This window comes from Ictidomys tridecemlineatus, chromosome 14 (genome assembly GCF_052094955.1).
Source record: "Ictidomys tridecemlineatus isolate mIctTri1 chromosome 14, mIctTri1.hap1, whole genome shotgun sequence".
Classification (NCBI taxonomy): domain Eukaryota; kingdom Metazoa; phylum Chordata; class Mammalia; order Rodentia; family Sciuridae; genus Ictidomys; species Ictidomys tridecemlineatus.
The window spans coordinates 38,285,213-38,415,392 of record NC_135490.1 but is presented as its reverse complement, the minus strand read 5'-3'; the positions used below and the strand labels follow the sequence as shown (position 1 = coordinate 38,415,392).

The 130,180-nt window shown below is 36.8% G+C and overlaps 2 protein-coding genes across 4 annotated transcripts; both read right to left on the bottom strand.

Annotated features, from left to right (window-relative positions):
* Window positions 1-14,131: 14,131 nt before the first annotated feature.
* Asah1 (N-acylsphingosine amidohydrolase 1) lies at window positions 14,132-69,736 on the bottom strand. 2 transcript variants are annotated; one of them, XM_078031072.1, is made up of 14 exons: window positions 69,718-69,736; window positions 33,294-33,340; window positions 27,325-27,415; window positions 26,728-26,814; window positions 23,588-23,666; window positions 20,455-20,529; window positions 19,580-19,625; window positions 18,919-19,063; window positions 18,333-18,387; window positions 18,118-18,199; window positions 17,141-17,272; window positions 16,910-17,033; window positions 16,447-16,503; window positions 14,132-15,048 (listed from the first exon to the last, which is right to left on the bottom strand). In XM_078031072.1, the coding sequence occupies exons 3-14, from the start codon at window positions 27,343-27,345 to the stop codon at window positions 14,959-14,961; spliced, it is 993 nt and encodes a 330-aa protein (XP_077887198.1). In that variant the 5' UTR covers window positions 27,346-27,415; window positions 33,294-33,340; window positions 69,718-69,736; the 3' UTR covers window positions 14,132-14,958. The 2 variants fall into 2 exon arrangements, with proteins under 2 accessions (XP_077887198.1, XP_005329242.2); XM_005329185.5 differs by lacking the exon at window positions 69,718-69,736 and adding an exon at window positions 50,905-51,127.
* Window positions 69,737-72,948: 3,212 nt separating this feature from the next.
* On the bottom strand, window positions 72,949-86,844 carry Frg1 (FSHD region gene 1). Of its 2 annotated transcripts, XM_078031073.1 has the most exons (10): window positions 86,584-86,844; window positions 85,141-85,211; window positions 83,978-84,104; window positions 81,413-81,538; window positions 80,585-80,642; window positions 78,096-78,210; window positions 77,202-77,306; window positions 74,967-75,058; window positions 74,199-74,309; window positions 72,949-73,055 (listed from the first exon to the last, which is right to left on the bottom strand). In XM_078031073.1, exons 2-10 carry the CDS (start codon window positions 85,168-85,170, stop codon window positions 73,019-73,021), a joined length of 801 nt encoding a protein of 266 aa, XP_077887199.1. In that variant the 5' UTR covers window positions 85,171-85,211; window positions 86,584-86,844; the 3' UTR covers window positions 72,949-73,018. The 2 variants fall into 2 exon arrangements, with proteins under 2 accessions (XP_077887199.1, XP_005329243.1); XM_005329186.5 differs by lacking the exon at window positions 83,978-84,104 and having other exon boundaries at window positions 86,584-86,842.
* Between the last annotated feature and the right edge of the window lie 43,336 nt (window positions 86,845-130,180).

The following is a 130,180-nucleotide window of genomic DNA, read 5'->3' as shown; positions in this document are numbered from 1 at the left end:
TTCAAAGCTCCTTTGAAATTGCAATAGTGCAGTAAAACCACAAATATAGACTAAAAAGCCAACAGGCATTTTTTGTGTGCAATTTTTTAAAACAAATTATAAGTTGAAATATCAAATCTGCACAAGGCTGTCCCTTCATAGAAGCCAAGAAACTGCCCATACATCAGGTTGGAGGCCGTCCTGGGTGCTGCAGGCTGTGAAAGTGGGCTTCATTCAGAGTCTGGCTGATGTGGAAATAAGGACCTTGCCACAGCGCATACTGCTGGCCGTGGGCTGAGGGGTTTTAGGGCTGCATCTGGGCATGACCTGGTTTAAGCTGCTCTCTGGCCCCTTGGCCCTGTGAGGAATGTTGGTGCTACTGCTGCTGCTGCTCCCGCTACTGTCACTGCTGGGACTCGCCGTTCCTTCTTTTCCTGGGATAGAGGCGCTAGCTCCTGGCAGCTGATGCAGGGGAGCCAAGCGGTATAGAGGGGGTTGTGTTCTGGCGGCCGCCACGCCCATCTCCTCTGCTGCCCTGCCTTTGGGTGGTCGCTGCAAGCTGTGAGAACCCTTCCTACCCTTCCATCCAGCAGTACCCTGGCCTACATTTTTTTTTTTTGTAAGCGAGAAGTCTGCTGGCATTATTATTCTCTGTGCAATGTATCTGACTGCTTTTAAGCTTGGCTCTTTTTTTAAAAAAAAAATTTTATATGTTGATCGACTTTTATTTATGTGCAGTGCTGGGAATTGAACCCACTGCCTCACAAGAGCCAAGCAAACACTCTACCACTGAGCCACAACCCCAGGCCTAAGCTTGGCTCTTGAGCTATGAGTTTCTAGTTTCCATCAAATTTGCTTCACGCACTCTGGTAATTCTTTATCTCATCCTTTTTCTTTTCTCCCTATATTTACCATCTAAATCTATTATTCACACCTGTGTCCCCTCATTAACAATTAAAATCCATGTCTGACTTGTTCAGCATGGTATCCCCAGCAACCAAACAGGACCTGTTATAGGGTTGGTGCTTGGTATTTGTCACCTTTGTGACTTTGCCTGCCTACAACATTCATTCACCACTTGAGTAATAACTGTGCTGACCTAATATTTTTACTTTGACTATTCACAACATTCTAGCATTACTGATTCCAGTGTCAGATACTGATAGGTTAAAACAGGAAAAAATTAGGTAGATTTTTCCAAATGTTGTAGAAGACAGGTATAATTGTGAAATCACCACCACTATTAACATCTAGCTTAAGGAAAACAAAAACAACTTGATGTCAACTTTATAGAGCAATAGGAATTCCTCTCTACCTACTACCTCTAACCTTAGCAACAGCTTTTGACCTGGAAAAGAGATTCCTTGCCCTTGGTATTTTCCTATTATTAAGGAGTTTGGTTGAGTAGGACAGAGATAAAGAAGAGCAGTATCAGTGTGTGCCTATGTTCTCTTCTATCTGTAGACAACATAAAATGGGTACTCATTTGATCAATATAATAAATAAAACACCTGCAATATTATCAAAATATTAAACCACAATGTTTGCCTATATTTTGAACAAACATTTACTTTCAGTGCTATTTCTTACTCGCTGCTTTTCACCATTTCTTTAGGATTTTTTGGCGGTTGGGAGTGTAGTCAGAAATTTTGCACCAAATTTCCAGTGACATTTTGTCTATTTGCAACAAGGTTTAAGTAGAACATTAGTTATCTATTAAGCCCTTGGAAAGTTGTCTCTGTCTTTGTCAGTTATGAAGACATTTTTTAGAAAAACACTATTCAATCAGAAAATAAGGCCTGTCTAGGAGAAATTCTACAAAGAAGTTTGGGTAGAGGAAAACATTAATTAAAAGTCTTATCTTTGTATATAGTTACTGAAGGCTTGTAAGATACTAGCTGCCAGTACAGCTGCTTTCCAACAGGCTGTTTTAGAACTACATCTGTTACTGGAAAGTATGTCAAGTCATACAATATCAAGTTTATTTGTAAAAATAAAGGTAGTACAGAAGGATGATGATAGAGAAAACTAAAAACAAAATCACATCATAATTTAGAACAAAAATGGAATGAAAAATATCAATATTATATCCCTATATGATGTACCCTTCATTGGTTTAAGAACTCCAATTTTAAAAATAGCACTCATTCAATCAAGTAGGAGAACCAAGAAAAATGTGGAGCCTGGAAAGCAAGATTGAAAGTGTTTCAAGGAAAAGGATCAAATGTACTAATTGGATAATTAAGAACTGAGAATTGACTGAGAGTTTAGAATTATGATGGTCACTGATAATCTTGACAAGTGTAATTGTCTCACAGTGGTAGGGTGAAAATATGATCAGAGTAGCCTTAACTGGTTTTAAGAGAGAATGGGAGTCAGGCATTGTGGCACACGCCTGTAATCCCAGAAACTCGGGAGGCTGAGGCAGGAGGATTGCAAGTTCAAATCCAGCCTCAGCAACTCAGCGAGACCCTGTCTCTAATAAGATACTTTAAAAAGGGCTGGGAGGGGCTTGGGCTGTAGCTCAGCAATAGAGTGCTTGCCTCACACTTGTGAAGCACTGGTTTGATCCTCAGCACCACAAAAAAATAAAGATATTGTATACATCTTTAAAAAAGGAGGGGCTGTGAATGTGGCTCAGTGGTTAAGCGCCCCTGGGTTCAATCCCTCGTATAATAATAATAACATAATAATAATAGTAATCGGGGCCTGGTGGTACATGACTGTAATCCCAGCAACTCTGGAGGCTGAGGCAGGATCGCAAGTTCAAAGCCAGCCTCAACAACTTACACTCCAAGCAAGATAGTGAGAACTCTGTGTCAGAATAAAAAGTAAAAACAACTGGGCTTAATCCAGATACCAATAAATAAATGAATAAATAATTAAATATATAAGAGAGGTATTGGAGATAATTCAAAGTGAATGAAAAAGGATGAGTGCTTTTAGATCGATCATGCTTATAAAGCCTTGTCAAAGCTAGATAAGAGCGATATGAAAAGAGAAATGTCCTTTGGTAGTGTTTTGTAATTTTTATTATAGAGGTTTTTTACCTCCTCGGTTAGATTTATTCATAGGTCATTCCATTCATTCATTTGTACTGGGTCAAGTTTATTGATTAGCAAAATGAATTCGCCAGTGTGTTTAGATTTATCCTATTTGGAGATGGGTTAGTATTAGAATCATCTATTAATGAGATACATTTACACTTTGAAAGAGAAAAAACATGATCATGTCAATTAAAAAAGCTAAAAGAACTAAAGGGGAATTCTTAATTTGAGAAATGATTTCTTTTGAAACTTGCTACCAACATTTGTAATGATGAATAATGAGGTATATCCCTCCCCCCCCTTTTTTTTTTTTTTTTGGTACCAGGGATTGAACCCTGGGGCACTCAACCCCTGAGCCACAGCAGCAGCCCTTTTTTGTACTTTATTTAGAGACAGGGTCTTACTGAGTTGCTTAGGGCCTCACTAAATCTCTGAGGCTGACTTTGAACTCTCGATCCTCCTGTCTCAGCTTCCCAAGCCACTGGTATTACAGATGTGAACCACCGCACCTGGCTATATCCCTTTTAGAATGAAGAGAAAGAAGTTCATGATTATAATCATAATTATAACTTCTAATTCATATTGTACTGTAGATTTTACCCAGTATTCTAAGACAAAAATGTAAGGAAAGAAGCCAAAACTACAAATAGAATACCTTGCAATTCACCTACAACCAAGGAACACTTAATTGAGGCTTTATTAGTAAACCAGTGCTGGCTCTTCTGGGGGAAAACCAATACTTTTCTAGGAACACAAAAATGATTTTAACAGCCTCTATAAATAGAGACAAGAGAATTCTTTCCTGTTTCAAATAGCTATAGACTATCTTCAAACTTTTGGGATCTACCAATTCTAGCAGCCCTTGCCTGAGATAATGATCTAGTTGATTGATTTATTTATTTATTTATTTATTTTTTTTGTAGTGCTAGCAATTGGAACCAAGGCCAAGCACACTGAGCTACATCCCAGCCCTTTTCACTTTTTGATTTTGAAGCAGCGTCTCACTTAGTTGCTGAGGCTGGCCTCAAACTTGGGATCCTTCTGCCTTAGCCTCCTGAGTTGCTGGGATTATAGGCATGTGCCACCTGAAATTTTAATGATATTAATTCTTCTCATCCAAGAATATGTGAGGTCTTTCTGTCTTCCAGTGTCTTTTCCAATGTCTTTTTGTACTGTTTTGTAATCTTTAATATAGAAGTCTTTTACCTCCTTGGTTAGATTTATTCCTAGGTCATTCCATTCATTAATTTGTACTGGAGAATTAATCCAGGGGTGCTCTGCCACTGAGCTACAGCGCCAATCCTTTTAAAAATTTATATTATTATATTGAGACAGGGTTTAAGTTGCTGAGATTGGCCTTGAATTTGTGATTCTCCTGCCTCACGCTCCTGGGTTGGTGGAATGACAATTGTGCACTATGGAGCCTAGCTATTTATTTATTCTTGAGGCTATTATGAATGGAATTGTTTTACTGATTTACTTTTCAGTGAGTATATTAGTATATAGAGAAGTTATTGATTTTTGCTGACTTTTTATCCTACTATTTTGCTGAATTTTATCAGTTCTAGAAGTCTTCTAGTGAAGGTTTTTGGATCTTCTAATCACTAGATTATCTGCAAACAGTCTCTTCTTCCTTATTTATATCCCTTTTATTTCCTTCTCTTGCCTAATTTACCTGTCTAAAAATTTCTGTGAAAGTACTGTATTGAATAGGAGTGGTGGATGACCTTGTCTTATTCCTGATTTTAAAAGAAATCCTTTCAGTTTTTCTGATATACATGGCTGTTCATTTTTTTTTATTGGATGCTAGACATTGTGTAATTGGATACTGAATATTTTAAAAATTCCTATAAATATACTTTTGTTTTTGTATCTAAATTATTTGGAAATACACTGATCCTTTCAGGTCTTATTTTTATATTTTGTTATGCAGGAGCAGAGCAGTGTAGCCTATATCTAATAATTTCCCCATTATCAAGACTAAATTTTTTTTGAGTTCTCTACCTAATGCTTCTGTGAAATGTGAAGTTTTCCACTCAGGCTAGCAGAAAGATGAACTGTTCCCAAATCCTTATTAGTTAAAAGAAAGATTGCTTCCTCTAATTTTAGGTTTAGGCAATTCTCTTGGATGCACAAACTAATCAGTAATAGGATTGAAGAGTCCTCTGAAGATCACGGTTCTCTCTGTGTGAAGTTCTCTCCTCTCTAGTACTCTGCTCTGTGATTTTTGCTCCTCAGACTCCAAGCTCCAACTCTTCAACTCAGGGATACGACATGCTTGATGTTCCCTTCTGCTCAAAAGCATGCAAATTCTGCAGGCAGTAATCTGGGTCAATAGTCTGCTCACCTTTCCATCTTCCAGACGTCTCATATCCAATGTCTCGAAAATCTTTTATATATTTTGTCTAGTTTTCCTATTATCAGGTGGAGGGGTGAACCTGGGTTTTTGCTTGTTCATTTTGCCTGGGAGCATATGTAGTGATGACAGTGATGACATTTTGTTGCCAGTATATATTTTGTTGAATTGTTGTAGGGACAGACAAGGCAGGGCACCGAAGATAATAGGAAACAGTTTTATTTGGCTGCAGCCAGGTTCAAAGGGCAGAGGTTTGGCTGTAATCAATCAATCCCCCAAACCCCAAGTTTAGGTAGTTTCAGGACTTTACACCCAGCATGTAAGGGGAGGGGCTCAGAAGTTCACAGTCCGCTGAAGTTCACATAAAAGCAGCTTTTTCTTTCACTGTTTGGACAGGTTAACCCTTCAGTGTGAAGCGTCATAGTTGCAGGCAACTGATTGCAGCTTAGAGGGACTTCTTCTGCCCTTTCTTTTCTCCCCCTGCCAGCTGTTTCACCAAGCCAAATTGATAACTTCTCTTATCTTAGAAATGTAGACATCTCTGTGAAGCCCAGCTCAAGGCCAGAGGCCTTGTTTACACATTTCTACAAACTACTATACTGGATACATGTTTGTGAAAATAGTAAGGGGGTGTCCAGCTCCTGGAGTGTTGATTTCTTCCTGGCCAGTGACCAAGTAAAACAGGGCAACATGAAAATGGGAAGTTTATCCACATTGAACTCTTTTGTAGACTCTCTTGTTGACAGTCCTAAAATCAGTCATGGTGAAGATTTCTGGAGAAGCCCAGTTAAGACTTTTCTGTGGAGAAGGGGGGTGCCACTTCAGAATGAATAAATGAGAATTTATGGAGTTAATCTTTTCATTGAATTGCAGAAATACAAAAGGATGTCTGACCAGTTTGTACTCACGAAAACCCTATAATCATCATAAAAGTCCCCCCTTGATACTGTCAGGAGAGCATTCAAATCAGAACATCACGGGAAGAATCATTGACAGAACCGTCTTACCCTTATGAATAAGACCACTGGGTCCCTTCAGTGGTTTTGTCTCTGGTAACATGAGAGAAGGTGTTATAAAAGGACAGAGGAGAATCCTTTTCTTACTCCTATGCTGGAGTAAGTTGTTGTCCCCAAAGACTTCTGGAATTCAGTGACTCAGCAACTGGGAGAGGGGGGTGAATATTAAGTAAGATTATTTCCAAAATGATTCACAAAATGCTAATTACAGATCTCTGGATACATCTGCTGATCTCGAGCCTTGAGTCACTGTAGGTCCCTGCACTGATCTTACTGTTTCATGTTTCCACGCTTCATATGCACTGTCACTTCATCTTTCCCCTCTTTATCAAACCCTACTTGTTCTTTCAGACTACATTCTTTTTCAACCTTCCTTAAAGGAAGTTTCTCATTTCTGTGTTTATCCTCCACAAACTCCTGGGTGATTTACTCGCCTAGCTCCACTTGGGCTGAAAGATCCTTGAGGGAAGAGGTTGAAGTCTAAGCCAACCCGGTGCAGCACTTGGCACTCTGCAGGTTTTCACTCAAGTGTTGAACTTGCTGAATTCAGTGTGAAGCGTCATAGTTGCAGGCAACTGATTCCAGCTTAGATGGACTCTAGTGGTTTGGACCATAGAACAACTGCCACGAGATTTTTCCGGTTAATATGGGAGTCACAATCCCTTTTTTTTTCTTTTTGGTGGCAATGGGGATTGAACCCAGGTGCACTCTACTATTGAGTCACTTCCCCAGACTTTTCTGTTTTGAAATGGGGTCTTGCTAAGTTTCCCAGGGTGACCTCAAACTTTGAATCTTTCTACAATACAGGGGTACATTACTGTGCCCTGCTCATAATCCTTTTTTGCTACTCTCTCTGATTTTCCAGATGTGGAGGGTTCACCTTTGTAGTTTCTTCTCCTTCAGTTGCCCTGACCCAGGCACCTGTGCATTAGTACTTGTAATGGACCCTTTGCCAAATTAGAGTTGTCAGTCCCAGCTCCCCAGTAATGTCTTTGCAGAAGGCTCCAGAGATTCCATGAGAATAAATCTAGCAATGGGTATAGAGCAATTGTACTCTCTTGCTCTTACAAATATATTTATTGATATCATTCCTTCATCAGGTTTGATAATATTTATCTTTTCTGAGTATCTAGAGGGGAAGGCACTATCCCCTGTATCTGGGAGCTTACAATGATTCAGACATTTGGAAGGTACTTCAGGAGTACCCTACAAAGTAAATGTGGACCTAACCACATCTATTCTTTATATCTGCTGTCTAGTCTATACTCTCACAAGTATACACAAAGGACATTCACTGTGCACTAATTGTAGCTGCAAAACTACCCATCAGTGTACCCATCACATTACTTGGTAAAAACTTGCAATTTCCCGTTTTTCACTTGCTCGAGTGCTCTATGTTGATGAGTCTATAAAATATTGTCCACTGTGCTACCTGAGTTTTAAATTCATTTTAATTTGAAGGAGAAAAGAAAGGTGGTTTTGTAGAAAAACTAATTGTCAAAAATAAAAATATAAAGAATCATTTCAGAAAAACATAAACTTGTATTTTATAATTTATAAGTACCTTGTCAAGTCTGCAAATTTTAAAATGTTACTTTAAAATTTTACTTTATAGTACTTTACACAAAATGATGCACCAAATAACAGTTCCTTTGGTCATGGTTCTAATGAACCACTTCAAAATGTTATCAGCTATTCTGTATAGTTTTAATGCTAGATTTGTCATTGTAAGTAGCCGAGTCAAAAATTAAAAGCAAAGAAGTTACTAAGCATCTGTATTTAGCCCCAGGTAGTCCATCAGTTATATGATTATATTAATAAACAATAAGAACTGCAGTCTCAGGGGATCTGGGGTTGTGGCTCAGTTGTGCGCTGGCCTAGCATGTGTGAGGCACTGGTTCAATTCTCAGCACCACACATAAATAAATAAAATAAAGATCCATCAATATCTAAAACAAAAAAATGTTAAAGAACCACAGTCTCCTTTCATAAACAACCAATTATGAAAATGAAAAAATAATCCATCATATTAGCTCTTAGCATGGTTGAGAGCTTAAGGAGATGATACAAAAACATTTTTAGTACTATTCGATTATTTGGGGGCATGGCCGAATTTCCAAATGGAGGAGAATAAGTCAAAATATAAAATTTTTGTTTGGCTTATAAGAGTAGCATTCAGTACATATTAATATGATTTAGATTCTCAAGTTCATTTAGTTGAACAGCCAGACATCAAAGGCTATCAATTTGTACATTCCTTTGTCTTTGGCAGCCCTAAACATTTTGCAGACATCTAAGATTTTTCATTGTGCCTCAGTGTCTTTGCATATTAAATACAGGAAAGCTAAATGGCCGAGCTCATACCAGGACAAGTCTCTTAACTTCATCTCCCCATAAAGGACATCATCATTCATTGGCAATGAGCTTTATAACTTAAAAATTACTCTATAAAATGTTAAGTTAATTTTAACTTAGTTTTTGTTTTGTTTTGGTACCTGGGATTGAACTCAGGGGCACTTAAACACTGCGCCACATCCCCAGCCCTATTTTGTACTTTATTTAGAGGCAGGGTCTCACTGAGTTGCTTCACTAAGTTGCTGAGGCTGGCTTTGAACTCTCGATCCTCCTGTCTCAGCCTCCAGAGCTGCTAGTATTATAAGCTGGTATTAAATAGGCACCACCTATTTATATAGGCACCATTACACCCAGCCTTAGTTTTAATAAAATTTAAAACTGCCAATTAACATCCAGAAACAAATATAATACTGAAATTGATTTTCTATTTTTAATATGCAATAAACTTAATTCTCCAATGACAGAGCCAATCAATGAGTGAGGCTTGCAAGTTTATACTTTTTCTCAGTAAGTAAGATGAAAAGCCTTATTCCATTCAGCAATAAGGTCCATTGTACCTGAGGACACATGTGAAAAACAGAAGTTGTTATTGGTGCCAGGTTATCTTTCCTGGTCATTGCCCTCTGACACAATGAGATTTCACTCACCTTCACACCTGGGACAAGCATGGCCTTGCGATTGACTCCTATCTCTCATCACTATATTTTGAAATAGTGCTACCAACGCTGTCTCATTATTTTTTCACGTGGGAAGATTTGGAATTATTTAGCCCACTGGACTACTGTACAGCACAACCGGAAACTATCATTGCTTTCCTGGGATTCAAATAGGGTTGACACTCAAATCGGGTACTCCATGTTTTTAACATCTATGTGTGTGTATACATTATATATGTAAACAAATTTTATGTATATTATACATATGTAAAAATAACATCATTTTCAGTCAACAGGACATTTTTGGAAGCATCCAAATTAGCTCCTTATGACTGCTCTAGCAATGCATTTGCCTTCTGCCAAGTAGAGTGATATCCATGTTAAGTACTAGCAATGGAAATTTTGATCAGATTTACCCATGCAACTGTGCGAATGATAAAACACTACGACAGTTCTGGCACGTCCAACCACACCTGGGTGTTGACTGCTACTGAACTGCCTACAAACTTGAGATGAGGTGGAGTTTGAATCTAGATCCCTAAAGCTAGAAGCAGGCACACATAGAAAAGAACAGTGTTCATCAGACATGCTGAGGTAAACTGGAGGGGACATGGGTCTTGATGGACACCTCATTACATTCCTTTATAATAAATAATTATGAAATTATAAATTATAAACAAAAATAGAGGGAATATACGTATCCCATATCAGATATTTAAGGGTACAGAACTTTTAAAAATATTTCAATTGGTGCATTAAAATAGTGGGATTCATTATGCCACATTCATACACATATATAATTTGATCAATCTCATTCCCCAGGACCTCCCCTCCCCTCTTACCATCCACCTACTCTACTCTTTTGATCTAAAAGTACAGAACTTTGAACAATTTTTTTTTTAGATGGACACAATACCTTTGTTTTATTTATCTAGGTTTACATGGTGCTGAGGATCAAACCCAGTGCCTTACACATGCTAGACAATCTCTCTACCACTGAGCCACAACCCCAGCCCAAGTCATTTGTCTTTTAAACTATTTTTTAATTTTTTTATTTGTTCTACTTAGTTGTACATGACAGCAGAATGCATTTATATTCATCGTACACAGAGTGCAACATTTCAATTCTCTGGTTGTACATGGTATAGAGATGCACTATTTGTGCAATCATACATGTACCTAGGGTAACGATGTCCATTTCATTCCACCATCTTTCCTATTTTCATAACTCCTTCCCACCCTCCCCTTTGCCCAATCCAAAGTTCCTCCATTCTCCCCATGCACCCCCCCATCATAGATCAGCATCCACTAATCAGAGAAAACATTTGGCCTAACTTTGAACACATTTTAATAGCCTATTTTATATTTGAAATTGCTGCAAATTCTTGACCAAAACTTTATGATGATCTCATCAAATTTTTAAAAATCATTCAGGATCAATTTTGTATGCATAATTGGGTGATGGAATTTATAGAAGTAGAATTTATATTTAAAGACTAATAGCTCTTTTTATTCTTTCACTGATAAATGTAATATTAAAAACCCACCCCAAATATTCTTATAAATATCCCAAAATAATCACATTGTACTTTGCAAAAAGCACATTAGGACAGTCACGGCTGCCAGCTTAGGTGCCTCAAATTGGCCTGTCAACCACAAAGGTCCAGAGTGCTGCCTGGAGCTGAATCCACCAGGAACCCACACTGCCTCTGTGCCTCCCCAGCATCTGCATGGTGCTGTGTGCTGGGCTCCAGGTCCCTGGAACATGAACTTCTCCAGCCAGAGCATGGGCCTCATGTCCATTAGACAATGAGATCTGCAGAAAGCCGGGTGCTACGTACCAGACATTGGTCTCACTCAGCCTTTCTAGCAGAGCAGCAGTATCTGGATGTTATTGCTATCAGTGAAGACCAGGGACACCAAGACAGGTTTGGGTCCTGGTGGAAAAAAATGGGGTCTAAGTGGCTAGATATCTTTATGGGGATTTGAAATAGGTAAAACCCAGATGGCCCAGGCTGCTCCTGGTCTGCAAGGCTGGTGATCTGCACCAACTAGCTTCATGCCTTCCCCCCTTCTCCAGTCTGGTGATACCCCAGAGAGATGCAGTCTATCCCACTATGCTTGTGCCTCTACACTGAGGAGCTCTGGAGGAGATAGATGCCATGGAAAGACTCTGGATGAAGGTATCATAGGACACATTGGTAGCTCAATAGGTCAGCACTACTAAGAATGGAGGATCTGAGATCTTACCCTGGTTGTAAACTAACCAGCTGGCCTGCCACAGCTTCATGGATGCTGGCAGGCTCCTGGGACTTTACTACTATGGGAACACCAGGCAGCATGGGCTTGAGATCATATCAGCTCCACTCGCCCTGCAAGTCCCCCAAGGAGGTAACATGGAAGAACAGGAAAAGTGGATGTTGCACATTGGATGATCTACGCCATAGCTAAGAAAACTCCCGAAATATAAGAGGAGCTGCTCTACTAGCTGGCCTGTCCCACCTATGCCCTGCAGGAAGACAATGGTCTTAACTATCCTAGTAAGAAAACCAATCTGTTCTCTGCTTAGACAAACATCTTGAAAAGATAGTCTGGGATAAAAGCTGCCACAAGATAGGCAGAAATGCCATGGAAAATTGCTCAACACACAGCGATCTCCCCTGTGGCACCTGGGTAGGAAACTGCTTTCCCAATATAAGAGGGAGGGAGTCCCTTAGGCCAAAGAGCTGATTTCATGTGGGCTAACAACTCTCCAGAAGTTGCAGCCACTAGTCCTGTTGGGTTAATGTAGCTGAACTTAACAGCTACACCTCCGTAGGCCTGTTGACAGTACCAGTGCCCAGTATGTAGTAGTCCAGGGCCTGCTGGCCACGTCTGACACATAATGCTAAGCTGGCAAATATTTTGTAAATTTACACCAATTAACAAAATTTATCCCTCACACTCTGGAGGACTAACTTCAGTAACCATCTGAGCTTTTCCATTCAGCAATTAAAAAAATTCAGAACTGCCCTTTTTTAAAAAATATTTTTTTTTGTAGATGGACACAATATCTTTATATACATATTTTTTAACGTGGTGCTGAGGATCGAACCTAGTGCCTCACACATGCAAGGCGTGCCCTTTACCACTGAGCCACAACCCCAGCCCAGAACTGCTCTTTTTAATGTAGTGTTGGCTCATAACCACAAAAAGGTGAGGTTCTTTGACTTCCCACAAGCTGAACACAATTTAGACTTGGGGTAGTGAAAAAACAAATAACCTGTTATATGGATACACTGGAACCAATTCTTAGCCCCAAAGGTTTCTAATCCCTATGGAATAGTTTTGAAGAGAACCCAAGTGATGCACACTCAGCACCATGGCTTGGGGCACTCCACTCCAGTGGGGGTCTCCCACAGCACAACTACTTGTGATCAGGTTCTGCATGAGAGTGTCAATGTAACAGCCAAGAGCTGGACAGACCTGGCTCAGTTCTAGCCCTCACCCTGATATTAATGCAGCTTTGAGCAACTCATTTCACTTCATCACTAGCAAGTCGGACTTCAAATACTTTGGGGGTTTGTTGAGAAAACTAAAGAAGCTAAAGCTCATGTAAAGCTGTCCCTAGGAGAAGCCCTGGTACACACACAGTTCTGGGAAAGTAGTAGCTATTAGTAAGGCGAGTTATCCTGGAGCTACATGTATGAAGGAATGCAGTATGAGTCACCCCTGTTTTAAATCATACTCCTAAAACTAGGCTGGTAAATTCTAGGTTTGGCTCCAACCTGAACCTTAATTTTATCCAGTTTTTCTAATGCATATGCTTAATGTCCATGGCTACTAAGTTCTGTCCTCTGAAAATTAAAATTGCACTGACTACTGTTCAGGGGAAACTGTGGTGACCATTTTGGTAAACATCCTCCCAGGTATCCTTTTGTACTCCACATGTGTAGTTAGTCATGCATAAGTACCTATAGAAAGCATAACATAGACAGGCTTATAGTGTAGAGAGTATTTTGAAAACACTGTACCACTGAACAATACTACTAAAATTTTTAATGCCAGGTATTTCATCTAAACTCTTGGACTTATTCCCAAAGAATCAGTCTGAAGTGATTGGTTTAAATTGCATATCAAAGGCTACTACATTAAAAACAGACATCAAGTTTCCCTCACTTCATTCTTAAAAGAGGATCAACATTTGAAGCAAAGTTTTTTTTTTTCCTTTCCATTAATAGAATCCTAGTTTAACACAAATCCTCTTGTACTTCCTCTTGATTTTCTAAATAATCCTGGAACTGCTATTGTTTTGTGGAAGCACCTGCTGTCTGGGGGAAGAGCTGCTTCTGGACACCTGCACGCTGGGTTGATATTGTGGAGTTAGGCGGAGGTAAGTATTAATCATGTAAGATTGTGATCATTTAGTCATATGTTTAATAACCCACTTACATAACCCTTGTTATTTAAGTCAGATGACCCCCCACCCCAAACCAACATGTACGTGTACACCCAGTCTGCATGCATGACTGCTGACACTACTTCCAGTGACTGTATACTGAGCATCATGATGCAACTGAGATTATAAAAAAATGAAGTGGACACAGTTTTGCACAAATGGCATATATTTCACAGTTAATTGTGAAAGTTAGGAAGATTAACAATTTTTATTAGCTCTTTTCACAAACATTAACTTTTGAAAATATTTTAATAACTTTACTAAAACTTAAAAAAACACATTGATCAGAAGAACAAACAAAAAACTTGTTTATTAAATGAATGATATGAGAATTTAAAATAATGAATTTGTTTCTTATTTTCAAGTCTTTGACATGTTTATGAATTCACAGAATCTGGGACTCAGTTTTTGAAGTTAGCAACTTCCTGGGGTTACTAGGAGGTAGTGTGATTATGAAAAAGGGAACACTTCTTTATATAAAAGACTGCCTTGCAAACTGATTACTTCAGGAACCCCAAAAAGTACTATTTTCAGAGTCAAAGGTCACTTATTGCTCATTAAAAGAAATACTGAATGTTTGTCTCATCCTCCCAATCAAATGTAGTGAAATTGCTGTCACAAACAGCAAAGGCAATTGATTTTAATAGTAGTTGTTAGAACCAGAGGAAAATACTGCTACACAGAAAAATATACAAATATGTAGATAAAAGTGAAAAACTGAATAATGTGAAGTGTTTACTTTTACATTATTCATATGCACACAAGAATTTGGGATTAAATGCCCACAGAGAATCTTGATTTATTCCATGGAGCTGGGTCCTACAATGGTTTAATTGCTTATCCCCATCCCCAAATGTCCAAGTGAAATGAAACTGGGCAAATTCTAGCTGTTTTACTTCACTTGAATTTACCCTAAAACAAGAAGAATCAATGATTATGGCAAAAATATTCTGTTAATCATAAACATACTGAGAAGGATAAGCTCATGACTCAAAGAGAACCTGCTTTCAATCTTAGTCTTTGAAAGGAGACAACATGGCTGCAGTGGTCAGCTGTTTGGACACTGCATCTTCATATCTTGGAAAGCAAATTCTGTGGCCCAGATGTGTGCTCACCAGCCTATACAGGGGTCTGGGCAATCCCGAAGGTAAGTTTCATAATGACCTTTGGTAACATCAATCAAAGTTGTGTATACTGTCAGCTGAAAGAAAAGTTATTTTACATTAAGGATATTTTCAATTCAAAATTGTTCTGACATGTTAGCATTTCTGTCCCTAAGGAATTTGTTTGATATTAAATAACTTTATAAAGCAATTAACATATAATTATGTTATTACACAGTAATATAGCATGTTAATATTATATCCTAATTAAATAATTAAAGCAAGCAACCAATATCAATAGAACCATTATTCCAGGTCATGAATATTAATTAGCAGGCTTGGGAGAATCTCCAGTTCTTTACAAGATCTTATTCCTAAGCAGTACACTGCTTTGGTACCAAAGCTCCAGATTCACTTGGCCTTCCTCTATGTATAAGTGGCAGGCATACAAACCCTGGAAATACACTGCAGAGTATCAGCAGTTTAACTTTGGCTATCCTTATCTTCAAAGCATTTCAAATACAATGGGGAAAGTACAGGCACATATTCAAAGTACCAAACATACGCCCAGGCCCACACAGCAGGCCACGTGTCTCAGGTAAGCCACACTGTGAGCTCACGTGAATCTGATGCAGGCAAAATGAGAAGCACAACAGGCTCAGGGAGCTCAAGGAAGGCTTCCTGCAGGAGCCAGGTTTTAAGCCAGATGCTGAAGGATACAAGGCATTTGTTTGGGCAGAGGTAATGGAGGCATGTTTATTTTAGGAAGAGATGGGCAAGGGACCAGTGAAATAGGAGAAAGAACAAAAGGATCATGTATTTTTGTTACTTTTGTTTTTTCTTTGCTTTTTTTTTTTGTTTTTGCAGCACTAGGGGGTTCAGACCCAGGGCCTTGCACATTCTAGCAAGTGCTCTCTCACTGGGCTACATTCCCTCCCCGAGAAAGAACGTGTGCGATGGTCATGTATAGAACACAAAAGGAATGATTCTAGCAAACTGGATGGCTAGCAAACTTGTTATTTTTTTTTTCATTTACGCGTGGGGGGGAAAGTAATGTGATAAAGTTCAGGGGAAACAAAACTCCACCAGGACACACAGCTCAGTCTGAAAATGGACTTCAGACTTACATTTGTCAAATTTTAGATGCTAGTTGTAGAGTCTACCACGAGACTTATGACAGGAAAATGTCATTTATTTTCCTGACATTTCAGTTAGGTCTAGCACATAACTGAAATGTGCCAGACCTAACTGAAATGTCAGGTAAATAAAGCTGGAAACAGTACTCATGGCCAATTTGAATACTAAGCCACAATGATGAACTTCTTTAGCATATTCCAAAAGTTATGCCTACAGCCATATAAATGATGTCTTTTAAAAATCAGCCATAAGCCGAACATAACTTCTAGGCTTGAAGTGATCCAAGATAAAGGGAAGATAAAGTATAAGCCCATATTCTTTCCCTAGAAATAATTATATATGTATATATTTTAAAATACCTTGTTGAGGATAGGCTTTGTTGACAGGACATCATATAAGGTCGAAAAGGAGAGGTTCTAGGACATAAGAACAGTTTTTGTTCAGCAAGTTAAACACAGGTGTTGATCAGCAGCATTCTATCCACACAAAGGGGTCAATAGAAACTAAGTGATTCTTCACTCAGCCTCCCTCAAGGGACTTACCTTGGGGGTCACTGCTAGAAACAGAAGTAACAGCTATAATATACTGCTTTTTTTCCCCTCTTTCTTCCCTGTTTTTTATTTAACTTTACAGAATGGTATCCAGCATTAGGGTAAGACAGAGAAAGTACAGCAAAATGTCGTTCTTTTAAGTTAAAATAACAAAACAAAAATTGAGTGGGGACCATCCAGAGATACTGAATAATACAAGACCAAAGAAAAATGCCACGACTAAGATAATCCTTAATGGAGACAGTTTCTATCCATGGCAATGCAAACATACCTCCTGTGTTGTGCGGTTCAGACACATCTTCGTAGGAGTTCTTCGGTCATCAAGGAAGAAGGGGCTTTTCCATCGGTCATAATTCGTCTGTACCACATACCATCTACCATTCTTAGGATCAAGTCTAGAAACAAAAAGAGAGATCCCCTCTTAGGCTTCATGCCTTAAACTTGTACATATGTCAATTTAGGCTTTGGTTTCTACATATTTTGCTTTAAGAAAGGTACTTACTCATATACATCCAAAGAGTCTTTTCTTTCTCGTGTAATCACACAACCCTCCCCAGACTGGTTACCTCCCAGGATAAAGTACGCTGGGGCCAATAACTTGGTCTTGGACAGTATATTCTTGGCTTCTTCATAACTAAATAGAAACATTTTTTAAAATCAGGAAACATCTTTAGTTGAATGGAAATATTTGAGCTCTGTGAAAACTTAGGGAACTAACAAATGTAGAAGAAACATGTTTTTAAAAACAGGATAGTAAGCAGTGGTTCTGGGAAGGAACGATGTCTCTACATGGTAAAATGCTGAACTGGGAAGTTTGAAAGGTCCCTTTAATTTGCAGGAGAAATGAAATGGCCTCCAGAGATCACCCTCCAGCCTTACCATCTCTGCCTTTAATTCAGCATCAGAAGGCAGGGAAATAGTGTTATAATTACAATATACAAGATAGGGAATAAAAAGAAACATTGAAAGTTAGGACTATTAAAAATTGGAGTGAAGTATCAAAAATGATTACTAACTCATTCCCTATAAACTATTAAAAATAGGATCAATGCTCATTTACTCTAAGTCATTAGGTTGCAATATGGGCTGAAGATAAGGCAGTTCTGCTATTATAAAATTTCTCCACCACAGGAGACAATAACTTCTAGGTTAATATGTATTACCATTTAAATGAAGAATTTATTGTACAATTTTTCTTTTGTAGGAGGGTGATTTTGTTTTGGTACCAGAAAAAAAATTCATAGGTGCCCTTCATAGTGTCCATATCCCTAATACTTTTTAATAACTCAATTCCTTGCTATAAATAAAACACAACACAAAGAAAACATGAATAATTCAAGTGTCAAAGGCTCACCAAAGAAATTCTGCAATACTTTCTCAATGGATACTATGCTAGATTTTAGGAAATGTTTTTGTATTTTAATCTGAATAACTTAAAATTAGCTAAATATTCAGTAATAAAGCAACCAATCACTTTACCTTGTAGAATTTTCCAGAACTGATCTAGTGATAAACCCTATCCACATGGAATCTTTCTTTCCCAAAATCCATTCTAGGATACCTGGAAGAGATCAAACATACATAGTGTCAAAGGACATGAAAGAGGGTTAAGAGTATTTAACTAGAAGGCACAGACCATAATTTGTCTTAAAATGGCTGAGAAATTCCCATTACACTCTGAACACTCTACTTACCAATATAACCGCCATTCATACTAAAACGTTCATTTAGTGTAAGACTAAATAGCCCCTAAGAAAAAGACAAAATGATATGGTCAGAAACTTCAACCATCTTCTTTAAGACCCTATCTATATATTACAATGGTATATAAGTGCCTGGATTGAGTAATGGGAAATCCTAAGAGAAACCAAAATCATGATAATTTCCACCTTAACTTAGCAAGACTTTTACTTTTCTTTTCTTTTTTTTTTTTTTCAGTTCGAAGCATTTCACACCTAGAATGTGAGATAAGTTAGGTGGGACATTGTTGGCTACACTTTTTGGACAGAAAGAATTTATGCCTAGCTCGATGAAGTAGCAGAGTCCCAGACCCTATCACAGATTTTGACTCCCAGCCCCTGATACCTGGTCACATGCTCTTTAATCTATGACACGCTCAGAAACCATTTTCTTATCTGACACTTGATCTTACACCAATAAAAGTGACAAGACGTACAAATGGATGAAGTTGAGCTTGTTTTCTTGGACTCTACCCGTCACAGATCATAAAATCAGAACACAAAAGCTACCTGTAAAATTACGTAACAATAGATTCCTTACAGGTTTGAATCCTGTTAACATGCCCACGTAGCCAGCAAAGCTTGTAGCCTTGAAGACGGTTTTATTGTTTCTCTGGAAGTCCAAATTCACTGTTAAAGGTTTCAGTTCCTCAGTTACTACCCAGGTATTATTATTCACATTCCACCTACAAGACAAATTTTGGTGACATTTAAGAATAATGATGATAATAATGTTGAATATGATGAGAGCCAGGCATTACACAATGCACTTTATCTCCCTAATCACTAATGAGCAATACTAACAGAACTTTACAGTATAGGTGGTTTTATTCACAAGTTGAATAACTCTCCCAATATTACAGATTGTACAAAGTGAACCCCAAATTCAAAGTTAGGCATCAAATTACCTTGACCCTTTCAGAAAGGTCAAGAGGACAGATACAGAAGAGTGCACCTCTTCCTCCTGAGCAATAAATGAGGCATGCATCTGTGGTCTTCAAGTATGGTCCAAGTTTCAGCTCACCATGTGCAACTTCTCAGATACAAACTCTAAATGGAATAAGTGTGCCATCTTGTCTGGATACTAAGGAATCCAGTTATCTTCACTTATGGTCATTTTGGCATGATTTGGGACTTAACTTTTCATCAGAGGTAATACAATCTACTCTTAAGAAATGATACATAGGATATTCCTTGCTTACCCGAGAAATACTCCAAAATCCATGTTTCTTCCATGGAGTAGATGACCTATTTAAAAGGAAGCAGAATGACATACAGTAGCAGTTAACAAAGTTCAACTGATTATAAATCACAGCTGAACACTTCATTTTGTTAAATTACATTCACAACTGTTCTATCTAACCATAAGAATTAAGAAACAGCATGACAGCCTTAACAAGATCAAACCAGTGTTACTGTCACATTGGCAAGGACTCCTATAAAATCTGAGAGCTCAGGGTTCTAGGTAAGATCAGAGTACCTTTACAAAATAGGATCAATGGTCATTCTTTGGTCCATTACCAGGACACAGATGTCTTAATCTCAACTAATGTGATTTACCCAGTGCTTGCCTTCGGGGACTAACACCTACATTGGACACCTGAAGGGTTTAGGTGTAGGCAGATTTATATCCAGAATGTAGGTCAAAAATGAGGGTGAATCAGGGCAAGTCATCTTGTTTCTTGTACCCTGGGGAACATCCAGGAAAAGTATGAGAAAGTGAGGCTGCTATACATAGGGTCCCTTGGATGGAAACAACGTCTACCTGTGCCTCCAGAAAACTACATGTCATTACATGTGTGAAGATGACATATGTCTAGAAGGACATAAGTAGTCTGTGAGGAAAGGAAGAATGTTTCTAGTTCTGAAACACTTTTTTCAAGTTTTTTGCACACCTGAATTAATCTTTAATAGGCATTATAGTGGTCTTAAAGGGAGGCTAGTCTTCAGTGCACTTGTGAAAAGTCACTGCATATAATATACACAGGATGTATATAGCAAACCTGGGTTTAGAAAGTTCTAATTTTTCATTTCCATGGTACTCTGTTTTGTCCACCTTCTCTCAGCATATATTTACCTTCTCTGTCTTCAGTTATTATTGAGGTACAAATGGTAAAAATTTCATAAAAAATGTTGAATGAAATAATTTCTCCTATGAGGAAAAAAAGGAAGAAACTTTGTTAATACATAGAACCATGACAACATAAGAAAAATTTGTTTTGCTTTTTGTGGTTCTGGGAGTATAACTGAGGGACTCGCTTATGATAAGCTTGCATTCTACCACTGAGCTATACCCCCAGCCTCAAAAAATGTATTTTAAGAAAAGTTTTACCATCTTCACTCTGTGTGTGTGTGTGTGTGTTTATCTGCTATCTGCGTGTGCATGCGCGCGCATGCATGCGTGGCACACTTTGGTGCATTTCAATGCTGACGGCTAATTAATCCTTGTGTTCATGAACACCTGGCTGGTGGGCTGCTGCCTTCCCCCACCTGGACTCTCTAAAATGACAATAAAACAAGTCCTCAAAGAGGGAACTATTTCATGAGTTCAAGTTCTAGGAATGCTAGAATTATGTCACATCATAACGTCCAAAATTTTAAACAATATATGGCATGCATCATTTTTTATTTTCTTTGGGGAACTCAAATATGATAATGTGATTCATCTAGCTCTTGTTTGTATGCTGAAAATGTATTTTGCTCAGATTTTTTAGAGTGTGACTAAAATCTCTACAGTGAGAAAGGACAGCCAAGAACTATTAATGAGTTCAGAGCTACCGAGAAAGTCCATTGTACAATATTTTATTTTTGAATATTTTTCCAAAATGGTATGCCATTTAACATTCAAACCAAAGATGTACAATATACTTTGTCTATTTAATGTTCTTTATTCTACTCAATGCTAAGATACTAAGTGTAATATGTTTGTCACCCCAATCCAATATTTGTTATTTCCATTCCAAGATTGAAGAAGATGGCATCACTATACCAAAACTAAGACTATACTACAGAGCATAGTAACAGAAACTGCATGTATTGCCACCAAAATAGACTTGTAGACCAATGATACAGAATAGAGGACACAGAGACAAGCCCACATACAGACAGTTATCTCATTTAAGACAAAGGTGCCAAAAACATATATTGAGGATAGCTTCTTCAACAAATGGGAAACCTGGAAACTCATATGCAACCAAATGAAATTAAGCCCCTATCTCTCACCATGCACTCAACTCAAAGTGGATCAAGGTCATTGGAATTAAACCAGAGACTCTACACCTAATAGAAGAAAAAGTAGGCCCAAATCCTCCTCATGTCAGATTAGGCCCCGACTTCCTTAATAAGACTCTTGTAGTGCAAAAAATTAAATCAAGAATCAATAAATGGGATGGATTAAAACTAAAAAGCTCTTTCTCAGCAAAAGAAACAATCAGTGTGGTGAATACATAGCCTAATTTTTACCATTTGCACATTAGATAGAGCACTAATCTCTAGGATATATAAAAAATATAAAACTCTTAACACAAAAAATCAAATAACCCAATCAATAAATGGGCCAAGGAACTGAACAGACACTTCTCAGGAAAGGATATACAATCAATCCACAAATATATGAACAAATGTTCAACATCTCTAGTAATTAGAGAAATGCAAATCAAAACTAAGATTTCATCTCACTTCAGTCATAATGGCAGCTATTAAGAATAAAAACAATAATAAATGTTGGTGAGGATGTGGGGAGAAAGGCACCTCACATATTACTGGTGGGTCTGCAAACTGGTGCTACAAATATGGAAAGCAGTATGGAGATTCCTTGGAAAACAACTTGGAATGGAACCACCATTTGACCAACCTATCCCACTCCTTGGCTTATACCCAAAGGACTTAAAAACAGCATACGATAGTCATGCAGCCGCATCAATATTTATAGCAGCACAATTCACAGTAGCTAAAATGTAGAACCAACCTCGATGCCCTTCAGTAGATGAATGGATAAAGGACCTGTGGTATATATATACAATGGAATATTATTCAGCATTAAAAGAGAATAAAATCATGGCATTTGCAGATAAATAGATTGAGATGAAGAATATTATGCTAAGTGAAGTAGGCCAATCCCAAAAAAACAAATGCTGAATGTTTTCTTTGATATGAGGATGCTGATCCATAATAGGAATGGGGAAACATGGAAGGAATGAAGGAACTTTAGATAGGGAAAAGAGGACAGAGAGGAAGGGGACATGAGGGTAGGAAAGGCAGTGGAATGAGATGGACATCATTACGCCAAGTACATGTATGAAGACACAAATGATGTGACTCTACTTTGTGTACAGAGACATGAAAAATTGTACTCCATATGTGTACTATGAATTGAAATGCATTCTGCTGTCAAATACAAGGGATTAAAATAAATAAATTTTTTAAAAAAGGAAAAAAATGGGGAAAAGACCTTGACACACACTTTACTTTTCCCAAAAATAAAAAAACAAAGACATAAGAAAAAGGTCAACAAACTGAAAGTAATAATCTCAGTCAGCAGGGAAAATGCACATTTAAATTAAAATGGGTTATCATGACCTTCAAAGAAGTAGCTCAAATACAAATGACACTACCAAGTGGAGAAGTATCAAGTGGACTTGTATCAAGCGGAAAAAATAAAATTTTCATATTACGCTGTCAGTCGATACAATCACATTACAACACTGTTTTGCAGAATCTAAAATTATACAGCTATTCTTTAACCTAACAGTTTACTTCGTAGGTATATATCCAAAAGAAATGAGTACATATGTCCATTAAAAGACAGTCACAAGAATGTCCATACTTGCTTTATTCGTAGTATTCAAAATATTAATATTCACAATATTTTGCTCATATAGCAGCACACTACCTGTGCATGAAACCACATACAATAGTTCAAATGTTCAGTTCTATTTTTAAAAAGTTCAAGAAAAGGTAAAACTAATCTATGGTGAAGTCAGAAGAATGCTCATCTGAGGAGGTTATATTCTACAAAGGGGCATGGTGGAGCATTCTGGAGTGCTGTAATTTTCTGTCTTTTGGTCTGATTTGTGACTTTGCATGGATGCATTTTTAAAACTCCATTGAGATGTATACTTAAGACCTGTGAATTTTACTATATGTATATCATACCTAAGTAGAAATATATTATTTATTAAATGTTTTATACATTGCAAAGTAAAATTTACCTAAAGGTATTTCAGTAACATCTGCAATCCCCTTCATTTCCTCTTCAAAAGGACCAGAAAGATTGTCAAGGAGACCAGGCTGAAAATAAATACATTAACAGTCATTTTACCTAAGAGTATGCTTTTGAGATTTTTGAGATCTGGTTCTTTGATATATACTTTGTTGTCCAGATACTCACCACAAGAAGTGATATGAGTTTCTTAAAGATTTTTTATTTTTCCTTTCTATCTGTACTGGGGATTGAACACAGGAGTACTCTATCACCCAGCTACATCCACAGCTAGGCATTTTTCCATCATGTATTCTAAAAACTTTTATGTAACAGAAAATGTTGGGCCTCTAAACAGAGACCCATGATTCTCAGGTTGTTTTTTTCTGCCTGATCCTTCCCCCATTTTCCAGAGCAAAGGAACTGGAAAAATTCCACGTGGATGAACCAACATGACCCACAATCCAAAAACATTTCAACAAGCACTCTTTTTATCTCTGCTCAAATTCACCCTCTAGCCATTGGCACACACCACATTCCCACAACAACAGATGTGCACTATTCTATTTATTTATAAAACACTTTATCATGGTTGATGGATAATCTTTTTTTTTAATGTTGGCATTATTTGATAGTTTTATTATGTAACATAATTGTTACTTAAGTTCAGTTAAGTTTCTTAAAGCTGACATTACAAAATAAAATTAACTATAGCTGGAAAATTAATGAGAAATACAAAACTGGGCAATTCCTGTTTGTTGTACTTGGTATAACTAATTAAAACAAATAAAACATTATTAAAAAACATTATGGGAAGAGAGCTATTAACAAAGTCAGAAAATTATACAAATTACACTTTTATTGTAATTTATAATTGTTTACTTTATGTTTTTATTTATTTATTTATTGGTACCAGGGATTGAACCCAAGGCACTTAACCACTGAACTACATCCCCAGCCTTTTTTCTAAAAATATTATATTGGAGACAGGGTCTTGCTAAGTTGCTGAGGTTGGCTTTGAACAGGTGATACTCCTGCCTTGGCCTCCCAAGCCTCTGGGATTATAAGCCTATGCCACCACACCCAGCTTTGATGGTTAATCTTGAGTTAAGAAACATTAACTTGATGTTAGTGAACAACAGATTCGAGCAAAATCAGTGGTATACACATCATACTTTTTTAAAAAAATATTTATTTATTTTTTTAGTTTTAGGTGGACACAATATCTTTATTTTATTTTTATGTGGTGCTGAGAATCAAACCCAGTGCCTCACGCATGCTAAGCGAGCAAACTACCACTTGAGCCACATCCCAGCCCCACATCATACTTTTATTCTCAACTGCAACTACTTACTAATACCAAGATTACAATTTAAGTTCACAGCCTTTTGCTAAGATAATATGCTTAAAATTCAAAAGTATTATTTTTTTAAACTAACTAGGTAATGTGTCTTAACTAAGCATATTATTTTTTTCCCTATTAATTCAAAGCATTGTATAAGTGGAATGTTCTGGCCAATTTCACAAATGTGACTTCAAGAATACTGATTAAACATTTATTACATCCAAGCACAATGCTTTGCATAGAGTATGTCGTTTAATCCTCACAACTACCATATAAAATGTGTATTATTAGTAAATATCATTCTAATAAGGAAACAGAAGTTTCATAGGTACATGACTGATACAGACTTAAAACCCAATGTCTGATCTAAAGCATGGTACTAGAACACTGCAATGCTGCCCACCCCCAACATTCAGAGTAGAGGGGAACTTAGGGCACATGGGGTATGGGGGGGCATTCTTCCTTTGCTTTTGGCAACTTTCATTTTGGAGAAGTATAGTAAGTAAGCATGAACATAAAGGAGAGCCTGAACCAAAAGTTAAGAATACAAGATAACAGGATTGGTGACTGGCAGGTGCAAGTGTCCCATGGAGGAGGTGCCCAGATCAGCCAGCCTCTAGGACAGTGATTTCCAACCAGGACAGTTCTGCCCTGCAGGAGAAATTTGGTAAGTCTCCTGACACTTTTGGTGTCATAGCTGAGGGAGCATTACCAGCATTTTACAGGTAGAAGCCAGGGATGTAGCCAAAACAAAAAATTATTACTAGTGCCCCAAATCTGCCAAGGGTATGGAAATCCTCCTCCAGCCCTCCATACCCTTCAGTAAAGACTAAAGGAGGTTATCCAGGCATGGTGACACATGCCTGTAATCCCAGCAGCTGGGGAGGCTGAGGCAGGAGGATCAAGAGTTCAAAGCTAGCCTCAGCAAAAGCGAGGCACTAAGCAACTCAGTGAGACCCTATCTCTAAATAAAATACAAAATAGGGCTGGAGATGTAGCTCAGGTCCTTGAGTTCAATCCCTGGTACCCCGCCCCTGAAAATAAAAAGACTAAAGAAGGCAATGAGGATATCTTTGGAGGTTCTAGAGGGCCCTAGATATTCTTCTACTGGTTCCATCTAAATGATAAAGAGGCTAAGAAATGGGGTCTTCCTGCATGACCAGGAGGAAATGAAGCGGTTTGGTGATGGCATTACCACATGAAACACTCAACCCAGTTGAGTTTCGAGGATCACAGCTACTGAGGGACTCCACAGGAGACAGGGCTGGGTTGAAGGGGTCATTTGGTCATTTCTAAAAGAAATCTCTAGGTATCCTGATATACTCAGGCAAAGTATTTTCTTTTTCTAAATTGAATTTTCTTTCTTTTGTTGTTGCTGGGGATCAAACCTAGGCCTTTACACAAACTGAGCCTGACTATCCAACCTCTGAGCTACACCTCTGGCACAAACCAAGCTTTGAAACGTGAACTTACAAACCTAAGTATAAGGGCAACAAATTAATTCCACAATCCCAGAGGAAATCCATGTATTTGCCCATTGCTCTATAAAATAGTCCATACTGTTAAAAAACAAAGAGCAGTTAACTGCCCAATTGCCATGCTTTGTGTCTTGTTACTCTAATATTACCAATGCCCAGAATTTAAAATCTCTTTTAAGTTCTGACAGAATCTACAATAAATGCAAATATGTCCCAAATTCCTGAGAAGATGTGGTTGATTTATATCTTCAAATAAATCCTGAGCATTTTCTGGATTCTGTGTATATATGTGTGTGCTTAAAATTCATCATGGGAAATGTTTCTTACCAGCTTTTGATCCACCAACTGTACAATTTTTCCACTTGGCACAAATGAATTTACTACATTCTTCATAGAATTCACTAAAATCTTTAACTGAAAAAGAAAATATTTAAAAAATAAAGAAGTGCTGAATTTAGATTAATATTGGTATAACAAAAACAAATGCAGAACTTTTGACTTACTCACGTAGAGCAAAATTAAAGTGTTACTTGAAAATATTTTCAATCAGTATACTAACATATTTTGTCTTTTTTTTAAACATACTTTTTAGTTGTAGATGGACACAATATATTTATTTATTTATTTTTATGTGGTGCTGAGGATGGAACCCAGTGCCTTACACATGCGACACAAGTACTCTACAACTGAGCTACAGCCCCAGCCCCCACAATTTTATCTTTTAAAATGATATTTGCTTCTTAATTATTTAGACTATGAAGAAAAATGATGCAAAGGAAAAAAGCAATTATAGAGGAATGGCATCTTCTCTGCAAGTATCAAAAGCAAACTTTGAAACTATTTGGTAGATGATTTCATTAAGTGTTCTTTTATAAAAACAGTTAAATTCAGTAAAATCAGGAAGATTTAAGAATCATAACATACCGTTGATGCCTTTTCAGTCATTAATTCATGCCATCTTTTGTAGGGTGGTAAGTCAAGATTTATAGTGTACCACGGAACCGGTCCTCTATAGCTGTAAAAAGAAGTGTACCATCTTGAAATGTTGACAGTGGTTTCTGAAGAGGTTAGATAACTACATTTACAAGGATATACTATACACATATTCTTTTTTTTTTTTTTAAGAGAGAGTGAGAGAGGAGAGAGAGAGAGAGAATTTTTAATATTTATTTTTTAGTTCTCGGCAGACACAACATCTTTGTTGGTATGTGGTGCTGAGGATCGAACCCGGGCTGCACGCATGCCAGGCGAGCGCGCTACCGCTTGAGCCACATCCCCAGCCCCTATACACATATTCTTAATAACTGTATAGAAGTTAGCTACTCAATTCAAAATTTTCAAAGAAAGTGCAGTTTCCACCCATTGCTTCTGCCCTCTATTGCATAATTTTAAGTAGTCTCAGAAGTCTCGAAGTAGAATTATACATTCTGGAAGTTTAATGTATCTTAGAGCTTTGTGAAAGAATTAATTGGAGCTCAAAAGCTATAACCTAAATATTTCTGACAGAAAATGCCTATCCTTTTTCCTTCCTAAATATCTGCAAAGATTTAGTTTAGGCCTGCGCTCATCTCCAATTATCTGACACTATTGCCAAATCACTGAACCTTGAATGAGGGTTCAGCGAGGTCCTCTCTGAAGCCCCAGAGCTGCAACAAAAATTAGTTTCCCATAATTGACTTCAAGAAACTTCACAATTCTTCCAGCCAAACTGACCTTCCTCAGTTGGCATCCCTCTGTACCAAGTGCAAGTTCAAGCACTATTCAATTCTCCAATATCCTACTCTTAAACTTATTACATACAGCAATTTCTATTATGAGGATATAGCAATGTCCACTCCTTTATTTATGGAGCTAGGCTGGATTTCTGGTGGATGAATTCTATACCTACCTCTGCTGTTACAGAAACATAATTTTCTGGCACTTTTTACCAAACTGAAATAGTTGTTGAGGGTGTGCTATTCAGTGATTTATCAGCTTAAGGCTATACCTAAAGATACCCATCATTCAATCAATGGATTTTAGGTAAGCTCTATTCCAGAGAAATATTCTTAAGCTCTATTCCAGAGAAAGGTAGGGTGTATTCTGGTGTATGCTGCAATGTTATCAGGTTCTTAAATTAAAATGTTTTCTGGACTAACATCTAGAGCAGGTGATGGGTTATTTCCTAAAGGTCATTTACTGTGCTTCCATGTATACCTGTACCATCATGAATACTTCATGCTCTAAATAATGCTGCATATGTAGGGTTCTGGCATATGTATAAAGTTTTATGAAACTCTTAACCAGAAGTCATTTATGTTGTGACTTAGGTAAGAAAGAAAAGCATATTCAATTTTGGAAACATACATTTAAACAAAATAGCAATGAATAAATTTTGTTCTTCTCAAAGCATTTTCAAGTTCCCCATTTTCTTAAAGAGGTGATATCTATGTGAAATACTATAATACTCAAATCCTTGAAAAAGGCTTTCATTATAACAAATAAATTCCTTTCTAATTGGCCATAATTTCATATGTAAAATTCTGTCCCACAGTTCAATAATATCTTACCTCTATTATGGGCAGATATTACCAACCTCCCCTTTCCCCCAAGCATGCATTTGGATTTCATGCCTAGTAGCAATGATACACTGGTGGCCCATGTTGGTGGCAGTACCATAGGATATGTTTTCCACATATGAACCCAATCAACTCGTTTCCCCCTCATAACATCCAACAAAGCCCAAATCATGTCCCCATATTTACCATAAACCCGATTCTTTCTCAGACTAGAGTCCTGAATAGGTTCAAGAATTTCAGAAAGAAAATGAGGAAGAAGGAGCTCATCATAGGAGGGGATTTTTGTGGGGATGGTGAGATCCCAGAAACCTTTATAATAAAATCTCTACTAATCACAATTTTTTGAGAGAACTGTAAATCTGATTAACTAAAATTATTTTAATAACTTAAGTTTAACATCATCCCACATTTTACTTCTCATTAAATATTTTTCTAAATTATCTCAGTATTTAGCATTTGCTTCTTAATTTCCTATAAAAATAAAAGAGTATCTACCTTATGAGGGTAAAGATGATTACATGAAATATGCAAAGAACACATAACAACACTGGTGCTCAATCAATAGTAATCACTGTAGTATATTCTCCTATGTTACTACAAACAATAAACATCATTTAATTGTTTTTGAGACTTAGTCGAAGTCATCATAACCTTAATCATATTGCCTGAACCCACAAGGATCCCCAGGTGGTTTGGAAACTAGTCCAAATGACACAGCACATATACACAAATAAGGGAGCAGATGCTAAGCACCAGTGAGCAGTACAAAAAAAATGCTTAATGGGATTCAGATGGATACAGTGGTGATCTGGCTGTCATTCTTGGATCTCTGCATTGATATGACTGGTCAGGCTAGATGAGCAGGTGTCTCTTTCCTCCCTCACAGCTGCCCATGCATGCCATCAAAACCTATACAATGGATTTAAAAGAATGAACCCACAGAAATAGGAAGTTTATCATTTAAAGATATATGAATGCCTCACATTTCCCCCAGAGTTCAAGATATACTTAGATCAGAAAAGAGAAGGATCAGAGTAGAGCTGAGGATTTTGGTTTTGAAAACAAGGCTGGGGAGGTAGGAAGAAATCCAGCAAGAAATACAATGCAAGGAGACACACATCCATAAATATTATGTAGGTGTACAAATGTGTATGTGTTTAGTATGTGTATACATATACATACACACACACAAACACACACACACACACAAACACACACACACACACACACACACACACACACACGACAATGTGGAATCAGTTAAGTACCTGATCAAGGAAGGTTTATGGTTTGCAGGACAATAAATTCACAAATACATGTGAAGTACATACAAAAAGGGAATGGAAAAAAGGACTTAAATGTGGAAGGTATTCATTCATTGTTCAGTATTCAATTTTCAATAATTGGGGCCATGAGATAAGCCAAGTAAAGCAATCAACAAGTCAATCAAAGCCAGTATGGTGCCAATGGTGACAGAAAGGATGATCTTCTGAGTGCAGGCCATCAATGAGCAAGCTGGAATATGCACTGGCTCAAGGATAACATCCAAATTGGTTACATAAAGGTAAGTAAATCAAAAGAATTTGGATTACTAACCAAGGAGATGAAAGCTCTCTACAGTAAAAACTACAGACCACTAAAGAAATGGAAGACGACCTCAGAAGATAGAAATAACCATACTACCAAAAGCAATATACAGATTCAATATAATCTCCTTCAAAATACCAATGATGTTCTTCACAGAACTGGAAAAAATCTCTACTAATCACAATCAAAAAATTGTGATTAGTGGAGATTTTATTATAAAGGTTTCTGGGATCTCACCATCTGGAAGAGTAAGACACCCAGAATTCCAAGAAAAGTGATGCAGAGGCATCACAATACCTGATCTCAAATTACACTGTTTTTTGGAAAAACAGAATGGTATAGGCATCAAAAGAGACATAAAGACCAATGGAACAGCAGACACAGAGATAAATCCACATACTTACAGCCATCTGATACTTGACAAAGGTGTCAGAAATATATGGTGGAGGAAAGACAGTCTTTAAAACAAATGGGGCTGGGAAATCTGGATATCTATATGTAGAAGAATGAAAATTAGATCCCTACTTCTCACCTGTCCCCAAGTCAAATCAAAATGAATCAAAGACTTAGGAATTAAACCAGAAACCTCGCAACTACTAGAAGAAAACATAGGGTCAATGCTCCATAATATGAGTACAGGCACTGATTTCCTCAACTAGACCCTTAGAGCTCAAAGAAATAAAACCCAGAAACAGTAAGTGGGATGATTTCCTCAAGCAATCAGGGAAATAAAAATCGAAATTACACTGAGATTTCATATCACTCCAGTCAGAATGGCAACTGCCAAGAACACAAATAATAATAATAAATGCTGGAGAGAATGTGGGGGAAAAGTACACTGATACATTGTTGCTGGGACTGCACAGTAGTACAACCACTCTGGAAAGCAGAGTGGAGACTCCTCAAAACAACAGGAATAAAACCACCATATGACTCAACTATCCCACTCCTTGGTATTTACCCAAAAGAACAAAAACCAGCATATTATAGTCATATAGCCACTTTAATGTTAATAGTAGCATAATTCACAATAGCCAAATTACGGAATAAACCCAGATGAATAGATCAAGAAAATGTGATACACACACACACACACACACACACACACACAATGGGGTTTTATTCAGCCATTTAGAAGAATAAAATAATGACATTTCCTGATAAATAGGTGGAAGTGGAGAAGATCATACTTAGCAAAGTAAGCCAGACTCACAAAATCAAGGGTCAAATGTTTTCTCTCATGTGTAAAAAAAATAAGGAAAAGAAAGCAGTGTATGTGTGGGGTGGGGTGGGAGGGCAGATCAGATATCATATAGGGAAGATCAGTGGAATAGGAGGAGAATGAGAGGAACAAAGGGAGGAAGGAAGGGGAAAAAATGTGGAATGATTTAACAATATCATGTTATATGCATATATAAATGTACCAAAGGGAATTTCACCTTTATGTATAGAAAGTACCAATAAAAAATAAAGGAGTGAAAGGAAGAGCAGTAGAATAGAAGAGGGGAACAGAAAAGAGAAAAGGGGGAGATGGGGAATGAAATCGAATTCCTTAAATATACGTCTGTCAAGATGAACCCATATACTGTGTATAATTATAATGCTGAAATATAAAAAAAGATTTTGTTATTACAGCTTCACTCAATCAATGGTAACTTATACTCAATTAGTAGTAACCACCATAATAAATTTTCCTACAAACAATAAATATAATTTAATCATTTTTGAGATGGAACATTTGCTATGTCCAGGTCATCATAATATCAATCATATCACTTGAACTCACAAGGCTCCCCAGGTGACTTGTAAACCAGTTCAAATGACACAACACATATGTACAAATAAGAGCGGATGCCAAGCACTCAATGAGTAGTAGAAAGAAAATGCTCCATGGGATTCAAATGGATATAAGGTGATCCTCCAGTGTCCCAAGGATACTGGGACAGAGGCTATTTAGAATACATAATTTAAAAAAGAAAATTAAACAAATATAATTTGGAATGTTACAAAAACTGAAGATGCTACCTTGATATTACTGGTTAGTTATACCCTGCTTCCCTCCAACCCCCAACTGTCTACTTTCAGTGAGAAGGAAGAAGAGGAAAGATGACTATTCCCTATACCCTCCCCACCCCTTTTTTTGTTCCCTACATTCTATACCCTCTAGACCTCTGAGCTATTATGTTTTTCCTCACAGGCTCATTTCACCCCTAAGCATTTGGAAAGACCAAAATTAAGACTAAAAATAATGTCAGACTAAAAATAATGTCAGACACACGAAAACACGGCATTGGCTCTTCGGTTTTCTGTTTTGTCCTCGGCAGCTTTATGGAGCCAAGGGTAGTTTCTTAAATGGTTCATATGAGCTCCCAGGCTTATCTGTTCCAGTCTAATTTAGAGGCTTATACCCAAGTATAATGGAGAATCACAGTTCAGCTTGAATATAAGCCTTACGTTTGACGCAGATGAGAAAAATGCTTGATGATCCCTACCTCTGGTGAAAAATGGAAATCCTTTCCTTTCCTATGACTTTGACAGGTCAGAAGTGTACATTTTAGTCATGGATTGTTTTCTTATTTGTCTAACATGTTAGTCACACGCATAAGATACACATCTAAGGAAACCAAACTGTCTCAGGATGGGAAGAGATGACTTTAGTTTCTATTTACTATTGTTATTTTCATGACAGAACATTAAAAAAAAATCTCTACACAGGTCAAAGTGAGTTCTGACCATATGTTTACTCACGTTGGTCCAGAAGGAGGATAAGTTGATTTTCTACAATCTTCTGTCCACTAAAAGACAAAGAAAATTAAAGATTTCAGAAAATTGCAAATACTTGCTAACTGAATAGGCAATCTATAAAAACAATTTTAGTTACACCATTTCAAAACTTCCTAAGATAAATCTTTCCTCTTAAAAAGAAAAAACAAAACAACACAAACAAACAAAAAAGCACTTCTAAAATCCTATACTGTTAAGGTCTCAATTCAATTTGCACAAGTGCTAGGTGTTATAATTTAGTTCTTTTTTTAAAAAAAAATATTTTTAAGGTGTAGATGGACACAACACAATGCCTTTATTTTTATGTGGTGCTGAGGATCGAACCCGGGTCCTGCCCATGCTAGGCGAGCACTCTACCACTGAACCACAATCCCAGCCCATAATTTAGTTCTTATATTATAAATATATTGAGTAAAGAAGAAATATAAGCAAATAGATGGAAAATGTTTTTACTACATAGGCTGATTTATCACCAAAGGTAAATGATTTGATAGGAAGTGATATTACCTGAATTTCTGAGCCAACTCTCTTCTAAACTTGTTCTGGGATTTGCATCCCAAACCAGATTTTCAGGGCACACTAAATGGGTCCTTCATAATCTATCCATAACTTACATCCTCGCCTCACCTCCCAGCACTCCTCCTAATATGTATAGCCACCTGCAAGCACTCCTCCTAATATGTATAGCCACCTGCAAGCACTTCTTATCACCCTTCCATGCCTGTGCGTGTGCTGTACTTTCCTCATTTCCTAACCTGGAGAACTTTTGGTTCTAACTTCTAAGATCCCATTCAGATACTTTCTTTTTAGTGAAGTCTTCATTTAACTCCCCTGTGAAAATGGCCACCGCTCCTCTATACTCCCATAGCATTGGTACACATCTCCATTACCATATTTAGGACATTGCATTATAATTGTCTCTGTCTTCAATACCACACTGAACTTCTTGATGTGAGGGCAGCCTCAACATTGAGCTCACCGCCTGAGACAATGAATGAATAAGACTATTTTAGGGATAGTTGCTTAATCTTAGTAGCAAAATTGAATTTTCTCCTAAAACAAAATTATCAAAAAGTCCATGCAGATTTATGCTTATTAGTAGTTCAAGATGGCAAATATGTTTGTCTTCTTTCCCCAAGAGACTCAATACATAAAATAATTATTTTTTAAAAGTACAAATCTATAATAAGTGGAGATAGAGTAGGGAATGGAACTATTGGAAATGTAGATTAAGCTCAGAAAATATATCTGATGCACATTTTGTGAAGGAATGGAGATCTTAGACCTTGTTTTAATTTTTCATAGCATAGGGAGTATATAAAGCCATCTGACATTACCAGTGATTCAGACATTTAACAGTTGTCAAAATGGCCTTACTGCAGTATAATTTGTCATATAAATATGTGTTTGCCTTATAACTTTGGGTTGAATTAATGAAGAAACAATATTAAGTCTTTAGCAAAAGCTGATTTCCAAAGCTGTTCATATTCAATAACAGGGGTTGAGGGAAATAGCTCTTGTTCAAAAAATTTTCGGTCTCAGCTCTAAGTCTCAAAACTGCAAAACTTCACTGTTACCAAGTCATCTAGCTGCTCTGTTGTATAGGAAAGTCAGGAATTCAAGTTCTATTTCTGATAAAAATTCACAAAAAAATAATGGTCATAGCCACAAAAGTGAAGTTCATGGTTTATATTGAAAGTTTACACGTTAGATTCAAATATTTTCCACAAAAGTTTCTGACAATGATTAATACCACCAATAACCACATATGCTCGGTATGTTCTCAAGTTTTATAAATTTGTTCAATTCAGCTTTTTTCTGCTCATAGATATTTTTACCTCTGTTAACCATTATATATCTTAGTAGATTAAAACATGAATTACTATTTTCTCTTCTTTGAAGATTTCTTTCCTTCCTTCCTTCCTTCCTTCCTTCCTTCCTTCCTTCCTTCCTTCTCTCTCTCTCTCTCTTGTGCTGGGGATTGAACTCAGTGCCTCATGCATTTGACTTGTCTTTAATTGATATTGTGCTCTCCAAGTTTCGGATAACTGTTCTTACTTAAAGACATGTGGAACAACTTTTTCTAGTGATATTTCTTATGCTACAACAATCAAATACAATTTAATTCAGTAATCATTGGTAAATGGCTTTCTTTGCTTGGCTAAAAATGAGCTACTTGGAGACTTATTTTGCTTGTGGCCTCACTTTTTATATTATGTAAACATTTCTGCAATGATGACATGGTGCGCTTTTCAATTTTCTTGTTTTTCTGACCATTACTTTCCGCTAAGCTGAGAACACTGTGGTGACTGCCTGATCTGTTCACATGGCCTGTATTGTTTCAGCACAATTCTAGCACCATTACATAATAAAGACAATGCTTTGTCATTTAATTCAATTTCAAAACAGTGCACATACCACTTTAACCCAAAAGATAACTGTTGAGGTCCACTGGTTTTCTTGTTTTGACATGATTAGCATGCACTAGCAAACTTTTTTAAAGGTAAAATGTGATGAAGGATGGCCTTTTCACTGACTCAACTAACTCTACTTTGTCTCCCAGACTACATCTTGTGTCTTTGACTCCCACCTCTCCTTCAAATTGTAGAATTAGTCTCTTCTGCAGTAACTTGGATCAGGAGCAATAGGTCTGATGGGTAAATGGCAAAAACTGATATTATACCCAAGTAACAGCACCTTTCTTATCACCAAAAAGACTCCAACTGATCCTGAGATAAAGATCAACCAGAGCATAGTCTGACCAAGATTACCTGCTTTATCAACTATGGAAATCCCCCAACTCTGCAAAGCCCTGATCCTTGCTTTTGTTCACTTTTCTATAAAATCTCAAAGTTCTTGTCAATTCCTTGAAGGTGGATTTTAGGTCACTGAGGTCTCATATGTTCTTGCCAGTGCAGCCAACAACCACTAAAGCTCCTTTCCCACCTTCACCGCTGCTTCTGATTGCCATCTTGGGACAGGTGGCTGAGCCCAGTCCATTGGAACACATGGTCTTGCGGCCTTTGCCCTAAAACTCCAGCAACAAACCAAGTCATACCAGGAGAAGCACAGCCCATGTGTGTTAGCCACTCACAGCCAGCTGACTCCAAAAGAGGAAAAATTGAACTGTTCCATCCAGCTGCTGAAATTACGTTTATTTTGGTTTTTTTTTTCTTATCTTTCAACTTTGAGCCAGCATCAGTTGTTTTATACACTCTTTGGTAAAGAAGAGAAATGGGATTTGCAGGCCTGAAGATTGAGATCCCTGGTAAATCCTGATAGGATTATGCTCTTTCTTGTCATTTGAGCTCTTTTGGGTTATTCTGGGCTTAGGCTATTTGTTTTTTTCACAGGGAAATTTGAAATCATATAGGAACCACGGTACCAAATATTAAGAAGAGACATAAGGTACAGAGAAGAGCCAATGTAATTTGTATAACAATAGGAAATACTAAGTTTGTACCTGTCAGTAACTCTTCCAGGAAAATCTTAGATGATTGATCTAATTGTAGCTAACAAAGAAAATGATGATTTATTATTGTGATACAGTCTGGCCATGTATGTACTACACTCAAAAGTGCTTGCCTTGCATGCACAAGGCCCTGGGTTCAATCCCCAGCACCACAAAAAAAAAAAAAAAAAGGCGGGGGGGAGATGGGCAAACTTATGGTATTAAGGTTCCTGACATCAAAGCTAAAGCCTTTGCTAAAAGATAATACAGAGACTGATGGATGCTGACGAGTCTAAAATGATCTCTTACTTTAGGGCCCATCAGGGCAGCCAATTTGATCAGGATATTCATGTGAACTGGGCAAAGCAATTCCCATTGAGACAGTGTCTGGCAGAACAGCTAACCAGTGGGCTACTTTTAGACTTCTGTCCCATTTTTTTACCCCTACTTGTTAAATTAGAAAAATTCTACCCACCCCCATCATGATGAAAGTCTTTACCATCATTTTTGCCACCCAGGGCTCTACTTGGGCTGATATACAAGTTTTGCTTGATATAATGTTGACTGCAGGTAAGAGGAGCCTCATCATAAGTAAGGTTAATAAGAAATCACAAGTCTTTTACCAGGCTGACCCTCAAAGTACCCTGAATCCAAGAGTTGCAATACTACTAGTGGAACCAAACTGGGACCCAAATGACAATGACCGATATCAAATGGGACACTATTCTAAGTGTATCCTGGAGGTGCCAAAAGAATCATAGGAGGGTTATAATATGGGAGGTACCTGAGCTGAAAACCTTAAGTAAGATTTTTACAATTACAACAGGGGGCAAATGAAGACCCCAGTATAGCTGAAAAGAATATTATATATAGGCAATATATTGGCTTAGACCCAGAAGCCCCAGAAAATGTATGGATAGTCAATATGGTTTTCATTGGGCAGAGTAACCCTGACATTAGATAAAAGTTACAGAAAATGGATTGGGCTATGGGCATGAACCCTTCTCAGTTGGTGGAAATAGGCTAGGGCAAGATCAACAAGGATCAATAAATAAACAAAAGCCAAACAAGTCACATGTTCATTCAAAGCATCTAGGGTTAAAAAACCTGGAACTGAAGGTCCTACTTGAAAAGGAAGAGGCCCTTAGCGAAGGATCAATGTACATAGTAGGAAAAAATCTGCCCCAATTTCTTAAACAAAAAGGACTAGCTCTGGGGTTGGGGTTGTGGCTCAACGGTAAAGTGTTCGCCTAACATATGAGGCCCTGGGTTTGGTTCTCAGCACCACATACAAATAAATAAATAAAGGTATTGTGTCCAACTACAACAAAAAAATAAATATTAAGAAAATAGAAAGGACTAGCTCATTAAAGAGCCAAGGCATCAAGATGGTACATGTTGATGAGAACTTTGCTGAGGACCACAGAGGGCTGGAGGCTCCTGTGACATTTCTGGCCCCAATAATTATTTCCTCACGGGAGCCCCAGGTACAACTGACAGTGGGGGAGAAACCCATATACTTCCTAATTGACACGAGGACTGTGTATTCAGTTTTAAGAACCTCTTTAACAAAAAGGAATAAACAGACTCAGCGACAGGCTTTCCTATGCAGCCTCTGGAGTGCAGCTAGGTAACTAGGTGACCTCACCTAACTCACAGCTTTCCCTATGTCCAGAAAGTCCATCTTTCATTGTTAGGGAGAAACTTGATCTGTAAAATCTATGTTCAAGTGACCTTCTTTCCAGAGAAGTGACAAATGCAGGTAAAAGTACCTCTCAAACAGACACTTAATCTTCAGCTGATTTTAACCCAGGAGGGTTCATCAGAGGGTGAGCTAATGCCCCTTGAAATCCTCCAACTTGTCAGCCAGGTAGTATGGGCCAACAGGACTCCAGACAAAGACAAAACAATGCTTCGCCTGTTAAGATTCTTTTAAAGGGAGGTGCCTCATCTCCCCACTTAGTACTCTTTGTAGTGGTAGGCCCTAGAGGGAATCCAATTTATACTTCCTTAAATGCAGCTAGTCAAATGCAGAAGCTAGTTATGACCCTGCAAGTCTCCTATTGTGTTTGTAAGGAAGGCTAGATTGGAAAAGTATCATTTTTGCTCCAGGAAATTCACGCTGCAGTGCCTAATGCCTACATTCTTCTAAACGCTCTACCATCAGAGTGTAGATGGTTCATTGTCCTTGATCTAAAACTATTTTTTGTATCCTGCTTGAAAAAGTCATGATTATTTCCTTAGGGGTTCAAAAACTCAACCATGATCACTGGGGAAAAAAAAGGCTAATTATTTGAGAATGTTGCAATTAAACCCCTGATATAATATGTAGATGACTTGTTGAACCACTTTGACTTATAAAATAAGCTGAGAACATACCACTTGGACTCTTAACCACCTCATTTAGGTGCAAATTTACAAAGAACAAGTTATTCATCTGGGATTCCAAAGACTGATGAAGCCTAGAGACTGACTGGAAAAAGGCTACTGTCAGCATTCAGATCCCCAAGAACTATAGATGGTTGCAAGGATCCCTAGGGACCTGGGGGGATGGCAGGCTATTGCAGAACATAGATAGCTAAATTTGGGCTTATAGCAAAGCCTATATATGAGGCTCTAATTGGAAAACACCTTAAGCCATTAATTTGGACAAAGGAATGCCAAATGCTTTTAAAACTCTGAAGGATGGATTGATGTCTGCCCCTACTTTAGGACTGCCTTTAAAAAGAGTCATCTAAACTGTGTGTGCATGAATGACAAGAAATTGTGTTGGGAGTTCTTATTCAGTTGCTGGGGAAGAGTTCTCCAACCTGTAGCTTATTTCTCAAAGCAATTAGATTACAGGCCCAAGGGATGGACTCCTTGTATCGGGGCAGTAGCAGCCATTCATGATGTACCAAAGGAAGCTGAAAATTTTACACTTGGACAGGCAATTACTACAATATGTCACATCAGATGTTAACCTTGCTGGAACAAAAGGGTAGATACTGGCTAATTGCTGAGAAGCTAGGTAAATATTAGGTGATATTGTTAGATGATTCTAATGTGGCTTGTCAAATGACGTCAACTTTAAACCCAGCTAAGTTGCTGTCCTCAAGGCCTCAGCCTCCATTAATGCAACAAAATTGTGTGGAAGTTCTTCTTCTTTCTTTGGGGAGGGGGGCGGTGGTTACTGGGGATTGAAAAGAGCTGAAACATACTAAGCAAGTGCTCTACCACTGAGCTACATCCCCAGTCTTGTTTTTGTTTTAGGACAGGATCTCGCTAAGTTGCTAAGGTTGGCCTTGAACTTCTGATGCTGTCTCCTGATTACAGCACTTCAAGCCTGGCTGTGTAGAAGTTCTCGATGCTGTCTTTTTTAGTGGACCAAACCTGATGGATTAGACATCTGACCACACAGATTGAACTCTGGAAGCAGCTTTATGGATTATGGACAATGACATTCTGAGTGTGCAACAGTGATTTTATAAGAGGTCATCAAGTCAAATCCCCTCTAGGCAGGTACATCTGTTCAAAAATTAACAGTCTTTACACAGGTCCTTGAACTTTCCAAAGAAAAACATGCTAACATTTATACTGACTCAAAAGTATGCCTTTCTGATTATCCACACCCATGGGGCCAGATGGAAAGAGAAAGGGCTTCTAACCTCCAATAATAAAGACATGAAACCTCCTTCAGGAGACATGCAAACTCTTGAAGGCTGTCCTCATGCCAAAAGAGGTGGCTATCATACACTGTCCCAGATATCAAAAAGGAGACTCCATACTAGGCCAGGGAAATTGACCAGCTGACCAGGTCAATAAGATTTAGATTCACACAAAACCATGTTCCCCAGCCCCCAACAGACATCTGATATTAACTTGACTTCTTTCTCTCCTGTATTTTCAGAAGATGAAAGAAAAGCCCCAAAATGGGGTTTTAAAGAGCAGGACCCTTCCTGCCACTGGGAGGTCAACTCTCACGGAATCATCTTATTACTGAGAGGCTTGTGTTTGCCATAGCTAACTATTCATCAGAGCTCTCATTATGGACAAGATGTGTTAACTGAATTCATTAGGCCACATCTCAGAGGGCCATAACCTGGAAATGCTAACTTTGTGCCAGGAATAACCCAAACAGAAAAGCTGACCAAAGCTCAGGGGGTCATATCTCTTTGAAGACTGAAAAGTAGATTTTACCCAGATGTCTAAGGCTTTCAGAAACTACAAATTATCTACTAAATTTTGTTGACATTTTTTTCTATTTGGGTGGAGGCCTATCTACCAGGACAGAAAAAGCATCAGAAGTGGGACAGGCTCTACTAGCAGAGAAGATCCCCAAGTATGCCGTACCCCATTCTACAAAGAGCAACAAGAGCCCTATCTAGGTCACCAAGGTAGTGAAGCAAGTGAGCAAAGCCCTAGGAATTTATCAGACTGCATACTTCCTGGAGAGCTCAACTGATAGGTAAGATGCAGGTGATCAGGAAAATTATCTTATATGGGAAAAGGTATTGCCTACTGCCCTTGTCCACATTATGGTTGCTCCTAGAAGCAGACTACAATATGGAGACCATTTCAGGCTTCCATAAAGGAGATATTATCTCCACACTTAGAATATGAAAATAAAATTAAGCATATATACAGCAACTTCATCAAGTTCTAACTTCTATGCATGAGTTTGCTTTCTATGCAATAAAATATTATCCTATGGAACTCTTTCCCACTGGGAGACTGAGTACATTAAAGATGTTGAAAAATCAGAATCCAGAAAGACAGCTGACAGAAAAGTAGATGGGCCCTTATGATAGACTTCTAAACATGTACACTTCTTTAATTTACAGATGTCAGGCTGCAGATCCACCACACTCAAGTAAAAAGAGCATCACCAGAAACAACCCTCCTATCGTCTTCAGTATCAATAGTCATTCCACTGTACAACCCCCTGAAAACCTCAAATATCTCTTCAAAAAGCAAAAGTTGCGTGAGACACACACTAGATATTACTGTCACTCTTTTCTTTCTTTGTCTTTTCCTTACTCCAAATCAGATCCATTCTAACCTGTTATAACACTTAGAATGTGAAAATAAAATTAAGCATTATGAACAGCAGCTTGATAATATGCAATATGTGGGTCTTAATGTTTCTGAAGTCTATCATCAGACTATCTGCTGGGTGTGCAAAGAGCTCCTTATCTCTGCCACCAACAGACTACCCTGAAAGATCTAGGCAGCCAATCAGTCTACATACCAGATTCTTCAGATCGTCTGGAAATCTGGGGGAATGTATTTTTCCTTCACCTGTTGGAAAATGCTTATTCCCTTCCTCTAAGCAAGAAGATCCTGAGATGTTTCTAACAGCAGCTGAAATAAAATAGCAAGTGCTTGCTTTATTTTAAGTACAGGTCAATGCCATGCTTTGGGTAGACTATGGGGTATACAACAGAGTTGGGCTGCTAACTGCAGAATAAGTTCAATTAGGTGAAACAGTGGCTCTATGCATCGAAAAACTTAATGATAGCTGGGTACAGTGGCACACACTTGTAATCCCAGGGACTCAGGGGGTTGAGGCAGATGGGTCACAAGTTCAAGGGCAAACCTGACAACTTAGTGAGACCCTGTCTCAAAATAACATATAAAAAGGGTTAAGAATATAGCTCAGTAGTAAATTTCCTGAGTTACACCCCCAGTATCCAAAAAAAAAAAAAAAATACAAAACAAAACAAAACCCTACAAAACCAAAAACAAAACCAAAAGAAACCACAAACCAATCAACCCTGAATAATTCTTGTAGGACTAAATAATGTACTGGACTCTCTGATAGATTCTCTTAAAATGATAGTCAGTTATGCATCTATGTGACTTGGGTGACAAAATCACTCACTAAAGGCAGGGAACATTCTGTGCCACGGAGATGGTAATGGACTTAAAGAAGCCACGGTGGCTTTATTTGCCCTATGACCGGATTGGTCAATACACTTGGCGTCACCCACACTTTCCAGGATGAGTTGTCTCCCATCCGTTGACAGTTCCACATAAGTATTATAAAACCAGGTACCTTGGCTGTTCCATACCTGAATATACTTATTCCAGAATCTACCTCCATTAATACAGAATTTCATATAGAATCCCCAGCAGTCACTTTTTAATCAAACCTAAGGGGTCATCAGTTCTTAAATGAGACCACACAAATCTACAATGTAGTCTTCCAAAATTGGATGGCCTTAGATTTTGATTGCTGCCTAATAGGGGAACTTGTGTTCTCTTTTAACAGAGAGTACTGGGTGGTACACACCTCTAATTCCAGCAACTTGGAAGGTTAAGACAGGGGGATCACAAGTTTAAGGTCAGCCTCAGCAACTTAGTGAGGCCCTAAGTAACTTCCTAAGTAAATTCCTTCTAAACGGAGATGCTTAATGTTTGGGGCTATTATTTTTCTTTTTTTTTCCTCCTCTTTGGGTGATATTTGTCTTAGCACATTTTTAAGATGGGTGCTTGAACTGTAAGTATCAGCAAGAAAAAGCCTCTTACATTTTTCAGACAAGGCCCAAGAAAGTTCTCTTACCCTTTCGAAGTCTTCCATTTCAAGTTCCTACATCGCCCCTGTCAGCATTAAGTCCTTATGGCCCCCCATAGAAATAGAATGATGACAGTGGGAATTTGAAGGAGGGCCCAGTGTCTGACCTAACTAACTTCATCTTGCTTCTCTTTTTATTTCCTTCCAAGTTCTCCTGAATCATTCTGTTCTGTAGATTCCAAGAGCAACAAGTCTGATGGATAAATACCCTGTGACAAGGGTTGAAACTATGTCCCACACAACAGCAACTTTCTTGTGACTGACAAGGCCCTGCCTTACAGATCCTGAGACAAGGATCAAACAGACCATGGTGTGACTATGATTTACTGAGCTGTCAGCTGTGAAAACCTCCACAGCTATGCAAATCCTCATCCCTTGCCTTTGTCTCCTTTTCTATAAAACCTCAAAGTTCTGATCAGCCTCTTCAAGGCAGATCTTAAGTCACTGACATTATCTGTTCTTTCCAGGGCAGCCAACACCAATTAAAACTCCTTTCCTGCGTTCACCATTGTTCACCTCTTCACCTGGCATTTTGGGATGGGTTGCCAAACCTTGTCCATTGAGACCTCTGGAGCCAGGGTTTTTACCCTAAAACTCTGGTAACAATAGTGTGCTGATACATATGGCACATACAATTTATTGAGAAATGTATGGTGCAAATAAGAAAATGGCACCAAGGTACAATAGGAATTTAGCAGGTTTCAGGAATAAATGGATAAAATAAATGTTGAATGAACAAGTCAGAAGCTGGAAAAATATACAGGATACAGTGATGATGACATCAGTTTGGTTTCTTCTTTCAGTAAGGGGGAAAATTAATTAGAAACTGTAAAAGTAAGGCATAATACAAATAATCAAACTAAAATGTTGTGTATTTTTGGATAACTGAGAGGACCTATTTGAATTTTCTTTCAGGGCAATAGAGTTGGAGCTTTAGAATTATAGAAAAATGGGCTGGGGCTGGGGCTCAGTGGTAGAGCTCTTGCCTAGCACGCGTGAGGCACTGGGTTCAATTCTCAGCACCACATAAATAATAAATAAATAAAGATATTATATCCACCTATAACAAAAAAAAAAAAAAGAAGAAGAAAGAAATAGAAAAACAAATGTGATCATAGCACACTGATCTCCCATACCCCCGTACTGGGGATTTAACTCGGGGGTGGTCTATCACTGAACTATATCCCTATTTTTTTTTTTTTTTTTTGAGACAGGGTCTCCTAAGTTGCCAAAGTTAACCATGAACTTGTAACCCTCTTCTTCAGCTTCCTGAGTAGCTTGGATTATAGGTGTGTGTCAATACATCTGGCTCTGTTGTGACTACTACTATTATTATTATTATTATTATTATTATTATTATTATTATTGGAAGAGTCATATAGACAAGGCACAGAGAACTAAATGGCAGTTGTATTTATTTTATCAACATCGACTAACCAAGAGTAAAAATGGAACTGAAGAAGAAAAGAGACAAAAATAAGATAGAGGGACACAGATGTCTAGAGGTTCTAGCCAAGGGAGTTCAGAAAGACAATGAAAGAAAGGCAACTAAATTAGAAAAGAAGTAATACACAATGAAGTATAAAGAAAATCTTACGGAATTTACCAAAAACATTAAAATGAATAAATGCAAGGCTGCAGGATATAAGATCAATGTATAAAAATCAATTCCATTTCTATACACTGACAATGAGCAAACTGAAAATGAAATTTAAAACATGATTCTATTTATAATATCACCAAAAAGAACAAAACATTTAGAGCTGGGCATCATGGCACAAGCCCATAGTCTCAGCTATTTGGGAGGTTGAGGTAGGAGGATCACAAGTTGAGGCCAACCTGAGCTACTTAGTGAGAACCTGTTTCTAAATATATAGATAGATACATAGGGCTGTGGATGTAGCTTAATGTGGAGTACCCCTGGGTTCAATCTCTAGTACAGGGAGAAAAAAAGAATAAAATACTTAGGAATAAATTTAACCAAGGAAATATAAGATTGGTATACCTAAAACTGTAAAATATTGTTAAAGAAATTAAAGAATTAAGTAATGGAAAGTCATCCATGTTCATGGGTTGAAGCCTCAATATTATTAAAATAGCAATATTCCTCAAATTTATCTTCAGATTTCAACAAGCACCCAAATACCCCCAATTCTTCCTGGTTTCTTTGTATAAAGTGGACATGTTAATCCTAAAATTCATATGGAAATTCAACAAGCCTAGACTATCCAAAACAATCTTGAAAAAACAAAGTTGGGGGACTGATACTTCAGTTTTAAAATGTACTATAAGAGTTATACATTAAACCTTTATCATAAGAAGACTGCCTGTAATAAGTAAGATAATTCTGTACTACGGCAAAATTTATTATAATCCCAGTAACAATGGCTTGATTACCGTACTCAGGCAGTGTGGTACTAGCATAAAGATAGACACAAATAACAATGCAACTGAGTATCTACAAATAAACCTATATTTATGGCCAGTAACATATCACATATCTGATGAGACATATCTAAAATTCATAATGATCTTACAACTCAGTAATACTAATACTAATAACTCAATTAAAAAATGGACAAAAGATCTGAATAGACTTTTCCAAAGTGGATAACAAATGTTAAAAATAAGCTAAATTTTTATCTACCATTATAGTATGAGACAATGCCTAAAGTTAATTAACTCAGACAAATATATAAATATATCATTGATGTTGATATTCATAAAGATAACTACAGGTGATTTAATTTTTAACACCTAAGATAGCAGAGCACTAATCAATTAAAGAAACTGGGCTGTAACAACTAGCATGGCAATAGATGTGGGTTCTAGATGACTACTACCCTTAAATAATTACCTGGTCAACTAAGAACAGAAACAGTTAAAAGTGATTGCTCTAAACCACAGGGCTGGGGTAGAAGGAATGGGGCAAGAGACTGTTAATTTTCATAAGCCTGTCCATATTATTTGATATTTTAAAACTATATACACCTTGATACAAATTTTAAATGTTAATTTTTAAAATTGAATGCTTTTGTTTATTTGTTTTAAAAAAATATTTTTTAGTTGTAGTTGTACATAATACCTTTATCTCACTTATTTATTTTTATGTGGTGCTGAGGATCGAACCCCAGGTCTCACACTTGCAAGGCAAGCGCTCGCTTTAGCTCTACCGCTGAGCCACAACCTCAGCCCATATTTGTTTATTTTTATGTCGTGCTGAAGATTGAATCCAGTGCCTAATACAGGCTAGGCAAGCACCCTGCCACTGAGAACTACAGCCCCCAAATTTGTATGATTTTATATATAGTATGAGGAAGATTTTCAAATATTGATTCTCTGACATTATTTTTAAATGTTTGAAACTATCACTATCTAAAATTATTTTAAAATAATAACAGCTACTGCAATGGAGGACACAGTACTTGAAATTCTCTAGTCCTTTAAGTAAATTTGGGAATGGATACCAAAAAAGTAGCATTCTATTCAAGAAAATCTTAATTTATAAGTATGAATCTTTCAAATAACATTAAGAAGGCAATTATTAACTTTAGAAATTTAATTCTTATAAAAAATAATTATTCAATATAAAATTATTCTAAGTATCAGACCTTTTGGTTAAAATAGGACTTCATTCACAAAAATCCAATTTACGCCCATTTTCTCAAGTTCAAGCAACCAGAAATTGAATGGTCCTGTTCAGGATGCAAGTCTCAGATCCACTAGTGATTTGTGTAGACGGTTACAAAGCTAGAGATAAGCAGAAACCAGGGCTAACCCTGCTCTGTCACAATTTCCTACAGCAGTAACAATAAAATCAATGCTTCAATCTGATTCCTAATAGAGAATAAGATGTACTAAGTTCAGTGCTTTTGATGATCACTAGAATTAACTCAGCAAATAAGTGAAATGCAATGACTCCTGTTCCTCTCAATAATTATATTGCATATCCTGGGTTCTGAAGCCAATGTAAAAATGAAATTACAAACACATTTCTTACTAGACAAGTGTGAGGGAAGTTGAAAGTGCTCTGTCAAGTTTTAGAAGAGAAGTCAACCTGCCCCAGAGGTAAAAGCTAAAGAGCAACCTCGCAATAATACATGTGGGAGTCCAAGGTTGATAACTATGATAATCCAGTCTATCATAAACAGACACGAAACATGCATACTTTTAGTTCCAAGAACAAAGCGTAAATGTTGAGTCAAAATAAGTAACAGTCATGAGACCTCAGTATTTCAGGTGCTCAAAAGGTGCTGACCCAGAAATCATTTAAACATAGCATTTCTAACTATCCCCAAACTTAACTATACATGGTTTTAATAGGCAATCTTATCAAGCCAGGTAAAAGTTAAAATAGATGATACATAAAGATTAGAAATAGATGATAGCACAGAGATGGTATGCAGCATGGTATACTGTTACTTTATCACAGGAAAAACAGTCAAATTTAGAATCTTAACACCTTCCTCACAGTCTCCCTCTCTTATGTTGCTTTCTAAGGGCAATGAAAACTTAATATTTTAATCTATTTGAAACTCTGGAAAGTGACTTCTTAAAGTTTTCTGGATCAATGAATTCCCTGTAATTATTCTGATTATTTGAGAAGAACTTAAGCCTTTGAAATTAATCAGTATTTAAATCTTCTCCACTTGTTAAGAAAAATTAATTACAGAGCTACCGAACATAACATACTTAGGAAAATATTTACAACATACTTACTGAAAATTATTTCATTAAAGGCTCAATCAATACTCTACACTGAAGAGGGGGGAAAAAAGAGCAAAAAGTAGCAGCAGCAGTGGCCTGGCATGTGGCCCGTGCCTAACTCCAGAGACTGAGGCACAAGGATTGCAAGTTCGAGCTAGCCTGAGTAAATTAGTGGGATGCTGTTTCAAAAAATAAAAAGAACTGGAGGTGTAGTTCAGGGGTGAACCCCACTGGGTTCAATTTCTGGTACCATACACACAAAACAGAAACAAAACAAAACTTGTCCAGTTCCTTAAAATATTTGAGTCTTGCAAAATTAATGAGAACCTCAATGAAGTGCTTCTACTAATGTACAAAAAAGTTCTGAATGCCCTTGTGTGTTTTTATATACTCAGAAAAGAATGAGAGATAATTTAAAGAATAATAACTCATGATTTTTATATCTAACAGAAAAGCTGAATAATTCTAGCAAGGCAATTTTTAATTCATTAGCTATTCTAAATAAGATTTGTTTCCTAAAATGCTATCTAAAATTTAGCAGGCATACACCTGAAGAAAAAAGGGCCTGTGTCTTGCACACATAATGCATATGAGCATGTAAATGTTTTCAGGGCTTCAATGGAATGATCCCTATTAAACTGCTGATATGTAGGTAAAAGGAATATGAATAAACCCTCCAAGAGGGCACTGGCCCTGTCTATCTTGTTGACTGACTTGCTGCCAGCATGTGGAATGGAGTCGAGCACATGAATACTATATGAATAAGCGAACAGATCATTCATGTGTGGTCCTTTCTTTGTGAACTGGGGAAAAGCCCATGTAGTACAACAGACACAGGTGAAGTCATGTGAGATTTATACAATTTTGGAATCTTTGTGAAAAATTACTGTTAAACCTGACTTGAAATCTAATGCCAACAGTGTTCCTATTTGTATGAGAAGCTGATGCATAAAAATGTTCCCTTCAGCAATTCGTTACTGAGTCATTATCTTTCAACATACAACAACTTATGAATCTGCTCAGATTTATTACTAAGAACAGTCATCTCTCCATAACTTTCTTTCTGATAAATCCTCAGCCTACTACAACCTATTTTCTGCCCCCAAACTGCTTGAGTCAAGATAATCAATGACCTCCAGCTACCAAATGGAATGGACATTTCGTATCTTAACTGCATTCAACATGGGTAACCTGTCCCAACACTCACAGCCAGGTTATTTCTGCTTTGCTCTTGAACCCACAATCTCATAGAATACCTACCTCAGACAAGACTACTCTGAGACATAATGAAACAAAGCAAGGGTACTTCATGATTCTATCTATGCACTGACAAAAACAAGGACACTGTGCAACCCATAAAATATTAAACACCCCTCCTCTCCTTAAATGAATGACTTATGTTTTTCCCCAAGAATTGCCCCACTTTCTGAAAGCATCCAATCAAGAGCAACCCCCAAATTCCTTAGTCCTACCCCAAATCCAAATTTTGTAATTTTTTTTCTAACCCATGGTTGCCCATGGTGTGCATTCTCCCTCAGCTCAAAAAATATTACACTCAGTTTGTTCAACTACTAGTGTGTTCCTGGTGGTCTTTGGATGAAGGGTACCCAACAGCATCAAAGTATTAAATTCTTTAAAGACCCTTGTAATCCCAACTCCCCTCAAGCAAATTAATTCCCTATACACATTAAGGCAAACTAATTTTATTTTTCCTTTTTCTTTGAATCCTTGTCCATATGTACATACTGTGTATTTTTCTATTATTTAAATAACTGTACTTACTGTTTTACATTCTGCTCTTATCTGCTAAATATTACATCAGTTTTTAGTGGCTGAATAATATCCCATCATGATTGATTCTTAAAGCATTTCTCCTTATAGGAATAAAACAATAAAGGAAATTACACTTTGCTTCCAATGTCCTATATAAACTATACATCTTCCTCAGCCTCAGGTCAGATGTACCCATGTTTTAGTTATCTTATCTGCTAGCAAAGAAAAGTGTAGCCTTAATGGTTTTGTTTTGGACTGGGCATTTAACCCAGGGACTTGGCATGCTTAGAAAGCACTCTACCTCTGACATAATGGCCAGCCCCCAGTCTTACTACTTTAAAAGCAATGAGTTATGAAAGAGTGCCAGACTGGGTGCCAAGAGGCTTGACTTTAGGAATGCTCAGTGAACAATAGTGTGACCTCTGGCTAGAGATTTTCTCATTCTTGGTATACTTCCTCTTGTCTACAAGGAGTCACGCTGGTCACTCACTGTCTATTGCAGTTGTCAAGTCAGTGGCCCTGTGACCAGCTTGAGGGAAAAGGCCACAAGACCGGCATTCCCATGACTGGGGGTGAAGGCTACAACCGGCGTGCTGGGGCCTGCTCTGGGCGTCTCCCACTGCCCAGACCGAGACGACTGGCGATGGGAGGCTTCCGGTGAGGGTTTATCTCCTTGAGGAGAAAGCACCTAGTCACCAGAACAAAGTCATCAAGCAGTCTGCAACTTGAGTAATGCACACAATCGACTGGAATTTTTTCACTAAAGATTTCTTTCCGGATGTGAAAGCTTGGAACTGGTAGTTCAAATATTAGTACTCAAATGTGAGGGTGTGCAAACCATACACAGCCATTCTGCGGAGTTTAGGATTTCCCTAAAAGGAGTTCTGGTTCCATAGAGCACCAAATCAACCAGGTATGGGGCTCACCTGCCGGTTTGTGGCCACACTCCTGCGAGCGAAACCACAAATCTCATAAAGTGATTGCCCGCGACCAGGTGTTCCTCACTCCCTGCCCGCTCTGCCACACCTGCACTTGCGCCCCCGCCTGCACCTGTGCCCCCATCTGCGCCTCGGTTCGAGCTCACCCACCGGCGGCGCGTGCTGCGCCAAGGCGCAGGTGGCTGCCGCAGCCAGAAGAACGAAGATGAAGCGACTCTGGCCCAGCATCATTCCAGCCGCAGCCGCTTCTCCTGGGGACTCCCGCCGACGCCTGGAGAGGCACCCCAGGGCTCAAAGCAAGCCGCGCCCCCACGGCCCCGTGACCCGAGACTCTGGACTGCACCACGCGAGGACGGGGGGTGCAGAGGAGGAGACCGTGGGAAGGAGGAGTCTGGCGTGACAAGAGTTGCGGAAGGGGAGGCAGGACGAGGGAGCTTTCCGACGGGAGGAGTGACCCGCGTGATAGGGTGAGTTATTTAAAAGTCCAACAGGAGTTCTTGCTCTCTGGCTTGCACTTTCTGGTCCAGGCATCATTTTGTAAACGCTTCATGAAAACTCAGAACTTTAAGCCTCTTCCTAAGGGGAGTCTTCGCTTGCCTTAAGAAGGTGCGGTTTCTTGGTGTCTCCCCCGCCGCCCCGCGAGCTGTGGTTGGGTCCAGCTTTAGCCCCGCCCCGGCTGGTGGGGTTGCGGAACCTTTCCCAGAGTTTTCGCCCTTATTGGTGCGCTACCTGCGGGCTGCCAGCTTGGAGGCGTCTGTGCTCAATCCCCAGCCGACCTGGGCGAGGTCTGTGCTGGGGCTGCTCTGTGCTCAGTGCCCACGAAACGGATTTAGAGACTCAAAACTCAGTGTAACTAAAGTGTAAACATGGGTCATCTTTGCCTTCGGCGGAAAGCCCGCTCGAAATAGGTTATTCATCCTGACTGCGGGATCACTGGATAAAGTGCAGGTGACATGGTAAAGGGAGGCGGAGGTCATCTACTCCACTGGGCCACTCACAGGCTGTGAATAGCCCACCGGGCTTTCACTGCAGAGTTAAGTCGCGGAATTTAGGCTTCAGTGCCTTACTCTTGCACTCAGGTGAAATGAACGGGTGGAACCAATGCACCTTCTTTGATGTTTCAGCCATTCTGCAGCGATTCTGTTTTCTCCTAACTCGTGAATCAGTTTAACTTGGCTGAGCTGAAGTAAACCTAGGAGGGTAGCCGCTCCGTGTCTTAGAATGCTACCGAAAAGCTGTGAGGTCTACGGAAGTACAGTATTTGATTGGCTTTCATGTGTTCCATGGTCGAAGCATTCACCATGATAGGGTGAGTTACTTAAAAGTCCAACAGTTGTTCTTGTCCTCTGGCTTGCACTTTCTGGTCCAGGCATCATTTTGTAAATGCTTCATTAAAACTCAGAACATTAATAACTAAAATCGTCACTTTTTTTTTTTTCACTGCCGGGTATTGATGTATTTCGTGTATGTTGGGTAGGGGGAGAAATTGCAGCTTCATCCATTTGTTACTTCCTGAGTCTTTTTGTTGAAGGTTGGGAAGTGAGAATTTGATGTTGGTTCTTCCTCTATATTGGGAGGGAGATGGTAAATAACTTGTATTCCTTAAGGAGGAAGTTTGACTTTTGAAACATATCACATGGTTAAAGCTCATTGAGTTACTCCTTCAACCTTAAGCAAGCAGATAATTAAAATATTCAATATTAGCAAGGTGGTGAGCACCTGTAGTCCCAGCTATTCAGGAGGCTGATGCAAGAGAATTGCTTGGGCTCAGAACTGCAGGGCTAGTCTGGACTATCTACATAATGAGACCCTAATGTAAAATTTATAGTAAAATTTACTGTAAATCTACATTGTGGGGCTGGGGTTGTAGCTCAGTGTCAGAGTGCTTGCCTAGCATGTGTGAGGCACTGAGTTCAATTCTCAGTCCCGGGTATTAAATAAAAATAATATAAAATAAAATAAAGGTCTCATTGTCAACAAAAAATACTTACATATATATATCCTACAATGTACCAAGCATTTTTCCCAGTACAGGGAGAAACAACAACAACAACAAAACAACTTTTGAGGGAAACAATACATAAGGGAATAGAACACATAATATTGCATATAATAGTAGAAGTTAGTAAATGTTAGAGAGCAGACCAAGGACCAAGAGGATCTACAGTGTGGAGGTTGGGAGAAGGAAAAGATGTAATCTTGTAGATGCCCAGGAAAGCATATTCCAGACAAAAGTAGCACCTGGTACAAAGGCTTGAAAGTGAGAATGTGAACATACATTTCAAAAAGCTAGGAGAAAAGGATTTTCAAAATTTTTACTATGAAGAAATGTTTGAAGAGATAGAGATGTGTTAAACTTGATTTAAACATTACATGTTGTATACATGTATCAAAATATTTCATGGTTCTCCATTAATATGTACGATTTTAATGTTTTTATGTGTCAGCTAAAAATATACTTACCCAGTGGCACATGCCTGTAATCCCAGCTACTCAGGAGGCTGAGGTAGGAGGATGGCAAGTTTAATGCCAGCCAGGGCACACAGATGGTAGAATACTTGCCTAGCATGTGTAAGGCCTTGGGTTGAATTTCCAGTACTGCCAAAACAAAAACAAAAACTCCAACACCACCATCAACTTGGAAGGCTGAGGCAAGAGGACAGACTGTTCAAAGCCAGCCTCAGCAAAAGCGAGGCACTAAGCAATTCAGTGAGACCCTGTCTCCAAATAAAATGTGCTTTGGGAAAAAAAAAGCATATATAAGACCGAAAAAAAGAAGATACTAGGCAAAACTCACGAAATCTGAATAAAGTATGTACTTAAAGTAATTTTTAAAAAGCCAACATGACAATGTACTTGGCATGTTCAGCTATAACAAGGAAACTGGTAGGGCTGGAGTAGAAGGAAAAAGGGGAAAATAAATAGATGAAATCAGAGAGGTAAGGAGAGAGCAGATTTTGTAGAGCATTAAGAGCCACGGTAAGAATCTGGGCTTCACTCTAGAACAAGTGTAATGCTGAATACATACGTTTTGTGTCGAATATGCTAAATTACCCTGGACTTAAACTAAGTCTATTAGGCTGTGTGCGGTGGCAACCTTCTGTAATCCTATTGGTTTGAGAGGATAAGGCAGGAAGACAGCAAGTTCAAAACCTTAGGGGCTTGGGTTGTGGCTCCGTGGTAGAGCGCACTTCTGGGGTAGAAGATTCCCATCTTTTAGTAGCTGTTACCAAATCAAACCTATTCGATATGAAGATCATTCACCTTAAATACTATAGTATTATTGGGATTGAACCCAGGTGTGCTGAGTCATATCTCCAGCTCCTTTTACTTTTTTGAGACAAGGTCTTGCTGAATTGCCTAGGGAATCACTAAATTGCTTAGGTTGGTAACAAAATGTGATCCTCCAGCCTTGCTAGCTGCGGTGATTATAGGCATGTGCCACAATGCTCAGCTATTGGAAGCAATTTAAACGTGTTCCTCAGAATATTTTTCCTCTATGAAAAGGAGGAAATTTTTTTTAGTTGTAGTTGTACACAATATCTTTATTTTACTTATTTATTTTTATGTGGTGCTGAGGATTGAACCCAGCGCCTCACATATGCTAGGCAAGCACTCTACTGCTGAGCCACAACTGCAGCTCCCCCCGTACTTTTTAATTTACTTTATTAATTAATTTTGGTACTAAGAATTGAACCTTAGGGGCTCTTTACCACTGAGCCACATCCCCAGTTCTTTTTATTTTTTTCAGACAGGATCTAAGTTTCTGAGGGTCTCTCTAAATTACTGTGCCTCAAATTTGCAATCCTCCTTCAGCTTCCCAAATTGCTTGATTACCAGCATGTCTATGATGCCCAGCCCCAAATCAAATTCTTTATGCAGAAAATTTACATCGAATGGCATGATATTCTTATGCACAACTTTCATATAATTATGCACACAGTGTTCAAAGGCCAATTATATACTGTTGATTTTCTTTTCAGACAATTACAATTTATATCTATCTTCCTGAAATTATATCATTTTATTCATGTCATTTTCTAATATATATTTTTTGGGGTGCTGGTGATTGAACCCAGGGGTATTCTACCACTGAGCTATATCCCTAAACCCTTCTAATTTTTATTTTTAGAGGGTCTCCCTAAATTACTGAGGGCATTGCTGAGGCTGGCCTCAAACTTGCCATACTCCTGTCTCAGCATTTAAAATCTCTGAGGTCACAGACATGTACTGCTGTACTCTGCTAGCATATCTTTATTTATTTTTAAAATTTTTTTTAGTTATACATGGACACAATATCTTTGTTTATTTTTATGTGGTGCTGAGAATTGAACCCAGTGCCTCACATGTGTGAGGCAGGTGCTCTGCCACTAAGCCACAGCCCCAGCCTTAGCATTATCTTTCAAAAAATATTTTTAATGTATTCCATTTTTCAATACTAGAAATGTATGGAAAGTCAAAACAAGATGTATGGTCATAGGAAACTTTGCAATGATTTTTAGCATACTGACCTATTCACAGAAAATGGTATTTACATATATAAATGAATGGTTATATCTGTAGAAGGGTGGTTCAGATACTGCACAGAAGCATCAAGTTTGAGACTTGGGCAACCTGTTTTGTTTGCAAGAGTCAGCATAAGTAATCAAATTGTTTATGGGAATAGCTGAAGTTCTTGGCAAGCTATGAACTTCCTATCTCCTACCTAACATTCCTAGGTTCCTGAGGTACTGCCTTGATTTATAATCACTGCAACCTAACCACCACACCCTAAATGAAATATACCACACATTACCCAGAACAGGTAGCATTGGATTTAATAAAACTGTATTTATAAAAATTTGTACTAGAAGGTAAAAAAATAATATGATGTTTTAGTATGAAAAATAAACATTTTAACAGAAGTATTTACAAAATTCACAGAAGTTTTTTTAAGGCTTAGTATATTTAAAATATGTTCTGAGGACTAGGGATTTAGCTCAGTGATAGAGTGCTTGCCCTGGGTTTGATCTTATCACTGAAAACAAACAACAACAAAAACAAAACTATAAAACAATTTTCTATAGTTTCAAAAGATTTTTGTTTCTCTTTTCAGGAAATAATCCAGATCAAAAAAAGATGTAAGATATGGACTATTTGAAGTCATATAAAATTATTACATGTTTACTTTCCTTCAGTAGCTTTAACACATAAAGATCACTTGCCTTATATTTTACTTTTAGATTAAAAAAATACATAAAATCATTACCTTCAGCTTGAAAAATACTTTTTTCTGTTACAAAACTAAAAATTTAGTATTCAGACTTAATCTAGTTGTTCTCCATAAATGTCAAAATAAAATAGTTATGTTAACTATCCTTTGTTTACTTATCTTTGTTTCTTTGTTAAACAAGTTGAGGTCTTTTTAAATCCCTGACATTTGAATTTGAAGGGCCATTTTGATTATATATATAATTTTGTTCTATTTTTACTTTCCTTGATGAGACATATGTTTCTGGAAAAAAAGTTTTTTGTTTGTTTTGCTGTGCTGGAGATCAAACCTAGGGCCTTGTATATGCTAAGTGTGTGCTCTAGCACTGAGCTCTATTCCTGTCATCCTGGAACTTTATCTGTCATAGTAGAGAAGAGCAAAGATGGAAGGGAAAATGTAAACCAAATGAGTATCTTGAAAACTTTCCATGTATTTATTTCATTAATCCAGACTCTACCCTCTGGCTAATATTGTACAGTGTGGATGTTTCACAAACCTCAATTCCACTCCTTCATTGTGTGTCAGCTACGTGATTCGAATGAGACATATCCTTATCTCTGGGGGTGGGTCCTGATTGGCCTAAAAATTTGAAGTTACTCTATCATTCTTGCCACAGTGCTTGGCATAGGCCTTAGTCACTCAGATGTCTGAACCAAAAACAAGCTATGGTTTGAAGCGCAGGACTTTTGCTCTATAATTGAGACAAAATTCCTCTTTCCTTTCCTAAGAGGAAGTTACTAATCCCTAATGCTGATGGCACTCATGCCATAAACTTGAAGGGAGCCACCTAAGATGAAATATATACCATGGACAGCACAGTGGAAAGATGAAAAGAAATTGGGTCATTGATAACATTGTTAAGATGCTAGATCAACCAGGAGCCTGTCCAACAACTGGACTTTTCATTTGCATAAGCCACTACTTTATTATCAAAGCCAATTCAAATTGCTTTGCTTGCAAGTTAAATTATTTTATCAAAGAGTATCCTGATATATACAAATAAGTATTTCTCCCTTCTCAATAGCACTAGGACGTACAGTAAAGTTATGAAGATTAAATGTCAGCCTCTTCACTTACGTAGAATCCTTGCCAAACTTTTAAGAAATTTTATACTTGTAATTTTGCATTTTTTTTTTACCTTAAAGACTACACCCCAAATTTCAGAAGCTTCAGGCCTCATAAAACTTGGACCTGTCAGATGTTTTGGGGAGGAAACTTTACCTTTCTCTCCAGTGCTTTCCATTCATGTCCCCATAGGGGAGGAGTGACTTACCTAATTGGTAAATTGCTGAAAGGATTATAGCACATGCATGACAAAGTCTGTTTCTGGCTCTGTCATTCAAATCTGCCTGCCAAAATGGTAGGCTCATTGTAGTCAGCCCTGGGTGATAGGAATAGAAGCAGAAGCCCAAATTGGCAGGCCTCCAACAAATTTTTAAAACACCATGTTAGCATGGTAGCTCTGAAAATTCTGACGAAGGCACCCTGAAAAGGAAGCTTTGGGAGACATAGAAAGAAGGTAGTTGAGGAATGGAGACTTATAAGTACACGCACCCCTGGCCACCAGTGGTGTGGGTCCTGTCTCACCCCTCTAGCCTGATCCTCCTCTCAGTTCACTCCCTCTTATGTTTGCTGTGCCCCTAGGAAGAAGTTGCATTTATTTAGTGTTTTAATGTACAAATTCATTCCAGAGGAAGAGGAATTGGAATCCCATTTTGGCCTCAAGTCCACAGTTTTCCCTTTTTCAGCATAATCAGAAACAAAGCTGATAATGAGTCCCTTCTAATGCCTGTATATATTTCTCAATTGTTCTCAATTCAGACAGGTGGGGAGTATGATGATCAGACTGAAATGACAACCAAAATCAATAATAACAATTATGGCATTAATATACGTAAAAAGGTACTAGAAGACCATTAAGTACGAATCAGAAAGACACACATACAGTAATACATTAACTCCAGATCTCAGGGAGTTTACACCTAAAAGAATCTCTCTCTCTCTCTCTCTCTCTCTAACACACACACACACACACACACACACACACACTTATAAAAGCAACTCTGATTCAAATATATTTTATACATATTCAGTTAGTTACAGTAGTTTGAACACATGGGATTAGCATTTTTAGAAGAGTATTAGAATTTTCATATGGCGAACCTACTATTACCAACATACAAAACATTCGAGATTATAGCTGCTCCTTACCAACATCATAGCTTAGCAGCACAGTGCACTATAGAGTATTGGTTGTTTTCCCTTGAGATGATGTGGCTAACTGGGAGATGTGGCTTGCTGCCACTGTTCATCATCATAGGATACTAACCCAGGAAAAGATCAAAATTCCAAATTCAAAGTGTGGTTTCTACTGAATGTGCATCTCTTTCACACCAGCATAAAGTCAAAAATATTTAAGTCAAATCATCCTAAGTCAGGAACTGTTAGTTCTTGACTTGACCTGGAAGCTAGTGTCATTGCACTGTAGTTAGCATCTGTAGACCTCTGGTGGGAGTTGTGCTGTTTCTCCTCATTTCTTAAAGGTCTTCACACCTGGCCCATTATCACTGTAATACAACTCCTAGTGAACACTCTTAGTGATTTTAATATCCACAAAGATAATCCTTCCAATATTCTACTTCATTGGCCTCTTGACTTCAAATATTCAGATACATGCTTAAATTTATTGGATAATGCTGCTGCCGCTGTTGCTAGGGATTGAATTCAGGAGCTTTACATGCTAGGTAAGTGCTCTTTACCACTGAGCTATATTCCCAACCACATATCTTAAACCTGGAAATATTTAATTCATTTTGTTTCTGGGATACCACCATCTTTTGATTCTTGTCTTATTCATGGGCCACATCTTGAATATCCTCTGTTGGTTTCTTCTCATGGACTGACTTACATGTGGGATACCCAGGGCTTGATCTTCAGATGTCTTTTCTCTTTTATCTATGCTTATCCTTTATGTAATTTCATCCAATCTCATGGCTTTAATGCCATTTGATTCTTAATGATTGCTATGGTTTGAATGTGTCCCCTCTAAAGTTCAAGCATGGTAAATGTGTTTTATTAAAAAGTGGGCCTTTAAGAAGTGATTAGGTCATAAGGGCTGCTCCTTAATTCATGGGGTTAAGAATTTTATTAAAGCGATTCAGCCAGCTTTTGACCTCTTTTGCCCTTCTGCCATATGAGGATGCAGTAAAAAGTTCTTCATCTAAATCCAGAGCTTTGATCTTTAGACTTCTCATCCTCCAGAATTGTAAGAAAATACATTTTAATTGCTTATAAATTACCCACTCTCAGGTATTTTCTCATTGCAACACAAATGAACTAATACAATGACTCAAATTTGTATCACTAGCTCAAACCATTCTCCTGAACAGGACACTTACATATAATAGCATCTATTTTGTATATCTTAGAGACATCTTAAGTTTTCATGTCTGAAAGTGAAATTTTTGTTTATTCTGTCTTAACATCATTACCCATTCTAATAGTCAAGCCAGAAACTTAGGAGTTGGCTCCTCTTTTCTTTATTGACTACATTTAATCTTAATGATTAAGATAGTTAATTATGTTTTAAATAATCCTGTCATCTTCTATCCTCACTGTCAACACCTGGACTCACATATTTTTCCCCCTCTCTTCTCCAAAACTTCCTCTACATTGCAACCATAATATCACTCAGTGTTCCTGCCCACTAGTTTTCTGAGCATGGAATATTTTCTCCCATGCCAGTCTTTCACACATGGAATCCTACTCATTCTTCAGAGTTCAGTTTGACACACATCCTCCTTTCCTGACCTACATCTCTCCAACCCAAGTTTCTTCCCCCTATTAATCAATTCTCAGATATCCTGTACTTTTCCTTGCTAGTACTTTGCACACTTATAATTATTTGATTAATCACTTATGATTAATCAAATCATTTATGTTTGCCTTTCTTAATAGGTGAACTCCATCAATACAGGAATCATGTCTGTGTCATTTATCACCATATTTGCAATATCAAGCACAATATCTAACATAATGTGGATGCATAGTAAATACACAATGTTCATTTAATTGAATGACTATAGAGCTTAGGAAACCAACCTCTACATAACAATGTTTTGTTAGAAAATGTACTCAAGTTCTAATCTGGATGCTAAAACATTGTCCTATCCTCTTCAACCATTTTTTTTTCCTTCTCTTTCTTACTCTTTCTATTCACAGGTACGATGTTCACACTATTCAGCCTGTATGTAGAATGTGTCCAATTTGTGATGGGCACTGGAAATATGGATTCTGGAAGAAGCTTTGGGTAAAGGACCAAGGATAAAGGATCTTGGGTAAAGGACACCTTGGGACTAGGTTATTAGCTCAGAGTATATAAGGATAACTTTTCTATTGTCCAGGCTTGAAAGTTAAATTTTAGGTTTTTTTTCTAGTACAGCTACATGATGTACAACTAGACCACAATCTGATACATCCTTTATCAGAATCATGTTAGAAAAGACAAAATCTACTCTTAGTAACATTATGTCCAAAGATATGAAGGAGGGGAATCTATGAGTTGTGGGATATGTACACAAAGTGACTAAACCTATTTACTTCCACAAAAAGTGGGTAAGTCCCACTGTTTCTTGCTAACTTTTACCAACATTATGGCTGAAAATGCTATCTCATTGTTTTATTTGGCTGTTCCCTAATTACTAATGTGATGGGCTGCTGGGGTCTGCTCTCACTGGCTCATAAGCCAGTTGAGTCTAGTGGCACTGCACTAGTAGCTTGAATAATCTATGATATTTATCCTACAGAAATAAGCAAACACTACAATTCAGGGCTTTTTCTCCCTGGAGAGTCGGTTGTTAAATATTACCAGTTCACCACTGTTGATAAGGTTGAATATTTTCTCATGTACTTATGGGATTTTATATTTCATTTGAAATACTTGTCTAATGCTTATTTATTAAAATTTTAGCATTTTTTCTTTCTAACTCATTCAGTTCCTCTTCATATATTAAAAAATACTAATCTTGCAGGGTGCGGTGATAAGGCCTGTAATCCCAGTGCTTTAGGAGGCTGAGGCAGAAGGATTGCAAGTTCAAAATCAGTCTCATTAACTTAGCAAGGTCCTAACCAACTTAGTGAGACCTTGTTTAAAAAAAAAGAAAGAAAAAGGGTTGGGACTGTAGCTTAGTGATGAAGTGCCCCTGAGTTAAATCCCTAGTACAGAAAACAAAACTAATAACAACAAAACGAATCTTTAACCATTTAAAGTTGCTATGGTGGGGATATGGTTTATGTGTTCCCTAAGAGTTCATGTGTTGGAAGCAGGGTTCTCAGTGTGATGATGTTAAGAGGTATTGGGACATTTGAAATGTAGGAACTTACTGGGAAGTCATTAGGGCATTGGGACATGCCCTCAGAAGGGATTAACATAGTTGTCATGGGACCCTATTCTCTGGCTTCCTGTTTCACCATGTGATCTCTCCTTTTATACACTCTTATCTCATCTACCAGGCCTTCATTAGAGCAAAGCTCATGCCAGCACCATGTGCTTGAACTTCTAGAAAGGAAAGCTAATAAACCTCTTCATGAAAGTATCCAGCATCAGTTGTTTTATTATCCTAACTAATAAAAATATTTTACAAGTATCTTCTCCCAGAATGCAGTTTGTATTTTTATTCCCGTTTTGCCTTTTTTATTAAAAATATCTTTAAAAACTTTGGATAGCCAGGTATGGTGGTACAGGCCTGTAATCTCAGTAAATTGGGAAATCGAGGGAGGAAGATTGCAAATTCAAGGCCAGCCTCAGCAACTTAGTGAGACCCTGTTTCTAAATAAATAAATAAATAAATAAATAAATAAATAAATGGTCTGGAGATGTAGTTCAGTGGTGATAAAGCACCTGAGTTTAATCCCTAGTACAAAAACAAAAAATTGTTTTTGAACATACATACAAAAATCTACACATAATTAATGGCATACAACTTGATGAGTTTAGAGGTATGTATATTCTTAAAACAATCACTATAATCTATGTCATAAACCTACTTGTTATCTCTAAAATTTCCTCCTGACCTCTTATTTTTGGTGCTAGGGATCCAACCCAGACCTGTGTCCATGCTAGGCAAGGACCCTACTGCTGATCAAAGTCCCAGTTCTTATATTTTTTTGTGTATGAATACAACACTTAACATAATGTTTACCTTCCTAGCAAATTTTTAAGTACTGTTAATTATAGGCACTTTATAGCAGATCTTTAGGACTTATTTATGTTGTATAACTGAAACTTTGTACATTTGGTGAATACTTTTCCACTAGTTTCCCCTTATCCCAGGCTCTGGCACTCACCATTATACTCCGTTTCTTCAACTATTTTACACATTGGTCATACAAACAGCATCACATAACATTTAGCCCTCTGTATCTAAGTTACTTCCCTTCACATGATGTCTTCCAGGTTCAGCTATGTTATAGCCAATATGCAGGTTTCCTTACTTTTTAGGTCTGTATGTATCACATTTTCTTTACCCATCCATATGTCAATGTACATTTAGGTTGCTTCCACACCATGGCTATCATGAATAATGTTGTAAAACATGGGAGTGCAAATTTTTCTTCGATATCCTGATTTTGATTGCTTTAGATAAATACTTACAAATGGGATTACTGAGTCATGTGTAGTTCTGATTTTGACTGTTTAAGGAATTTCCATACAGTTTTCTTTCCATTATGGCCACACAAGTTCATATTCCTGTCAACAGTTTACTAGGGCTTCCTTTTTTTCACATGTACTAACATTTATTTTTATTTTTGTAAAGGTCATTCTAGCTGGTATGAGGTGATATCTCATTGTGGTTGTAATTTGCATTTCCCTGGTTAATCATGCGGAATACTTTATCATACCTGTTGGCTATTTATGTCTTCTTTGGAGAAATATCTAGTTTCTTTGCTCGTCTTTTTCTTTTTTTTCTATTGAGTTGCAGAAGTTTCTTATATAGTTTAGATATATTAGATGAACAGATTTCAAACATTTTCTCTCAATCTGTATGTTTTCTGTGCTGTGCAGAAACACTTTTTTTTGGTGCCAGGGATTGAACCCAGGGGTACTTGAACACTTGAGCTACATCCTCAGCCTGTTTTATTTTTTGAGACAGGGTCTTGCTAAGTTGCTAAATTGCTGAGGCTGGCTGTGAAGTTGCAATCCTCTTCCCTCAGTTTCCCATGATGCTGGGATTACAGGCCTGCACACTGTGCCCAGCTGTACAGCTTTTTAAAATTTGATGATTTCACTTTATTTTTATTTTTGTTGCCTATGTTTTTGGTGTCATTTCCAAGCAATTACTGCAAAGCCAAAGTCCATGTTTTCCCTTTAGAGATCTTCTAGGAGTTGTATGGTTTCAGGTCTCATAATTGTTTTTGATCTATTTTTTTTTTGTGTGTGTGTAATGGTGACAGATATGGGTCCAATTTCATTCTTTTCCACATAGATACCCACTTTTCTCAAGACCATCTTTGAAGAGAAAAACCCTCTCTGGTTTTCCCATTGTGTACTCTTGGCACCTTTGCCAAAAGTCAGTTGACTATATATATGTAGGCTTATTTCTGGACTTTCTATAGCTGTGCAATATATTTTGATATCAGGATGGGTGAACCTTCAATTTTATTCATCTTCCTAAAAATTTCTTTGGCTGTTTGCAATTTGCAATTTTTTTTTTTGTTCTATACAAATTTCAGGATTTTCTATCTCTGTTTAAAAAAAAAAGTGGGGCTGGGGATGTGGCTCAAGCGGTAGCGTGCTCACCTGGCATGCGTGCGGTCCGGGTTCGATCCTCAGCACCACATACAAATAAAGATGTTGTGTCCACCAATAACTAAAAAATAAATATTAAAAAATTCTCTCTCTCTTTATTAAAAAAAAAAAGTGCCATTTGAGGGGCTGGTGATGTAGCTTAATGGTACAGCACTTGCCTAGCATGTGTGAGGCCCTGGCTTCAATCCCCAGCACTACCAAAAAAACACCATTGGGATTTTGACAGGGCAGGGATTGCATTGAATGTGTAGATCACTTTGTGTAGCATGGACATCTTAATTTCCACTCCATGCACATGGAATGTCTTTCCATTTATTTCTGACAGCTTTAATTTTTTTCATTAGTGCTTTATATTTTTCAGCGTATAACTCCTTTGTTAATTCCTGAGTATTTAATTTTTTGATGCTACTGTAAATGAGATTTTAATCTTGCTTTTGAATAAATTGTTGTTTATAAAATGGCACAAATGTTTTGTGGTGTTGGAGAGTGAACATTGGGCCTTATAAAACGTTAGACATGAGCTCTACCACTGAGCCATAACCCTAGACAGAAAATGTCATTGAATTGAAAGTGGATTTTGTATCCTACATTTTTGCTCAATTTACTAGTTCTGACAATTTTCACCCCATCAGAATTCTATGTGTTTTCTGGATAGAAGATCATGTCATCTGCAAGCAAAGATAATTGTATTCCTTCCTTCTGATCTGGATACCATCCATCTATCAATCAATCTATCTAATTGCTGGCTAGAACTCCTAGTCCAGTGTTGCACACAAATGTCAACAAGTGGGCATCTTGCCCTAGATGGAAGAGGAAAAGATTTCAGTTTTTCATTATTGGATAAGATGTCATTTGGGGCTTTATATGACCTCTTGTTGAGGAAAGTTTTTACTACACATAATTTAATGAGCATTTTCATCATAAAAAGTGTTTGTCAAATGCTTTTTCTATTTGTTGGGTGATGTTTATTTTTATCCTTCATTCTATTACTTTATTTATTTTAACATTTATTTTAATATTTATTTTTTAGTTTTCGGCGGACACAACGTCTTTGTTTGTATGTGGTGCTGAGGATCGAACCCGGGCTGCACGCATGCCAGGCGAGTGCGCTACCGCTTGAGCCACATCCCCAGCCCCATTCTATTACTTTAAAAAACCATTTTTTTAGTTGTAGATAGACACAATATCTTTATTTATTTTTATGTGGTGCTGAGGATCAAACCCAGGCCCCACATTGGAAGGCAAGTGCTCTACCACTGAGCTACAGCCCCAGCCATTCTGTTAATTTTTGATGTATGACATTGATTTATGTAAATTAAACCATCCTTGTATTGCAGGTATTAACCCCACTTGATTATGATATGTGATCCTTTTCACATGTTGTTGATTTTAGTTTGCTAATATTTTGTAGATGATTTTTACACCTACATTTAACAGTAATATTGGTCTGCAGTTTTCTTGTTGTCTTTGTTTTTGATATAATGATACTGTCTTGTGAAAGAAGTTTGGAAGAGTTTCCTAGTTTTTGGATGATTTAAGGATTGATATTAATTCTATAAGAAACGACCTTGTAATGGCTTAATCTGAATGATTACATGCTTCCAACTATGTTATTTTTATCCAACATTTTATCTTTAATGCCTCTTCTACAAGTGAAGCATTGTTATTCTTTTATACACTTTTGCTTGGCTTTACCATTAGCATATTTTAAGTATATCTACTTTTTTTTTTTTAACCTTTTGACCTGTGGGATAATTTTCCTTCTAACTAACTTTTTAAAAAATGTTTTAAAATTGTCCCATGATCTACTTCTGGTGAATTTCATTTTTATTTGTATGACAATGTTTTTCTTTAGCTTTTATTCTGGAAACAAGTTTTAGAGTATAGCCTTCTAGACTGACAATCATTGTCTCTACTAGGTTTAGAAAATAAACTGCGAAGAAAATTAAATAATTAAATATATAAACAAAGATGGTTGGAAACTGAGGATATTTCAAATTGTGTATCTATTTTTTTTTTAATCAAAGTGTACTAGGTAACTAGCATGAACTGCCATGATCAGTTAGTCAGAGTTAGAGATGCATTTACAACTTAAGAAGGTGGAGCAAAGGCAAACTATATATCCCAGCGGGCTTGTAGATAATTTAAAGTAGAATAAAATATTAGCTGGGCTGAGGTGGGAGACTTTTAAGGCAGGTAAATGTAAGGCCACACCATAGCATGGATACTGAAGTCACTGAAATTGAGGAAGGGAAGACAATAAAGAGGAAGATGATGAACCAGGTTTCAAGTGGGCTATGACATTGAAGAGCAATGCATTTGCAGTGGTGATAGGTGTGGATAGTATGTGGTTCAAAGCCCAAGTTGATGGGTGAGAACAGTGAGGAGTTTCAAAACTAGTATTTGGAGCTACTTGATTCTCCAACTCTGGATACATTGGAATGAGAGACAAATACAGGTTGGAAAAAAAATCGAGGTATTTTCACGGGAGAGTCAAAAGGAAATGGTCTACTGAAATTTTTAAATGTGTTTTTGTGAGACAGAATCTCCGTCTGTTATCCAAGCTGGCTTCAAATTCCTGGGCTAAAAGGATTCTCCTACCTCAGCCTCCAAATAGCTAGGATTATAGACAAGCACCAACATGGCCTGGCTTCATTGGACATTTTAATTTATGGTTTTGCTAGATGCTTAGTCTTTAACAATTTTTTTTATTGTTATGGAAGAAGAACACTGGTGTGGAATGAGGCTGTGGTAGCAAATGTAATTTGAACAACAAAAAGTAGATAACAGTAAGTAGAGACACTGAAGAGGCAACAAGGAGATATAGACAGTCTTTTGGAGAAGATCTTTGGGCTAAAAATGAACAAAGGAACATGCAAAATATTTGTTTCTATAGGAAATTATTTTCCTAAAGAATGATACCACAAAAAAAAAGGGGGGGAAACTTTCAAACAATTTCTGCTGCTCTGCTTTAAAGCCGATCTAAAATAAGATTTATGGGGCTGAGGAGCTAAGAGCCCAGGTTTGTCTCAAGTCAACACACTTTAGATATCTATGTCACACACACAGGTAGCCTCAAACTGAATTAAAGTGCCAGTGATCTGCCAAACTATTAAGTTTAGGTCCGTCTGAGTGCAGGTGTTTTCCAGGAGATTATATATATATATATATATATATATATATATATATATATATAAATTATATATATAATACACACACACACATATATTTGCTTATTAGCTTTTAAAAGGGGGGAACTATATTTAACAGCAGGATGAGAAAGTAGGAATAACATTTAGTAACTCATGGGTAAGATACAATAAAGGAAAAGAACAACAAAGGGAAAGAATATACAAGAGATTAGAAACTGAAGTCATTGAATATTTTTTCTATGTGCATGTAGCTACCCAGTCATGGCTACACAACTAGGTCAACTCTGTCAGGTGACCGGTAGGGAATTGGTGTGAAAAGTCAAGAATTGCTTACAGTGGAGTCTGCTTATATTTAAGTTTCTCCCTTTTAAGAAATAAAGAGAATGCTCTCTTCCTTACAGTTCAATTTAGTACCGAGGATCAGAATTAGGAAATTCTATGATGGAAAAATAAACACAAACAAGCACAGTGACACCCTTTCTTCTCTAGTAACAGCACGGAGCATTGCAAAACCTCATTAGATTTGCAAAACACACAAAAAAATCTGCTGCTTTTAATTTTTAAGTCCTCATTTAACTCTGGAAATAAAACTTATTTTTTATGAAATATAAGGCAGAGAAATACAAGGCTAAATGGAAAGGTAGCTTGGTTTTTTCTTTAATCAGAAAATAAGCCTCAGAAATATTTAACAGCATCCCACTGTCAGTTTAATCCCTAATTGAACTGAAGCACTGAAAATAGTGCCAGAAACTTTCCTCCAGTATAATGCTCAAGAAATGTCAAACAGCAAAATTTGCCTTAATACTGTCAAATTCCCTTAGTGAAATATGCATTTTTTAAAAACGTTGAAAAGAGATAGGTAAGGAAAAAGGACAATGAAGCTATATATTTAACACTTTGCTTGATTTTATCTGTAATCTTTTCATTTAAATGAAATGGATTTCAACATTTACAAGTCTAAAATATTAGGAATTTGCATGCTTTGAGTCTTTTACCGAATATCATAATAAAAAGAACAATATAATGAATAAGTTTTTATGTTTTTCATTACAATAGGAAAATTATCATTTTGTAATAATGTGGCTAACAAAATATTAAGCTGGCATATTTTGTTTTTCAGTCACAAGGGATAAAGATAACCTTATAAATACAATTCCTACAACATTTGAGGATTAGCTATGGACTGATCAGTATCTCCACATTGTATTTGTGTGCATACTGGGTCATCCGATTTGATGAATCCATTTCATGAATTCAGGTGTATTTTAAGATGTATGAATATTTGAATTATTTTAATGATGTCATTATTTATTTCACTATTCGGGATGTCAGAATTTTGTCCTCGGGCTGTGGCTATGGCTCAGTGGCAGAATGCTGGCCAGCACTTGAGGCACTGGGTTCGATCCTTAGCACCACATAAAAATAAACAAAATAAAGGCATTCTGTCTATTTACAACTACAAAAAATTAAAAAACAAAACAAAAAACAAACCCAGCTCCTCAATCTTGGGAGGACAAGAGACCAATAATTGTTAGAGCAGGTCATAGTGGAGTAACTTCTATTAGAATAACCTTCTATACACACAATTAAACTTTGGTCAAAATGTTTTTTAAAATTATCTAAACAGATATTAGCCAAAAACAGGCTGAAAGTAGAGGAGAGTTGACCGTATTAAAGGAATTATAAACCAGGCATGGTGGTACAAGCCTGTATTACCAGGGACTTGGAAGCCTGAGGCAGAAGGATCCCAAATTTGAGGTCAGCCTCAGCAACTAAGCAAGAACCTGTCTCAAAAGGGCTGGGAATGTAGCTTGCTGGTACAGTACCCCTGAGTTCAACCCACACTAACACACACACGGAATTTTTTACATATCTTAGCACAGGTGCCATGTAGTGCCATTCAGAGTCATGAAAACTCAGAGAAACCAAAGTCCTACTAGCTGAGGAATCAGAGGATTAAGTTTAGAGTGACAGAAGTATCTGGATGATAATGAGGAAATCTAGGCAAGGAAAGAGCCACAAGAGAGCCACACTGCCTTTATACCATACTGTTTTGAGTCTGACATGCAAGAGACTGATTTCAAAAGTCTAGATAAAATTACAAGAATTGAAGGAAGTTTACAACTATTGCCCACTGTAGAGAGACTGAATTTTGGGCATGAGGTCAACCAAGTTAAATGTCTACTAAACCAACAAAAGAGCACTCTCTGCACACCAAAATCTCCAAATTCGGGGCTGGGGATGTGGCTCAAGTGGTAGCGCGCTTGCCTGGCATGCGTGCGGCCTGGGTTCGATCCTCAGTACCACATACAAACAAAGATGTTGTGTCTGCAGAAAACTAAAAAATAAATATTAAAAAAATTCTCTCTCTCAAGAGAAAAGTGGAATTGCATGGAAATGGAAAGAGACCCTCATTGTTATAAAAAACTACATAAAAGAGGTTGTGAGGGGAATTGGAAGAAAAATAAGGAGAGAAATGAATTACAGTAGATGGGATAGAAAGAAAAGATGGGGGGGAGGGGGATAGTAGAGGATAGGAAAGGTAGCAGAATACATCAGTCACTAGTATGGCATTATGTAAAAATGTGAATGTGTAACCTATGTGATTCTGCAATCTGTATTTGGGGTAAAAATGGGAGTTCATAACTCACTTGAAACTATTGTTCGAAGTATGATATGTCAAGAGCTTTGTAATGTTGTGAACAACCAATAAAAAAAAAAAAGAGAAAAAAAAAAAAGAACTGGGGATGTACCTCAGTGGTTAAGCATCCTGAGCTCAATCTCCAGGACCTAATAAATAAAAGTAAAAAAATAGAATGAATAAACAGGTCTAGTCATACATTAGAATACTACATAACAGGGCTGGGGTTGAGGTTCAGTTGGTAGAGTGCTTGCCTAGCATGTGTGAGGCACTGGGTTTGATTCTCAGAACCATATATAAGTAAATAAATAAAGGTCACTCAATGTTACACAAAATTACATAGAAGAGGATGTGAGGGGAAAGGGGGGGGAACAAGGGAGAGAATTGAACAACAGCAGATGAGGTAGAGAGGGATGATGGGTGGGGAACGGAGGGGGGATAGTAGGGGATAGGAAAGGTAGCAGAATACAACAGTCACTAATATGCCATTATGTAAAAATGTGAGTGTGTAACCGATGTGATTCTGCAATTTGCATTTGGGGTAAAAATGGGAGTTCATAACCCAATTGAGTCAAATGTATGAAAGATGATATATCATGAGCTTTGTAATGTTTTGAACAACCAATAAAAAATATTAAAAAAAAATTCTCTCTCTCAAAAAAAAAAAAAAAACAAACCTCCAAATTCTTTAGAGGAACAAAACAAAATCTAATTTCTATCGTGTTCATGACATGATCCAATTATGTCAGACATATGAAGAAACATATTTAAAATAAAGGGCAATATGAAAACTGATCCCAAGGTGGCCTGGATGTTGAGATTAACAGATGCAGATTTTTAAGCAGTTAGTAAAACCTCTACCCAGACACAACTTTCAACCCCCTCGAAAATAAAATAAAACACACAACACTGTAATGAAGAAAGGAAGTCACAGTAAAGAAATTAAAAGGAACTACAGAAAATTCTAGAAGTAAAAAATATAGTATATCCCAAAATACTCCCTGCCTCCCCCCCCCCCCCCCGCGAAAAAAATTGCCAGGTAGTGTTTAACAGCAGTTTAGAGATAGTAAAACAATGTATTGGTGAACATGAATATAGAACAAGTGAAATTACTTAACATGAAAAAATTCATGTAAGCACTTTCTCTTGGATTAGCACCTTTATTATTATTTAAGATTACTAGACTGGTAAATCGGGAGAATGCTTAGTCAGAATGTATATGAAGTTCAACAACAGTTTAAGGAAATTCTCTCATCCTCACATATAAGAAAATAACATATGGACCAGATGACAATATTTAGATGCATTTTTAAAAATTTTGCAATGCTAGGGATCAAACTCTGGGCCCTGTGCATGTTAGGAGGGCACTCTACCACCCTCAAGGATGTATTTATTAATTCTTACCTTTGCCATTCCTCCAGACAGACTTCAGTGCTATAAAGGCACTGGTATAAAGTACAATGGGAGAAAAAAGAGAGAGCACCTGTTATTTGCAATTGCTTTCCCCTTCACTAGTGCATAAACTCCATGAGAGCAGGTAATGCATATTTTTCATCTTTATCTTCTGATTTGGACCTCTAATTAGCTTTGCTCACTTCATAAGGGCAGGAACTAGAAATATGAGACTAAGTGAAGTGATAAAGGGACCCAGAAACACACTATGTGCAGTAATGCAGGCAGATAGAATATTTCTTCCAGGGAGTAAGTCATCAGGGATATGGTCTCAGGTATCAAGCTAGCAAGACTTAATCTCTTGAGGGAATCTTCATCAAAGCATTATTCCTTTTACTTGTTAAAATGCAATTTTCCAGCCTAATCCTAGACTTGATAATCAAGTATTGGTCTTAGAAATCTATATTGGAGGGCAGGGGTGGCTCAGTGGTAGAGTGCTTGCCTTTAGCATGTGTAAAGCACTGGGTTTGATTCTCAGCACCACATAAAAATAAATAAAGGTCTATCAACAACTAATAAAATTGTAGGTGTTATAGGTGATTCTTTTTTTAAATTTTTTTTAGTTGTAATTGGACACATTACATTTTATTTATCTTTATTTGGTGCTGAGGTTCAAACCCAGTGTCTCACACCTGCAAGACAAGCGCTCTACCACTGAGCTACAACCCCAACTCCAGTCATTCTTTTATATGCAAATTCAAACTAGGGATTGGGAGCTAGTAAAAGCAAAGAATAGATGAAGCCCTGGAGTAGGTTTCACATCTTGAAACGGTCGGCTTTATAGGCTGGATGATCTCTGATGGGGGAGAAGGGTAGCAGGTGGCCGTCCTGTCCATGGTAGGATGTTTAGAAGCATCCCTAGCATCTTTCTTGTCTCTCAATTTTTTTCAAACAAACAAGTCCCCATATTGATATATGTCCCTTAGGAGGCACAATAGCCTGGGATTGAGAATCAGAACCAGTGCATTGGGGGATTCTAGTAGTAAACATTTTCCAAGTAAGAGGATTAGAAGCAGGAGAATATGTGGTTGGGGGTAGGGGAACATCCGACTAGACTAATGGATTAGGAATGCTAAATTGGGGCTATACCTCCAGCATTAGCTTATATGAGACTGACAGTAGTAGCTTAGCTACCATGTTTGCAGAGGGGCCATATACAACTCTAGATTTAGTGACAGATGGAATATAAGGTTAGCACTAGACAGGATCAAATAGATCGGGCAGGTATGAATCCTACTTGTGAACTGGATTCAATATGGACTTTTAAAAAAACAGAAATGCGTAGCCAATGTCAGTTCTAAATCAGAATTTCCTGTGGTGAAATGCAGGCATCTAGTACGCAGTGTGGATTTGGAATCAACATCTAGAGTACTGTGTTCAACTCAGAAAGATTACCCTCAGTAAAGCAGAACTCAGCAAAGCTGAATGTGTTAGGCAGCTCCCATCCTGGAAGTGAAGATAAAAGCATTACACACATATAAACACTGAGGCTAACCCCCTGTCCTAATTAAACTCAGTTTTTAGAGTTCTTGCTTATCATGCAAAAGGCTCTGGGTTTGATCCCCAGCCTGCAAACAAATAAAAAACAAGAGGAAGAATCAAACCCTTATTGATTGACTGCAGTGTGAATTTCTATGCTCCTTCTAAAGGTTCTGATTAAGCAATGATTGTGTCAAGAGAAGAGAGACTAAAGCAGTATGATGGATTTCACAAGCCACACAGGAAACATTAGTTTCTCAGAGTAGTACTTCACGCTTTATAACAAGAATTCCAGTAAAGAAATGTCTGTAGTACTTTTAAGTGTGTATAGTTAACTGAAAAGTAAATCTATCAAGAATCTTAATTAATCTTGATGAAAGTAGATACTAATAATTTCACATAACCCAAGAACTCTGTAAAAGCACTGCCACTGAATATTTTATTCAGAAAAAAACAAAAGGAGAAAGAAATAAAAATCCTGGTCATTTGCAGTATCTATCAGCTTTCAATTTGGCTCTCCTGTTTAAGACAAATAAAAATTAATTAATGTAAAACATACTTTATACAGTCACACTATTACTAAACATAAAACTCAAACTTAAGTATCTGTGTTTTGTTTTGATTATATTACTACAATTATATATATAAAAATTTTACTAAAACTTTACTTTTTAGCATTCTTTTTTTAGAAAATAAAATGTAGTTTTATGGAATTTGTTTATTAATATTTAAGAAATATTGCCTAATGGCTTTTTCAAGTTATAACAGCAATTTTAATTACTTGAATTTAAGCCTTCCTAAATTCCTATTGGGTGCTCTGGTATATTTTTTATAAGAGATAAAGTTACAGGGCAAACAGCTTATTTTATTTTAGAGTCCACATCTTGAATATATTTTATACCTTTTTTGATTTCTCAGAACTATATACATATTAATTTGCTCAATGGAAAAAATTCTTATGACATTTACTGTTTTCAGGTAAGAATTCCACCAAATAGTTACCAAGAAATATATGATTATATACTACCTTTATCAGACAATGTAAAGAAAGGATGAGTAATTTTGCAACATAGAACTTGAATGAACGACAGGAAATTACTAACTCTTCTATATGGCACATATTTGATTTATAGCTGCAAGCTCACAACTAAACCTCTCTACCTATTTTTATAGGTTGTAAACGTAGAGCACTATTTATTTAATTAGAAATATTAATGAACAGTTATTACTATGCTATGATAAATTCCCTGCACATTTCTGAATCTAAAATAAAATAGATCCAATTTAACTTATTTAATTTTTATACTTGAGTTATTTTAAAAATTCATCTATTTTTATCTCAGTTTTAGGAACTTGTACTATTCTAATAGAATCCAGAGTTTTGATATTATTCAAACAACCTTCTAATTCTGGTAAGTAAATTTATGCAATAGTTTCAATCAACCCTGAATTTCTTACAATAAAGCATATAATACTTAGACTCTGGTTATCGTTAATCAGATTTATGATGTCCTCTCTAGGTAATAATACTATATACATAAATTAGAGATAAATAAAAACTGAAAAATGAATACTATGGTAGTTTAAAAAGTACAATGGATTTATACATGCCACTTCTTCTGGATACTGAAAACAATTAGAAATACATAAACATATATTTACCTGTCCAGAAGTGTCTCATGCAAAAATCCATCTTTTCGAGCCCGTTTAAGTATTTTGCTGTCTTCTTTACTTATTTTAAGCTTGTGGTCTTGGAAGCTCTGAAATTTTTTTCTGTAAAGAAAATGTCATCATTGAGAAGTATCTCAAAGTATATTTTGATTATACATGTTTACTGATGAAGTTGCTAATATCATTCAAGTTTTTCTCATTGAAAGAATCTAAGCATACTTAATAATTTAACAGCTTTTAAACTACAAAATGACCTCTATGACTACTACCAAGAAGGACGTCATTTGGGTAATTCTGAAAAGTTACTTCTTCCTGGAAATGTGGGCTGGAATCCCCTGGGTTCTGAACATGAACAGCTCCTGGGTAACATCACAGAAATTCTTTTTTTTTTTTTTTAAATATTTATTTATTTTTTAGTTACAGTTGGACACAATATCTTTATTTTATTTTTATGTGGTGCTGAGGATTGAACCCAGAGCCTTGCACATGCTAGGTGAGCGCTCTGCTGCTGAGCCACAATCCCAGTCCCAGTCATCACAGAAATTCTTAACGAACCAAGAGAAATGAGGAGGCCAAGGGACTTTAGCCTTGAGGACAATTAGAAAAACTGAAGCTGAGAGAAAAGCTTTTAGCTGAGTGCTTTGCTTTATAGTATTCATTATGCTGCCTCTTCTTGTCATTCAGCTGTTTTTACTTTAAAAGTTCCTTGAGAAGTGCTTCACTATCAGATCTGTGAATCTAAAAGAGAAGAATACATACACATAATTGATTTCACATTGTTTTACATTTCCTTTGTCTTCTTCTGGGATGTCATCTTTTTTCTTGGTTTCCCTTTCAGCACAGGACCTAATCTGGATATTGGAGAGATAAGAGCCCAATAGGTTATACATTCATCTTCACCATTGCTTACCCAATTTATTACACAAAGCACAAGGACATTCTGGGTGATTTCCTTTTTTTTTTTTTTTTTGGTTAATAACAGTGCTAGAAAATTAAAATCAGGGCCTCCAGCAAGCGCTCTACCACTGAGCTACATTCCCAGCTTTCTAGGTGATTTTGTATGCAAAACAACATAATTAACTTAGGTATTAGACTGAAAAAAGGCTCTAGGGATGTGTTTTGGATTTATATGTGATTTATATAAAAAATTACCAAAATTACCATCATATGTTTCTCTAGAACTAACATATGACTTTTCAAAGAATAAGATAAAATACTTAAGTTTTAAATGAGATTTCTGGCACTCAAAAGGCAGCAAAATTTCTAGTTCCCATACTATCTTTTAGGGGGTGTACTATTTCTCCATCAGCCAACTTCAAATGATGCAGTAAGAGTTAATGGTATTATTCTTGTCTAAGAAGATTAGCACTGTTTTTCAAGGAAAAAAGAATACTAAAAGACTAAATTGACTGCTGTGAAATTAAGACCATCTGTCAAATGAAAGCGAATGTACAAAGAATCTAACACAAAGCATGTATACATATAGGATAGATACTTATGGATTATGCTGGTAGTAGAGAATATGACAATCATTTTTTATGCTTTATTTGTAAAGATTAAGGTCATTTTAGAAATGGCTCCCCACATTTTTAAAGCCTTCCACTCTGGCTCTCCCCAACGTGTTAAAAACACCAAATTTTGTTGAGACAACCTGCAAACTGTGATTCCCAACAGATACAAATGAGGGGAGGTCCAGAATACTCAGTACTGAGATAGACACTAAGAAAAAGAAAAGTAATCTAAGAAGAAAATGGTAATTATTCTTTAGACACATCTTCATATGTGTTTGTCATTAAGATAAAGTGGATTTTTGAAAAAATTAAGGCTCTACTAAATGGCTTCATTTCCTTTGAGTTAACCACCTGATTCAGTTACTGGGCACTTTTATTTAAAATTTCACCTTGACATGAAAATGAGTGTGTAACTTTCACAAATAAAAGAAAGTAGGATTAGGAAATTTGCCTCACATAAGGAACTTTTATTTCCAGCTTAGTGACTGATAGGAAATTTTAAAAATGCCTTGTGTGTTTCATACTTCTCTTCATGTAAAGACAACATACTCATTCATATAAAGAACAACAATTTGAGGGATAAAGCCCTAGAAGTTCTGCTATAACTATGCAGTGATTAGCTTCACAGATGGTCAAGTATCAATAAAACAACTTAGTAACCTTCTTATACATGTTGGTGCAAATATAATTTTGCACCACCTCTATGGGAATTAATCTTCAGATACACTTGCACATATACAACATGATGCCTATTCATAATATTAAGTGCTACAACACTGTTTTTAAGAATAAAAGCCTGGAAACATCTCAAATTTCCCTCTACAAGAGAATGATTAAGTAAGTTAAAGTACATCTCTAAAATAGATCACTATGTAGTTATCAAAACAAAGAAAGAGAAAGAGGGAGAGGGGATGAAAAGAAAGGACAGGAGAGAGAACTTTCTACACATATACTAATAGGAAAAATCTCTAAGATACAATATTAAGGGGAAAATTTAAGGCATAAACTTACAAACATATTCATATATTTATAAAAAAAACTTTAGGGGATATTAAAAAATAGGGAGTAATAGGGACAGGGTAGATAGAGGTGAACACTGTAATTTATGACTTTATATACTGTTATTTAAAACCAAGCCTGAGGGCTGGGGCTGTAACTCAATGACAGAGCGCTTGCTTTGCACATGGGTGGGTTCGATCCTCAGCATCACAAAACAATAAACAAAGAATAAAGGCATTCGGTCCATCTAAAACTATAAAAAATAAAAATAAAAACAAGCCTGAAAAGTGCAGTAATTTCTCTATCACACTGTGCAAAAAAGTCAGCAATTATGGGATTTGTAATTAAAAATAAAATCTATCTGGAACATATTATAAAAAGCCATGATGTCTTTGAAGTGATAAGTCAATGTTGTATAGAGCTGTAGTCATATCACATATGTGACATGTATTAGTCTGTAGAAAAAAGTTAAAGTTATGATTACCTTTATCATTTCTTCTTCTCCTGCTGTTTTACTTTTTGCTTCTATATCTCCTGCTTCATTACATCTAATAAAGCAACTATTTGAGGCCAATAAAGCCATCTTCCCCTAAATAAAGCAAAATGGCACACAAAAAATATTAAGAGCTATGAGAATGCTGGCAAAAGAGTCTTTAGATTAAATTATTTTGTTCTCCTTGATTTTAAGAGCAACGATATTTCTCAACTGGATTGGGGTTAAGAGTTTCAAAGTCACTAACTCAATATTTTATTTTAGAGGGTAGAGAAATGAGTCTTACTTTTTGAGGGAATGTTGTGCTAATTTATGATCTTGAAAACCACAATTGGGTTCTAGCTTAAATTTGTTATCCTATATAGCTGGTACTATCCAACTACTGAATTTCTCCTTCCCTTGATCTACTTGATGCCCACTGGTCCTTGCTATTCTTGCTTCAACTCTTTGCAATTTGTTTAGTCCCTGTATATTTTTGTTCAGTCTAGCCTTTGCTTGCTCCACTCTCCACTTACCACATTCTGTAATTTTTGGAAAAAATACATGATTTATGTTAGGAAGATACTCCTGAATTATCCTGTTTCCCTAGTTGGAGACTCAAGATTGGCCATTATTTAAAGTCCTGGTTAGATAAAAGAGACTTATATCTAGGCCCCATGGGTGTACTTAAACTATCGCAGGCAAATGTACTACTGTTCTTTTTGTTGCACTATTGTGTTTGAGTTCTTTTGAAGATTACAAGTTCATATTGATCTTTTACAATTTAATGTAATTATGTTATTGCATATTGCACCTGTTATTTTTATTTATTTTTAGAAAACATGCTTTCACTGACTATTTAAGACTTAATGATAGGGAGCTTTTATAAATAACCATGGCACTTACATCTTGAAAGACTGGTTCCCATTGTTCTCTTGGTCCAATTGCATCTGAACGACCAACAACAAGCCCATCTGAATTTATACCAAGGTATTTTCCATATCCAGACTTCAGTGCAATTCTTTGAATTAATTAAATGGATAAATGTTAAAAATTAAGAACGAACAATAAATATAGAACATAAAAACAACATATTATATGTACCTGTGGATGTTTATATATATTGAAATATGCATACATTCAGACTAGACATAATTTCAGTGTTCAAAAGCTGTATGTGGCTTGTTGCTATCATATTGGACACTGTAATTTTTATACACAATATTACATTTTTACATTTTTCTTCTGAATATATGCATTGTATAACATCTTACATTATATATTACATAATATTTTTCTAAATGAACTATTCTATAAACGTGTTACTTTCAATACATTTAATGTTCTATTATAGGGGTATTAAAATTTATTTTTCTGCCATTATATGAAGTCCTATTAATATAGTTTTTGATTATGAAATTACTAATTTATCCTTAGGAGAGATTTCTAGAAAAGGAGGTTACTGAATCAAAAGGTATCAACTTTAGGGACTGGGGTTGTGGCTCAGCAGAGGAGTGCTTGCCTAGCACATGTGAGGCCTTTGGTTCGGTCCTCAGCACCACATGAAAATAAATAAAATAAAGGTATTATGTCCAACTACAACAAAAAAAATAAATAAATATTTTTAAAAGTATCAACTTTAAAGTTACCATGTTCTGTAAAGTTACTTTCTAGAAAAGGATGTATCTATCAACTTGATTTCTCAAGTTACAACTTGTTTTTAATCATGGATTTTTTAAATACATTTTTTGTAAGTGGAGACAATACCTTTATTTTATTTTTATGTGGTGCTGAGGATTGAACCCGTGCCTCATGTGCATGCTAGGCAAGCACTCTACCACTGAGCCACAAACCCAACCCTAATTATGAATTTTTTTTTCCAAACATCCTTTCTCTAAAAAAATACTTAAAAACATGATACGGAAAAAATAGCACCCTATTTAATTTGCATTACAATTATTGGTAAGAATGATGTATACATTTTTTTTTCATTTTTCATTTTTAAAATTATCTAGTTATATGCATGTCCATTCTTCTGTTGGGGGCTTATTGTTGGCCATTTTTCTTTTTTTTTTTAAATATTTTTTTAGTTGTAGTTGAACACAATATCTTTATTTTATTTATTTTTATGTGGTCCTGAGGATGGAACCCAGGGCCTTGCACATGCTAGGCGAGTGCTCTACCACTGAGCCACAACCCCAGCCCCTGTTGGCCATTTTTCTATTAGGTCATTAGTATTAAAAAACTCATACGTACGTATAAAGAGTAGGCACTGAATGCTTATTAAAGTTGTTGATCATTTGTCTGTTTATAATGTTTTTTGTTATGACAAAGTTTGCATTTTTCCTACCAGTTTCATTTTTAAAGTCTTTCACTAATTTATTACACTTTTAAAGAAAGTATAAAACTAATCATCTTAATAATTTTCTCCATAATTATGATTTCCAATTATTTTACCTTACTAGTCTCCTGTGATTCCAGAATTAACAAAGTAGTCATTTATAGGTTTATGACAATATAATGCAAATCATCATCATATTGATGTAACCAATTAACTAGAATATTAAAATTCAATTTTGGTATCTAATACCCATTCTGCACTTCTTTCTCACTGTGAGAAAAAAAAGATCAGCTCATGAAAGAATTATAAAAACAGTAAATAAAATATTCTTTGGGTTCTTTAGGATTAAGTAACATTCTATGCTGGTTTCAAAATACTCCTTTCTTTTATCCTCCTGTTTCTTGACTTCTGAGTAATAAATTTATATGCCACAGCATCAATGAACCAGGTTTTACGCTGTTTATTTTCTTCACATAATCTTTCCAACCTATTTTATTTGGTCTCTGGTAGCATTAATTTTTTATAAAATCATGTTTTATAAAAGTAAGTATTATATATTATAAGAATTATAATATATACTTTATATAGGTTGAACATCCCTACTCTGAAAATGTGAAGTGCTCCAAACTTCTCAATTATACACGTTACCACAGGTGGAAAAGTTTAGTTGACCTCATGTAGCAAAATGTAAGAATACTAAAAGTATTGTATGAAATTATCTTTAGTCTATATATATAAGGGGTATATGAAATATAAATGAATTTTTTGTTTACGTGTCATTTTATGCCCAAGATATCTCATTATGTATGTGTATAAAACTTTATATATAAATATAAAATTCAAAGTCCCCCAAATCAGAAATCCAAAACACTTGGGCATTTTGAATACGGGACAACTAATCTATACCTGAAAGTTTCATTTTCCTCTTAAATAACAGTTAATACAAATCTAACTAAAAACTTAAACATATACTGGGTATATAAATAACATTTCTGAATGTCACAAAATCTACTTTTCAAAAAAGTTGCTTAATTGTAGGTCAACTCAAACTTACCTGGAATCAGACAATTTGACAGCAGTAAACTGCTCTGGAGGACTAGGACCCTCATCAACTATAGGAGAAAAGGATTGAAAATATTTAATATTTTTATATATATACACATACACACACGTAAAGATATTTTTTGCTTTAAAACATTTTTCTCCTCTGAAAATTAAATCTAAGAAAAGATACTTGGGCACAATTGTGATAATATAGTGTCCACAGTATTATGATCTTGTTATCTTATCATTACACAGCTAATTTTACATACTTCCTAAGATATGCTGGCATGAGATTTATTTAATCACTTCCAAGATATTTTCTCTTTGTGTCTTAAAATACAATACATAAGTAAGCACTTAATATTTAAAATATTTACTTGTTCAAGGAATGACCATTCTGACCAAATGATACTACTCCTTTTTACACTTCACACCTCATTAATGTTTCCCCTGTATGCTAAAGAGAATGAGAAAATTTCCAGTTGCCAACTATACCCAGGCTACTTCTGGCAAAAGTCTAAAGAAAAAAAATTTAAACTTTTGACTTAACAAGGTTTTCTTTTTTCTTCCCACTTAATATTTCAATTATTTATGTTGCTTTTGATTTCCACAGAAACTCTAGCATTATTTGCAATGTTTTCAAATGCTTATACTGGAAAGAGGAAATTGCCAATAATGGGTATACTAAGGATGAGAAAATGTGGAAGAATCCAGTGCAGTGACTCCATTCTTTTAGAATATGCTGAGGACTAGTTAAAATTTGGCCAAAGCGTATGAATGTCATAAAAACTGATATATTAAAGGCCTTTCCCTTTGAAAATTTTCATCAGCTACAAACCTTCTTTATGTGGTGCTCCCAGTGTAAAAAGACCATTGTCAAGAGCATGAATATAGGTTCCTTTATCCATTTCGATGGCAATGGTTCCTGAAATTTCACCAAAGTTGGATACTGTCCACCAGATTCCTAAAAAGTAAAATCCATATTGAAACTTAGGATTGACACACATTTTTGTTCTTGTTATAACTTATTTTTAAAAGTTTTTGTTTTGCAGTTGTAAGAAATAATGCAGAGATCTTATTTATTCTTTACTCACTTTCCCCTAATGGTAATTAATGTCTTTCATAACTACTGTACAAAGCTAGGAAATTGATGATGACATAATCTATAAGCCTCATTCAGATTTCACCAGTAAATAAGCCCTTGTTTGTATGTATGTAGGCAGATTCATGTAACTATCACCACTGTCAAGAGTAGGTTTTCTTTAAATCTAATGTTAGGTTTCAAACCAAATCCTTTTTTTTTTTTTTTTTTGGCAGGGGGTACTAGTGAGTAAACCCAAGGGTGCTTAACTACTGAGCAACATCCCCAGCCCTTTTTTAAAATTTTGACAGAATCGAACACCCTTATGATAAAAATCCCAGGATATGCCAGGCATGGTAGTGCACACCTGCAATGGGAGATGGGGGTGCACTGGCAGGAGGATAGTGAGTTCAAACCCAGTCTCAGCAATTCAGTGAGACCCTATCTCTAACAAAATATAAAAAAGGGCTGGGGATGTGGTTCGGTGGTTAAGCATCCTGGGTTCAATTCCTGGTACCAGAAAAACAAAACAAAAAAACAATCCAAAGACACTGACCAAGTACAGAGGTCACGCTTATAATCCCAGCTACTCAGGAGGCTGAAGCAAGAGAATTGCAAGTCTGATGTCAGCCTGGATAACACTGTGAACCTCTACCTCAAATATTAAAAATAAAAAGGGTTGGGGATGGGCTGGGGATGTGGCTTAAGCGTAGCACGCTTGCCTGGCATGCGTGCGGCGCTGAGTTCCATCCTCAGCACCACATACAAATAAAGATGTTGTGTCTGCCGAAAACTAAACAATAAATATTAAAAAAAAATTCTCTCTCTCTCTTAAAAAAAAGGGTTGGGGATGTAGCTCAGCGGTAGAGTGCTTGCCTAGCATGCAGGAGACCATGGGTTCAATCCCCAGTATTGCAAAAAAGCCCCAAAACATCTCCCAGGATGCTAAATGATGCTAATTTTGATAAAGGAAGTCTAAGAAAATCTTACAGCTAAATCATATTATATGGGAGACGACTACTAAAAGCTTTCTAAGTAAGACTGAGAACAAAGCAATTATGATTATTCTTATCACTTTTGTTCAACGTTACAGAAGTCCTGCATAGAATAAAAAAGCAATAAAGAGAAATAAAACATAATAAACACTGGAAAGGAAGAAGTAAAGCTATAGGGCTAGGATTGTGGCTTAGTGGTAGAAAGCTTGCCTAGCATGTGTGAGGCACTGGGTTTGATTCTCAGCATCACATACAAATAAATAAAATAAAAAATTTCATCAATAATTAATAAAAATATTTAAAAAAGAAGTAAAGCTATAGTCACAGGAAATATGGGTGCATACTTCTTGGTTCTCTACATAGTAAACAAACAAAATCAATAAAATTAATAAGGGAATTTTATGTCTCCAGCTATAAGGCTTGATATATAAACTAATTGTATATCAAATAATGACAGCAAACAAAGAAAATTTAAAAATTCAATTTATAAAAATTTATAAAATACTTAATAAAAAATTTTGAAAAGACATGAGAAAACTATAACATTGAAAACTAAAATTATTTAGCTTCTATATCGCTAAGGTGTTGATGCTATCCAAATGATATGAATTTAATACAATTCTTCCAGAAAATCAAGTGGATTTTAATTTAGAAAGTAATAAATTGATCCTAAAATTTATATGAAAGTATAAGTGACTTGGGATAGTTAATCTTGAAAAAAGATGTAAAAACTTGCAGGACTCACTAGTTGATCTCACAATTTTATGAAGTTATAGTAATGACATCAATTGAAGAGAAAAATATGTCAATGAAGCAAGAGTTAAGAAACAAATATATATGGGGCTGGTTGTAGCTCAATGGTAGAGCACTTGCCTAGCATGTGTTAGGCACTGGGTTCAATCCTCAGCACCACGTAAAAATCAATAAAAACAAAACAAACGAAAAACAAAATAAAGGTATTGTGTTCATCTACAACTAAAAAAATTTTTTAAAAAAGCAAATACATAGAGATTCAGTTGATTTTAAACAGATATACCAAAGCAGTTTCATGAGGAAAGTCTATTTTACAATGGGGCTGAAGAAAAACATTATCCATGTGGGGAAAGGGAATGCTTGACACCCTCTCACACTATGTCAAAAATTAATTTGAAACGGATAATAGAGCTAATGTAAAAACTAAAAATGCCTATAGAAAAGCAAAAGTAGATGAATTTTTCATAACCTTAGAGTAAGCAAAATATTTCTTGGAACAGAGGTAAGGATGTAACTATAAAAGAAAAACCAAACAAAATAAAACTGAGCTTTAGAAAAACTAAAAACTTCTCACCAAAAATAACAAATATAGCTGGGCATGGTGGTGCCTTCCTGTAATCCCAGAGGTTCGGGAGGCTGAGACAGGAGTATTGCGAGTTCATCAATGGTGGGGTGCTAAGCAACTCAGTGAGACCCTGTCTCTAAATAAAATACAAGACAGAGTTGAGGATGTGGCTCAGTGGCCAGTGCCCCTGAGTTCAATCTCTGGTACCTCCCCACCACAAAACAAAAAACAAAGACAAAACAAAACACCAAGAAGAAAACGAAAAGTTGCATGACTGGGAGAAAAGACTGATAATGCCATCAACTGCTGGCCAGGATGTGGAGCAACAGGGACTTCTGGGACTTTCACTCATTCTTGGTGGGAGGATAAAGTAGCACCAATTCAGGAAATCTGGGGTGGTTTCTTTTTATAGTTAAATATTCACCTTTCAACACAGTAATTCCACAACTACAAGTATTCCCAAGATATTTACCCTAGTTTTAGAATTGCTGATTTGTTCTTTCCAAAAAATGTGCAATTTTCCATAACTATACCATTTCCTACTTTTACATAGACTTAAAGCAGTCATAAATTAAGAAAAGCCAGAATATAACTTGCCACATGGTAAAAGTAAAGAAATTTCTTCTTAAGTACAGGTATGGAGAGGATAAAACAACTAGACAGAGAATTGGCTCATAAATGTGTTTGGGTCCGTTTATTTTTAGTACTACCTACAGGATACCTACATATTCTATTCTGTTTAATTAGGAGTTTCATTTTACTGCTTACAAAATAATTATTTTTTACTATGATTATACTTCCTTGAGAGACAAATTACTGACTTCTACAAATAAACTGCTTAGATGTTCAAAGAAAATAATTTGGTTAAATAAACTTATCTACAGTAGGCCTTTAAAATGATGGATAAGAAGCTTTGCCTACTAAGGAGTTTAAAGGTGCCTACTAAATCCAAGAGTCATTCTTCCTCTCTCCTGCACATTGTTCTGATGATGAAGAAAAAGCATCAGTGACATTTACAGGGCTCACAAATATGAGGAATCTTCAACTCTAAGTATGCATGAGCACTTTCAGACAAAAATTAATAGGTCATAAATTTCTATCTAGGAAATTATTTTAAATGGAATCTTCACAAATGTTAAGTTTTCTCAGAATAAAGTACTGAAATGACCCACCAACAATATCAAGTTGGGTTTTTTCATCATCTTCTCTCTTTCTCTTCTTATCTTTGCTTTTTTTCTTCTTACTATGGGAGAAAAGTATGATAAATGAGTTTAGGCATATTGTTTTGGGTGTTAAATGTCACTAGATATAAGCATAGAAAAGTCTTGAAACTGTACATAAGGCCTTCCTTATCCTGTCACTTCTTAGCTCTATAATTTCAATATTATAAAAAGGTGAATTTTATGGCATACAAAATAATCTCAATAATAAAAAACAAGGGTGATTAAAAAAAGTTAATATGCTGTGCTTAGAACAATCCTTGGCACACAGCGCTACACAGATGCTAATTACAATTGATAATTATGAAAACTATAAAACACATTTGTTTGCCTTTTAACTATAAAGGAAGTTTTCAGAAGTTAACTCCCCTCTCCTCCCTGCTGAGTTAGACAGTAAAAGTTTCAAAGATAAGAAGATTTAGGGTAAATTCTTCATAATAAACAGGCCCCTAGCAAGAGTTCTCAAGGCAGTGACTTCAATTAGCTCCTTGACACACTTTCCTTTTTACCTAAAAATGCCCCAAATTCTGTTTATCACTCAGATTAGGAGTAAATGCTCAACATTTGTATAATAATCAAGCAGACAAATCTACCGGTTCAAAAGAAATGCAGATACGAATGGACATGTGTCTTTCCCTACACAGTTAATAACCATAAATCATCATTAAAACCTCCTTTCATTTGGCTCTATTTATTTCTTTGGCCACATGTCATATCATTTAATCCTCATAATTCTTTACCAATATCAACAAATACAAGGAAACTCAGATTTTAATCAATTTGCCACTAATTACAAACTCCATAATCGGTGCATTCCCCATTTGAGCTCACATCTCTATCAAAACCAATATCCTTAATCACTGTGTAACTCAGCCCAGTTTCCCCTTGCATATTACATGGGAAACAATCATGAATCTTTTTCTTTATTAAATTATTTATTCTATTTTATTATACATGGTGGCAGAATGCAATTCATTTCATATTATACACAGAGCACAATTTTTCAAGTTACTGGTTGTACACAAACAATTATGAATTTTTACGGGGAAGGGAGGCAAAGGTGAAAACTAATTTCTCCTAAAAGCCAGTTATCATCATGACATACGGGAACAGATTAGCGCAGTCCCATCATACAGAAACCCGAAGGAGGCCTCCGGGACTGTAACATGACGCTCCTGGGCTACATGTCTCCACTTTTCCCGTCTTTTTTCCGGGACGCTACAGCTTGGTCGCCTCTCTGCCCAGTTCTGCACAAGTGCCGCGAATTTGAGTCGCAGCCTCTGTACAGCTCAGGGGGCTAAAAAGACAGAACTCTAGGACTTCGAAGGGACTCGCCCGCCGCGGGGACGCGACAGAAAAACCGAGAAGCCTCCTGCCGGAGCTTCGGGGTCTCACCTCTTAGCCTTCGTTCCCTTCAGCACAAGTTTGGTGGACTTCACATAGGAGTATTCGGCCATGGTTCTGACAAGGCTTCTGTACCAATTAGTGAGACCTGGCTCAGGACAAATTGCTTAGACTGTAAGAAAAAGGTGGAGCAGAAGCAAAAGTAAGCACTCCGTGACAACTTACGAACCCCCTACAGTCAAACTCTACTGCGGGATACTCTCTACGTTTACACCGGAACACTGACTTTCGGAGAGGAAAATCCGCTTCCTGTTTCCTGTCGGGGAGCTACGGCAGCTGCAGACGACCTAACTACATCAGCATTCCTTTGCGCCCTCTAGTGGAATTCCCGGATGTTAGGGGTTTTATACTTTCTTTCTACCCTATGCCCCGCCTTGAGGCAACCAGAAAACAGCGCCTCTAGTGGATGTCGGCAGTCTCACAGCCGTCGTAAGCTCCTCCTGCTACTGAGACAGCCTCAAGCTAGGTTTCAGGAGTTAAGTGATGAACCAGAGGGTAGAGTGACTCAATTAGCCCTCCCCGCGCACTGAACACAGTTTTAGTGAATTTGGTACAACTGATCTGAACCTTATGTAGACTTCGCAGTTTGTATATTTACATAACCTCTGCTCTTTCCCCGCCAGAAAACTGGGAACAAAGTATGTATGCGCATGTCAAAATAAATCCTTTCCACGGGTCTTAGTGGCACTGCATGGGGCCTATGCTAAGATTTTAGAATACAGTTCTTTTTTTGACAACTCTCCTGTACATGCAACCTGCTTTTGGTCATTATTTATTACCTTCAGATAATTAAAAAATGTATTTGTCCAAATTTTAATTTAATTTAATGTTTTTTGCAAGAGAGTTAGCCTAGTAAAAGTTACTCCATCATGACTGACTCTCCACTTATTGGTTCTTTGCTCAATCAAGGACCTGGGATTTCCTAGATACAGATAAAAAACTCTGACATCATAATAAAGAAATAATTAAAATAAATATGTTCCTACACAATGAACATTCAGAAAATATGCTTGAATTCTTAAAATGGAATCATCAAACCAGATTGCCCAGTATCCACTCAAATACAAAGGTGGAGTTCCTATTTGGTCCCTGTGTAGATTGATGACTCCATGGCTTATCTTCAGTTAACCTTTAAAGGAACTATAACCCTATGCTAACTTCCTACGATTAAGAATGTGCTGCTTAATACTACATTTTATTGGCCAAATTATTATAATGTGGTAGTTTTCATGCTGTGATAAAAAAACATCAAAAATGTCTCTCTTTTTATGATAGTCAGTGCTACTATCACCGGAAGAAGCTCAATGCACATAAGCTCCATTAGAATTTTAGGCTTTCAAATGTTGCAATTCACTCATTTAATGTAAAGATTAGAAACAAAATGAGGAAAAGAGTGACATCATACTTTTATTATCCCTTTCCTTACTTATTTCCAGTTTTTAAGAAAGCACATGTTTAATTATGGGAAGATGATGGTATTAAGGCACATTTTTTTTCCTTTTGATATTTCTTGTGCTTATAATACTGCATACAGCAAAATCTCTGGCACTATTTGTTGTGTTTCTGTTTTATGCTGGTGGAAGGCTGCTCTTAAATTTTACTGAGGCTTATTTTCTGTGATGAAACAAAATAAACCTCCTTTCCATTTAGTCTGTTCCAACACTGCCTCATATTTCATAAAATACAAGTTTTATTTTCAGAGTGTGATGTGAGGACTTACAAATTAAAATCTGCAGGTGGTTGTTTTTCTTACAGTGTTTTGCAAACCTAATGAGGTTTTGCAATCCTGAATGCTGCTACTAGAGAAGAAACGACAACAGTACTTGTGTTTATTTTTCCATCATAGAATTTCCTAATTCCAATCCTTGGTAATAAGTGAAACTACAAGGAAGAGAACAAAGAGAAGAGAGCACATCTCTTCATTTCTTTTTTGTTTTTAATTTTTGTACTTGTAAATGGACAGCATGCCTTTATTTTTTTTGTTTATTTTTATGTAGTACTGAGGATTGAACCAGTGCCTCACACGTGCAAGGCAAGTGCTCTGCCACTGAGCTCCAGCTCCAGCCCTCTTTATTTCTTAAAAGGGAGAAACTTAAATATAAGTATACTCCAAGGTAAGCAGTCAATTTTTGACTTCTCACCTCAGTCTCCTGAATGCCACCTAATAAAGTTGACCGATAAGCTGACAGTGACTGTGTAGCTGCAATCACACAGAAAAAAGTACTAGATTTAAATTTCTAATCTCTTATGTATTCTTTTCCTTTGTTATCCTTTATGTGTGAGTCACAAAATATTATTCCCTATTTTCTTATCTTGCTGCTAAATATGTTCCTCATATTTTTTGAAACTGACAACCAAAAAATACCCAAAGATATACTTAGGCTCAGGAGAACCTGAAGTTATGATAATTGCACTTAAGACCAAGCATTTATTTAGTCTGAGGTTACTTGTATAGGTAACAGTTATCTGAAGCTATGGTGACTCTTTTGAAAATGACCAGTTGAGCCTATACCAGGCTAGGCTCTTTCATAGTTCCTGAGTCCCATAATGCTATTTTAGATCAGTTTTAAAGTATTCTTTCCTCTTGTTCTTTAGGGAAATAATTTCTGTAAATTCCTACAGAAACAGAAGCTTTTTGCATGTTCTCTTGTTCTTCATTTTTTTTTTGTCCTCAAATCCTCTCTTGAGGACTTTTTATATATCCCATCACTGCCTCTCAACCTCTCTACCTATTGTTACCCCTTTTTCCTTATTTGTATTACTTTTGACTCTTCCATGAAAATGTCCCTCTCTTTTTTTTCCAACAAGAATTTAGCTCTCATTCCAATGTATCCAAAGTTGGAGAATCATGTACTGTGACCCCAAGTATCAGTTTTGGAACTTTTCACTGTCCCCACCCATCAACTCAGGTTTTGAAGCACCTGCATTCACACCCATCACCACTGCAATTGATTTGCTTTTCATTAGTGTGCTGGACCCACCTGAAACCTGCTCATTGTGTTCCTCTTCACTTCTCCCACCCTCAATTTCAGTGACTTAAGCATCTACACTAATGTGACCTTACATCTACCTGCCTTAAAATTCTGTTTCTCAACTTAGCTGATCTTTTACTCCACCTTAAATTAGTTCCAGGCCAACTAGGGAACACATTTTGCCTTTGCTCCATCTTGGCAGTTTGTATTTTATGTCTAATTTATTTATTCATTTACGCAGTACTGGGGATTGAACCCTGGGTCTCATGCATACCAGGCAAGTTCTCTACCGCTGAGCTACATCCCCACTCCTTTTAATTTCATTTTTCAGACAGCATCTTGCAAAGTTACCCAAGCTGAACTTGAATTTGTAATCCTCCTGCCCAAGCCTTCTGAATGCCAGAATTACTGTGTCACGGGGCCTGGCATGTTACTAGCTTTTAAACATGTAGTATTATTTAATAGTTATAAAGAGTTCATAGTGTATAAGTTAACATATGCGGTGCTGAGAATTGACCCCAGTACCTCATACATGCCAGGCAATTATGCTATTGCTGAGCCCCAGCCACAACCCCAATAATATTTTCTTATGTAAAATGTAAATATTACATCTAAGAAATTTCACATCATACCTAGTTCCAACTGTGGAGTACCCTCAGTTTTTTCTTTAATATTTAAAATATTACTGGTCTATTTGTCATATGGTATGAATAAGAAATGAAGGATGCATAGTCATCTCACATGTCTGAGGACACTTTCTACACTTCCCTCAGCTATTCTGCCCATCCCCATTGTTATAACTTATACCCACAAGTTCAGAGGATTGACACTAGAGTGTCACAAGTTAAATAATAAATTCATTGATTTCCATTTTTCTTCTCATATTTCTCATCTCACATCAAACCCCAAAATAGGAGGGTTTAAGAAAATTCAAAAGTTTTTCATTAGTATGGTAGATTAGATACCACGAAACCACTAATTTACTGGACAAAATATTTTAAAATATTACTTAAACACTCGTAATTTGGCACAGAATAAGGAACCTATAGATCCCAAACAAAGAAAAAGCAAGAACCCTCAGAATGTGTACGAAAGGTACCTCTCACCTGAATATTCCTGCTGAATCAAGGACACCTGGAGTTTCTGCTTGGTTGGGTTCCCAAGATAAAGGAGGTAGGAGCCTGGGCTCATGAAGCAGGGAATCTGTGACTGTACCTTTGGGGTAACAGTGAATGAGCCATAAATCTTACTGCATAAAGAGAAGATAAAACAGAGATGTTTTGTCTTTTACTAGCCAATGAGTGGGAGAGAAGGAAAAAAGAGCATCCCTAAGATGTAAACTACTAGATGGCTTCAGGTGAGTTTGCCATCCAAAATCACACTACCTCTGATTGAAAACAAAACCTCAATTTGAGAATTGAAATCAAAGTTGTCTCAACTGGTATTGCCTTTTTGACTGTAAACTCTATAAAAACAATAGTGAAGAAAATAAGAAGTTTACAGTCAAAATACATTAAAAAAAGGTGCCAATAATGAGGACCAGGACAAACATCCAGACATTAAATATAGAATATTATTAAATACTACTCATAATGTGTTTGGGCAAATAAAACTTAAGCTAAATATGACCCAGAATTAGAACATTTGTTAATGTCTGGGGTGTTTATGGAAAAATGTAATAATTTCAAATAAAAAAAACATAATTAAAAATTCACTGGATGTATATCATCTTCTGAGAAGGGTCTGTTTAGTTCCTTGACCCATTTATTGATCGGATTATTTGTTTTTTGGTGTTAAGATGTTTGAGTTCTTTATATATCCTAGAGATTAGTGTGTGGTAAAAATTTGCTTCTATTCTGTAGGCTCTCTGTTTACCTATCTGATTGTTTCTTTTGCTGAGAAGAAGCTTTTTAGTTTGAATCCATCCCATTTATTGATTCATAATTTTATTTCTTGCACTATTGGAGTCTTTATTTATTTATTTGTATTATTTATTTTTATGTGGTGCTGAGGATCGAACCCAGCACCTCTTTGCACATGCTAGGCGAGTGCTCTACCACTGAGCCACGGCCCCAGATAGGAGTCTTATTAAAGAAGCTGGGGCCTAATCTGACATGATGAAGATTTGGGTCTACTTTTTCTTCTATGAGGCACAGAGTCTCTGGTTTAATTCCTAGATCCTTGAGACACTTCTCAGAAGATGATATACAATCAATCAACAAATATATGAACAAATGCTCAACATCTCTAGCAATTAGAGAAATGCAAATTAAAACTAAGATTTCATCTCGCTCTAATCAGAACATCAGCTATTAAGAATACAAACAACAATAAGTGTTGAAGAGGATGTGGGGAGAAAGGCACGCTTATACATTGCTGGTGGGACTGCAAATTGGTGCAACTAATATGGAAAGCAGTATGGAGACTCCTTGAAAACTTTGGAATGGAACCACCATTTCACTCACCTATCCCACTCCTCAGTATATACCCAAAGGACTTAAAAAACAGCATACTTCAGTGACACAGCCACATCAATGTTTATAGCAGCACAATTCACAATAGCTAAACTGTGGAACCAACCTCGATGCCCTTCAGTAGATGAATGGATAAAGAACCTGTGAGATATATGTATGCGTGTAATATATGTATGTGAGCAATGGAATATTGCTCAGCAATAAAAGAGAAGAAAATCATGGCATTTGCAGGTAAATGGATGGAGTTGGAGAATACTATGCTAATTGAAGTAAGCCAATCCCCCAAAAACAAATGCCAAATGTTTTTTCTGTCTGATATGAGGATGCTGATCCATAATGGGGATGTGGGGTGGTGGGGGGAGCATGGGAGCAATGGAGGAACTTTAGATAGGGCAAAGGGGGAGGGCGAGGAGGGGAGACAACAGGTGGGTAGGAAAGGCAGTGGAATGAGATGGACATCATTACCCCAACTACAGGTATGAAGACACGAATGATGTGACTCTACTTTGTGTTTAACCAGAGACATGAAAAACTGTGCTCTCTCTGTGTGCTGTGAGTTGAAATACAGTCTATCATATATAATAAATTAGAATAAATAAGTAAATTTAAAATAATTCACTGGGTGGATTGAACATCAGATTAGATACAGAAAAGGATAATGAAGTAGAGGATATCTTATTAATCTATGACTCCTAATACTGTTCATAGACACAGGGAAAGATGATGAACTAGAGGTCAAGAGATGTGGAGAGCAGAGTGAGAATGTAAAATACATGCTCAGTTGAATTACAGAATGGACGTAATAGATAGGCTGGGAAAGAGATGTGTATACACACACACACACACACACACACACACACACAGATAAAACCTGAGAACATTTCAGACAACAAATCTTTGAATCCCAGTGAGGCCTAGGCACGATAAGTAAAAAACACACATAAGCACATTGTGGAGAAACCGCAGAAGTACATAGGGGGGAAAAAAAAACAGCCAGGGAGAAAAGAGTGATTTCCCACGATTGCTGGCTTCTTACCAACAGGTGTGAAGCCAAAGAGAGCAGAAGGGTATCTTCCATGAGCTGAGAGAAAATAACCAATCTAGAATGCTATACTCTAGGAAACTGTCTTTCCAGACTAAGAAAGAGCTAAAGCAAAATAAAGACATTGTCACACAGGTAAAAATTGAGATAATTTATTACCAATAAATCATCAAAGAAAAGAAATTATAAAATTCTAGGTAGCAGGACAGTGAGGCCAGAAGGAAAATCAGAGGTGTAAGAAGAAACAATAAATAGCACAAAAAAAGTGAGTAAAGCTAAGTGAAACTGACTAAATATAAAAGAATAGTTAATTGTTAATTTATATAAAATATTGGATTAAAATAACAATTGAGGCTTTGCAATGATTGGAATTAAACCATTATATTGCCCTTAGTTTGTTCCAGAGGAAAGAAAAACTGTTACCTTAGACTGTGGTAAGAAAGCAAATTAAAATACTTATCATAACTATTAAAAGAAGAGACACTGAGCAAAAATCATTCAATCAGTAGACAGGAAAAACTAAAACAGGAAAATATTAATCCAAAAGAAATACGTAAAGAAATTAAAAAATATTCATCATCACAGTGAAAGTAAAGGAACTAAGAGTTTAAAAAATTCAACTGGATTTTTTAAATATCTAGCAAGAGTTCAAAAAGTCAATGAATAGAAAAAAGATGTACTAAGAAAGCATTATAGCTATGAGTTATAAATTCAAAATAAAAGAAATTATTAAAAGTAAATCTGATTACTATGTAACAATAAAAGGGTGATTTCAATATGAAGATAAAACAATTTATTTTTTTATTTTTATTTTTTGAGATAGGGTGTTGGTATGTTATCTGGGTTGGCCTTGAGCTTGTGATCCTCCTGTTTTAGCTTTCCAAGTAGCAGGAATTACAGGCGAAGATAAAGCAATTCTAAACTTGTATGCACCTTAACATCATCTCAAAATATATAAGCAAAAATTAAAGAACTACAAGGAGAAATTGGCAAATCTATCAATCATGGTAGATTTGTAACATACCTCTCTCAATAACTGATAAATCAAGGAGATACAATTCAGAGACTTGAGTAGCATAATCATCAAGTATGACCTAATGGATGCATATAGAATATTTTACATAACAATAAGAGAATTGCCATTCTTTTCAAGCATGTGGACCACAAACAAAAATTAACTCCACGCTTGGTTGTAAAGTTAATCTTCAAAAATAAAAACGGCCTAACAAAGACCATATGTTCTTCAAAATGCAATTGATTTAGATAAAAATGAATTATTAAAAAGATAACTTACAAAGTTGACTTATACCTTGTGAATAATATCTCTGATACATATGAAAAAAACGTTGCCTCCTTTTTGATTTTATAATATATAATCAAGAAATAAAAGAGAGGAAAGTTGGTGTAGTGGTGTGTGCCTATAATCCCAGCCACTGAGGAGGCTAAAGCAGGAGGATCACAAGTTTGAGGCCTGTCTCAGCAATTTGGTGACACCCTGTCTCAAAATAAATAAATAGAGGGCTGGGGATATAGCTCAGTAGTAGAGCACCCCTGGTTTCAATCCCCAGTACTACAAAAAATAAAACACAAAACAAAAAGAACCAAAAGAGAGGGTATAAATAACAATTTTACATATGAAAAAATGAATGTAAATACAGTTCTGTGCAGATTAATAACAAGGGATTTCATGAAAATCTAAGTAACATTTGAAAGCTTATATGATACTATAATTTCCTTAAAAATACATTTTATCAAAACTAATTCAAGAAGAAATTAAAATCCTGAATGATTTTATAACCATTATAGTAAATTAAAGCAGTATTTATTAAAACATTTCCTAAAGAAAATATGAGGTCAAGAGAAATGAATTCTATCAACATTTAAGGAATAGGTAAATTCAAATGCTTTAAAAGAACACACACACACACACACATACACACATTTCAATTTATAAAGTTAGTATAACCTCGATACCCAAACCAGAGGGAAATAATTGAAATAACAAAATGTAAAAGGAAAAAATTATAAGCCAAGTTCACTGATGAACAAAAACAAATATTAGTCAACTATTATAAAACACAATAAGCCATGATTGTCAGCCATACTGGCAATGCAAATTTGGTTTATTATTTTAAAATTAATTGATTTCAGTTGTCATAATAACACTTAAAAGAAGCAAACCATATGATCACCTCCAGAGAAAAAGAAAAAAAATCCTGATGATTTATTTTCAACATCCATTCAATCCATTCATACATATTTTTAAAAAACTAAATCTTACATAAATAGTATAATTATGAGAAACTGAAAGCTTTCCCTTTAAGTCAGGGACAAGACAAGGACGCCCTAACATCTTCCTATTTAATTTTTTTCTGGATATTCTAAAAAATACAAAAGGATAATATGAAGTATAAAGTATAAGATTTGAAGAAGAAGAAGAAAAGATGTTACTATTTTCAGATAATATGACCATTTATATAGAAAACCTGAAAATCTACACATATATTTTTAAAAATCAAAAAATTTATCAAGACTGCTGGATACAAAATCAATACAAAAAATAAATTTCTGTACACCAGCAACATTAAGAAAATTTTACAGCATTAAAACCGTGAAATATTTAGGAATAAATATTTTGTATCAAAGATGTAGTAAATTCCATGTGGAAAATTATGCAATTTTTTTGAAAGACTATAGAAGACCTTATTTACTGAATACTTTTAGGTAAGAAGACTCAAAATTATAAAGACATCAATTCTCCTCAGGTCTACAGCTTTGCTTAGAACTTGACAAGCAGATTTAAAAATTACTTGGAAGAGCAAATACTTAAAAGTAATCCATACATATCAGAGGAGGAAGCTGGAGAGAGTTTTTTTTTCTCTGCTAGTTATTACGACATTATTGACCAGGGTAATTAAAATAATTGATAAAAACTTAGACGAGTGCAACCAATAAAAAGTTCACAAATATAGGAAATTGGACTTTTGATAAAGCAGACACTGCAGATGGAAGGAGGGAGAAGAGTGATTATTAAGGAAATGGTGCTGGAATGATTGTATCTTTATAGAAAAAAAAACATTTAATTCTGAGTAGATTAAAAACTTCAATGTGGAAAACAAAGCTATAAAATTCTAGAAGTCAGAAGAGAGGAAAAAATTTATTACCCAGATAAGGGAATGATTCATTAAGAAGACAACATAAATAATAAATTCAACTGTATTATAATTAAAAAATGGTTATTCTTAAAAAGACTCAGTCAGTTAAAGAAGAAGAGCAGTCCTTAAACTCTTCGAAAAAGTAGATGAAAAAAATACTTTTAAATTGTTTTTATGAGGTTAGTATTTCCTTGATTTAAAAGCCAGACAGATAGCACAAAACCAGAAAACTTGCAGGCCAATATCTCTGAACATGAATGTGGAAATCCTCTATAAAATACTAGCGAATGGAATTCAATGGCACATTAAAAGGATTATACATCATGAGAAGTAGGATGTACACTTGGGATTCAAATTCAAGGATGGTTCAACATACATGCAAATCATCAGTGTGATATACTCTATCAAGAAAATGTAGGTGATAATCACATTATCTCCTCAATACATGTAGAAAAAAAAAACACGAAAAAAATCAGCAGTCTTTCATGATAAAGTAACTCAACAAATAAGGTATAGAAGGAACTTACTTGAGCAAAATAAAGGCCATAGTGAAAATGTCAGAGCTAACATCATATTACATAGTGAAAAACTGAAAACTTTTCCTGTAAGAGGAGAACAAGACAAGAACACTCGCTTGCAACTGTTGTTCAATGTAGTGCTAGAGGTTATGGTATTGCAATTAGACAAGAAAAAGAAATAAAAGTTATCCAAATCAGAAAGGAAGATGAAAAATTATCTTTGATTGAAAATGACATGATCCCATATAGAGAAAAGCTTAAAAACTCTGGACACCCCCCCCCCCCGAAAAACACTAAAAACAATAAAATAAAACTAAACACAATTGTTAGAATTAATCCACACATTTAGCAAAGTTGCAGGATGCAAAACCAACACAAAAATCAGTCACATTTCTATACACAAACAACACTTTATCCAACAATGAAACTAAGAAAATTTCCTTTTACAATTGCATCAAAAAGAATAAAATAGTCAGGAATAAATTTAATCAAAATGGTAAAATAGTTATAAAACAGAAAAGAGTTTCTGTTATTTTAAGATGGAACCACAAAGATCACGAATAGTCAAAGCAATGCTGAGCAAGAAGAATAAATCATTCTTTCTGACTTCAAATAGATTACAGAGCTACAATAATTAAGACAGTTATGATACTGGCATAAAAACAGACACATAGACCAGTAGTGAAGATAGAATGATTAGTAATAAACTCTCATATGTATAGTAAATTGATCTTGGATAAGGGTGCTAATATTACATAGTGAGGAAAGGACAATCTCTTTATTAATTGCATTGGGAAAACTGTGCATTTACATGCAAGGGTGAAATCGAAATTGAACACATGCCTCACACCATACACAAAAATCAGCTCCCAATGAATTAAAGACTTTAAACAGAAGTCTTGAAACCATAAAACTCTTTCAAGAAAACATAGGGGGAAAGTGCTCGTTGGTTTTGATTTCTTGGGTATGACACCTGAGTGTAGGCAACAAAAGCAGAAATAGACAAATGTGGTTATATCAAACTTTAGAAGCCTCTACACTTGTAAAAGAATGAACAAAATGAAAAAGGTAATCTACAGAATGACAGAAACTATGTGCAAACCATAAATCTGATAGAGAGTTAATACCCAAAATATATAAGAAACTTGTATAACTCAATAGCAAAAGCCCAAATAACCTGATTAAAAATGGGCAAACAAGTTTTCTATGGTTTGAGTGTGTCTCCCAAGAGTTCATAGGTTAGAAGTTTGGGTCTTAGTGTGGCAGCGCTGAGAGGCAGTGGGACCTTAGGAGGTGGGCCTAGTGGAAAATCCTTAGGTCACTGTGGGACCTTCTCTTAGAAGGGACAGGAGCTCTTGTGGGACCTTTGAGCTCTCATAAGAGTGTTGTGAGCTAAACTCCTGAGTTGCTCTTTGACTTCTTATTTTGAGATGTGATCTCTTTCTTCCCACATGCACTCCTGCCATTGCCATCCACCATGAGGGATTGCAGCCAAAGGAGACCCTTGCCAGAACTTGTGTCACCATGCTGTTTGAACTTTCAGTCTCCCAAATTATGAGCTAAAACCCTATTTTTAAATAAAGTTATCCTGCCTCAGGTATTTCATTATATTAATGAAAAAGTGGACTAAGAACTAAATAGACATTTCTCCAAAGAAGACATGCAAATGGGCAATGGACAATATGAAAAGGTGTTCAGCAGCACTAATCATTAGGGAAATGTAAATGCAAGCTACAGTGAGATGTTATCTTCCAGTAAGACAGTTATTATAAAAAAAGATACAAAATAACAAGTATTGGCAAGTATGTAGAGAAAAGAAACATTTGTGTTCTTCTGGTGGAAATGTAGATTAAGAAAACATGAAAAACAGTATGGAAGTGACACAAATGATAAAAAATAAAACTACTATATAATCCAGCACTTCAGTGTGTGTGTGTGTGTGTGTGTGTGTGTGTGTGTGTGTGTTGCAATCAGCTTCCAGAAGAGATATCTGCATTCCCATGTTTGTTGCAGCATATTCACCATAGCCAAGATATTGAAACAACCTATATGTTCTTTGATGGATCAATGGATAAAGAAAATTTAATATATATGTAAAACATCTCAGACTGAAGAAGGAAATCCCATCATTTGTGACACTGTGGATTGAGTGGAAGAAATTATGCTAAGCAACATAAGTAAGACATGGGAAAACAAATACTGCATGATCTCACATGTAGAATTTAACATAGTCAAATTCACAGAATTCATAGGATAGTGGTTGTGGGGATGAGTGTAGGGGGAAATGGGGTAATGTTGGTCGAAAGGTACAGTTTCAGTTAGAATCAATTCAGCAGATTTAATGTACTAGTATGGTGTTGGTAGTTAATGATCCTATTTTTGTAGTTGTAATTTGGTAAGAAGGTAGATAAAAGCAAAAGCTTACCATACACATAAAAACACATACACATTATTTATGTAGTGATAATGGATATATTAATTTGCTTGATTGCAACAATCATTTCACAGTGCACATGTGTATGAAAATATCAAGGTGTACAATTTATATAATTTTTATGTCAGTGATATCTTAATGAAGTTGTTATAAATAAAGATGTTAATAAGTAATGCCCACAGCATTCAGAACTATATAATAGGGAAGACTGTCAGATGGATATAATCTCTGAATTTTGCAACAGGGGTAAGATTAGGGGAATGGGAGGTGATTGATCAGGTATTGTTCTTAAGAAAGGGCCTGGGTAGAAGCTGTATCAGAGGATATGTGCTTTATAGCAACTGTTCTCAAACTTTTTGGTTTCAGGACCTCTTCATGCCATTAAAAGTTATTCAGGACCCAAAACACTTTTGATAATGTGGATTATATCTATGTATATTTATCATCTTAAAAATTAAAACTGAAAAACTAAAAATATGAAGATATTAAAATAAATCATATTTTCATTAAAATTATCACTTTTTAATTAAAATTATTACTTTCATCAATTCAATAACATTGATGAGAAGAGTGGAATTGCTTCATTAGTTTGCATAGATCTTTAAGTCTGGCTTAATGGAGGAGAGCCTTATTCTCCTATCTGATTCTACATTCAATTTCTATTGATATCTTATGACAGGCAGTCTCTGAGCAACTCCAGTATACTGAGTGAGATTGGAAGTGGAAAATGTGGATAACACTTGTGAATTTTTAAAAAACAGCATTTGATTTTGCAGACACCCTAGAAGGCACTGAGGGATCTCCCAGGATTCCCTAACCATATGTTCACAGAGCAGAGGGTAAGCACGGGAAAAAAAGGAGTGGTTGTGGGGTCTTATTAAGTTGGAGTGGAGGAGTGTTCAGGATATGGAGGTGATGGGCCCCCTTCCACTTGGGTTCTTGTTGTTAGAATTTCCTTTTTAGATGATAATATCACTGTGACTTAGGAATGGCATGAAAGGATATCTTTAATATTACCTGGTTAATGTTTTTCTTCTCCTTGTCCTTCTGAGTTTTGGTATATTCTAAAATATCTCTTTTTTTTTTCCCACCAAATTTGGAATTTACAAAACAGTCCGAATACCTATTTTGAGATATCTCCCCGAAGACATTTTTGGATCATTTATATATCTATAAGCGATTCTTTGCTGTCATTTCAATACAAATAGGATTACTAGTTCCCTTTTAGAAAGTGCTACAAAAACCTAGAGTACTTTTACTGAAACTTAATATTACATGAGCAAATTTCATCTGGGTTCTTTCTTATTTCTCCACAAGGTGCTGCTATTTCCCTTCTAATAAGGCAAGGCAACTGACCCTCTAAGAACACAATGCACTCTATATATCACCATAGCTTCTGTTCCATAATTATTACGGTTTTGGGGTGTTATTAGATTTATCCAATAGAAGGATATGTAGATTTTTTCTTGCAGAAATATAATTTTTTTTGGCAATGAATTAACTCAAAATTTGGCATTGTCATAATGAATATTTCGTTTTAGCCCTGCAATTTTATTCATAATATTTATATTTTTAATGATAGCAACTGATTTTTAAAAAACATATTTATATTATGTAGCCAATGACTGAAATAATTTGCCTTGGAGCACAGATAAATCACCCATCAAGAAACTGGGTTTAAAATAGTAACATTTTAAGAAAGCAATTTACACTCCAATTTGCAAGTTTTTTTTTTTTTTAAATTAAAACATTTCTAAAATGCACTATGGTTGTTTAAAAAAAGTAATGTTGTTTTTTTATGGTAAGGAAATAAATTGAACCTCTGTGCTGGAAAGCACAGAAAACAAATCAGCATTCTTTATAAATAGATTTTACTACTGGTTCAGAAATTACCTTATGTGCTTTTTAGATGATGGAGAAATGAAGTCAACTGTGGTTTGCACTGTGCATGCATCATATTTGCTCTGTCATTTTCAAAAGGATTATGGAATGTTGGGAGGTCAAGATTTTCTAGATGGTGACCTCTAAAGAAGTGGCAAAATGAGAAAATGAAAATAAAGCAAGCCTAGTTGTTTTATATATACAGCAATAAGTTGAGGGGAAGTTCTGGATCGGGAGCCAGCAGATCTATGTTCTCAGTTTGACTGTCATTAGTGACCACAGCAGGCAAAACACACAATAAATGCTAAGGCTGCATGGGAGCTAGGTTGACTGGCAACTCTAATAGGGAGAGAGGACGCTGGTCAGAGGTGGCAGCCGAATGTTCAGTGTTCAGTGCTAAGAAGGGAGTTAAGGTGCATTCTGAGCCCCAAGCTGACACTAGAATCTGAACTTCCTGGCTGAATCTGAGACCCCAGTCTAATGGGCAGGATCAAGAAGTCTCAGAAGTCTAAGCTAGTCAGAACCCACAGAGCTGTGCTTTGCAGGTGTTGCCTGGTGAGTAGCATCAAGATGTTCAAATCCATTTAGCACACATTCTTTGATAGTTCAGAGTAGACAGAAGCACTCCATGGGAGCAGAGACGAATTTTTCAGATGTGGGCTGGAGGTTCAGTCCCAGAGCCTATACTTCAAGGACCAAACTGGATTGAGAGAGAGAGAGAGAGGGAGAGAGAGAGAGAGAGAGAGAGAGAGAGAGAGAGAGAGAGAGAGAGAGAGAGAGAGAGAGAGAGAGAGAGAGAGTGAATCCTATGTCTTAGTCTGCCTGATTTTTTTCACAAATTACCATAGACTGGGTAGCTTAAATAAGAATTGGTTTCCAGCAGTCCTAGACTGGCCGATCTGGTGTTCAGTGAAGACCCTCTTACTAGTTAGCAGATAGCTGTCTTCTCACTGTATCCTCACATGGCTCAAAGAATGAGCTCTACCTTTGTCTCATCTTCTTATAAAGACACTAATCCATCCTGGGGATCCACTCTCATCTCAACCTAATTACTTCTCAATGGTTCCAACTCTGAATATCATCATCCCATTGTCAGTTTGGGTTTCAACATGAGTTTGGAGGAGGACACAAAAATGCAGTGAATAACATTTCATCTAATGACAATCAGTTATCCTTTGGATAAAAATCTAGCCCCTATAAAAAGACTTCACTTGACCCTTACTAAAAGTGTCTGGATTTGTTAAAAACTATGCACACTTGATTATTACTCTGAAGATTTTCCCATTCCTATCCTATTATGTATACAGATGTTTTACAGAATTACCTCCACAAGCCTAATAGCTCAAACTATTACCGGCAGCTTTTTAACACTGTAGGTAAAATAATGTGCTTTGGAATCCTACAAGAAAATTTATTAAATGCTAATGCTAAACATTTTTATATATTATTTAATCTAATCCACATGAAACCCTGTTTGTTGGCTAGCCTTGTTGTTCCCATTTTGCAGAAGAACTGCATTTGACAGAGTTGTTCACAGTCACACTGTTGATAACTGGGATCCTACTCCACATCTCTCTGGTTCCAGGACCTATTTACCATTCTCCTACAACACTTTCTAAGTCTCTGATAATTCTGACATCCTTTCTTTTGAAATCTCACTTCTTTATGGGTAGCATTTTATTAATCTGTGACCAGGACACCATATTGCCAACAAGAAATCCTTTGAAATTTTTAATATTCATTTTGAGATAAGGAACAGTTCTCTGGAATTGTCAATTGGTAAACAGCATTTGGAGGCTTGCTACATGGGCTCTCCAAGTAGAAGACATATCAGTTGGGCAAGAGAAGACAGAAAGCTCCCAGCTTCTACTCATACCTCTCTTTTACTTCATCTTCAGGGAGACATACTGCTATGGTTGGCCAAGGATAAGGAGCTTTGAGGGGCCATAGCTAATAGTGGGACTTTTCTGACTCTAGGTGGAGATTCATGGGCAAACTGGAGAGTTAACAGTAGCCTGGGGTTGGCTGCTTTTTTTCAGGAGAAAGTCTAATCATTTCTCCCTCTTTTGGGGATCCTCTTTGTTCCCCCAAATGTTGATAAGACATGACTGCAGTAGGCTTCCTATCCACTCTCTTACACCAAACTCATAACCAAAAACAAATAAGAAAAATAAGTTGTAGGCAAGCTTCCCTGGTACCAGTGAGGCTACCCTCTGATTGGTGGTTTTCCTCTACCTTCCTGCCTGCTAAGTATGCCAGCTCTTTCTTACCTTGGAGTGTCCAGATTGAAGTCATGCGTTTGGGCTGGGGAGAAGCAAGTGAAAGGAGGTCTCTGCTCTAATTTGGCACTAGACCAAGTTAGTAACAGAGTTCTGGCTTTAGGCTCAGCTCAGTAGAGTTCTGTGTTTGGGGAAAATCTCCAGGTAGTAATAAAGTGTTATTTAACTGTGCGTTGTTTTCTATACATATATATATCTTTCTTAGGGACATTGTAGGGATATTTGTTTCTTGGCCAAATACCATCTTAATCACCTCCATTATTACAAAATTTATTTCCCTTGTGGAATTAAAATCTAAATGGAGATTGAAGAAACAAGTACAATGAGAGAATTAGGTTATGAGGTAAATCCTTTAGCATCTTCTTGGGGATATTGATTAGTTTCTCCTCTTGTTTTTCACCAAGTTGCAGGCTTGCATAATAGTAGTGATTTGGTTCCAAGCAAGCTTACTGGTTGGTTTGTGGCAAATTTGACCACCTGTAGGACTCTTGTCACTAACCAGAAATCCCATTCTTTGGAGGTGGGAACTGGGAAGGCTATATTTACAAAGTGTTTTGTTCCTACCACTTTATTAAGTACTGGACACTTTGAATAATTTTGAATATTTTCAAATTCAACTCTCACAACAGTACCATGATGTGTATAGTATTAGTCCATTTTAGAGATGGCAAAACTGAGGACCAGAGGCTGAGTCACACAGCTAAAAGAGGCAGAAGAGAGGAGATCTGAAGCTGTTCTCTTTGGTATACCATTTCTATGCAACCTTTTATCTGACAGTCCTTTCTTTGATTCTTCAATATCATTAGTCTTCAGAAATTTTTCTTCAAACTGCAGAATTCATGAGGAGGAGATACTTGAAGTGGAGATTGACTGAAAGTGGAGATTTGGAGTTGGAGAGAAACACAAGAGGGTTTTATTGATAAACCTCAGTCATGTGTGGGGCTCTGAAAATCTGTCTCTAAGTTCTCTGTCCTACCAGCTCTTTATATTAATTTAGATGTCATATGAGCCTCTCTTTTTGGTTAAATTATGAAAATTTTCTGTGAAAGATAATCAAAAAAAGGATCAGGAAGGATAATATGAAAAATTGACTCTGATCTCATGAATTTTATTCAATCCAAATAGAGGTTGGTCCAATTTGAAGAGAGCAGAATTGACTTTTGCAAATCCTTCCCTGCCCAATGCCCCCTCAATCACAAGTAGTTAAGTCTATTTAACTGCACCAAACTCATTAGTTTGTACAGTCTAAAGGAAGCCAATACAGGAATGCTAGGCTTTGACTAGGGCAAAGGTCAAGTCCAGGGACAGTGAGTGTGGGCAGATCACCATAAAGGGGTCAGGGTCTGGTTACCTTTGGGTTGGCTGAAAATCACACAAATCAGTTAGGCTGCTTTCAAATGCTACCCATGCCTGCTGGAGTTAAGCAGAGCTCTGCAGAGGACAGCAGCCAGCCCCAGTATGGTCCTGAGCTGCCTGTACTCATCAATATCTTGGCTGGTGGCCCTGTGCTCAGGGGCAGTTTGCCTAGCTTTCTTAACCCACACCAGAAAATTTGCTTTTGAAGCAGTTTGGAAAACTCCAGAAGAAACATTCTTCATGCTATTGGTATTTCTGCCAAAGAGAAAATATTCTGCTTTTCATCAGCTGTGTGTTTTTGCTCTCTGTGTTTCTCTAGCACCTATTGCTGATGGTTCTGCTCATGATGACACAGAGTATAACTGCAGCAGAAGAACAGAACAGGACCTCCTGGCCCTCAATTCCAGGCTGGCCTGGGTACAGGCTTATGGAAGTTCAGATGCTTGAATGCAGGCGAGCTGGAGATCCATAGCAATTCTTTTGACATGAGGCTGGACATTCTTTATAGCTTCCCCAGACACAAGAATTGGCAGGGCTTGAAAAAGAATCACTGGCAGGAAGCTCATTTTCTTTATTGCTACCTCCCCAGACGTAAAACTAAAAGCTTTTTACCTAAATCATGTTTGCTATCTCACGGGAGTAGGAGGTCATTTCCTTTAGAGTTTCCCCCAATTGAAGTCTAGTCCCAGAGGTTCAGTAGTTGGAACAGTCCATTTGAATTTGAAGAGCTTTCTAATTGATGTTTCTTATTCTTTCCTTCAGATTTGTGGTCATTCTTGTTCCTCTCCCTCTTTCTCCCACCAAATCTCAGATTCCTGAAAGTGAAATCCAATCCTTCCATTGTGAACTTCCTCATCTTTCACTTGATTAGAATATTCATCTATAATAATAGCTTTAGCTTCATCACTTCAAAATAACCGTCTATAACCTTCTTTTGAGTTTTCTCTAACTATTTGACCCAAGGTTTTATAGATACGTGTGTATGTATGTGTGTGTATGTGTGTGTGTGTGTGTGTGTGTGTGTGTGTGTGTGTGTAGTTACGATGTTGTAGATGGACACAATACCTTTATTTTATTTATTTATTTTTATGTGGTGCTGAGGATGGAACCCAGTGGCTCACATGTGCTAGACAAGTGCTCTACCACTGTGCTACAGCCTCACAGCCCCCACCCCCTTTTTAAAACTCTGTAAATAAGCAGAAAATCAGAGGACTCCTGATGTGTCCAGTGATCTGGGTTACAAAGTATCATGGGGTGCTGACCCTCCTGTTTTGTGTTTTGTAAATGAATAAAAATCTATGAATTTCTTATTTTCAAGATTGAAAAATATAATAAGTGACATTTTATCTAGTTCTGTCTACAATTCTGGTGTGAAATAACAAGCTGGGAACCCTGAGATCTGAGGTGGACAGAGTGTCTAACCCTCTGTGTGACCTCCAGTAAAATGGCTTCCTCTTTGCTGCCCTTTCTGTCCTCATCTGTGAAATGTGAATAACTTTGCCCCACTTAATTCACTGGCTGACTGTATCAGGTCATGCACAACAGAGTGGATTGGGAAGCATGAAGCTCTACAATTTGGTACAATATTGCTTGTCATTTATAAGCTTCTCCAGTCCTTAGGTAGTGCAGGAAATATTTCTTCTATAGTAAAAAGGTCTTCTACATGAGCTCTGGGTCCTTCCTTTTTGTGGCTCTTCAGAGAGTCTGTTCATTACTTTTCCATTTTTTCATCTGCATTTCTCATTTATTCCTTCTTGATATTTTCTGTCAGCATTTAAATGTAAATCTTTCATTTTACAAAAAGTTTATTTTTTTTTTATCTGGGAGAAACTCTTCCCCTTGGCTTTCACTTTTTTACTGGAATCATTAAACTACTTTTGTGAAGGTCTCTGAATTAGGGGGCCAGGGCTGCCATTACAAAATGCCACTAATTGGGTGGTTTGTTTTCTCACATTTCTGGAGGCTGGAAGTCCAAGATCAGGCTGTTGGCAGGTTTGGTTTCTTGTGAAGTCTCCTCAGCTTGCAGATGGCCACTTTTCTTATAAGGATTAGGATCCACCCATATGGCTTCATTTTTCCTTAATTACTTCTTTATCGGCCCCTTCTCCAAATACAGATGCATTCTAATTCTTATAAGAAAAGGAGATTAGGCCACAAACAACAGAGACTAAGAGAGGTAGTGAGGGTCAGGATTTTATGAATTTTTGAATATGAATTTTGGGGGGAGGGACACTATTAATCCTACCTGTCACCCATAGCCTTTTTATTTCTAGGACCAATGGAATCTTCAGAGTAAATTCAACAGAATAGACTTTCTTCCTCTAGTTTGAAACTTTCCTTTGGGGGGATTCACTGGCTTCATTGGCTGTATGTGAATGGTTTTCTTCCCTTTTCTCTGGCTTAACTCTCACACTTTTTCTTTTTTTCCAATTCCTCTTTTTTTTTTTTTGGCCCAAACTCTCTAAATGTTAAGTTTCTTTAGTCTTCTGCCGTAGGTCCTTTTTCTTCTCACTGTTCTCAGACTCTAGACATGATCTTAATAATTCCAATGGCTTTAAATACCATCTGTATGCCTATGACTCCTAAATGTAAATCTGTACTGTAGCTCTTGTCTACTAAACTTTAAAACAGTATGTCCAACTGCTGTCTTGAAATTACCATGTGGATTTTCACAAGCGTTCTAAATATTAGAGCTCAGAACTCTTGAATTCTATTTCAAAATCTATGCCTCTTCCCAAATCAACTTTTTCCTGTCAACTTACTTCTTCTCCAGACTTTTTGGTCTTCATAAAAATCATCTCCATTTACCTACTTGCTTCTTCCAGAAATGAGGAATCATCTTTGATGCTTCCTTCTCATCACTCCTCTACATACTTGCAACTAAATCCTGTTATTCTGTCTTCAAAATGTCTTAAGGCTATCCACTCCTGACATCTCCATCCTCATCTTCCATCTGATCTATAGAATGAAACTCTTTTTCCCAGCTTTGTGCTCTTCCGATGCCTTCTTTATGGAGCATCCAGATAGATCCTTTAAAGATTTCAATTAGATCATGTTTAGTTTTTGTTTAAAAATTTTACATGTTTTCCCAGGACTGCAAACACTAAGCATGTAGGCATTAGTGCTGTCTTAATTATTTCTGTTTAAGCAGAGCCTAGCCCAGTGTCTTGCATTTAATAGGCACTTGCACATTGACCTAGCTCTTGTCTACTTCTTCAGCTCTACTTCTCACACCATTAATCATGTCTCAGTTATGTTGTCCCTTTTTTTTTTCAGGCTCCTGGAGCTGGTCTAGTTCAGAGCTGCTTTCAGCCTTTTTTTGTTGGCTAGCATCCATTTATATTTTTGCTCCTCTAAGGAGTGTCCAAAGCCACCTGCATGGGCATCGATGGGTGTTAGAACTCAAACCTCGCCCCAGAATTAATGAATTAGAATCCATGTGAATTAGAATCTACATTTTAACAAGGACCTCAGGTGAAATATATACAATTCTGTGCTTTAGATTTCAGCCTCGGTATTAGAGAGACATTTCCCATCTAGCTAATGCCCTTTAGACCACTTAATGGGTGGTAATGCCCAGAAAGCATCTGTGATACCCAAGAAGTATAGGAAGTGAAGCCCAACCATGGGAGGTGCTGCCTACCAATCAGAAGCTATTTATATATATATTATTGTTTTGCTGAAGGCTGACACTATCAAAGTTTTGGATTGTGTAAAGGAATCGAAAATATGTGAAGAGTTTTGATTTCAACAGATTGAAAATTATAAGAAGTTTTGTTTACTTTAATAAATATTTTTGAGTTCTATCTGAAAAATACTTTATAGAATTGTTTAGTTTTAATTTACTGCATCATGATGCTGTAGACTAAATGCACAGCAGTGAGCCACAATTGGTTTGGTTTTTCCAATATTCCATTGATCCATGGTTGTGGGGTGCATTGTAGAATGTCCAGCTAGAACTCTTATTCCTTAATGTAGTTTGATTTCTGCTTTGTAACAAGCCAATTGTTCAGTGTTTTGTTGCAAACACTTTAGACATTACATAGTTGACTGATTGGTTTGTGGTTCCTGGGGTCTTCTGTGGATTCTGCCAGAAGCCGAGTAATCACATTATTGTAAATCCAGCATTTTACAAGGAACATAGAATGAGTGCTGAACTCATGAACTAAACCTTGGTTGGTGACTGTGAGATGAAAGAAAACACACTAATTAAAAATAAACACTTAAACGTGCCTCAAAGTATTTCTGAGGTGTCATACATTTATTCTTTGCTTGTAAAATACTTTGTTGTCTCTATTTCAAGTATTTCAGAATTTTTATGGATACCAAAATATTCTATGAATTTAACAAGAAAACTCATGGGAGTTATTCAGCAAACTAAAAGTGTTGGCAGAGATGTGCTTTTAAAGTAGAATCCCACTCATTTCTTGAGTATTGCAGCTGCTCCTTGTTTATTTAATAATAGAGCTGATGAGTAGTAAATTTGAGTGGAAATCTGGGTGCAGGTGTGGTGCTATTTGGACATAATGGGGGACACATTTGACAACTGTTGCAAGCTGTAGAGGTAAAGCAAAACAGAAGTTCAAGTCAGTCCTATGTCAAATCTATGTAGTTTAAAACTTCACACAGTTTCTCTGGACATTGGGGAGAAAGTTTTATAGAAATCTAAGGGAATAAGAAAGGGACATATATATATATATTGATTGCTATGAAGTAGCATTTTCTCTTTCTCTCATTTTTCTTATTAACCTATCTCATTCTCTAGAGTGAAATTCAGACTGGGTGAAGGATCTCTAAAAATCTTACCACCTAGTCAGGCATTTATTGTAACAAAAGCAAGGATGAGGAAAGAGAAATGAATGGACTCAGAAGTTTCTCTGAGGCTCTACAGAAGATGTGTGGGGTCATAACACCAGAGACAGGTGCAGAGAGGGCAGTTCCTGGCTCCCCATTCTTTGCCCACCTCCTACTTTACTGTTCCTCCCCATCACCCACTCAGTTTCCTCTGGGGTCCTGAGTTCTGAGCCTTCCTCAGGTCTAGTCATCTCCCTTCTACCCGCTGTAATAAAGGAGCATGATTTAAGTGAGGATGCCAATTAGCATTAAATTAAATGAATTCAGCAATCATGATTAATTCCATGCCAGCTTCCAACACCAGAAAAAAAATAATAATAAAAAGAAAAAAACTGTCTGCCTTTCACTGAAGTCACCATGTACCATTTTATCATGTCTTCCTGAGACATAATCCACATTTGATATCCACCTGGGTACACATGTCACTTTCCTTTTGTGTAAAATAGTGCTGGACTAAATAATCTGTCAAGTCTCTGGAAACCCTAAGATTATGTCCTTTTATGGCAGAGTTTCCTTATTTCTCAGCAACTCCTAAGTCTAGATTTTTCTTTGAATAGTCAAAGAAATTTTTTTTTCTTTGACTTTCCATTTACTTTTCCTTTCCATTTACTATTCCTGCCCACACCCAATTGATCTAATATATAATTTGATTTTTTTTTTACCCAAGAAACTGCAACTTCTTTTATACATCTTCTTTCCTGAAGCTGAACTCTGATGATGTTTTGGTTGAGGACAATGAAAAAAGACAAGATTGAATATGGTTACAGTATGCACTAAAAGTGTTTAATCACCAGGCAGTGTAGATAAAGAGGAATAAATTCCAGAATCTCACAACTTTCAAACATAGGTATCTCCTCACTCATTTTTCTTTAGGCCTCAAGAATACATTTCGTCACGAGTTGACTCCCAAACTGCTTGGCTCAAATGGAATATAGTGTGGAACTGGTAACTGGAGAATCCTATGTGCTGTGCTCTGCTGGAGCTGGTAATTAAATATTCAGGATTTTTTTTGAGGTGGTTGCCAGTGTTTTGGTAGCTTGACATTGACGATGGTGGAAATATATATATGGACACAATGGAAATAAGGAAATGCTACTATTCTAGGCTTCCCCACATCCTCTTTTCTCTAAATAACTGGTTTACTTTCTAGCTCACCAGTTTTTTTAAATTCTTATCAACTTTTAGAATTCCTGTAAAATTTCACAGATCTTCCTATGCTCCCTATCTCATTCAGAATAAACCAAAGTTCTTATGATGGGCAATAAGGCCATCTAAATGGGTGTTTTGGCAGGCCCCAAATGGCTATAGTTAGGCCGTCTTGCCGAGACTTCTGGACAGCTATGCTGTTTTGGGTGTGTAGCCAGGCCTGGGAAGTAGCTATGTTATGGTTAGTCAAGGCCAGAACACTCTGATTCAGCACATATACTCAAGGTCATTACCCTTAACATGTGAGCATGTACCCCCTCATGCAAACTGTTGGCAGTGTGCCTTCTTTGGCCTGTGTATAAAAAGGGCCTATGGAAAAGACTTGGTGGCGGGGTGGTGATAAGGGGCTAAAATGGAACTGTCTGGAAACTAAAGCTGATGCTGGAGGCTGTTACCACCTTGGAATAAAGCATGTCTACTATCCTAACTGCATCTTGCATCTTCTTCCACCTGCCCAGCTCCAAACCTTATTTCCTAGGTCTGAGCATCCTGCACAACAATGAGTTGATCCATTTTTCCTCTCAATCTGCCTCCTGTCTCCTTCTATTTCTCTGATTGTTTGCCCTTTCTCCCTGGAGTACTCTTCCCCAAATATCCACAGTGCTGGCTCCCTCACCTCCTTTGAATGTTTGCTCAATTGTTATTTTCTCAGTGTGACCTTCTGTATTAGTTCCTGGTGATTGCTGTCACAAATTCGTACGCTACCTCTGCTTCCTCAGCTTCTCCATCATTGAGGATGCCCACATCCCTGTACTCCTGGCTCCCTTCTACCCAGCAGTTCTAGCCACCAGTGATCTCTGTCTTCATGTTTCCTGCCTCTCACCTTTATTCCTCCTAATTTCTTTCACAAACACTTTTGTGATTACAATAGGCCCACTGGATAAGCCAAGATAACCTCCCCATCTCACGATGCCTAATTTAAACATGTCTACAAAATCCCTTTTGCTGGGTAAGGATATGGACATGTTTGGGAGGGCATTATGTTCCCTACTATACCTTCCTTGACCAACCTGTCCCATTACTTATCCCTCTTCCACTCTGGAGTTTTCTCTGTATTTATCCTCTAACATATTACTATTTTACATATTTATTTGGTTGATGGTCTGACTTCCCTCCCCCACTGAGTGTACTCTGTATAAGGGTAAATATTTTTGTTTTATATACCATTGCTGATTTTTTGATGTTTAGAACAGTGCCAGGATTACCCAAGGCAGAACCACTATGTTCACATTGCAATAGTTACCCTTGTTCTGATTTTAATATTCTCCCTCATATTTGCTTTTGCTCTTTCTTTAGAATATATTGAAAAAATTATATTAGTTCCCAATTCTAGATTATAAAGTCCTAAAGCAAAGAAAACTTTTCACCCTTCATATTTCTGTAACTCTTCTTTGCATAGTGCCTGGTATTGAATATATAGATGCCTAGTATTTGCTTTTCTATTTCTTACATTTTGTTTCTTAGAAATTAATCTAAGGGAGAATAGGATCAATTTTATCAGCTGTCTGCGGGTTTTTGTTTTTTCGTTTGGTGGAGGCAGGGAGGATAGAGAGTGAAGGAGGTCTTTACTTTTATTTTGTTTTACTTTTTGGTGCTGGATATTGAACCCTGAGTAGCTTTACCACTGAGCTACATCCTACCTATTTTAATTTTTTATCTTGAGACAGGATCTTGCTCAGTTGCTGAGGCTGGCCTGGAACTTGTGATCCTCTTGCCTCAGCCTCCTGAGTTCCTGGGATCAGAGGCACGTACCACTGCTGAGGTCTTTATATGGGAAGTGTATCTCAGTTTGGGCATAGTGGTAAGAAATTTGGAATTTACAACCCATAAGACCATAAACCTTCAGAAATATTTTTTCCATGTAGGATTTCTATGACTGGTATTCTGATTATTGTGAAAGGATAGGTTCAGATGTGTACATTTAAATCCAGCAAAGTCTTGAAGTTAGGGTGGTGGTGCAAGGGATAACTCTTGCTTGAAAATTTTGCAACCTGTTTATGTGAAGTGCAGAAGGATCTGTATTTTAAAACGTCAAGAGAATTTTATTGATGTTATGATTATAGAAAAATTGGAATGCTTAGAATTCTCAATGCTAAGTTGAGAATAGATGTTTTGATACTTTTCCTGCTGTGGTCTGAGACTTGGAATCCTGAATTAAGATCTTGCATCGACATGAAATCCTCATTGACATTTCTGGTGGTTATATTTACTTCTTCCAGAGCAAAATTGATGTGTGATAAGAAGGAGAACATTTTCTATTGATACTTAGGTTATGATGGCAAGACTCTTCCTTAGAAAAGCAAGAGAGTTGTGAGGACACCAGATTCTGTAACATCCTTTGCCTTCAAGCCATTGCAAATAACTCAGATCTATCCAGTAACCTTATCAAGTAAAAGCAAACAGTAAAATAAAAGCCATTTATCTGAAACAGCAGGTTGGAAACTTTATGGGTACACTGTGAAGGCAGTTTGCTAACCCAGTCAAAGCTTTGCTCCACCAGAGCAGGGCATGAATTTTTCATTCCCCTAGTAATCCAGGTCTTCAGAGTTTCGTGGAGTTTTCTCACTAATACAGCAAATATGTGGAGCATTGTTGACATTCTGCTTATGGTTGCCAAGGATAAAATAAAACTTGCTTTGAATAATGTTGTAAAAACATTGAAAGAAATCTTTGCTGCGGGAATTGAAGTTCAATTATGTGCTTTATACATAGCTTCCAAAGGTGGGAGGGGGCAAACCTTTTGAGTTGATTTTTAGATAATAGGAGCAAACATCTTTATTGGATTTTTTTTTTTCTGGTAAAGAGAAAGGAAAATCCCAATATTATCTTTTCTGGTCAACATGTGTAAAGTTAAGTCCTCTTTTGTTTCTTTGCTTCCCCTTTGGATCCTTTTTTTCCCTAACTTGAGTCCATGTATAGAGAAGTTTAAATGAGTCTAAATAAGTAACTCTGGGAATTTTTCAGCTTATTCTCATAATGTTTCCATTAATGCTGAAGCATTTTGAAAAACTTTTTATTGGAATGGGCTAATGGACATGTGAGATACATGTCATCATACCCAAACACTGTGTTGATGAATTACCATCCTATGCACAAATCCAGGGCAGTGTCTTCTTTCCCTCTTTCTCTTCTACCAGCTCCCGATTTCCCATCAACATTTATGTCTGGGTCTGAGTTCTGAGAGGTTTGTCACACAATTAAGGTTGATATTGACTACAAATGAAGAGCTTGACTTAGGTGTTGGTGTGATAGGGCTGGGGACTTCCAGGAAACTGAGGCAGCACGAATATCCCCCTTCAAATCCTGATTCTTTGCCGCAGTCTGGCTGGGCAAAATAACCGGGAGGTGACAAGCAACTTGAAGGTTGAAGCCGGAACTGCTTTATTGCGGGGAAACTCAGGGGGAACTGAGCGGGAACTCAAGGTAGCGGGCACCCAAGGTAGCAGGAGCCGCCATATTGCGGAACAGCAGAGGTACATATACCTAACTGATACACACAGCTTGACTCAATTAGCATCATCCAGTTACAGCAATCATCCAGTAGGGAATCCCTATCATCTTAATGGCTCGGTGGTGTTGCCTCACAAACCACTCCTCCTGGCCAACTGCCCAGGCGCCATCTTGACTTGATTTGCGGTCCCCAACAATTCTTGCCATCAAGGCAGAAAGATTTCAGACATGTCATTCAGAGTAACAGGCATGAGTTTATTAGAAGTGATAGGAAAGGAGAAAAGGAGTGAATCCTCTTAGAGAGGAGAGGGGCAACGTGCTTCTCCTGAATTCTAGTTTTATTAGGAGTTTCCAGAAAAGTCCCACCCAGGTTCACCTCTTAACTTCTGACTGACAGAAGGACAGTATCAGCCTTTGAAGTCACCACTGCCTTGACAACTCTAGGTCACCTTGGCCCATGCGGACCAGTTCTAATTGGATTCTGAACCATAAATTCTTATAGGTTTTATGGTTAGCAGAAATTATCTTCATCTCTCTTGAGTTTCAGGATCTAGTCTGTGAAAGGGATGTCACATTTTTTCCTTTCAGGGTAACTTGGGTTCATTTGAATGACATTATTTTGGGTTTGCATTTCTCCTGAAGATAACAGGTAGTTTTCTGAGGAATGTGACATGTCCTGTCCACTTCAGCCAGGCAAGGCTGCAGGAAAATCGCTTCTTAAAAGAAAAGCATGTGAGGACCAACACAGTGGTCCTGTTATATATAGAATTATTCCACGACTGTGAGTTCTTACCACTTACACCTTTCTGTCCTCCTATCATTAGGAAACCAGGGAATGACATCTAGAGTCTGCAGGCTCCTTTAAGGCCTGTGAAGAAAGTGAGGCAGGTCAGCAGAGTGGGAAATGATGCTCTTGAAGCCACTTTAAGGCAGTCACTAGGGGCTCTGGTAAAGGCATTGTTAGTATTAAGCTGCTTGGGAACAGGGGTGGTAGAAGGTACATGAGACGGATGGCAGTATTGATTTGTTAGGGTAATTTCTGTTTCCTCTGAGTCCCCTTTAATCCCTTCTATCCCAGTCAAATTCACAGGCAATGAAAAATCCTCCTGAATTTCTGACTAAGCCTCTTTGCCATCATTTCTCCTCTTTGAAGGGATCTTCTTTGAGCAAGTGGGAAAGTCAGTATGCTTGGAGCAGTGGGGCATTTGATTCTCTTTCCTCATCAAAACTGTTGGTAGCCAAGGTCAAGACAGAGCCTGGTTATAGTATGTGTGCACTAGTCTCTCATTTTTTTTAAAAAATAAATATACCTTTCTACTGTGTATTCTTCCACTTCTTTTATTTTGTAGCTCACTAGTTGAACACATTTATTTATGGTCCAGCTGGTTTGGAAAGAGAAGGGAACCTTCCTTAGCATCAAAAGGGGAGAAAGAGAATGTACAGAGATATAGGGTTGGTCTTATAAAATTTTTGACAGTTTTTGAAATAAAATAAGACAACCTGGAAGAGCAAAGACCTGATACATCTGGAGATTCTTAAAGAAATCTAAACATCAGTTCAATAGAACTCCCACAATCACTTTACAAAAGTGATTGGCCATGTTGGGATAATAATGTATAATTCCAAGGTTTTAAAGTGCTCAGCCAACATTTGTTAGGGCTACTGTGAGTCTGGTGCAGGACAATTGTAGTGGGACTCCAGCAATGAAGTGGAAGTCCTTGCTGTCATGCCCTCAGTTACTGTCCCAGTCTCGAGTACCTCACAGCATGTATCACATATCCTGCACAAGAGATATGGTCAGCAAGTTCATCTGGTGGCCAAACAGGGCAGGCTTCAAGGAGGAGGTGTCACTGAGTTGGTTGAGAAGAACAGGTAGACTTTTATCAGGCAGAACCTGAGGGATGTGACATGCCATTTTTTTTAAAGTTACATTATACCTTGGCACTTGTTTGAAATTTTGATGTCAGGATAGTAAGAGAGAAATGGTGTGTGTGTTTGTGTGTGTGTGTGTGTGTGTGTGTGTAGTATTTTTTACAGAATTTCTTTGTGTTGCTAAGCTTATTTGTAGAGATGAAGTTTTCCTGAGTTCCCACAACTGAGGTATGATTGAGCTAAATTGTAATTAATCACCCCCAATTCTGAGGCCTTATGGCACTCCAGGTGGGATGGATTACTTTTTGTGATTTATTTACAGACCAAATTCTAACATACAACAATTCCAAGGCTTAAACCTATAAAGAGACCAGAAATAGTTAAAACTTTGTGATCTGTACTAACAAATACCCCCTTTTCAAACTATTCTTTTCTGATCTGTATCAATATACTGAACAAGTTGCAGACTTTGTGTATATATATATATATATATATATATATATATATATATACATATATAATGTATATATATAAAATAGCGATGAAAGTATCTTATAAAGTAAGTTCTAATATCATATTTGATCACATGATCATTGCCACCATATTAAATGCATATTCACAAGCATTCTGTGTATCCTAATCTAGCACCAAATACAGTTTAGTAATAAATGATTTTAAAGTAATACTGGTAATTTAAAAAAAGCTTCACATGATGGTTGCATCCCCTTCTTTTTGCAAAAAAGGCATAAATATGTGAAGATTATGTGGTAAAATATAGTATTATTATTATAGATATACTTTATTAATTGGGCGATGGTTTTAGAAAGCACAGGAGTTTTAACTATGAAGCTATACTGAAGCATGAAGAATTTGGTGATATTTAGAATATCGTAACTGTTTTTAAAAGTTCCTTTGATTTATACTTTTATCATATTATGGATTAGCAACTGAGTGTATTATAGTCTTTACGATGTAGCAAGATTTTGTATAAATTTTTAATCTGTCAAGGATAAGGGTAGATAAGTCAATAAGATCACATTTATCTCCTAACACATCATTTTGAAAGATTATTTAAGACCATGGGAAACACTGATTCATGTTTTCCAAAGAGGAAAAAAAAAATTTTCAGCTTCTCTCTCCTACCATAGATTGAACCACTAAGATGCATCCCAAGCCCTTTTTAAAAAGATTTTACTTTGAGACCTCACTAAGTTGCCCAGGCTGGCCTCAAACTTGCAACCTCCTGCCACTTGAGTAGCTGGGATTACAGGTGTGTGCCATGGTGCCCAGTTCTTAAATACAAATCCATCCTGCCTACTTTTGATCAGTTGAAATAATAGGTTATCATTAACCTTACAGAAAAATTCTTCCTCTATTTAAACCAAAAGAGAACTGTGACACATTTTGCTTTCTTGGGCCTGCTTTTTTACACCTAAACATCCTAAAGCCATTCATTCTTCTACTCCCACCCCTGGGACTGTTTCATTCCTGTAGTCCTTATTATTCCACCTGATATTCAGGTCTGAAAGCTGTGAATCTCCCCACCTCCTGGTCCAGTTTCTGTACGTCCTGCCTTCTAGGGGGTCTCTTACTTTCTCTCTGGAAAATGTGACTGCTGTGTAGTTAAGACTCTTGTCATTTATTATAAGAGATCACTTTTGGCCTCCCTGCCTCTGCCCCTCCGATTTATATTCTTTCTGAAATGTGATGTGATCATGTCTTAGCAATCTTACTCTTGTCCCCCAAAGCATGCAGAATCAAAGCGCCAACTCTTTACTAGGGTTGAGACCGTTCTCTGCATCCGTCTTCCAATTATTTTCTCAGTCTCACATCAGCACCTCACACTCCAAACACATCAGTAACTTTTGCCCTCCTGCCTCCTGTTGCAGACCCATAGGCCTTTGCTCTATCCCAAAGCTCTCTCTGCTCTCAGCAGCCTGGCCCCTTATGTGAGCTTTGGTCAGTTAACCCGTGTGGTTTTATTGAACTTTGGATTTCTCACCTCTTGTGTCCTATGTTATTTGTCCACTTCTGGATTTTGTCTGTCTCCTTATTTTGACCCACCACTTGTACTGCCTCTGGCTTATCTGTTTAATTCTGGTTGACAGTGTTATTTGTAAGCTTTGTATTTACTTGTTCTTTCAATTACTTTTCAGCTTTCTCTGACCTGGCTCCTTACACTGTATCTGTAAACTGTTATTGGCTTGAGAGTGACGGTGTGTTTCTAATCAATCTATTTTGTAAATTTATAGCTACAATGGTATAGTAAGAAAAGTGAATATTGCTGTAGCTATTTTTTCAAATGTGGTGTCATTGTAGGCAGAGCCTTGGTCACCAAACTGAGACCTGGCTTTAGTCTTTCTTAGGATATTTGTTGATCTCTGCAAATATTCTGAAATTTAAATGACATTTCGTGGCCTGATAAAAATAGGAATTTTATTTTATTAAGAATGGAGCAGAGTTTTAGCATTTGACTATTGCAACATCATTTCTACAGATTCATATTAAAAAAATATTATCTTTTGACATAGGAGTATTCCAGGTCTCAGTTCTTGACCCTCTTTCTCAGGTCACCTCTATGTGATCTCATAAAACCCGGTAGCATTAAATACTTTGTATGTGCTGAAGGTTTGTACAGGTTTATGTCCACCTCAAACCTCTTCCTTGAATATCAGTCTCATATTTAATTGTCTGCTAATTATTACTACTGGGAGGATTAATAGTCAATTCAAACATCACAAATCCATAATGGATGTCTTAATCTTTTACTCCCAACCCTTGGGTCCTACACCTGCTCTTCTCTCAGTCATTCTCATCACAGTAAATAGCAGCTCCAATGAACCTACTGGTTGCTGGGCCAAAAGACTGCTCCCTTTTTGTTTCTTTGACCCCATATCAGCAAACACAGTTGAACTATGTTTCTTGCACTTTATATCATTCCTCTCCTGGATTATTTAAATCGTTTCTTAACTCATCTCCCATATATTCACCCTTGTTCCCTGCAATTTATTCTTCACTTAACAGCCACAGTATGATTTTTAAAACACAATGCAGATAATGTTTTTCATGGGCTTAAAGTCTTCCAGATCAAAGTCAAAGCTAATAGCCTATCATAGCTAACAAGGTCTTACTTGTATTGTCCCCTGACACTTCTATGATTTCACGTCCTATCATGCTTTGGTCTTCCACTGTATTCCTCAAAAATGCCAGACAGATGTGCTTTTGCCTCAGGGCCTTTGCACTTGTGGTACCCTTTTCCTGGAATGTTCTGCCACCAGCTATCAGCCTGGCTCACTTCCTTTCTTTATTCAGGCTTCTGCTTAATTATAAAAGGACTTAATTATATAAAGTCTTTTCTGACCACTTCATTTACAATAACACCCCATCATTCTTTATTTCCTCATTATATTTTATTCTTCTTTATGGCACTTCCTAACACCTGACATATTTTATGTACTTATTTTAAAAATTTAGTTCTTGGTTGCTCCTGATCTTCTCCACATAAGCTTTACAACACTAGAGACTTGATTTTGTTCATTGACTCTCTCTCGCTCTTTTACTAGGGCTAGCTGTATCATCAGCGTGCAGATTCCTGTTGCATGCATAGATGAATATGTAGATTTAAGAGGTGCAATAAGTTATTTGAAAGGTTGTTTCAGTGGGCTAGGTGCTGATTATTCATTTATGAAAAAAACAAAAACAAACAGACATACTGTAAGGAGCCCAAATCCTTCCTGAAAGTTTTTCCACAGTATAGGACCTGGCTTAGTACCTCCCACATTTCTTGGTTTCTTGACTATTAATGACTTATTTATTACATCTTTGGATCTTTTTTGATGACTGTGTGTTACCTTGTGGATTATTTTTTATGTTCATGTTCATTGTCTGTAAGAAGACTACAGATTGCTTGAGAGTAAGGACTGGGTCCTGTGTTTGTAGCAAGTACAAAAATGAGATTTTAACCCATGAATAAAATTTGGTTTTATTAGAATTAGTTTAGTTATCTAATGGCCCTAGTCTTTAATTTTTTTTGTATGCACACAGGTGGTTGCATACAAGAAATTAAAGATTAGGGCCATTTAATGTATTGTGTAGTTTGGGGTTAAAAAGTGAGGGTCAAAGAAGAACCCCAGAAAAAATAATCTGTATCTTTTGTTTCTCTAGTCTGAAGTTTGTTTGGTTCAGTAAATTCTACACGTAACAGAGTCTCCTCCTGGCTTGTTGGAAGTTGGATAAAATAACGTCAATCTCAGCTTTAGAATTAGCAGTTGAATAAGTCCTAGATGACAAACATTAGGGCAGAAGGGTTGAAGAGCCCATGTTAATAATGCAGATGGGGGATTTAAATATTTTTCACACATTTTGCACCAGGCTTTGAGTAATGTAGATGTTTAGGGCACAGAGAAATGGTGGGGGAAACATATGCCGAGTCATTCAGGAAAAAGGAAATATCCATAATTTTCTTCTATGTCATAAAACAACCCCCAAATCACATGCAGTGCAAGATTTGGGAGTTTGCTTGATGCCTTTTAAAAGATTGTTATCAAATCCAGAAAGATACATTACAAAAATTCTTTTAACCTCCAATCTTTTTTTAAAAAATATTTACTTTTTAGTTGTACACAATACCTTTATTTTGTTTATTTATTTTTATGTGGTGCTGAGGATCGAACCCAGGGCCTTGAATGTGCTAGGCGAGCGCTCTACCTCTGAGCCACAACCCTAGCCCTTAACCTCCAATCTTGTCTCCTTATTTTCAGATACGCTCTGTAGTGTTCTAGGTAATTTTGATGTTTTCTTAAATAGTGACCCTTTCCTAACATTTATAGCTTGTTGATCTCTTCAAAGACATTATTTAGGCAAAGCACACAGGTCTGATTTTTTTTTCTTCTTCCCATAAATACTCTAATTTATTTGATTATTACCGTTTTTTTTTTTGCCTCAATGTACTTCAATTTTCCATATTTTTCTCACCAGTAAGTCCTGAGAGCTAAGCATGGCACTATGAGGCTGACTCTCTTGGTCCATCCTGAGGCTCCCTTATCACTTGTAAGTGGAGCTCGATGCCTGTGTTTCTACCACCCACACTCCAGTCACTCCTTTTTTAGCTGTCATCACTCATAGTAAATCCTGGTTTAGTTTCTTGTAACAGTTCCCTGTCTCTTCTACCATTATGCCTTTACAAGGACCTTCCTTCTATTACATCGAGGTGTTTTATAACACTCCCCACAGAGATCTTAGCTTACTAGGCTGGGTCTTATTTTTACTACCTGCCTCCATTTCCAATCTGACTGTATACCTTGGTTTCATTTCTCAGCTCTGAATGTTAATGATGCTCTACAGATGGCTGTTGTGATTTGCCTGCAGAGGTTATTAAGATGCTATTTGCTTCTCCTCCTCAAATCTTTAATAAAGATGGGGAGTTCAGAAGTATTCCCTGTATTGTAACATTAGAAAACCCCCCATCCCCAAACAAATTTAATATGCCATTATTTAACCTCTCTTTCTGTTTTCTTTCGCTCAGTCAGCTGAATGCCTTTCACCATGCCTCATGGCAGAAGAAATACTGTCCAATTCTGTAAGTGGAGTTGTATGAACTTTCATCCTTGTTAAGTCAGAATTTAGGACTTTTTTCTATTATGAATTAACTGCATCAAAAGAGCTTAATGAGATTCACCTGGTATGATTTGTAAGGTGATTATTTTTTCATAATTTACTGAAAAAGAAAATTCCTTTGATTTGTTATGCTTTCGAGGAGTGGAAAACAGCAGCTGGAAAAAAAATATATTGAAAAGGGTCAAAGGCATTGTTGAGCTCTTTTGAAACAAATTGGTGGGGAATGAGCTTGTGTCCAAGTTATACTGGTGTGAGCAGACTGAATATTACCACAGATGGGATGACCACAGCCCTTGTTCGAAGGACGAACCAGAAGCTATGGTCCTCATTCATTTAATAACTGAATACCTAGGGATGGAGTCTGGTATTCAGTTCTGAGTATCAAAGATGGCTTCACCTCCCAGGAAGTGCACCTGAGATAACCTGTGTGGTGCAGCTGCCCTGCCCTGGCTTCCTGACTGTGAAAAGAGTAGGGATGCCTTTGATGCAGAGATTGTGCAGTCTGCTCTCTAAGTCCAGCTCTGTAGCAGTAGAACAGTTTTAGAGGTTGAATCTGAGATGTTATGTTGGCTTGTTACTTTCCCAGGTTTTAAAAATTGCTACTGTGACAGAATTTTCCTTACTTCATGAACACACGGAGTTACTTGGAGAGTTCTTGATGACAGTCCCCGGTCACCATCCTGCATTCCTTCTGCTCTTTTGGATTACATTTATCTACTTTGTATCAACTGCTCATCTTGATTTCAAATTCTTCTAATATTAGGAGTAAAAAAAAAAAAAAAAACAGAAAAATTTGACTTCTCTTCTTTTTTTTTTGTATCTCCCTAAGAGAAAGGGAAGGATAAAGATGGAATAACATAGATTATGGAAATAGAGCAGAGACACAGCAACAGGGCCCAAAACAAAGGATTGTGAGGTCAAGGTTATCCACTACTCTGGGGACTCTTAACATTTGTCAGTCTTGAGACTTGGATACTTTCTTTGCTGTCTTAAAAATGTTCCTGTTATCTCTGTGCTGACAGTGATGTGCAGCAAGTATGGTCTGCTGAAAACAAGACTTTGATTTAGAAAAATTGCAGTTGTCAACTGGATCTTTTTGAGATGGCAGATTATGAAAAATGGATATGAAAAATGGACCCCTATTGTGAAAATAACATTTGGGTGATAACGGAATGTGTGACAATCAGGCAATACTTTGCAATTTTCTATTTACTGCAGTGTAGCTGCTGGCCAAACAAAAAATAAATTGTGAGGGATCCTTGTGATGATAGAACTATTCAGTATACTGAATGTGGGGGTGGACACATACACTTACGCTGATGAGAAAATTGTATAGAATTTAATACACACGTACACACACACATGAGTACTATAGTTCCCCTTTATTCACAGTTTTGCTTTTTGCAGTGTCAATTACCCAAGGTCAAAAAATTGAAAATATTAATATTTATTTTGACTCTTTCAAGAGGAAGAGACCACATTCACATAAACTTGATTATAACTTATTGTTAAAAATCATTCCATTTTATAATTATCATTGCTTATCTCTTTCTGTTCCTAATTTATAAATTAAACTTTATCATAGGTATGTAGGTATAGAAAAAAGCAGATTAGACATAGGATTTGGTGTTCTGCATGACTTCAGGCATCCACTGGGGTCTTGGAATACATCCTCCATAGATAGGGGATTCTACCATATAAGAAAACAGGAAATCTGAATACATTTACTGGATTGAATAACATCGGTTTTCTGATTGCAATACTATATCACAGTGTTGTAAAATATTAACATTTGGAACAAACAGAAAAGTGTACAAAGGACATCTTTGCATTATTCTTACAAATACATGCAAATCTATAATTATCTCAGTAAAAAATTAAACTAAATTAAAAACTTATTTATCTCTAGTCTAAGTATTATATCATGATGACTTTAAAATTTTTTTTTAGTTGTAGATGGACACAATACCTTTATTTATTTTTTTAAAAAAATTTTTAAACCTTTTTAAATTTTTATGTGGTGCTGAGGATCGAACCTAGAGCCCCACACATGTTAGGCAAGCACTCTACCACTGAGCCACAACCCCAGCCCCATCTTTATTTATTTTTACGTGGTGCTGAGGACCCAACCCAGTGCCTCACATATGCTAGGCAGGCCCTCTACCACTGAGCTTCAGCCCCAGCTCATGACTTTTGCTTTTGAATAAAGAACAAATCAGAGAAAATGACTTTAAGAATTAGGATATAAAAATATGGTGGCAGAGGAAAAACATTTCTGGAAATTTTATCTAACTAATTTGCTTATAAGGAGAATGATAGAATCTTGTGGTTTTTTTGAGATTTGGTTTACAAAGTTCAGAGTAATATAAGCAATGTGAAAATAATGCATGAAGAAGCACTTTCTTAAATTGGGTGATACATATTATCATATGTAGGACTTCAAATGAAAACTATTAAATAGTAGGAACTATGATAAGCATGATGAGTTAGGGAACAGAATCTATATTCTTTATGCTTTAAAATCTATAAAAAATGAAGTCTTTCCCTACAAATACAGAAAACAATCTGATATAAAATCAACTATGAGTCATGTAATAAAAGTGCTTAGCATACCATTCTTGGTCATCATTTGCCATTTGTGAGTGTGTGTGTGTGTGTGTGTGTGTGTGTGTGTGACAGAGAGAGAGAGAGAGAGAGAGAGAGAGAGAGAGAGAGAGAGAGAGAGAGAGAGAGAGGGAGAGAATATCTTGGGAGGCCACAACCTTATTTCAACTATGTTTTTTTACTTTAAAGCATCCTCTGACATTTTCTTTTTGAAAAAAAATCTTTGAACTCCATGGCACATTAATTTGGCTATCACTAGGGGAGGAAAGTTGTTCATTTTTTTTTATGGAGGGTGAAATAGTGAAAATCTAGTAAGTTAGGTGTGATAAGTAATGGTAGATGAGACTGAATTATAATCTAATTTATCAAAACCAAGAAGTTGTTATAAAACAATGAATGCATTAATTTTTTTACATGGTCATTTATTGGTTAAGAAAAAAAAACAAGGAAGATTTAGAGTGCAAAAGAGGTAAGCATATATGATACTCATTTGCTTGGTAATATTTGTGATAGTGTCAGTAACCAATTTTATGACTATGGGGGCCAATCTTATTCATTACATAATTTGATATACTATCGACCATTTAATCATGGCATTTTTATTGAACACCCACTATACTCCAAGTGGTGAAAGTGATGGGGTTCAGGAAATGCTACTGCAAAACACGGCACTTTAGAATTGGAGAAACAGCTGGGCGTGATAGTACACGCCTATAACCCCAGTAGCTCAAGAGGCCAAGACAGAAGGATCTCAAAGCCAGCCTCAGCAAAAGTGAGGCTTTAAGCCCACTCATTGAGAACTTGTCTCTAAATAAAAATACAAAATAGGGCTGGGGATGTGGTTCAGAGATTGAGTGCCCTTGAGTTCATTCCCCAGTAACTCTCCAAGACAACAAAACAAAACAAAACAAAACAAACAAACAAACAAACAAAAACACAATTGGAGAAACAACAGAAGCTGACAGCTTACTCTCTGACCTCCCGCCATTCTTTGCTGGAGCAATTGAGAGGTGCCATCTCTCTATCTGAAGGAAAGAAACCTCCTTATTTCTGTTGACACAGAGACACAAAGCATGTGAACAAAGAAACCTTGATAAGTCTCCCCTTGTTGATTACTCTTAGGACTTACCCACTTTGTCCAATCACATTTTCCCATGACTGTCAGGTCTTCATTAAACCTAAGCATAAAAATACAAGTTTTCCTGTCTCTTTTCCATCTTTGTTTCCTTGCAAAGGGTATTGTACCACATAAAATTTATATTAAATAAATTGGAATGTTTTTCTCTTGTTAATCTTGTCATGGGGATTGGATATATTCTCAAGGAGACAATTCCATTTTATATGTTTTATTTATTCCCTGTACTTAGTTATTGATGGACAGAACTTCTGTTTTCAAACCACTTGATCGAGAGATTTGCAATTACTGCATTCTGGACCATGCACTGAGAATGGAGTGCCCAGTAGCTGGGTGTAAAACTGGATCCTCCTGAGCCAGAGCTGCTGAGCAGGAAGTCTTGATGATGCTGAGTAGAAGGCATCCAGGGAACTCAGGTTGGACTGATAAAGATTTTGGGAGAACTCTTGCTTCTGGACATTCTGGGGAGATTTTCTTATTCACAGCAGCAGCTGAGAAGTTCTTTTGGAGCCCTTTACCATGAGGAAAGCTCTGAGTTCCTTTTTTTTTTTCTCCCAAGGCATCCAAGCAAATGCTGTGCTTACTCACAGCTAATTGCAGTTCTCTACTATGGTCAAGAAATCAGAGCATTATCTAGAAATTTATGTGCTATGCCTCATAATGAAATTGTAAACTCTGAGTAAATAGGAATTAAATGTTAGGCACGCAGGGTCCTGCAAATTAGTAAAAGACTCCATTCTGGGCACACAAACTGTGGGTTGTGATCAGTTACTAAATATCCATGTTGCTCCCCCAACCAGCATTGTTTATGAATATTGATATCTCTGATGGAGATTGCACAGTGATTTTAATGTTTGTACTTACATATTGAAGAATTGTTTCTTTGCTATTTCAGATGAAACATTTAAAATTTTAGTTTAATCACCCATTGAGGTCTACAGATCACAAAAATGAACATTATATTGATGTAAATTTGCATACATAGTAGAAAAATTCCCTAAGAAATATTTGGACAACAGGTGTCAAAAAGGAATGTTGACTTTTTCAATGAGATGACACACAGTGTAGACAGCTAGATGGGTTAAAAAAGAAGATGCTAAAAATAATTGGAATAAATTGTGATTCTTAGTTTTTGTGTTTCTTTTTTTTTTTTGATAGGTTTGGCACATCTAGTTCTGTAATAAATTTTTCCTCATTGTTTTTCTCCTAGTGGGTCTTGTAATTAGGAGAAAATTCAAAACTTGTCCCTCCTTGCTATGTTTTGGTTGTGCAACCTTATTCTTGCATTCCGACAACATGAATATAAGCTTGTATCCAAATCAAGCTTGCAAAATGAACTATTCTTTCTTTCACATTTGCCTCTGTTGCTTCTATGCCTCATCAGATGTCAAGATGAATTCTCCAGAATGGAAACAAGGCTTGTTCTTTCCATAAGAAAGAAAGCATTGTTTTCTTACAAATGAATAAAGCTGTTGAAAGATGGGCCCCCAGTATCACACTTTCATCTTGAATTCCTGGGAGAGTCCTGGTGCTAAGAGATATTATCCATCCTTCTCCCAGATATTTTTAAAGATCCCTAGGCCTCCCATGTGCTGGAAGGTGAGAGAAGATTTAAAGTCTTTCTGAGAATGATTCCTCACATTACTGTGGTTTTCTATTACTAATACAAATACTCTCAACATCTGTGACACAGTTTTTTCGTTTTCTTTTGTTTCTCCAAGGTAATAAACACAAGGTAACTCCTTTTAAGAAACAGTATAGTTAAGCATAAAATAAGCATCAGTTTGTTTAGCCTTAGCTCAGAGGGGTTAAATTATTCATCCTCTGATTTCTCCTTTGCTTTTCTAAGGAAAGTGCAACTTTATGTATACTAAGACTAGAGAAATTCAGGTGTAATGCCAGATTCGTGGCTCCCCAGTAGACCTCCAGGAGCCGAATCCAATGTAATCACACAAGAGTCTTTATTGCAAGCTCGAGCCTGGACTCACAACCGTTCCCGATGCAGCCGTCCCAGGGAGTGAGTCCTGGTCCTTTGTTCAATAAGATTTTATAGGTTTTGGGGGGATACTCTATGCGTCACAACATCACACAGCAAATCATTCTACACTGCGGGAAAGTCAAACAACAACTCTTAACATTGATTAGCACATTCACTGGTGGGAACAAGTTGGGCAAGGGTGATTGGTTAGTACAAGAGGGGGATTCCTTTGAACTGATTGGCTTAGGCCACGAGGGGTGTACGTGCTGAACTACATGGTTTCCCAACATGTTATCAACCACCATAAACTACTGGGGGGGTCATCTGGCGTCCCAGGTATTTTCCCTGTCTTATGCTGATTGGTGGTTGCTAGGGGGTTGCTCTGGGTCCTCACCTGAGTCAGGGACACCTGGTGCAGTAGATCTCTCCTGTTATTTGCAGACAAACAACTCAGCAGGGTGGGTATGTGCTTAGGAGTGCTCTGTGGGTTTTTCCCAGGACAAGGGTCACGCCCCCTTCCTTAGGACAGGCCTTGAGGTTGAAGCTGGTTTCTCAAAAATGGAGTCACGTCAGTTTCTCACAGGTTTGGAAATGAATATAACATTTCAATGTCTATAGTCTTTGTAATTGTTATTTGTAACTAGGAGCTCTAATTTTTATCCTGAACCTGTGATTAACTCAATAGGTCTGTTTTGATGCTAGAGAAACAATGATTCCTCCCTTCTGGGTTCTGTTGGTGGTAGAAGCCTTCCAAAATGTGGCTCCAGGCTCTTCTAGAGAGGGCATTTCTATCTCTGTAGCTTGTTCCATCCTGACACTTAGAATAGTGCTTGGTACAAAGTGGCTCTCAGTAGATATTTGTGGAATGAATGAATGAATCCTCATCCTCAAGAAAAACTATAGGATGTGGGCTTATTGGAACTTGACCTCCAGTGACTTTCACATGGAAAGAAAATGTTACCAGTGAGATAAGCAGTTGTCTTTCCATCATTTGTCCTGGGAGGAGCTTCCAAGGCTCAGTAATGGAGGAAGCAGACCTCTGTGACCTAGGTTTACCAGAATTGAGATTTTGAAGGCTCAGGATTGCTAGAGGAAGGTTAGAGAGAATTGGCAATCAGCAGAGGGTCCATTCCCAGGGCCACAAGGCTTGCTGGGCTGGATCCTGTTCATAAACAGAACTCCCCACCCCCCACCACCTTTTTTTTGAGACTCAAAAATGCATACCTGTATGATTTAATTTTTAAATGCCACAGGTTTGGTTAATAAAGTATAAAACAGCAACCTGCGATTATATTTTAGAGTTCTTATTTCATCAAAAAAAAGCTGAGAGTATGTGAGGATAGGTTGGAATGTGTAAAGAAAAGTTAGGAAGGCAGATTTGTGATGAGGCCAGCATGTGACTGGTATAACAGCTCTGAATTATAGTCTGAAGGAGGGAATGCTGACAGTTCCTCCTTTCTTACCTGTGACTGCTAGGATTTTATTTTCCCCCTTAACAGATCATTTTTGAGCCATTCTTAAGAAGAGAAAATTCTTTAAAGAATTATGCATGATGTGGAGTATATTCTTTCTCTTGTTATCAGTGAAGGTTCCACTGCTTGCAGAGGGCAGATTTCTTGCAGGCAGGGTAGATGGAGATGATGCCCATGTCTTTGGATATAATAGTGTATGACAGATAGACTGAAATAATTCCTTTTTAGCCATGCAGTTGTCTATAAATCTGCTTAGTTGGTCATCCAAAGTGATGACATTTAGGATATAGTTGATATGCTGTTTATCTTAAAGAAACATTTTTAAATTAATTCTTCAGACCTGTGCAATATTTTATCTTTTCAGTTTAATAATATCCAAATGTGCTTTTGGTTGCTTTTGTGAAGCAAAAAACACATGTGTGTTTCTTCATAAATCAGGTCAGTTAGCTTTGAAAATCGAATACATTTCAAGTATGTAGCAAAGGCCCTCTAAACACAATTATTGAAGCAATATGAGGAGTTGAGTTTGCTTCACTTTGGATTTTTAATTGACTTCACTGTTATGTAGTGAAGACAGAAATATGCCATAGAAATCTCTGATTAAGAGTCAAGATTTTTTCTTTTGTATTATTTTAGATCCTATGGTTTTTACCTGATATTCAGAATGGAACATTCACATTCACACTGTTGGGTAAAATTATAAGGAAATATAATGCCCATAAACTTACTCTTTTGACTCTTTAGGTTAATATTCTGGCACATGAGCTCATAATTTTAAATTCTGACTTTGCAAGACATTTTCCTGTACTTCCAGTGAAGATATTGTTGCACTTTTTGTTCTTTGTGCATAATTTATGATACAATTAGATGAGATTTTTTTTACATTTGTGGAAATAAAACCTGTAACTTGGAAGTTATTTCAAAATACACATCAAATCCATCACTTTGTTCTGCTATTTTTATCTGTATTTCTCATATTTCTTCATTTACTTCCACTCCTACTCCCACCATCCCAGTCCAGATCACCATCATTCCTTATTGTCTGACTACTGAATAGAATCCTTCCCCTCATGCCCTGGAATAGTTAATGACACAGTATGAATTCATTACATAAAACACTTTATGTAAAAAGTAGAGGTCCAAATTGAATATTACAATTAATCTTAATAGAAATGCACCCAAATGCTAGAGGTGACATAATTAGGAGTACTACTTATTTGTCTCATTTATGCTTTTTTAACATTTCCAAGTGTTCTATAATAAGTATGAATTAATCTTAGAAGATTTTTA

Bases quoted from the DNA above. Each gene is read 5' to 3' on its own strand.
- Frg1 (XM_078031073.1), bottom strand. From the start codon at position 85,170: ATGATGAAAAAACCCAACTTGATATTGTTG. The intron at 81,539-83,977 runs GTGAGAAGTTTT...TTTACTTTTTAG, and splicing joins AGCTATATTTGTTATTTTTG to GAATCTGGTGGACAGTATCC. The intron at 77,307-78,095 runs GTAAGTGCCATG...TGCTTTATTTAG, and splicing joins GGGAACCAGTCTTTCAAGAT to GGGAAGATGGCTTTATTGGC.
- Asah1 (XM_005329185.5), bottom strand. From the start codon at position 50,985: ATGATGCTGGGCCAGAGTCGCTTCATCTTCGTTCTTCTGGCTGCGGCA. The intron at 23,667-26,727 runs GTAAGAAACATT...ATTTATTTTCAG, and splicing joins AGTTGGTGGATCAAAAGCTG to CCTGGTCTCCTTGACAATCT. The intron at 17,273-18,117 runs GTAAAGTGATTG...GTTTCTATTTAG, and splicing joins GTTCTGGAAAATTCTACAAG to TTATGAAGAAGCCAAGAATA.